Genomic DNA, 144,179 nt, shown 5'->3' on the forward strand with positions numbered 1-144,179 from the left:
TCAAATGGCACGAGTTATAGAAAAATACAAAAAGTGCAGCAGTGGTCAAAGTGTGAACAGTGCAGAGGATAAGAGACAGTGTGCAAGTTGCAGTGGTTCAGTGCAAAATGGCATTTGTGCAAAAAATGCGTTATTGAAAAATACAATGAGATGAACAATTTAAAGGGCTAAAAGTTAAAAGTTCAGCAGCATTTGATGCCCGATAATGTGCAATAGGTGCAGAGTTCGGATTGTGGATCAAAGGTTCAACAGTCTGATGGCAGTGGGGAAGAAGCTGTTGCACAACCTGGTGGATCTGCAGCGGATGCTGCGGAACCTCTTTCCAGAGGGCAGCAGGGAGAACAGTACATGGTGGGGGTGTGAGGGGTCTTTGATGATATTACGGGCTCGGGACACACAGCGCTGTGATGAAATGTCCTTAATGGAGGGAAGAGGAGCCCCAATGATTCCTTCCGCTGTCCTCACCACCCTCCTCACATTCTTCCAGTCAGAAGCTCTGCAGCCTCCACACCACAGAGAGAGACAGCTGGTCAGAACGCTCTCTATGGTGCTTCTGTAGAAGGTTGTGAGGATGGGCGGGGGCAGGCGGGCTCTCCTCATCCTCCGCAGAAAGTACAAGCGCTTCTGTGCCCTCTTCACTAGAGATGAAGTGTTTACAGTCCAGGTGAGGTTGTCCGTGATGTGCACCCCCAGGAACTTTGTGCTGCTGACCACCTCCACAGCTGAGCTGTTGATGAGCAGTGGAGCATGGTGGGGGCGGTTTTTCCTGAAGTCGACGATGATCTCCTTCGTCTTCTCCACGTTCAGGATCAGACTGTTTTCACTGCACCAGTCCACCAGCTGCTCCACCTCCTCTCTGTAGTCCCGGTCGTTGTCGTCCCTGATGAGGCCCACCACCGTGGTGTCGTCCGCAAACTTCACGATGTGATTGGTGGTGAACCTGGGGACGCAGTCATATGTCATCAGGGTGAACAGCAGGGGGCTCAGGACGCAGCCCTGAGGGGAGCCCGTGCTGAGGGTGATGACATCAGAGGTGTTCTGACCGACCCGGACTGACTGAGGTCTGTTGGTGAGGAAGTCCAGCAGCCAGTTTCGAAGGGGTGTGTTGAAGCCCAGATGTTCCAGCTTTCCCACCAGGTGCTGTGGGATGATGGTGTTAAACGCTGAACTGAAGTCCAGGAACAGCATCCGCACGTGGGTGTTCTTCTCCTCCAGGTGGGCCAGGCTCAGGTGAAGAGCAGAGGAGATGGCGTCCTCAGTGGAGCGGTTTCGCCGGTAGGCAAACTGGAACGGGTCGAGTGTTGGGGGGAGACTGGAGATGATGTGTTCCTTTACCAGCCTTTCAAAGCACTTCATCATGATGGGAGTCAGTGCGACGGGCCGGTAGTCGTTGTAGCAGGTGACTTGAGGTTTCTTTGGCACTGGGATGATGGAGGCAGACTTGAAGCATGCTGGCACTGTGGCTTGCTCCAGCGAGGTGTTAAAAATGTCCGTGAGGACACCAGCTAGCTGACCTGCACACTCCTTGAGCACCCGCCCAGGTATGTTGTCGGGACCTGGGGCCTTCCGCGGGTTGACCCTCCTCAGAGTCTTCCACACGTCGGCTGTGTCAAGGCAGAGAACCTCCTCTTCCTGATGTGGGACAGCCTTCACTGCTGGAGTGCGATTTAGTGCCTCAAACCTCCCAAAGAAGTTATTTAGTCCGTTTAGGAAGTCAGCATCAACTTCATCCACCGGGGCAGGGGGCGTGTTGTAGTCTGTGATCGCCCGTATGCCTTGCCACATGCTCCTGGTGTTGTTGGCGTCGTGGAACAGATGCTGGATTTTCTGGTTATGGTTCCGCTTTGCTAACCTGATGGCACGGTTCAGGGTGGCTCTAGCTGTCCTCAGTGCCTCCTTGTCACCAGACTTGAAGGCTGAGTTCCGTGCTTTTAGCGCGTGGCGGACCTCCTCAGTCATCCAGGGCCGTTGGTTGGCTCGGGTGGTGATGGTCTTTGTTGTGCTGACGTCCTCGATGCAGTGGTTGATGTAGGCTGAAACAGTCATGGCGTACTCATCAACATTGATCTTGTTGTCATATGTTGCTGCTGATTTGAACATGTCCCATTCAGAGCATTCAAAGCAGTCCTGGAGTGCATCCATGGCCCCCTCCGTCCAGACCCTCACCTGCTTCACTGTAGGTTTTGCTCTGATCAGCAGGGGTCTGTATGCAGGAATTAGCATCACAGAAAGGTGGTCTGAGGAGCCGATGTGGGGGCGGGGGGCTGCTCTGAATGCGTCTTTTATGTTTGTATAAACTAAGTCCAGAGTGTTCTCTCCCCGAGTAGCAAAATCCACGTGTTGATAAAAATGAGGGAGAACAGTTTTCATATTCGCCTGATTAAAATCTCCAGCAATGATGAAAACGCCCTCTGTGTGTGTAGATTGCAGCTCAGAGACAGTCCGATAGAGAACACTCATGGCCTCCTTTGTATCAGCGCTGGGGGGGACATACACCGCTGTGATGGTAACAACAGTGAACTCTCTGGGCAGGTAAAAGGGTCTGCAGCTAACAGTCAGAAGCTCTATGTCCGGAGAGCAAAAACTTGTGACTATTCTAGCATTTTTACACCAGTTGTTATTGATGTAAACACAGAGTCCGCCTCCTCGGCTCTTACCGCTGAGTTCTTTGTTTCTGTCGGCGCGGAAAGTAGCTAGCCCCTCCAGGCTAATGGCGTTGTCCGGGGTTGATGATGTGAGCCACGTCTCTGTCAGAATGAGAGCGCAACAGTCCCTAAACTCCCTCTTTGCTGAGAGCTCGAGTTGAAGATGGTCAGTTTTGTTATCCAGTGAACGTACGTTGGAGAGCAGGATGGATGGAAGCGATGGTCTGTGGGGGTTAGCCTTTAGCTTGGCTGCTAAACCTCCGCGACAGCCGCGTTTCCTCGGCCGGCTGCACCGCTTTCGCTTGGCTCTCCTCCAGCGTGAGCCGCTCGACGGGTCCGCTGCATCGCAGGCCTCCGGGGCATGATCCCGGAGCACTCCGGAGTCACGTAAACAGTCGAGCGTAGTGGTGGTTACAAGTCCAAATACACTGCATGATCGTAACTCCAGCAGGCGCTGGCGGTCCAGTGATGATCTGCTAGGTAGATAAGCAGTTTGCAGCGGGTTTGGCGGTATATTTTTATGAAAATCTCCGCAAGTTGGTCGGAGCTGTATGCCAGCCGCTGCCGCCAGGGGCGCCGCCATTTTTTGTTGATAATAATAATTAATTTAACACAAATGCTACACTAACACAGACACTAAGCTGTAGTTTAGCTACAGCCCCTAAACTGAGCAAGGTGTTTAAAAATACTAAAAGACCAGATTAATAAACATTGAAGAAAAGTGAGGTTGATTGTAAAGCTGCAGGGATGCAAATATATTACAGTAATACGGACCTGAAAATATATGGTAGCACAACATTGTCCAAAATGTATTCTAAAGATTTCCTGCAGCAAGCAGAGCTTAAATCCAACGTTAAGATATACTTTAAATAAGTAATAAAACATCTGTCTGACAATATATTACAAAACTTTTCCCTTTTAGGGTTATGATAACCATAATGAGTAAGAGGACATTTTAGCTTTTGTTTGTAAGTAAATTTAATAATGGTACTTTTGGTCAACAGTTTAGTATTGGTTACATGAGAAAACAAATATTAAACTAAAAAATATAGCTATTGGCTTTTTATAATTCTTCAAACTGTAACCATACTTTTTGTTTTACTTTTGGAGGGAAGACTTCCTCTTCTCCAAATGTCTTTCAATGTGCCTTGGTTAAAAAAAAAAAGTCAGTTGTCAGTGGACAATGGCTGTCTCCTATCAGCTGCAGGCAGAATCGTCCAGAGGTTTAGGTTTAAGTGATGTGTATTGGAATTCAGTCAAACCTGAGTCACAACTTTGATGACTCCAGCATTTACTTCACAGCATAAAAAAAAAAACTTTACTTTGAATCGAAAAAAATCCTTGATTACTTCAGTTTGTTCTGTTACAATGGAACCACACCCTCTGTGAAATTATGTAACTGTTCGTGCTATACTGTCCTATTTGCTCCTCTGGCTATTTAGTATGTTGCTTCAACATACAGCTTAAATTGTCTCTGTGGTTTAGTTGACTTTTTTCTGCATCCTACATTGCAAACCAAAGAAGCCAGCAGTAGTGCAGAAACACAATCAACAAGTGCTGTCAGAAAAACAAAATCTGGGAATATTCTAAGCCAAAGGCAGTGAAGGTTATACCTCATAATGTGGCTTTGCTCAGTAGGTAAAAACTGAAGAATTGAGAGTTAAGGTGTCTTATAAGTGGTCTTATGCACATTGAGGTATGAGGAATTGGGGTATGATCCGTTGATGTGCAAATACACTATTATTATTCAATAATAACTATTTATTAATAATTGTTTAACATTATATAATTCTTATATCTACCAGTATAGTGTAGCATTGACTGTCTGATTGCAGATTTGGCCAGATAAACTGTTTTGGGATATAACAGAGTTTGGAATTGACACATAGACTTACTTAAGACTTGCACCCCAATGACTCACCTCATTTCTTCCCAAACATTTTGATGGCTGGTGTTTATACTTGCTAAGGAACCTTTGTATACAACAAAGGTGCCCCTTCAGGAGACTGATAATTCTACTCAAAAATGGAGTATTTGCTGTGATATCACAAAATAAAGAAACATGTTTAAGGTATCTCATTAAGTAAAGCTTTTTAGATAATCTTATTACAGTTTTGCAAAGGTGTAATCAGGGCTTCATTGTTTAAAAGCAAAGTACTGAATATAAAAAGTCATAAATAATGAAAAAAGATTACTTCATGTTCATTCATGTCAGACAAAAACATAAATGAGTGTATTATGCTTTACAGACAATAGACAAAAACACCAGGTTGGAATTGTATGTTGTAATCTGTAGATTTTTATGGCAAGTGCAATGACTGTAGCAGAATTGCCCTATAGGTTCTACCCTTTGGTGGAGCCTTCATGCATAGACTGTGCATATTCTTCCTGTGCTTGCAGGAGTCTGAGTGTGTCCCTACTTGTTTTATCTATCTGGTGTGTCCCTGGCTTGCTCATTGGCCACTAGAGATAGGCATCAGTCCCCCTCTGATCTAAACAGGATTAAAAGGGTACAGAAAATGGGTCGATTTCCCCTGTGTTGGAGATAAAGCCAGACAGTGAAAGAGTACTGGAGAGGTAAAAACATTTATTTTGTCACATTTTCCTATACAAAAGCCCTTTTTCAAAAGGTTTTACTTCATACATTGCAGGAATTACAATAATATTAAAAAATAATAGACTGCTTAATTGTGAAGTTATACACACAATACATATAATGGATTTAACATCCAAAATAAATTGCATATATGAAGAAGTAACACGTATCCCTCTTCACTTATAATGCTTATGAAACAAGAAGGTAGAGGGCACATTACCATAATTTCTTTATGCTACAGTTGAAATGTTCCCTTTTAATTTGTTCTCTTAAAGCTATACATCTGCAAATAAGATGGATGTAAATATTAATACTGTATGAATGAGTATCAAACACCTGAAAATCTTACAAGCACAGAGTTAGCCATGGATTTCTTGTATAAAAAGGCAATGGAATTGCTTCATCAGATTATTGCCTGAATACAAATTACAGGAATAATCTCTATCAGATTATGAGTTAAGCAGGCAATTGTGGTTTTAGGAATACAAAAAATAATATACAGATATATTTTTTTGACACTTACAGGCACTTAAGATGTTACAACTGGATTTCAGAAAATAACATCTGTGTGAAAACAACAACAAAAATGTTTAACTGCATTGCCCAAATGTACAGATATAAAAATACTTAAAATGCTCAATATACTACTAGCAGGAATGGACTCAAAAAGTTTGCATTTTTGACCGAGGTCAACTCGTATTAACTCTCTTGGCTTTTTATACTGTGTCATATATGAAAATAACTCTGCATAATTTATACAGTAAGTTGCTTTAATGCCTAGTTGACTGATGTTTATAAAATACTAAAAAATAGGTCTGACAAACGCACAGCGTTTGCGAATCTGAGGATTTCTTTGTTTCATCTCGTCGTTTTTGTTCTCGAAAAAAAAAAAAAAGATTTTCAAGTGTCTATTTTCAGTGACTTTTTCATAATTTCTGAAATTGACAGTTGAAAAAATGATTATGGTTGTAATTTTGACGCACTTTTACATGACAATGTTTGAAATTCTGACTTGAGATTCGTTTGCATTTTGCTAGGCTTAAAGATCAGTGAGACAATTATGACCAAACATGCAGCTCTCATGCTAAGATCAATCCTTGGAAGAAAAAAGGAAGAAAAAAACACTCCAACATAGTTTCTGTTAGTGAGAATTATATGATTCATCGCTTCTCTGCACCAACCTGTGCCATACTGGTTGGCCTAGAGATACAAGAAAGAACTTGGCAGATTCTATTGTTAGAAAATACTTTAAATAAAAATGGTTGATTTTTTTCATAAACATTTATTTTTCTTTGGAAATTTAGTTGTGCAATGGTAGTTGATAATGATGGTATCATATGGATCAGCAGTTGGAGCCTAACCCTACCTCTGCAAGGACTTACTGCTATGTTTTCCAGCACCTTTTTAAAACATGATGAAGAATTAATGCCATTTGGACAGAAAAACAACAGCCCCTAAAATGAAGGCTAACACAGCCCCGAAAAAGAACTACATACTCTAAAATTACTATCATGTTTCATGGCAATATGTGGACATGCATCATCAGATTTCTTAAAAAAACACATCTGACATATTTTGATTAAGGCAAAGGCCTTTTCTTTTAAGTGTTATTCACAAGCCAGAAGACATTCACATTAATACTGATATGGTCGAGCAAAATAGCCTGGCTGAGAGAAAGAAACAAGGCAAACACTTAGCTTAGTGTGTACTGTAGCCTTCCAAAAAAATAAAGAAAAAAACAAAACAAAACAAAAATAGAGATATACATTTGAACTGGGCAGGAACTATATTTGCAAATCACCCCTAATAAATCTTGACTTATCTTCCACAACACAATTGATTTAACTCTATGTTTAAGGTGTGCTCATTACCCATTATCTCTCTCAGCTTCACACAAAATACATGGAAAACATTCTTTAAGCAACTGAGTTGACCCAGGTTCAGCAGAAACATACAGCGCTTCATTCTACGGCATCTAACTCCTCTCAAGCCTTCCAGTTTTGGAGGATAAATTACATGGCGGCACGGTGAAATGCATGTTCCAGTCGCCAAATTTCATTCAGTGCTGAGAAAAGTCCCTCTTGCAAGATCTCCTACTTGTCTATTGGAGAAACATATGTACACAAACCATCTCTCTCTTTCACACACACACACAGACACACAAAACCCCCAAAACATGCAAATAAACAGAAAGGCAGAAAGAAAAACAGTGGAAAAACCCCACAAGGTAGTAGATAAGCGGCAAAAGCTGATTTTTTTAAGCAAAGTGTACAAACTGTACTGAGAAGGACAAGATTGAGACCCAAGTGATAGGCCCATGTCGGCTAAGGTAGCATGAAAAATAGGCTGACACACTCAGGTTCAAGACCATTCCTTTGGCTTCGGGACACTTATTGGCTTAGAGGTGAAGTTATCCAGAGAGAGTGGAAAAGACACGTCCAAGAAACTTAGATGTGCATAAAGAAAAAAAAAAAACAACAACTGACAAACAGTCATAATAAGTAGTATTCCATTATAGACCAAGGTATCCAGTTTTTTTTTATAGATTCTTACATGAAAAAACCTTCAATAAACTAGTCTTTATTGAGGAACAGCATTTCTTAAGATGATTGTTTCCATCGATTCAGTCTTTGGCATTACAAAGAGTGCAGGTCAGCAACTTTGGTGGGGGGAGAAGGTAGGTTTTAGAAGTTGGTCATTGATCAGTGTGGGTTGTCCTAATAGTAACTACCGAGATGGGATGGCACATGAGTGTTAGGGTGGCGAGGAACATTTGGGTTAGGGTAGATGCCTGCAGTGGGTGAACTCCAATACTGAGCAGTGGGTCCGAAGAAATTGGAGGAGGTGACTGGCATAGATGGAGGGTGAGGGGATACAAAGTTGACCTTTTGCTGGTGGGCATGGTAGGAAGGCACATAGGCTAGGTCCGACGGGTATTTATACATGGATGACTCGGTAGGGTGTGGCTGCAGCGCCTGAGCAATGCCATGGAAGTCGAACTTGTAGGCATAGCGTTTGCCATGCACTTTTGTCATGATATTTTTGTCATAGTAGTAGCGCAGCGCACGGCTCAGCTTGTCGTAGTTCATGTTGGGCTTGCTCTTACGCTCACCCCATCGCCGCGCTACCTCATCTGGATCTGTCATCTTAAATTCTCCATTGGTCCCTTCCCAAGTGATGCACCCTGCATTGGCACTGTCAGACAAGAGCTCCAGAAGAAACTGCCATAGTTGGATTTGACCTGAGCCTAAGGGTGGATAGAGGTACAAATCTTGGTTAGGTACAGTTAAGGTCTCGACAAAGTTCGTTGTACGTTATGCTGACTAACTTAAGGTTTGGTCCAGCTTAGAAGTCTTGAACATGTCAATAATCTTACCTGGGTTGGCGAGACGACTACTGGTAGGGCCCAGGATCTGGTAAGGATCTGTGGACAAATAAAAAGTTTAAGTCTGCAGTCAGATTTCTTCTTATGGTCCAACATCATTATTTCATCTTGAAAAAAAAAAGCTAAAAGCTCAAATTTATACCATGTCACAATTCAACTGTTTATAAAGGATTCTACTCAAGACATTAGCGGTATCAGTATCATTATCGGGTACCCTACTGCAGATGAACAGTTTGTTAGTTATACATAATGTCAAATCACTTATTGTATAAATATAAAATGATTAAATTCCTTAGAAAGGAATGAAAGTTACAAATAATGATACATTCTATTTTTAGATAACTTGACATTACATCTAATCTTCTTTTCTTTTGGCAGGTTTAATGTTCCTCAGTATCATAGGGTTGTTTTCCACTGTTTTCTTTACAAAAGGGTGTGAGTTGTTGTTCATTCCTTTTTAAAATACCTCAGAGGTGTCCTGTTAAATTTAAGGCATACTTGAACAGGTCATACTTCTCAGGTTTTCCTTCAACAAAAACTAGAAACTTCTTTGGAAATTATAAATTTCCATATTGGAATATTCCTTCAGCAGATAAATTAAGTGCTTCAGGGGTCTATATATATATATTTATTTATTGATATCTATTTTTTTTTTTTTTTTAGAAAAACAACTTTCTTTTGTGAATATATCCTTTTTGAAAATTTACTTGTTTGATTTATTTATGTCCAACTCTCTGAAAATCAAGAGAAACCTCACCAATAATTATGAATAAGATAATCATGATAATCCTTTAGCATAGTTCTGTTTGTTCACCTGTGGTATTATAATAAAGCAACCTTTTACTTTCTAGTCTTCTATACAGTTTTAGGAAAGACATTTATTCGTAATTATATAGACTCTGAACAAAGAAGTTCTGAGTCAAGAAGCAGAAAAGATGCAGAGTAAGCAGTTACCTGGCTGAGCTCTGGGCTGCTCAGTGGATTTGGTCACATTCTGAGGAACTACAGGGGAGCCTGCATGGAGGAATGCAATTAATGGATGATGATGACATAGAGAAGGAGGCATAAAATATTTTAGAGAAGGTGGTCAAGGATTACAAGACAACATGTCTTGAATGCAATTAAATAGATGTTCAAGATAAATGGGAAAGTTGCTTTCTTCTGTAACCGTTAGGAGTCTTTTTTTTTTTTTTTTACAATCTGAGACTGTTTCTGTCAGTAATACACTTCCTTTGGGTTAAACTCAGTATTAAGCTATTCTAGCATTATTATGAGATGTAGTATATCCATTGACAAAGTTTAGTTTTGCTATGTACTATAGAAATTATCCCTTCTCAGAAGGTTTCAAGCACATATTCATAAAAAAAAATACTAAAAACATAAATTGAATTAAATTGTTTGACATTTTACTGTATGTGATCTTACCTTTGCCACTGTGCATGTTGTTAGACCACCCCGTCCGCCTTACAGCATCATATGAAAGATCTAAAAAGAAAAAAAAGAGATGAGTAAATTATATGTTGTTTAAAAAAAAGGAGATTACTAATTAACTGGATGCAAAAGGGAAGTATTTTAGTTGCCCAAAGTGCAGAATACTGTTACAATACTTCAGATTTCGTCAAACCACAGTCCTAAAATCCCTCAATGTGCACATGGTTAAATAAAAAATGTCCACTCGTAGCTGATCATAAGAATGCAGCCTTAACAGGTGTCAAGTCGTCTTAATAAATCAATCAGAATAAAATTAACGATATTCCCCACAGGATATCTGGACATGCTGGTGTGGTTTAAGCTTGCTTTAGTGGTTAACATTTAGATGGCACAATCTTTGAGAAAGTTCACATCTTGCAACACACTTGCCACAAATTGCTGATGCAAATGAACAAATAACAGACACACTAAAGACACACACTTTAACAGAACAATAGCCGGACAAAAACGTCCCACTATTAGCAGCTTCCATGAAGCCTTTGTCGAAATGTGAATTCACCTGCATGGATACGCCCTGTCTGCTTTGTGTCTGTGTGCCGTGTGATGCTGGACAGGTTCCATCAAAAAATCTATCATTCTGACACAAGTGCATGCAACAGAAGCTGTGGCAATGTCTAAAATGCCCTGGCACAGTCAAAGTGCACCTGGCTGGTGCCCTTGATTGTTTGTATTATTACAGACTTAAACAGATCAAATAGCCACCAGAATGCATGGAAAATATGATGTTTATTAATGTCTAATTTGATTTACTCTTTTGTCAAACATGTTATCTTCAGTATTAGCTCTGAGAGCAAATCTTTATTATTAGTAGTTAAGCAGTTTGTCCTTCAGTGGGAAGAAAGACGGAGCCCCTGTAAAGTTGATAGCTTTGTGAACAACAAGATGTCTGAAGGCCAAAAAAGTATTTCATTTATCTACAGAGAGTACAGAATTTTTCAAAAATAATAATTATTTAACTGCATGAATTAAATGTTGGAATAGGAAATTAATGATCAGCACGAACTTGTCATTGTTATCATGTCATTTTTGAAACCACATTTTAAAACCCTGGTATGCCAGTGTATTGGCAAACAGAGCATGCTCAACTTGAATGATTTAAAGATAAAACATTTTCTTTAAAAGTACCTTTGATGGAGGGACAGAGACCATCAAGGACAGAGTGAGAGCTGTCGAGATGGGAGGTGACTAGGCTATGAAAAAGGACAGAGGTGTTTTGATGGCTGAGGGAGGGACAGAGGTGATTTATGGCAGGAAGGTCATAATAAGCAGAGAACACAATTATTTATCTGGAATTGATATGAGATAGTGCTTTTGAGGATGGCAATTTCTGTTTTATCTGAGTTGAGTTTCAGAAGGGTGTTGGGAACAAGGAATTTAAAGCAGAAAGGTAACAGTAGATATGGAAGGGAGGTTTTATGGATTACATCAGGGATTCAGACTCATTAAACATACATTACATCAAGGATCCACCCATTGTCTACACCTGCATACCGGTGCAGGGTTGCAGTAGGGACAGATTTCTATCTCTACAGTAGAGACAGACCCACACATCGGCCAACATTTTTGGTCGATATCAGAGTTTTTATCAGGTATCAGCATCAGACAATTTATTTCGGCCGATTCATGGCTGCATTCTGCAGGCCTGCCTTGAGATCATTTGAAGGATATTCATTGCCGTTCACTTCATTTACTCTCCCTTGTTAATGTTTTGTTTGATTTATTAACGAATGTTTCTTTTCTGTTTAAACAGAGACTAATATAACATTTTTTATCAATTCATAAAGTTTTTGATTTAAATAAAGGAAAAACAGCAATATCAGCTCCAAGAATCGTCCCCAAAATATCCGCAGCAGAGATCAGGGATCAATGTATATCACAGGCCGGCAAAGAACAGCTACTTAAACTAACATGCATATTTTTAAACTGTTTGAAGTAACTGTTTGAACCAAGAAAAAAGTCAGTCATCCAGAAGCACATTTACAATCTATGTAGACCTCTTTGTTGATCATATTTGCCATATTTCTGACAGTCTATGTGCTTTTTGCCCTTTGTTTCTTTGTGGGTGCAGAGTTTAGTTATTTTGAACTGAACAAGTATTGAAGATATTTTTGGCTTCTTATAATGATGTTGGGATACATTTATATCTCACTAAAACCGATATATCTGCAAAACTAAGCTCTTGAATACTTGGCTTTATACAATACAGAAGGTCACTTACTATTGATTGGTTGAAGAATGCTCAGTTTTTTTTCTTCTATTTATCCCTTCAAATATCATTTAATATTGAGGAATTAATTCACATCAATTTGATTGAAACCTAGTTGACATTAAATACTTATCTGAATATATCTTTACTGTAAGTGAGAAAGTGTGTGTTTGAAAAAGCACCACAGCAATACATCTATGAAGTTGTAGATGTTTTCCTGCACAATGCAATACTGCCCTCATGTGGAGAATGGTATCGTAATATTTCTGATGCTTGAAAATTTGCAAGTATTTAAATATTGATATTTTCACTCTAGTCTTCACCAACATAAACTTGTAGTGTAACTTTTTAAAGACTCATTCCGTGAGCAAACACCTAAATTGACAAACTGACCCGGTGTCGCCATAGAATATGAAAATGTCAAAGGACTAGTAGTTGTTAGAGTTTCCCATTCTTAATTAGCATCATATACCCACAATGGGAAAGTTTCCTGATCCTTGGAGGCTTATCGGTCTCATCATCAGTTTCTACACTTCTTAACTTTTAGCCCATTCCTCCAATATCTGCTGTCAATAGAGATGTTTTATGGCATCTGTGGTTCTTTAGAGGAATCGAGTGAATAATAAAAAGAAAAAGGTTAAGAAAAGTGACAGCATAGTTAAAGGAATGATATCAACTTTCAATGGAAAAAAAGACAAATGGATAAATAAACAAAATGCAAAAAATGGTAGAGGAGGCACAAATAGTGAGAGTGCTTCTTTGGTTCAGAGGAGCTGTCAGGTTCAATCTGGTGTGGGCCGACAGGATAGCCAAAGACCAGCGACTGGGGGAGAGTCCTAGGAGACTTGTGTTTCCTGCCTGCTTCTCCTGCAGACAACCTTTCTTTGTTTTACTGGCCCTTTTTTCCCCTTTACTCACTGCCAGCCCCCCCTCCACCACACCTCACCCCCGCCAACCAATCCCCATCACCCTGCAAAAGAAAATCTCCCAAAGGGGGCTACCTCGGCTGCCGAGAGGGCTTAGGAGTTGGTGGAGGAGGAGAGGTAAAGAAATCCCAAACGGTGAGTTGCAGACAGATAATAAAGGGCATGAAAAAAGGCATGAAAGAGGGGAAAGCAATAAAAAAAAAACACTGAATCAGACAAAAAGTAACTCTGGAATTCGAAAAGAAAACAGCGGCAGCATAGGCAGTGACTGTCTAGTAAGGGTAGAGGGATGCCTGGTTGTTTCATGCTTTCAGGATCCTAACACCTACTAGAAATTATTTTTGTGTCTCATGATAACACTTTAAAAATGACTGCAAAAATCTTGATTTCTTTGAACGACTAAAGTTTATGAACCGTTAAGGGCTGTAACTTCACACACACTTTACCATGTGAAAGTTAGGGAAGTGGAAGTGAAACTACATAGGAGAAGGAAGGAGCCACAGATGCATGAAATACAAAGCCCCAGTGATTGTGTGAGGGGGCAACCGTGCAAACACAAACAAGAAAATGCGTACAGAGATCAGCCTCGTCCCCACCCCGTATCCCCCTCCTTCTGCCTTCATTTTTCCAGACCTCGCTCTGACTGAGACTCGCGCCAGTTTCCACTCTGGTCTGGGGTGTGGTGCATGCTCCTGGGAGACTTCAACTGGTGGACCAGTTAGTCAAAACAAGACCTGAGCGCTCCATAGAGAGGATGACAGAGAGAATCACAGAGAAAAGAAGAAATATAAAAAGATTGAGAAACTGAGAGGAAGATAGAACAACAAAGCCAAGAGACTGAGGCAGAGACAAAGAGCAGAAGTATAGACTCAGGCCATGGACTAATTTTAACATTGAGTTTGGGCCAGAGAGCAAGAGAGAGAGAAAGAGAGAGGGACCCAGACAGGCTAAACTTTTTTAATACCCATAATACAGGTGCTTTAAAAACCATCTGTGAGGAGACAGAGCCATAAAAGGAGGAGAATAATGACAAAGTAAAGTAGTTAACCACAAAATGGGCAGAAGGTGCTAAAAAAATACAAGCCTACTAATGTACAAATATTCAAAGACCACTTTTTACATGTAATTGAATTACTTTAAAATGATGGATGTTCTAAAACATTTTCTTTATTCTTAGTCCAACTAATCCAGAACTTTTGCCCATTCTTCTTCACAAAACTTAGAAGTTCAAGCTTAGTCAGTGTGGAGGGATAGTGTCTGTGGATATATATCTTTGAGTTCTTGCCAAAAAGGCTCACTTGGATTTAGGTTTCCAGCTCTGACCAACTTTGCTGTCTATGTTAAAGGAAAGCAGGTCCACAGCATGATGCTTCCATGACCACTTCTCATCTTAGGAAGACAGTGTTCCGCTTGTGTGTTTAGAACCCTGCACAAAGCTTCAGAGAAACCCAAAATATGTATGATTTATTGCTTTTTTTTCCTCTCCTTTATGAAGGCTAGATTTGTGAACTGCAGGACTGATGGTCGTCCCACCTGAGCAGCACCCTTGCCAGCCGGACAAACTTACTTGGTCTGTAGGTCAGTCTGGTAAGACTCAGACTCTTTAAACTAAAACAGACCAGACCAATCAGAGCAAGAGAGGCCGGGTTTTATACTTTCATTATGGCTAAAATTACCCACAATGCAACAACACTTTTCTGTAAACATAGCAGTCAAGATTGCAGCCACAACACAGCAATGTTTTAAAGAAACATTTTATTATGTCCAGTTGAGCTGAATAGATCTTAAAAACATCAACTACTGGCAACTATAACAGCTCTTCTTTAAAAGAGATATTTTTTAAGCCATCTGTAGTTCTAACTCTTTTCCACTGACGGTTAGTCCTGCCTTAGTCCCACCTTTAAGATCGGGCTCTACCAGCTCTTTTCTCGACTGTAACATTACGTATAGGTCATAAGTTAGTCTGGCTAGCCAGGCTACATAAGCAGCGGATCCCTGCACCTCCTCCATGGACCTTGAAGTAGCTTCTCTGCTAATCCCTAGCCCTCATTGTCAGGCTTCTCAGTTGAGCTATATGACATTATCGTGCCTACTTCTTTTGGGGCAATATATCTTGTACGATATTTGCCAAACTTTATAAAAACTGTTGCTAAAATAAAGATTATGATGATGACTGGTTAATCAGTGCTGGCCCAATAGTTTACTCATCTATCCTGTCTCCCTTGGTCTCCACAATAGATGAATGCAAAAGTTTGCAATGGATATTGTTTTGGAATATCTGAGGAAAAGGAGGCTGAATTGCTGTGGAGAACTATGAATTATTAAATTCTTATGCTAGTCATGCACAACTTTGTGTTGGTCTGTTTCATAAAACCCAGATATGATATAGTGAGATTCACTGTTGTGATGTAGTAAACTTTAAGTGAAACTTTAAGTATATATATATATATATATATATATATATATATATATATATATATATATATATATATATATATATATATATATATATATATGTCCACGATAAAATCGCAGACCAAGAGCTTAAATGCACACATTCACAGACACACAGATCCTTTCATAGCTCCTGCATTCCGTGTTTTATATGCTGTCTTTTATTCATAACATTGCCTTTTACACCGCAGAATCTGGTGCAGATTAAGGGTTGTCTCCTGCCATATACTTGTGCTTACTCTACCTCAAAGAGCCTGTATGGTATTTGGCTGATCTCACAAGGCAATATGAACATGAACATCTGGCAGCGCTCATCTGCACAGACGTTGATAATGGGTTCTCAAGTAAGGCACCTTTTATTTTCAAGTCCCAAACGTAAGCTTATAATCCTGACATTTTGTCCTTTTGTTTTATTTTAGCTTTTTAAAACTGTTTGCACCACAGTAACATAAATGTTCCATAAGTACACTAAAATAGCAGCAAGGATATTGAGTCACTTTTATTCCAAAAGGTGGAATATATAGGCCAGGGTCTCTGCTTACAGTCAACGCAGACGCTGGTGTTACAGGAGCCCATTATAGCAATCACCTCTTGTGAAAGGGAAATGCTTTCGAAGGGAGTGACCCGCTGTTCCTGCCAGTCCAAATACCTGGTGCTGAGAACCAGGAAGACCAGGGTCAGGGGGTGACAGAGCAGAATCTTATCTGGCCTGTCCATTGGTCTATTAGTTTGAAGCTGTGTAAGAACAAGTCCACAGCCGGGTAACTCTCACCACAGGGCTAGATAGAAAAAGAGGCATAGGGCATTCTTTAACACTTATCAGAGCTAGTATTTCCTTTGCCACTGCCTTGATAGGGCCCCTCATCCTGTAGGCGAAGCTATCAGTGTTATTGCAGTCATTTCTCTCGTCTCTGGTGGTGACACTCTATAGCTGATGTAAATGATGTTTTTTTTTTCTTTCTTAGAGATATGCAGCCAGTGCCTATTCCAGTTGTGTCAGCACAAAGTAATGTTTTTCAGGGGAAAAGCCATCAAGAGGAAAAGGACAGTCATTCTGAAAAGCCCTGTCCTTGGAACTCTTGACTCTGACTTTTTAAAAGCAGTAACACTGGAATAAACAAAACAAAACAAAAAAATATATATAATTTTTTGCTAACTTTATTTTTAGTATGAAAAAAAGCATTTATATTCCCAACTTGGTCACTGTTCTGTAGAAAAAAGTAGTCTAATTTGCATCCATGCCATTGAAAAGTTAGAAGCATTTTATAGCACTTCAGCCTAATATAACATTTGTAATTTTTATTCTTTGTCATTCTTCCATTAAGCAAATGTCCATATTTGTTTTCTTAATTGAATATTAGCTGTCTTCTTTTGACCATAGTTACCTCTAATATTATATTCTCCCATCCATAAAATGAGACTAAACCAAATCCTGCTGCAGTTAATCAAAACTGCTGAACTAAGTTGTCTTTAAACAGGAATTGGCTTAATATGATCCATGTTGTCTGTATGCAGTTTGTGTAGCGTTGGTAATAAAAAATCACACAAAACTACCGGTGTGATGATGTTTTTTGAGACAATGTCTGGACAGCAGTTTGTTCAGATTGTTTTTTTGTTTTTTTTATCTTAACATTAATTTTTGACAAACTGGATGAATTGTTTATGGTTATAAGTTTACACTTAGCAAATACATGCATATCTAACACAAATATGTTTTGCACTTTCTCCACTGCAAAGTCTTCCAGCAGAACAGCTGGTCCCCATAGAGGCTGGTGGGTAGATATTACTGATGAAATAGTCACACTGATTTCTCTAGCATCCCCCATCCCCACAACTACCCCCCACCTCTGCACTTTGGGTGTGAAAGATGTCTGACAGATAATGTTCCTCAGGTGCAGCTTGATCTCATATGCCTGAAGAAACACTATACTGTATCTGTATCAGATGGTTAAAATAAATCCTATAGGAACATGTTCCTCTGTTATCATTATTAATATTTTCATATATGAAAAATACATAACTTGCACACACGTGGTTTCACAATTCTTGCAAATGAAGCATAGAGTTCATGTGGGAAAAAAAAAATGTGATCTTCAATGTAATTATTTCAAATTGAGTCTTTAAGTTGCATTTTAAAACTTCATGTTGCTAAAGCCCATCATGCAACATACACTCATTTCCATCCAGCCTCCCCTGTTGTGTACAATAAGCACACAATGTTGCTTCAGCACCTGTCTACCATGTCTGCTCTTCCAGTAATCAGTCTCCTTTAAATAATCACTGTATTTGAAGTCTGTTTGTGCACGTTTGGTGCTTTGGAAAAAACTAATCAGCGCTCTGTTCTTGCCGAGTTTGTTAATATGGCTCTATTCAGCTATTCCATTTCTAAGCTCCACTCTGTTGTCACGGCATTCAGGTAGCTGTTTTGAATAGCACAATCTGCTGGCTCATATCACCTCAGCTACACAAAAGCCGCACCTGCCTGGAGCATTGTCCTTTGCAATCAGCCATTGCATATGCTTTGCTTCTGGTGATTGGGCTGTTTTCCGAAGTGTGCCGTTGCTTTGTGTCCTCTTGTTGTTACATGCATCGATAACAATGGCAGGAATTGTGATCCAGAGTCCCATTTAAGATTCATCACAACATTTTCTAACCAGATGAGTATTTTTCCATATATCATATTTAATCAGATAACAAATAAAACATGATTTTGTTTTTAAATAGAAAAACGTCTTTACCTTCTTTGGCAGCCAAACGCGGTGATGCGTCAGTGTGAGATGGTGTATTGTAGGATAACGATGAGCTACCTGTAAAATAACGAGACAACAAAATTAAATCCTACTCATTTCCTACTCAAGTGTGGGTGTTAAAATTACAGAGCGAGAAACAAACACACATTTTTCATAGTGTTTTTAAAAAAAGTCACTTTGTGAACATTGCATTGAATGTTTCTGCCTCAACAATGAATTTCAAATGGAAAGCAACTGGTCCATACAAAGTTGAGACATCTTCAATGAGCTGCCAGCAGGTGGCAGCAGAAAACTCATGTCCATTTCATGTAATGCCATTGAATTCTTGAGTTGCATTGGTTTTTATTTCAAAATAATATAAAAGTGTTTGAAAAAAGTACATCCAACCCAGAGTAAATCAAATACAGCCCACATGCGAGGTGCTTAAAATGTAAAGAAAACCCCCTCAGTGCCTGTCTGTGTTTTCCAGTACAAGTGCTCCTCCTGGGAGGCGAGAGTCCTCATATGGCTGCCTATTCACTTCACCTTATTGAGCAGAACTCTGTGCCACATTCCTCCACTTACACAGGCACCCTGGGCGGCACCAAAATGCTCTCTTAATTTTAGCCGCCCCGAGGCATAAATCAGCGAGTGGAAAAACAGACCCAAAAAATCCACAGAGAAAACACAAGAGCAGTTAGTGCAAAGAGACTGCAAGCCAAGATTTAACACTAAGATGACTGAGCACTGGGAGGATACCTTTTCTGAATGGAGCTAAATGAAAGACAACCTTAAGTACGAATGGAAATAAAAGCCCAGCCGCATTGAGATGTTTGCTTGAGATCTGATGCAGGATCCTTACCTAGTGTGTGCTGATGGTGGTGGTGGAGGGGCCCGTCGTGGCGAGCTAGGGGTCTGTTTTTTTAAGGGGGTGGCTACAGAGGTGAAACACTGGGGTTCTCCTCAGATGCATTTTAACCTCGAAATACCCCACCCCTCTCTGTTCTACCTACTCCGCGGCACCCCCAAGGGTCTGGGTCTAGTTTAGAAAGCTGGGGGCCTTAGAACAGGGGAGCTATTGTGTAGGAAAGGGTCCCTCCACAGCAATCAAACGCAGCTCCCCATACAAAAATAATTCCACACGTTCAGTATAAGCATACAGAGGCTAAGGAGCCACCAAAGCAGTGTCTTTAGAATGAGGGTAAAAAATGTAGGAGAAAAGACACAACCAATGGGGAGGGAAGGGAAATGAAGGGAGATGGAAAGGACCGTTAACCCTTTTCCTACTGTGCGCCACATATGTGGGCTGACCCAGACAGGCAAACAGGCAGCATTGCAGAGCAAACCTCAAACCATCCCACAGAGAAATTCAGGACCTCCGCATGGCTGAGAGTGAGAGTGAACGAGACAGAGGAGGGAGAGACCACAGCTGACTGTTTGGTGGAGGAGAAAAGTTGGCTGTGCTGCCTATTTATTTGCACGGCCTCTTCCTCTTTTAGAAAACAAACATGTCCTGGTAATCTGACAGCACAGTGGGATGGCTGGCCAGCCTTTGAAACCCTTACTCTCCCTTTGTGTCTTTACTAACATCTGTTCAGAGTCTGTTAGATTACATAACATCTACAAACAATTTTCTTTTCTCCCCTTCCTCTGACTGATGGGTCTCTCAAAAGCAATGCTCCAAAGTTTGAGACGCTTAAAACAGACATAATCTTTCTCCAGCCTTATTTGTAAATTACCAAAAAAAAATCCACAATGCCTAATCTGTAATGCTGCATTGTAACTTTAGTCTGAACACTGCCCGGTTTTGAACCCCTTACCACGTAATACAAGGCAAATTGGCTCCAGCCATCCATTAAGCTCCACAGTACAAAACTCCATTTATACCAGCCTTAAAGAAAGAAGTATATAAAAACAGGGCTATTACTAAAATATGTACAATTCATTGAAAAACTAATGCTCTTTTGCTAGTTAATTAAAAGCCTTTGACAAAACCTAGATCGTTATATTTTTTACACTAATGTCTTTTTACCTACCCTATTACCCTATTAAGATTGCCTTAGTGTTTTCATGCACGTTATTGAAGTTATGGTCTTTCCATAAGGTTGAAAAAGATTTCCGGCAATATTCAAGAATATTCTAATGTATAGTTTTTAAAAAAAGTAGTGAGCAATTTTTCTAACCAACCATGTAGGTTTCTCCATCTTTTCTGAATCCAGATTAGTAGGGGAACTTCTCCTCTGAGAGCACCAAGCACATCAAACTTCCACCAACTAAAAATTACAATCTCAAAACCATTATTGTTTTTGAATGCTATTCATTTTATCTTATTTCCAAACGCTCTTCATTTTCCATTGGGTAAACAAGCCATTAATACACAAGCCACTGAATAATTACTGATAAATCGTTGTGAAAGGTGGCACCACCTATTGGTAATCTGCTGTGAAATAAGTTATTAGAACAGAAAAAGTCTTTTCAATCACATGTTAATAGAAATAACTTTCACTGATAAAAAAAAATGAAACATTTCCAACTTCAGTTCTCATAAAATGTTATTTTTTTTATTTAAAAAATGCTTTATTTGTTCTGTTGTCAGTATGTGTCTCAGACAGGAACATTATTAGTGGTATACCACCTCATATCTCTATTTCCAATCTAAATAAGCAACTGCTAAAGTTTCTAAAATATCAAATTCATAAATTGTAATGTTGTTTTTATGACTAAAGCTGTTTTAGGAAGGAGGAAGTTGACATTTCTGTCTGTTGAACAAGCTGTTAATTTTATTTTTTATACAAAACAAAGTCACTTAGAGGATTGTGTACTACAAGGTAGACAATAACTGTTCACTGATTTTTTTCCTGTTTCAAATCAGATATTAAGGTACAAATTTTCCAATAAAGCTGACAATGTATTGGAAAAACCTGCAGTTTAAAATAAAATCCACAACCAGCTCCCTACAGACTGCCCACTTTAACAACAGATGGTTTTACAACTTATCCTAAAATTTAGATTATTTCTGTTGTTACTCTCTAAACAACAGTAAAAGAGTTGAATTTACTATTCAGTCCAGTTAGTAAAACAATAATAGCATGTTAAAAAGCCAAATAAAAAAGTGTTTGAATCTCTACACCCATTACTCTCAAGCTATCGTACAGGTATACCAATTGGTACTAAACATTTTTGTATTACTTATTTATAAGTTGAATCCAAAAGAATTCAAAGTTTGGGCTTAAGTTTGATGGGCTTAAGTTGAAGTAAACATTTTTGAAGCATATGAATCTTCTACTGAATAAGTGATAGATATTTGGAAGCAGAGTGCACTATAGAAAAAAAGGCCCATCACCTTGGTGGCATATAAAGAAACACAAAAAAAAGTTAGACAAATCTCTTTTTTTTAGATTTATTTAAAATTAACATTTATTTTAAGTCCTGGTCTATAAATTATTGTTGCTAAACCCCAATGCTAACAATTAAAAGTAATCTTTAAGTTGTACCAACTGATGAGGACATTTTATCCAAGAAAGTGCTAACCACAAACATTAAAAAAGCTTTAAAAGGTCCTGAAATATATGATATATGTGAAAATATCTGCAATAAAAAGTCAGCTGGTGCTTTTCTATTTGGTATAACAGTGGTTGCATTTTTTTAAAGACAGATTGAATAACTTGGCTTGTCAACTAATGAAAACCAAAAGAAATAGAATAACTGCAGCAAATCTAAAAATAATAGTAATGTATATTCCCATAATGCAAAAAAGGACTACCAATACATTTCTGGTGGTTTTATCTATGAAAAAACTAAGCGTGACCTGGCATAAATGAAAAATTTTAATTCACAGCATATCTGTCTCCCATCATAAGACACCACTTCCTTCTAAACCATTTGTTAATATGTGGTCAAACAACAGAGCTGTCACTTAAAAAAAAAACACCAAAAAACCCCGTACACAGTTAGAAGTGACATGAGACGTTAACAAAATTGAAGCTTTGGTACATGGCATAGAAATGACATTCTTGTAAAACAGCCAAGACTGCTTTTGAACAGTTGCAAATAACTACACCTCAGACCATATTAGGCTTGATGACAAATACGTTGGGTTTTCTTGGAAGTAACTGTCATGTATGATGAGCAGTCAAAAAAGTGTTTACAGCATAAATCCAAAACACTCTCACATGCATACCTCTGTAAGCCATTTATAGTAGGTAAAAGTTTGTTAAACTCTGCTTTGCTTCTCACCTTTATCAGCATGAATCATAGCTTAAAAATGTATAGAAATTCATTTTTACTCTAACAAGTAAACAATTCAGTTTCAACAACATTTAAGGCCATAAAACATTTCCACCTTTCATTCCATTGTGTGTACCATTCTTAATGAATTCTTAAATATTTGAATGAATGATAGTACAATCAGTATAAAATCAACCATCTTTCAAGAAAACTGTGACCAAGATTTGTAAACTCCTTTACTCTGATACCCCTAAGAGTAATCAAGGGTAAGAAAGTCTCTTCTGAAATTACCTTATAAGTAAAGAGAGAGTGTTAGTGTATCATTTAATCTCTTTCTGAACGGTTCTGTTCTGTGTGGTCTATGAAATTATAAGAGAACAGAATAGAACAAAGAAAGCTAATTTGCAAAACTAGCAGAGTTTGGATATCTACCGACATTCTCACTTCCGAACATCCTATTTGCACCACTGATTTACAACAAATCTACACTTTACACATATACAACTTTCCTTCTAATACTTAGCCCTATAATAGCATTCAAACTACACTCTCTTCTTTTTAAGCCTATCAGAATATTCTCCATATTCATCCGTCCTAATGCCAATTAATTCCTGCATTCCAGTAGGCAAGTGAGCAGCCAGACTGCTCTGTTATGGTGGCTGACAGAAGACAGCTAACAGTAAAGGGCTCATGGCCAGGCAGCAGAGCCCCTCCACAACAGTGATAATCTGCCAATGAAAGAACTAATGCAAGGGGAGCTCAATAAAATTGTTGTGAGGGGAGACATTGGAGGAAGAGAGAGCAAACTCTCTAGACCTCCTTTTTTCCCTACTCAGCCTGCGAGCCCAGATGTTTATGGTCTGTATAAACTATTGAGGGCTTGAGAATGTCCCCCCTCCACCCCACTCCGAAGTGAACAGCAGCAGCAGTGCAAGAAGCCCAGACTTATCACTCTCCCACTCCTTCTACCTCTCTGTCTCGACTCCCTCACTGTAAATCCATCCAGGCGCACAAGCAACGGCGACAGCTGGGAAACAGAACTATTGGTACTCTCCACTGGCTTTCATTCAGAGACTTTTCAAACCATTTCCATGCTCAAAAAAAAAAAACCTTTTCCAGTTTGTCCATTTAACTGATTCATCATGCTTGCAACCTGCTGTTGTTTTCCACAATATTTCACGGAGCTATTCCTTCATTAAGTTTGTGCTCTAATGTTCATTTAGAATTACAGCAGATCAATTCACAGTTTTCACCCTAATAGTCCCATCTGGTTTCTCCTTTCCAACCCCCCACCCCCCTCCTTGTCAGAGGATCCAAGCTCTTGCTGTCTGAGGTTTGCTGCTCCGCTCCGTTTCCAGCACATGTGGTATCAAACCGACCTACATGGGTGCGATAAAGCAAACAGTCCACAGTCCCTCCCTGACAGACTAATTTGAACAAATTCTCAAATTGCACTTCAAATTGAAAGCACATTGGGGGTGTGGGCGGCCGTCGCTTATAAAAATCCCAATAAGTGACCAAGAACGAGGCTAAAATAATATGCATGCCAGCAAGCCTTGTTTGTTGTAAGCAGCTGGGTAGCTGGACAGATGTTCAGCTCGTGCCCACGGTTGAATCCGCAGGGGTGTTTAAACATTACTGAGTCTGACGTGGCAGAGATGTTTTGTTATGGCACAGCTATACATAGGGTGGGGAGATTTCTTCTCTACGTTTTCCGCCAAGAGTCTCAATGACGTAGAGGAATGCTCATCAGAGGTACAAAAAAACTGGACCAAATACACGCATGGTAAAGATACATATTTATAAAATGACAATTATTGCACCGTCAATGTTTTATGGATCGGAGGTAATATTTAAGAGGAATCAGTTGTGGCTGAGGATGACATCCATGACCTATAATCACTAATACTTCCAGAGTTTGACTTTGCTTTTCCCCTTTCTTTCCTCCTTTTTTTTTTATATTTTGGAATCTTGCCTGAGCTCAAACTCTCATGACTCAAACCAGAGGTCTATTTTGTGGACAAGGCTCGATTATAAAATTGTTTGTGTGTGTTGTGGGGGGAGAAATAAGAATGACCAAAGCCTCTAAATTAGGGTCTTGTACTCCTTTTTGGTAGTTCTAAAAGATTAATTTACTAATATGTTTCCTTTTTCCCATTAGGCTGTTAGTGTTAAGAATATAGATGTTGCTTTTTTTTAATCTCTAAATCAGGTCTTTCAGTCCAGACTCAGAAGAATTCATCTTTTTGACTGGTGGGAATACATCCAAGGCAATTTTCTACTGGCAAGTGTGCAGGAACCCCAAGACATCCATTCTGTCTCCAAAACATACAAAACATAAGTCTAAAAAAAAAAAGAAAAAGGCAGTGATGGGCAAGGTTGCAATGCAGCAACCTAAAGCTGCTGTCTAAATCCTGCAGGCAGAGGCCATTATGAAAACTGCTTTGCAGAGTGTGCCCAGTGGCGGTCAGACAGATCCACCCGCTGCAGTGCTTCACAATGAGGCCGTTATACCGACTGTAAGCATCTCTCTCTCTTTCTGCCCAGATGCTCAACATAGAGAAATCTATTGACACCCAAAAAATACAGTTCCCATTACATCAGATGAAGGTCCATTGCAATTTTAGAAGAGAAATGTTAAATATAGTGGAGCTAGCAGTCACTCCACCCAACGGGCTGTCATTATATTCTGAAACAGCAGCAGCAAAAAAAAGTACACTATTCAGAGGCACAGAATCCAAATCTCTTCCAAACTAATGTGTATTCAAACTGCAGCCACACCAGATGTTAAATCTTATATCAAAATGTCATTTGCATATAGCCTCAGAAACTGACTGCTTCTCAAAGAAACATATAAAGCCGGATTACAACTAGGCGCCCTTCAAAGGTAAGAGGCTCATATGTATTTGCCCCCATTGAAAATTGCAGATCAACGTTCTTTGCTGTGCCGAGCATACAGGCCGAGCTGCCTTCCTGAGGCAATGCACCTGGGCTTCATCTTTTTTGTTGGACCATGTGGAATAAAGGCGCTGCAAAGTGTAGTGAGGGGGATGTAGTTGATGGTTATCTTCAGGGGAAAGAAACCCTCTTGGTTTCCACATTTCTGCTAGCTACACACGAGGCAACATTATGGAGAAATGAGTTCCAGTTAAAGCATTTCTCCTGTTCCTTGTTGGTTTAGTTATAGATGATGGTGAAATAAAATCTGTCATGCAACTGTTTCAGGCTAGACTTGGCAAATAAAACTTCTCTTTTTTTTCCTCATTCCCTATGCAAGTATAAGACAATTTACTTAAGCAGGCTTGGATTTTTAGTTAAAAAAAATCCAGGCCATGAAAATCATTCTTCATAGAAGAGAGTACAGAACGGTTCTACATACAAATTTTTGTATTTATACACAAATCCATACAAACAAAGCAGACTTACTTTCCCTGAGGTAATTGAGATGAGACAGAAGCACTTCTGCGTTGTACATGGTGGTAAGTCGGAGGAAGTCATCCTTGCTCATCTTGCAAAGCTCTTTGCCGTCTGTGTTTTGAAACATTGACGTGTCAATTTCTAGCAGTCCGTACTCCTTGATGGCCCACTCCAGCCACTGGCGCACATGGTCTTGAGACCACAGTGATGGGTCTGAGGGAAGACAGCAGGAGAGAGGAAGTTTATTGACTATGGGATTCTTAGTGAAACACACAACTGGGAAAGTTTTAAACAGAGCTGGCCTGAAAGATCAGCTAACTTATCCCCCGGGTTAAGGGCTCAGGACAGCAGGAGGCCTCCAAGAGCACAGTATCTTAGATCTTACTTTGTTGTCAGTTGTAGAGTTGTTTAGGAATGAGCTGAATCATGTTGGACTATGGTTCAGTTTGACCCTTTGCCAGTTTGTAACCCAATTAAGCCCCCATCTGTTGCCATTTCTTCTCTTCCTCATTTTGTAACCACAAAAGAACATGTCATGCAAATACTCAATCCCACACATAGCTAAAGAGTATTTTATAATAGATTGCAAAACATTTTATTTCTATCCACACTTTGCCCAGTTCAACTGTATGAAAATTGGCAACCTCTTTCAGGTATTATTTATTGAATTTGGATACCTACATTTATTGATAGTTAACAATTAGTAGATACAAACATTCCCCTGAATTGCTGAAAGGACAGATTGTTGACAGTTCAGTTTTAAACACCATAAGGTCAGGAATGAAATAGCAGCTACAAAGTTACGACATAGCCAGGAAATAATTGACTGTTTTTAAAATGTGTCTAAATTGATCAATCAATTGAATTTATTTAGCAATTAAAAGGTGAACTGTCCAAACGCAATGTAAAATAAGAATTGTTTGATAGCTGTAAATACAGTCATAATCAAATAACTGTGTTCGACAATTATTGGGTGGATAAAAACTTTGGCTGAACAATTTCTGACCTATAAAATATTTGATCCCAAGTGCTATTATTGAAATTGGCTGATGTTGTTAAGTTACAAATTAAAGGAAATATAGTTAGGTCACTAGACATGTCTAGAATGTCTAACACACTCAATTGAACAAGGCAATCCTGTGGTGATCTTATCCTAATATAAGCATTGAAACTAAATTCTGGTGAGAATCCCATTTAACTTTGGACCAAATTGTTGTCTTATTTCACAGACATGAGAAGGAAAATAAGCAAAGGATTATTCACTACTCCTATCCCTTCCTGTGTTTGTTGAAATGTTTTTCATATCATGTCAAAAATTGGCGATGAAAACAGAAAGATTAAATACACATACAATTCTGCTTGTATAATCCTGTATAAACCTATATTTTATATACTGCATAGCAAACATTGAAACAAATCCTGAAACTCATGACTTGCCATTAAAGGCTAGCAACAAGTGGAGCTCCTAAAAGCCCGGAGATCACTTAATGAAGAAGGATCACTCAGATGTATCATTTACCAACACTACTCTCAGTGCTTTTAAATGTCATCAGCCCTAGCGATAATCCAAATACAGAAAGCAATCTGTGGTTGGTAACACTTAGCTTACCCCAATGAAAACCAAAAAACACACTTACAAATGTGTCTGAATTTGGAAAAACGTAAGTCTACACTGTAATTAAGTTTAAGATTTGTATTTGTTCTTTGTTGTTAGCTCATATCTTCATGTGATGTCAGACCTTTCATGTAAGAGAATACAAGAAGTTATAATTACATGTTATCAAGTAAAAACTTTGCAAAAACTACATGTACAAATTGAATGGTATGAATCACCAATTTACAAGTACCAGTCTACATCCCCTGATAGAGCTGTTATACTCCTTACCAGTTGGTGGTACAGTAGATGAACAGAACAGAACCTGTCCCTACTTGATCGGCACCGAAAGCACGATCCATACAATCAGCTCATTTGAGCATGCGCAGCCAGATATATATCCAGGTAATCCTCGATTTTAAATTGTAAAAAAAACCTAAATAACATTTTTAGTAAACTGTGTACTAAACTATAATGTGTTAAATGTTAATAATGTGTTTCCTGAAAAAATAAATGCCTTAAAATCCTTTCTGTTTGATCACTTGTCTGTGCCCAACTGTGCCAGAAATGGGATCCTACGCTCCTTCCAGGAGTTTTTCGACTTTGGATTTAAAAATGAATCTAGTCTTCTTGAGTTTTATTTTTTCCTTTCAAGTTAACATTGTGGTATAAAGTGTGTTATCTAAAGAAAGAAATTACAAAAAAAAAGATAAACATGGTTTAATCATATTTTGCTGGACTGCTCTGAGCACGTCCGATGATGACGTCAGACAAGCTGTTTGACGGAGAAAATATAAAAAGCATCAAATCGTCTCAGAAAAGTCATAAAAATATTTTAAAGATGTGTATTAGAATTCTTTAGTGATTTGAGGATAGAAATAAATACTTTTAGGATCACGATTACATTATTTATGGTGACCTGGATGAATATCTGCAAATGCGCAGATGATACGGATCGTGCTTATCGCACATTGTGCTGCGCATGTGTTGTTTGACATCACGGGTAAACCTGAAATCATTGGTTTTGTTTTCATCTTCTTCCTCTTCCTGTTTTTTTTTTCATGGTTGGCAAACAATCTTCAGGAGCATTTTTGCCATCATCTGGTAAGGAGTGTAACAGCTTTATCTGGGTTTGTAGAGTCATATCTGAAAATGTTTGAATTTCCCTTGTATTTTTGAAAAAAAGTAATTTGGTTACTTGGACAACTTGTGTACTTAACTTCTAAACTTGTATTCTCATAATACATGTGACATTAGATGAAACATCTAATGTCACATGTATTAGCTGAAAACAAGGAACACATTTATTGACTAACATTTACAAAATCAGACACATATGCCCACTCCTATTGAGAGTTACCTTCCCCTGTTGTGTCTTGGCTAACAATCTCTACTTGCAGAAATAATTTCTTGCTCACCATGACATTAAAAATAGTGACTAAACAAACCCTTAACCCATAAACTAGGAAAGAAGCAAGGTAGCTGGCAGCAGATGTAAAATTATTGAGTTAGAGTTTGGATTAAAAAGTTGTGAATGTTAAACAGGGAAATGCCTTTAGTTCTAGATTGTTGTCCTGCAGTCAGATAGTTATTTCAATTAAAACTTTAGTCACAAACCTCTTTGCCTACCTGCAGGTACAATGACTCTTCGCTCATTGGTGGTCATGTTGGGAGGAGGGGCATTCTTCTCATCCATATAGCTTCCATACGTCATTTGAGATGTGTCATTAGCCCCGACTAACTTGTTACATTTGCCCACACTGCAGTCCACAGGAGACTCCCTGCTGCACAAAAGCACGTTAGAAGTGCAGTTGTTAAAACATTATTAGCAGATAAAATGGGTGTTGTTCAGTTCCTTTCTAGCAATTGACTTTGGCATCAAGCACTATTATTCTGAACTTTCCCCGCCAAGAATACAACTGATAACAAGCTGTAAAGAAAAAAAGAGGAATACAAGACACGGAGGTAAAACACAATTGTACCTGGATCCATTCATGTGCTCGTATTCTCTCTTGACATTGACCCGCACAGGCTGGTTGATCCACTCTTGCTGTGGGGGTAAAGGGTTGATTTTGTGGGTCTGGCCATAGTCCTGTGTGCCAGATGCAGTCATGTCTGTCTTTGAGAGCGGGGCAGCAGCAGCGTATGGAGGCTCAAATAAGGACTGGTCTTCACTCACCACTGATAGCGCCTCCTGTAAAGGTAGGCAGACAGAAAATAGGTTAGTTTTTCTTGAATTGCTTTTCACATGAAAAATTACATAGGTTACTTTATACCACAGCAACATAATCAACACTTAACTCTACTTAGACAGCCTGTTTTGATGTAAAGATGCGATTAGAGATACAATACAAAACTGTCCGATTTCCAATTTGATCTACCTTTCATCAACTGGCAAGGATCTCAAAAATCTGTTCTTTGAAAAAAAAAAAAACTAAGCTAATCATATTAAGATCACAGAAACAACAACACTATTCAATGTGATGCAATACTGAGTAAAGAAGACTCATTAAAGTGTGGTTCTAGACAAGGATCAACAGGGCATAATGCTCCTGTAGACGAGCCCTGCTCTCTATGATGACAGCTGTACTGAAACCATACTAACCATAACAGATTAGTTCCATGCATAAATGTAATGTTTACCTTTAATGCTGAACTTTTACAATCATTTAAAAATAGGGGTTTTGCACTTTTTAATTCAGCCATAAGTAAGCATCAGTCTTCATCAGTGAGATTAGGGATCTACAACTTGCAGCTGTCGAGCCACAAGTACCTCTTGGCTTTGCAGTCCATTTAATATATTAAATAATACACAATTGTCTTGTTTAGTTTTCTTTGTTTGTTATTTGTGTTTTATTCTTCGTCTTTACTCTGTGCCCTAATGAATAAACACTACCCTCCGCCTCTCTGATAAATTAAGTCTAGAATCACAGTGACTTTTATTTGACATATAAAAGTTTTAATTTGCTATTCAAAAGAAACTGTAAGGTAAGTGCAACAGAGTGAGTGTTTAGCAAATAACATGAAGCTGAACGTATTGTACTACAGCTGTTTTGTTTCATTCATTTGATGAAAAAGAAAAAAAAGAAAGAAAAAAAGAAAGAATTTGAATATTGGTTCCCTGTAAATAAAAAAGTGAAGCCACAGACCCACATTTTCTCTGTCCCCTGCTTTAATGCTTGTAGCATGCTTTCCAAGTTCATAGCTAATGAAAGATGCTATAGGTTGTCTGTAGATATACTACAGGAATGGCTGTTTTACAGAAAATCTCTTCATATAGCAACACGAACCACCAAAAGCTATGAAGCAAGAAGTGAACGGGCAATAAAGAACACTTACTCCCCAAAAACTGTATTTAACCGCCTTTAAAATTGTGAGAGAGTAGGTGCACTGCTTAAACTCTATGGGCACACCGTTAACAAAAGCAAGAAAATCAGACTCAAGACCCTTCCCTTAAACATGTGAAGTCACATTTTCAGTCTCTTGTATATTTTTGTTTACAGCAATTATGTGCACTTATGAGTTATATCACAGTCTGGGATCCTCTGTAGTTTGTGTATACAGCTCTTGTAGGGCTGTAGCTTCCTGTTGATGTTAAGATGACTTCAATCATACTCACAAAGCTGTTAGATAAGATGCTACAGAAGGCTTGCTCCAATCAGATAAAAATTTGACAAGTACACTAAGTATTAATCACTCAGCGCCTCAAGCTGAAAGTAAAAGAAAAAATGACAGCCGCAATGTTCTAACCTCATTTTATATCATTCCCCATGTTAAAATGTGTTCCTTACATCATCAGCGGCCTATTTTCTAGATGTATCTGGACGTCAATATCCCCTGTTGAGCCATACAGTGTGCATCACGTCTGAGCATTGGGCTTCCCCTTCACAGCTGAAGACTCAACAGAAGCAGTGGGGGTCACAGCTACACTGACCCCTGTGCTTTGGCGCTGCTGGAGCAATGTCAGTTTATTAAAGAAAACAAACGCAGAAACTCGCAGAGGCGGCCAAGATATTGTGTGGTTTAGATGCTTTTCTTGCGTAATGTCTTAAAAGAAAAGCACAAGCTCTGCAGTTGATGGATTTCATTTTAACACGTCACTTTTTTAGGAAAATAGTCACACAATTTCACCATCACTGATCTGAGCAGCCAGTGTGTTTAATAATACTTTATGAACATTATAAAAGTAAAGTATTTAATAGAGGAAAAAAAACAATAAAGAAAAGAATATGAAGTGAAATGATAACAATATGGCTCTGAGGATTAGGCTCGGTTCTGATGCACATCTGGATCTGATCGGATCTGATGGCACGGCAAGGACGGAAACGTGTCTGATCCCCGAGGACTGACTTTTTTTCATTCCGGCATGCCACATAAGCTGCTTCAGGGGAAAAGGTGAGACTTGAGATTCACTGATTCATAGATCTTACGTGCAATCTCTGAGGCTTTTATTATGGCAAAGTAATGAACACATTAATCTATTGTGGTTTTCCTCTTTAAATACATGTGACTAAGATGTTGTTGTTTTTTTTTATTATCCATTTATGAAATCTGTACAACATAATACCAGTCTGCATTCCCTTTTTCATTGGCCAGTAACTCCAACAAACTCAAAAAAATAAAAAAACACAAAACAGAATAATAAAGATGAGATCCACATTCAAGCAATTTATAGGATTTATACATATTTATAGCCTCCTTTATAGAAAATATAAGTTTGTTGGGTCACCGCAAACTGAAAACAGGTTAAAATTTTTTTCAACACCAGAGTCTTTAGTGGATTTAAAAAAAGAAGAAGTAAATTTAACCACCTGCCAAAATAGGTTTTCTCTGTGATTTCATCTGAAAAATCTATCATTTAAACTTAGGCTGCGAGACACACTATCTGAGCAGAGCACAGCAGCTAGTCTGCAGATGATAAGCACAAAAAAGTGAGAGAATGTCTTATTACAGCTTGATAAGAGCTTTGCAAACTATTTTGACTTTGTACGTTACATTTACACTGACATATCAGCCTCCCCAATTGGAGCCATGATTGGCAAGTGGTTTATGTTTATCAAGATTGCGGCAGGCTTTTTTTATTTCTCTGCAATAGAAGCAACCCCATGTAACTGTGGAAAGCTGACAAAACAGTCGTATTCTGATTACTGCTCTATCTTTAAGGAACACACGCTAGCGAATTGTGAAACCTCGAGGCAGTTACACCTTTTTTTTCTGTTTGCCCCACACCGTCAGAAGATAATTTGTGAAATGTGTCACTTGGGTCAGACTTTAAAAAAGGTTTACTATGGCAGTGGCCTGGGGTCCTCCAGGCTAAGGGAATGCAAAGAAGACAACAATTTCTTAACAATTTTAATAACAACGTCTTTTTTCATAGTGTGTTCTCTTATTTTCCTAAAGTACAACAGTTAGACATTGATTACAAAAATCTCAAACTCTACACCAGCCTCAAACAATTCATACATAACAGCTTTAAGTGCCCTTTATTTTTTTTATCTAATGAGATCTAATTCAGTCAGACTTCATACCTTTGCATCGCATTTTTAATCTTCTCTTAGTTCCTCTTCTTGTAAATCAATTTCAGATCTAACTGCTTACACCTTTATCAATTCATTTTTGTTTTTTACGAAGTATAGACACAGATAATGTTAAAAAATGTAATCTCTGAAAGATTTTTTTTTTCTTTACTTAGAAGTATCTTACAAGATATTTGTAAGACACATATTATTCATTTTTGAATGGTTCTGATTCATAAATATGACATTTTATGGTCTGTAACCGTCAGCTCCAACTGGTAGACATTAAAGTAATTACTGGAGTCACATAACTTTTGTTGTCAAAGGGGATATCTCATCTTGATATCTTTTTAACTTAATCTTTACAAAACCTAAAGTCCAAAAGATTTGGATGAAATCTATATCTATATTTGTGATTCCTAATCTTATCTACATTTGTGCTGGGGAAGATTCTCAGTCATTCAGGTCATAGTCATTCCAAAAATGTTCAAAACAATACACTGGACTTTTTTTTCAAGTTTGAAGACATTTTGCTTCCTATTCCATTGGAAACAAAGTCCAGTGGATTGTTTTTAACTTCTTTGGAACTCATCTATACTTTAGGGTGTTTTATCATTTAAGTAATATCCTAAATAACCAATTAGTAATGGTCACAATTCAGTCTTTAAATTTTCATGTAAAAGAAAAATGCCAGAAAGCTTAAACAAACACTCTTTAGGGAGAAACACATAAAGAAGTTATTCATTTTTTGTTACAGAATAGTTAAATATACAGAGACCAATCATGAAATATAAAGACATCTCTATTTTAGGTTACATTTCTAAATCAGACACCAGATGGGAATATCCATTGGCTCGATAATGGCCTGATATGTGCAGGGCAACTGTGGAAAAAAAGTGGTCCCTATAGGATCAAAGATGTATTTCTCATGTTGAAATTATTTTTTTTTTTACATATTGTTTGTTGGGTTCCCCAGGTAGGTCTCAAACATATCACATGGCCATCTAGTTTAGCAGAAATGTCTCAAATGTTGCTTACCCAAACAGGGGGCATGGCATGATACTTTTATAAGCCTGGGCTTATTTAGTACAACACACCAATTAAAATCTGTAAGGAATCCAGATGCTCCTAATCAGGTTATTGGCACTATACTGCTAAAGTAAAGCAGCAAACATTTTAAGTGTCAACAAACATTTGAGACTAAAGGCTGTCCACCAGAGGCAACATGAACATCATCTGAAACGAAGCTACAAAACGCTCAAACAGTTGTAGCTACACTGCAGCTTTGAAGCTAACTTACTGAGTTGGCATCATAACACATGAATCAGTGCTAGCAGGATGTCCCCAAGACATTTTTTTTGTTTAAAACAATTTACAAAAATAGCAACAACACAATGACAGGAACATGTCCTCAAGTACATTCATGCATTTGTTACACGACCTCAATTGTGAAGTATTGTAGCTCAGCTACGTAAAGCAGTATGAATGATAAAAGAGATGGTAACTTAAATCCAAGTGTATCCCGTTAAAAAAACACTGGATGTATTCATATATTCTATGGCTATCTAAGTTCATTCAGTTCAGTATTTATTTAAGCCAAAAAAAATGTATTAACCCTGTACTTCAAACCACTATCAACGTTCAACCAGACATCAATATACATTCTTAGTAGACAATCTGAGTAGAAACGAAAGTCGGGGAAGGAAATATATTTTTCTGCCTGCCAATCTCAACTAAAACATGCAAATATGTAACACATGTAGCAATCTATCCATTTAGGCAAGAAGTTTAGGGAATACATATTGTTTAGATATATTACAAAAATGTATCCTGGGTTGCAAGTACCTGTTTCGATCCCCAGACCCCACAACTCTGGGTCCCTGAGCAAGACCCTTAACACCACACTGTTCCCAGGGTCCTGCACAATGGCAGCCAATTCCTCCCCAAGGAGATGGGTTAAATGCAGAGGTAAATTTCTCCAATGTGAGATCAATAAAGTTCAAGTAGTATTATTCTAATTATAACTATTACATCATTATTTACACATGTAAACAAAAGTTGTTGGGGTCTAGCTACAAAACTATATCCCTGGGGTCCATATCCCCCTAAATGAGGCCCTTCTTGCAACAGTATAAAGAAACAGGCTCCTTTCTTCCAAAGACAGGACCATAATCACAGAAACTCAGCAAACCTGCTGATTAAAAAACAAAAAAAACAAAACAAAAAAAACATTCTTTAGATTATTATTTTTGTATGAAACTGAAATGCTCATGAAATTCTCTATTTTTTCAGGGTGTTTTCTAGACAAAGAGAGGGAGGAAAACAGAAGATAAATCATTGCAGCTCATAATCAAGCGCCATCATAAGCATTGTGTATAAGTATGACACCTGCTGGGAGTCACCTCGGTTCTATTTACACCAGCCAAGTCAGTCTGGCCGGGGCTTGCAGCTGGTCCCAAATGCGTCAGAACTGGATGATACATCCAATAGCTTCACATCCAGACTACACGTGCGTCTACTTGGTGTTTACACACAGAAACGCACGCGCAGTCCCCAACACACATACACACCCAGTCAACCTAACTGGAGCCACCCAGGGGGTGAACCGGGTGGGATGGGGGGGGCATTCCTGTCCTTTGTTTTAAGGAGGAAAAGGAAACCTGTTAGGAAAAGATTGTGTAGAACAGGAAACTCTCATGGCTAGAGAGTCCTTCCTTTCTTTTCTTTTTTCTTTTTTTTCTTTGTGAACATGAATGCAGCTAAAAGCTCGGTTCATTTATACCCAGGGATTCAATTATGATTGCATTTGCTCTCGCAACTCCTCGCTTTGTTGCAGAAACCAGAGTCGACAAAAAAACACATCCCCCTGCACCATTCATCCACGGCACAACACAAACATGTGAGCGATAAATGATGGAATTCCACGGCTATTTTTCTCCCTCTCTCTCTCTCTCTCTTTTTCTCTTTCCCCAGAAAAATCACACCACACCCAGTGGCCACAAACGAGCTACTTGAAATTTCCAAGAATTAAGGGAAAAAAGAACAGTCACATCTCCTCTCAGACGCAACAAGAGTAGCAAACTCTGCAAGTCTAATTGGGAACAAGCGAGGCTTCAACATCTGGACTGGAGGCTGCAGCCATAATGCATCTGGAATTCCAGTTTCAGGGAGCCAGTAGCCAAGTGGTGTTAATGCAGACCAGCGCTCTGCCACTAACAGCATTTCGTTTCAAAATAAGTTGTGCAACTATTTAAGGAGTAAGCCAAGGTATCATTGTGAAGCGTTGCGGTTTCGAGTGTTGCAAACTCCATGGGCAGTTACCAAATGACAGCTTTCCTTTGCAGCTTGACAAAACTCTCTGTGTCCGGCAGCGGGGGTTTTCAGAAACCATTAAAATGCACAAAAAAATCCCGCAGATGCACGCGGTGTGATATCCAGCAGCATCCAGGTACCACCGCAGCTCCGTTAACCCAAGGACGCGATCCTCAGGAATGAGCCGGGCGCTGTTGCGCAGCTTAACATCATCGTATCCAGTAATTTCTACAAGAAAATAATAAACTGTTCACCAGATAGATGCATCTAGAGAGCGTTTCTAGTCTGATTTGAGCAATAATTTCTATAGTGGCTTTCCCAGACGTGCGTAAAGATGCGTCCGGTCCCCCCGAAAGATCCACAGCGTGATTCTGATCTAAATCCACTTAGCATATGTCTTCGACAGCGTTTACTAGAAAGAAAATGCTTTTAAATACAGAGGAAAAGAAAATCAACCTTGTTTAGTGAAAAAAGCCGCTCATCGTTGTCGGGTTGGAGGTTCCAACTACGGAGACGGATGAGCGTTTCAACCCGCTGCTTTAAAAAAAAAAAGAAGGCGCAACTCCGCAAAAAAAATAAAAAAAGAAAAAAGGTCTCCCCACAACCTCATACACCCCGTCCTCCACCCTTACCTTAATAGTTCCGTCCATTTTGCGCAATTTTCAGCGGACCCCGACGATATCCCAAACATGACACGCTCCTGAGATTATTCCAGTGGCCCCCGGTACTATGTGGCGGAGAGAAAGAGACACTTTTTCTCTCTTTACCGGATTGAGTTTTTTCTTTCCTCTAATTTTGGGAAGTGAAGTCACCGCTGTTGAGAAGGTTTGAGAGGGAAGCTGTGTGTCACACCGAAAGCCCTGCCTTCCAAAAAAAAAAAAAAAAAGCAGAAAGTATGAGCAGGATACTGTCCCAGAGAGATAAGAAGGGAAAACAATTGAGTGTTCGCTCCGCTGTTATGTTTTTCTGCTCGGAAATATTTACAGGATGACTGGCCCTACGCTGCACACAGCCATTGCTGCGCCTGTTGCGGGATATTGTTGCGCGCTTTGTGTTTATTCATTGGCGGTAATGTCACAGCTGTTGTGGAAGAAGGGTTTACTATTTGTCCGTTTTTTTTTTTTTTTTTGTTTGTTTGTTTTTCTCCCTCTCTTAGCTGTGTTTTAGGATTTTTAAGTATAAATATAAGTTGTGGGGTTGAATGTTCAAGAGCGCTTTTTGATTCACGCCTAAACTTCAGACTCACATCTGGTCATGCCTCAATCCCTCCATAAATCTAAACTATTCAGAACTTTACTCTGGATTTCATAGTGGAAGTAATGCATTTCATCCTTGCAAAAGGACAGATGTTTCTCTCAGTGCCAATGGAGCTCTAAATCAAAATGGGAGAAATAGGTGTGGTAGGCGTTTATATTACCGTTTATTTTAAGACCATATCTGTTAGACTTTCCTAGGACAACATTATTAAAATACAAGTATTCAGCTCCTTGCCACGATTTGATTTAAAATGCCTGGACAGAAACCATTAAGAATGTTTTTAATTATTTAGTTCAGGGTCTCAATCTCCTATTAAAAGCAAGGTGAAAACATTTTAAGAATTTTTTATAAAGGGTATTTCATTAAATTTAAGTCAAATTGCGGGGTCAAAAACACTATTTAGAGAGGGGAAACCAGACTTTTCGTTGGACAAAGCGAGGCCCGCTGTCTCTTAATGTTTAATAGCTTTTATTGTGATTTAGTTGATGATAAGAATAATGAATCCTTTTTGTATGCCTATGGGGAAGCAGCTTCTCAGACTCAAACAGAGTCTGCCCCTGACAGCAGGGCCGGCCTGTCTGCTCTCCACTTGGGGGTCTGGCGGGGCGGCATGGGCCCCCACCCTTGGGACCACCACATCTGGATCCTGCTAAGGGTCAAGGCTTCTCCTGCCTGAGGCCAGCTCTGACTCCAATAATTAAGGGAGACACCTTGTTTAACTCTTTAGTGACCGTCCTGCTTTCTTTTCTTTTCATTCTCTTTTTTTTTGTTTTTCTTTACATTCCAGAGTCTGGAGTTTTGCATCATTTTGTTATAGACAAAATATTGGGGGTACAGAGGTAAAATTCACGATTGATGAAAATATTAACATCATGAAAATATGAATTTATGTCTGAGAAATAGAGGGAATATTGAAAGACCTGCACAAGTTGCCAGAATGAAGATATTCATTCTCGAAGTAAATCACTAACACTACCTCTGATCTTCACCACTAACAGATAGATTAACTAATTTATACCAGGATAAGCTAATCTAAGCCTGAGTGCAATATAGGTTTTTGGTTAACTTCTCGCCTAAAGCTACCCTTTAAATGTGACTCCAGCTCAAACTAAAGCAGCAGAAACAGAAAGAAAATTAGGAAAATCATCCCGTTACCACAATTTTTAAACCATGAAAGTTTTTTAGAAGATTTTTTTCAAGTAGGGTGATTTGTAAATCTGTTGCAAGTGAATTGGAATCCTTGTTTCTGGCACTCACTCCAGCAGGTGTCCACCAAGCATTCCCGAAGATTACTCATAAATCCGATTGGCTTTACTTGTGTCAGAGCAGATTGACAAAAAGCACGTGGTATAATATCACATCAGAAACAAAAATAACAATAAAAATAAACATAACAAGTCAGTAGTACTGTATTGTATGTTTTAATTATTTTAGCAGTAATAAGAGGTTACCTCTGTATAATCAGTAAAACCACATTATTTTAAAAGTCCTTGTAATAAGATTTTGTTTAAATATCATATTTTGATATTTTTACTTGATCCTCTCACAATATGGTAATCTACCAGCCTGTGTCAGCAGGTTTAGGCTGAACACACCTGCAAACTTGTAGGCCTTGGGGCCTTAAGATGGATTAAGTATAATTAAGAGTTTATTTCCTATTGTACATAACTCAAAAGTTTAAATATTTAGCTGATTATGGCATACAGCGGGAAAAAAGCCAAAACTAATGTTTTTATTTTAAAAGCCCCACATTGTTTAGCATTATTTTCTAATCCTTTCTTGTAAACTTTTTCCCTCCACTTTACTTTCCATTAAACATTTTCATACAGCTTTCCCTGAAAAAACCAAACAGTTTTTTTTCTTTGTTTGTTTTTCCAGTTAAGTAGAAGGAACAGGAAGGTGTTGTATTTTTTAATGTAAGTGTATCCTCAAAATTTAATTCTGATCTGGGCCTACTGAAACTTTGGTCCTACTATTCGAAACACTCCATCAATTTTATGTTTCACCCTTATTTAAAACACCCAGGCTCATCTTGTTTTACCTTCCAAAATATTTTCTTTTCTGCAATTAATCTTGATAACCTGTAAGTAATAATTCCAAAACCAAACTCCTTTATTTTACAAGAATATTCCCAATTCTGGTCATAAATCTAATCAAAAAGACAAGAGGTAGCGAGAACTCCCAAGATCATAATGAATAAAGCGCTAACAAACATTTTAGAAGGCCAATAAACAGATGCGAGTTGGTTTACACAGGGAACCACAGAACATCTGGCTTTGACGCTGGAACTAGACAGCCAGACATTTCTTCTTACACCACCAGCCAGTAGCTCCTCTGTCTCAGCACTGAGGCAACAAGCCAGGAGTGGGCGGACACTTAGTCAGTTTATACATGCAGCAGCTTTTCAATTGTTGTGGGCCCATCCTCTCTTCTCTAATTTGTATAAATCTGTGGTTAGATAGGAAATAGGATGAGCTGGCATGGTGTTGTTTCTTTAATATAACCCTAACCCATATATCTCATTCATTTCTAATGTTTTTCGTTTTTTTCCCTTTATTTAATAGATGGTATTTGTTAATTCTCATATTTCTATTAACAATCTTAGTCTATTTTATAAAAGTAAAATGCATATGCAGTGAGTATTCTTAAGAAAATAGAATTCCAAGGCTAAAGCATACCAAGTCTATGTGAGCCATTGCTCTTTTTTATTAAACTGCAGACTCATATTCAGATCATTCCTGCTCTCAGGCTAAAAGGCATTTACCCGAGTCAAAATACTGAGGGCAAAAAAGAAAAAAAGAAAAATCTGGAGTCTGCAGCACATAGAAGCACGAACTGTCTGGCCCCTCGCTCTAGGCCATAATTAATTTGAGATTTATTTTTATTGGAGAGTTCCAGTCTCGCCTGGCCTTAACCAAACAAAACCAAATGCAGGGGCCCTTTGGATTCGCTCGAATGATAGGGAATATTTCTTTCAGATTTCGTACACTGAGGCGTGCCACATGCTCACCAACAGCTCTCCGCATGATCTTCAGGGATCCAGTCAGATTCATAAATAGGAAACTCCAGAATACAAGGAAACAATCTAGGCTACGTTTCCACAACTGACCGTGAAACACAAAGCATTGCAAAATAGAGAGGTGACTTCTATTTCCCCTTTTCCTGCGCCTCTTACAGAAAGAGTCATTTAGGCTCATATTTTCTATTTAAACATTCCCTGCTATTGAACTCTCTAGCAACAAATCGGGAATTGTTCCGATTTTTAAACGCAAAGTCCCTTAGCAATAAGGCTGCGGCTGGAAGAAAGGAGCCCTTATTAAAAAAAAAAAAAGAAAAAAAAAAAGGGGGGGGGGGGGGTCCTCAAAACATTAAGTCGGCCTTTGGAAAAACACCTTAATTAAGAAGAAACATAGCCATGCGCAATTCAATGCCTCATTTGAAAAGCTATAGGCAGGAATCCAAGCGTCAGACGTCAAGCAGCCGCCCGACATTCACACGTTTCCATTTGATGTTCACCTCATATAGACTCACACACATTATACTGTATCGAAAATGTTTCAGCGCTCATTGGATGTGTGCTGCAGGTATCCCTGCTGCGCAACTCATCACCGACGCGATGCGGTTTTTATGGGAAAAACAGATGTGCGCTTTGTTTACCTTCTCAGGAGCGTGACGGACAGAAAGAGGAAGATACATGACATCACGATAATGACACTTAACACCATATTGAGTTATATACCAGTTGACATAGATGAACAACAGAGACTTTTAGAAACAACGCGACTTCAGAGTAAAAGCATACACTTTTTATTGTGATCCATCATGCAGTAAAACAACATTAAATTACTTTTCCACATCATTTAAATTGGTGCAGAAATTTACAGGCATTTCACCTGTAAACATGAGTGTAATATGTAAAAAGCTCAAAGTACATTAAATAAATACCAGGTTTTAAGGCCTTATTCAACTAAAATAGGCAACATTTTTCGAAGAGTTGCAGATATGGTTTAGGAAATAATCGTTTTTTTTTTAAGCCATAAAAGGTTACTGAAATATGAAAGTGTTTCAATCTATTCTAATGTTGTTAAACTATTGGTTAAACCAGCCCCAGAATATCAATAATCCAGTATTGGTTAGTTGTTTTTGGTGATAACAACTGTTGACATTAGTATATGTGGCACCTATTTACTGTTATAAATGCTACCAAGTTTCAAATATCAATGTCTAATATTTTTGGCAGCCATATTGGAATTTGAGCTCAGGGCTGGTCCATGACCTCTGACTTTCCCAACAGGAACTCTGACTTCAGAGGCTGATCTTGCTGTATTAATGACCAAGAACAGGAAAAGTATTACTTCCAAACAGAAAGAGAACAAACTAATGTGCACTAGCAACAAAAGCTCGCTAAAACAAACTAAAAACAACTTAAATGTAGACATCAATAGATATTATTGCATATACACTTTCTTAACCACAAGTAATTTTTAACTTTTACTTAATAAAATGTTATTCAAAATACAATCAGTTGAAACAAAGCAGTATCCCGTAAAAATTCAAAAAATATCCACTGGACTTGGTTTTCAAGATTTGAAGACGTTTCGCCACTTCAAATCTTGAAAACCAAATCCAGTGGATATTTTTTGAATTTTTACGGGATGACTATGACCTGGATGACTGAGAACCTTCATCAGCAAACAAAGCAGTACAAATTAAGAATCCCTAACTAACCCAGTATCTTAATTAAATATGGTATAAAGAATAAATGTTTTAGATAGTAAGCATATGATGATTAAACATATTATTTTAGCAAACATTCTACTTAAAAAAAAATAATATTAAATATTTCATAAAAATACTCAACATTATACCCTGAGAATCCCAAACAGCCCATTCAAGAAAATTAATTTTGAAAACTGAAGCTCCTGACTAAAATGTCTTTGGTTTTTCCAAGTATGTTTAATGACCTTAAACTCTTTTTCATTCCTCCACAAATAACTGATTTAAAGGGTCACTTATAGCATTGTATCAATTGGAAAATAGTGTCATATTCTGTGCCAAACTTTTTTGTTGATGATCACCACAGTTTTAGCAAACGTAGGGAGAACAGCTCTGCAAAATTACCTGATTCAAGAGACGTTGATGTCTTACCTTAACGTAAGACGAGGTGTCAGGAACAGTTTGAAACATGTCTACTTGACAGACAGGCCCAAGGGTGCTCAGTGTCCAATGGGCCCTGGAGAGAAAAGAAAAACAAAGAAAAAATATGAAAATATTTAATTTATTCGTATACGTATTATTACAAAGTAAGCAAGGTTATGTACTCTCTAAATAAAGGAAACAGGGGTTACCACTTCCACCAAATGAAAGGGAGAGTCAAATTTACCTAAGGTACCCCCACCCTCAAATCCACACGTCAATCACATGCCTAAATTCATTCATAAATCCCCCCCTTTTTTTTTCTTTTTCCTTTTTTTTTCTGTCTCCCTAAGCACCGGTACGGGCTATTAGATAAGGGCAGATTTTAATTACTACCCTCCCTACATTTAACAGCGCCAGTAGATGGAAATTACAGCAATGACCTACAGCTAACATGGATAAATTACTTACTCCAATTCTAGCCAATAGAAATCAAGCGGCAAAAAAAAAAAAAAAAGAGGGCCCCTATCCCAACCCCCATCACGTTTTTCCCCTAAAGCTTACCACATATTGAAACACTTTTCGCTTTAATAAGTGCAGCTTACAAAGTCTCGGGTGAAAGGGCACCGCGGGGACGGTGTTTTCTAGTTCTTCCTTATGCCTCTGCAATTATTAGCAGGGCAGAGGAATCACAAGCGCCTCTTCCATACAAATAGATGGGTGATTAAGCAAATGAACTTATGTGGATGTCTGCAATGGCAGGTCACCTCTTAATGATCCTTCTGCGACAGCTCAGTCATGTGAAACAGTATATATATATATATATATATATATATATATATATATATATATATATATATATATATATATATATATATATATATATATATATATATATATATATATATATATATATATATATATATTGATATATATGTATATATATAGCCTACATCATACTTTTTTTTCACATGCAGACGCACAGAAACTAACCAAAAACGCATCTGATTTCCAGACGGTAAAAAAAGGCCCTACAGGACACCGCATCTGCAGCCAATTAAGCAGAGGAGGACTGGTGAATAACGGCAAGAACCTTCCTCTGAGACAGCCCCGTGGGCCGGGAACCCCTCTAGTGTTACATTTTAAGCATCTTTACCTTGCCGTTATCCATCATAAAGGAGAGCCAACTAGTTTTAGCTGATATGCATCCATACTTTTTTCTCTCTCTCTCTCTTTTACCTCCGACACGAGACGTTTGAGAATAAAAAGTCAAGACAAACTTTTTTAAGTTGAAACTTTTACTTATACAAATAAGAGATGCAACTGAATAAGTCAAATCGGAACAAGCCCGATGCAATAAAGCAGGCGCATTAAGTCAGTTTCACTTCTGCTTCGCACTTATAAAAAAAAAAAAAAAAAACATGTTCTGCACAATTATAAAACAACAACAAATCAAAAGAAAAAAAAGTGAAGGATGGAGCCAGGATTTCGAGCGCCTGGCCGTGCATCAATAAAAACAAACACGCGGAAATGATTTATTGTCTTCTTGCACGCGCATTTACCCAGCACAGCTTCACGAAAACGAGCCACTCACCTGTCTTTACTCCGGTTGATCTCTTATTGACGTTTTTCTTTTGCACTAGAAAATCACAACTCTTCCAAATGGAGATAATTAGTCCCGTCCGGAGTCGAATGTGTTTTCCAACGATGATGACAGAGTTATTTTTTGAAAATGGTGTCTGAAAGAGCGCCTGGCGCATGTATGGAAATGCTGCTGAGACGAGAGATCTGCGGCCAATAAGCAGAGAGTGAAAACCTCCCCTTTGCTTGCAATGTGAGGCAACTGAACCATGAAATAAGAGAGAAGGCAAGAGGGAGAAGGAGCCTCATAAATCTGATTTTTAAAGTCTTTATGTGGTGATAAGAATTAAACCTTGCCTTAAATAGCTTTATTGTCTTTCTATCAAAAGAACACTACAAATACGCAAAGTGTCGCGATGCGTCACGGAGGGATGATGTGGCAACAGAACCTGGAAAACTTTACAACTGTATAAAGAACAACAGCCTGTAAACTGCAAACATATCCAGGTAAAGTTAGAAAAATGTGCTCATATTAGGAAACCAGTGTGGTTCTGAAATGAATCGAGCTAAGGGCAGGTCATCCTCCTCTTATGTGCATCACTATAAGCAAATACACTCACATGAGTAAAAGAAAAGTTTAAGATATAACGTTTTTCTTACCTCCTAATATAAAAAAGACTGTAATTTTGGTAAAGAAAAACAAAACAAAACATATTTTTGTTTGCTAAGACCTTCAATTATGGCAATGAGATTCTTTAAGTATTTGATCGTGCTCTGTAATGAAAATATTTACTTTGCTGGCCCTAAGCTACTTAATAATTTCATAACATGCTTTGTGTCATTGTTCATCTTGAAAATCCTTCTCTATGTTACTGTTTACTTCCCCGTATTCTTTTATCTGTTTAAGTAATGCCAACCAGTCCTGTTTCCAGCATCACATATATAGTGCTTCCACCCTCCTGCTTCACAGATGAAATGATAATAATAATAATAAAAAAATTTTAACAGCGCCTTTCTTGACACTCAAGGTCACTTTACAAAAAATACAAAAGATAAATGAAAAGAAAGATAAAAATACAATGGCATTAACATGGCCCTTATTGTATATCTGAGTTAACAGATTCAAATTAGACATCAAGTATAATCATCTGACAGCTTCCCTTACCCAAACGCTTAGTCCAAAACTGACAGAATAGTGTCCAGAGCAGTGGGACACTTTGCTTATAGAGGTAACCACTACTTGTGGAAACACTGGGCTCCATAGCTGTAAGGCAAGCTTCTAATATGAACAAAATATATGCAAAATTAATAGAATGAAACCTGGTGGAACTTGATCTGAAAAATTAATAATTATAATAATTCCAGTGGGACTCATGATCAATGGTTTAAAGGACTAAAATACTACAGAAATCAGCGACATTGATAAAATAATATCATATTAATGAACCCAAGAGCTAATGTAAAAATTCCTTTATGTCTGTATTATGTGAAACATTAAAGAGAAGCCAGGCTCTGTGGTGGACTTCGCCTCTTCCTGCTCATTTGACCCCACTCACTTCACTAACTTCATTTCCTTCATTCAAGTTGCTCCCCTCATCACCTAGCAAGAGTCACCACTCCACCACAACTCCCAAAGGATGTGGGGCAATTCACGGTGAGGAAAGCCACCCAACCGTGGTGTTTTATAGCCCCATCAAGGTTGCTGTTTCATGCAAAGCAAACCAAAGTGAAACAAAGGGGTCTCCTGTAAATGCGTAAATTTGCATCGGGTCATTTGTAAGACAAACAAAAATAGAAGTGTTTCATCTTGAAATGTGGCCACTTTCCAGCAACCATTTGTTCTCCTATTTGAAAATATCTTTATTACAATACAATTGCAACCTATCAAATGTATCTATCTGCCAAATAGTGTTGCACAATCTGCACTGTATTATGACTGAAGAATATGTTTATGTAAGCCTACTTAGACAAAAACTAATATAATCAGCATCACATTGTGAAAAGAAAACCACTAAAAGTAAACCTGCACATATGTTTTACAGTGATAGGATCATCAGCTTAGAGATATGCCTTTCATCATTGCTTGGACCTTCTGTTTGTTGCACCGTTTCCTAATGCAATGATTAGGAACAACAACACTGATAATGGTGTTCCCAGTGAAAAACAATGGACGGAAATCCCAACATCCTCTTTACAGAAAAATGGCATTCATGCACCCGCTGTGTTTGCCTTCCTCAGGATGCAGTGGAAGAAGTTTTCTAACACATTTAAGCGGCAACTACTAAACTTCTTGAAATGACAAAGGAAAGAAAAAGGGCACAGCATCTGAGCTTCTGCCAGTTTTACTGACACCACAAACATTCTCATGGGCTGGTTTATAATACAAACGTTGTACATTTTAAACATCACAGTTAGGATATAAAAAAGTACCTTTAAAATTTCCAAAGTTTTGAAATTGGACAACTTTTAGAGGGCTAAATGCATACAAAAAGAATTACATAAAAATCGAATGGGCAAATATAACAAAGAATAACAGGTTGTTTTTCTGTTATGCTGATGCAGAAATATATATTGGTGCCCAACTGTGGTAAGAATAAAGATTTTAATAAAAATCTTTTTAAAAATCAACATTTAAACAATGGACAGAGTAGTAAAAAAGGAATCCAATCTTAAAAATTAAAGCAACAAAATGCTGGTGGCACAATTGTTGGTACCTGAAACTATACTTTTAAAATAAAAACTGCATTTTAATTATCTAAAGCTTAGATTTATTATTTATCTAATACTTGATTCATGGCTTTGGTTTCTCTCAGTAATAAATATTACTTGATAGGCCAATTTATTGTATTCACTAGCCAGTTGGCTGGTTGAGGATCAATATTGACCACCAAACAAAGCAGGCAGGATGGTAAGTAAAAATCTTCAGCTTTCATTTTTGTAAAACGAAAACAAAAATGGCACCTTCATTTAATAAACATTGTTTGTGAGATAAGATAAAAAAGCCTTTTTTTCTCTAATATACTGTGTACAGTTTGTAAATCATTAGATAGAATTCAACTGGAAGTCTGGGCTTTGACCAATAGAGACCAGAAAAATATATTAAAAGAAATGATGATTATTTAGAGGAGCTCCTTATATCCGCTGTTAAGCATGGTGGATGGTTAGTGATGCTGTGGGGAGGTTTGCCTTTTTTAGTTCCTGGAAATTAGATTGTAAAACCCTATGCACCCAATATTACAAAAAAGAAAAAAAAAGCTGAGTCTACCAAACTTGTAATGGTATAACAATCAAACATCAAACAACAACAAATGGCAACAAAAGTTAATTCAGTACAGCAATCTTTGTCTCCTGACCCTAATTCCAAATTCCATGGCTTTAGCTGGAGAGAAGAGAGAACAAAAAATGGCCAAGAACTGATTTAGAGAGATTTTGTATAGAAGAATAGTCAAAGATCTCTCCATCTGCTTCACTGATGTAATACATTGTTGGAAAATGTTAAGTGCTTTATACTGACATAACTATTGACTGAAGGGTTACCAATAAGACTGAAAGTAGTAATGTTGTCGAAACATCATTTTTTCTGACTATTATTGCTAAAACAATAGAAAAAAACTGATTAATGAAACATCACATTTGTGCTTTTTGCAAATTTTCTTCAGCTGGCTGGCTCTTAGGCACATTTTAGAAAGCTGGTTATTTAGTATGTTCCTTTAATGAGACAAAAAAAAAAAAGAGAGAAACACTTTTGCTCGGGGCTGAAAAATGCAATAATCTGGGTGCATACTGTAAATGTGTAAATCCACAGAAAAATCTTTTTTATTAAAGCATTTTTTGATAATAAAAAAAAAAAAAAAAAGATCTTCCTTAGTAGGAACTGATCCCCTCTTCACTTTGGAGTGTTTGTCCACACTATTTTGTGAAAGTTTTCATGTAAAAAAAGTTGTGAGGTAAGTTTTTGCTAACATCCCTTTTAGGTGATCCCATTCATTTTTGGCCAACATCAGAAGTATTTCTGCCAGAACTTCTGGTATTTGGAACTATTCATAATTTTATTAATCTAAAAATGCATGACGTATTCTTCCACAAAGCTTCAGAAATATCTATCAATACCTGGTTGTTTTGTTAAAAAAACAATATATATAGATATATATATTGTTTTTTTAAAACCCTAAAAATAAGTTCATCTAAAAAGGACAACAATATGTTGTCCCATTTACATAGAAAACAAGGGGTTACTACAGTGTTTTTTTCTTCAGTGTCAGCTACTTGGTAGTCTCCCTAACAAATTGCAATCTTGTTTTTAGAGTACTGAAGACCTTTTTTTGAATATATATGATATTCTGTACCATCCCTATTTCACTCTTGAAAGATAACACCCTACATTTCTTTTAGGATATTTCTTCTAGTCCACAAGTCAATTCAATTTAGTTTATTTATATTTCACCAATATAATTCATATGTCAAGGCACTTTACAGAGACAAGTCAACCAGATCATACAGATATGTCAGATATGTTCAAAGGTTTCTATCAAAGGAAAACCAGCTGATGGCAGCAACTCATTTACTCTTATGCAATCCCTCACACCAAGCATGCATGTAGTGATAGTGGAATGGAAAACTCCCTTATAACATGAATCAGGCAATGTGTGAGCGGCCATCTGTCGAGGCCGACTTGGGTTCCAGGGTATAGAAGCAGGCATACAAAAAGGAGCAGTGATACAAAAAGTAAGTTGGCCCCGTCCAGAAAAGATACAGCAAGGCAGATGAGCTCTTAGCCAGTTTCCATGTCAGAGGATGAAAGAGCACATATAGTTAATAATAGTAAAGCCTCTTTCCCACTGAAATTAGCGGGTTAGCATGGGTTTCAAACATGGGTCGATTCACTTTCAATCAGTGTTTGGATTATCTCAGATTTGGCAGTAAGGCCAGGTCTGACCCCCGTCTGTCACGCTCCTGCTGCGTGTCCAGTGACACCACCATTAGCAATGCTGATGTCACCAGTGCAACGAAATCAGGACAGTAAACAATGAAGAGCAAGTGTGCGTAAATGTGCTTTATTGTTTGGCTCTTTTGTTACTCCTATCTCATTCCAGTGCTGTGCCATGCTTATTGAATGTAAGAAAAGTTTTTTTGACTGGTTAGATCAGATGCGACTAGCATGTTGATGTCCATACATTGTGCTCAAAGGTATCACGTAAATTTGTGGGTCAACCTTGGTCTGATTTGGGTCTGATTTTCCCGCTGTTTGAAGGCGATTTTAACAGGGGTCGCTTGTGGAGTCGCTTGACAGGCATCGACACTGTCAGTGAGCTGTTCCCACTGCCACTAAAAGTAAATTGTTACCGGGTTTAAACAGGCCAAGCTCAAACATCGATACGTAAAGGTGTTGATGGTGTTACGGTCAAACAGGAAAAGACCAGATGAAGCTACTATGATTAGAAAAAGCAGAGACAGCATAACATTAAATATTGAACTAATATATACTGCAGAATGGTAGAATAGAGATAGAATGAAGCAGAACAAGGAAAAGTGGCCTCTTTGTCCTCCAGCAGTTCCAAAATGTGGCAGCATAACTATATAGATAGCTCAGGATAACCTGAGCCACAGTAGCTTTATCAAATAGGACAGTTTTAAACTTAGTCTTAAATGTAGACAGGGTGTCTGCCTCACAGACTAAAACTGGTAGTTGGTTCCACAGGAGAGGAACCTGATAACTAAAGATTTGCCGCCAATTTTACTTTTAGAAATTCTAGGAACTATTAATTACTCTGCAGATTGAGAGAAAAGGACTCTGTTTGGAATCTGATGTCTGATATATGATTGAGGTTGGCAATTAAAAGGCTTTAAATGTGAGAAGGATGATTAAAATTATATTCTGGATTTAACAAAAAGTAAATGAAGGGAAGCTAGGATGGGAGAAATTTGATCTCTATTTTTAATTTTCATCAGAACTCTGGCTGCAGCATTTTGAATCCGCTGAAGGCTTTTAACTATTATTATTATTATTATTATTATTATTATTATTATTATTATTATTATTATTATTATTATATATTTCATGCACTTCCTGATAGTAATGAATTACAATAGTCCAGCCTTCGAGTAACAAATGCATAGAGTAATTTCTCATCATCCCAAGACAGGATATTTCTAATTTTTTCAATATTCTGGGTGCTTAGCACCAATATACATTTCAGGCACTGTTTTCATGGTATCAACCACCCAGGCCTCTCAGGTCTTCTGGACTTAGATCTATTTGACATACCAAGAACAAGAATCGAATATGGACAAGTGGCTTTTAATCTGGCAAGGTTATAAATCTATTTTCGGATTTGCATATTTCACTGTTAACTGAGAGATCAGTAAACTAAGTTTGTAGAATAGATTTTCTTAACCTACCTCTATTGTGCCACTGCAATATATATTTTTATCAGTATTTTCTTTAATTAGCCTTTATTCATGTAAAGCACCTTGAATTATCTTGCTACTGAAATGTGCTATACAAATTAAAGTGCCTTTCTTTGACTTTTGACCTTTACTATCGTGGAATTCCTGTCTTGAGTCTCTTCCTATCTTTTCTCTATCTTTCACTTGCTGTCATGTTTCCGTAAGATAGTTTAAAAAGAGTAAGACTCGAAATCCTCTTACATTCTGTAATGAAAAGTTTCACTACCTGGCATTAGAAGTGGAATGTGGCTCCGGCCTTAACTTTAGGACTTCAGTTTTGTTGCGCATTTACTACCATTATCCTGTCCTACCATGATGCCAGACTCTCTGCCATCCTCAATTTAGCCATGAGCAGCCAGCTGTTAGTCACCCCTCACTGGCATGCTTACATTTCGCTGCACCTCCTCCTGGGAGTCCACCAAATGCTGTTGTATTTGAGATGATGCGAGCAACCTGCAGATTTGTGTGATTACATCGCCTGGAGTAAATGAAGCTCCCTACTCTGAACTGTAATGAGTTATTTATTTAGTTGAGGGGGTACTCAAAGATGATTTGGAGATGGAGATTGGTCTTGCTTCATTCCAGCCCTTTTTCTTTTCTCCTTTGGGAGGGAGAAAATCACATTGTGGCACCAGGGAAGGCAGGGCAAGAATATCAAATATTTTCATGCAAGCTCTCAAGCACTTATGACCCAGACAAGCAATTGCAAACAACCACAAATCTAAAGTTCAAAAGGCTAAAAGTTCTTCGACCTTTTAGAAATGGTCCAGAGTTTTTGTAGTGAGCAATGGTGAATTAAGTATCAGTAAAACTACTTGACCTACAGCAGAATTGGATTTTACCGCAGTGATTATTGTAGAAAACCAAAAACAGAGAATTTTCAATTAGATACAGCTTTTAGAAGAATACATGTCTACCATATAGAAACTCTTGATTTATTTCTTACTGTTTACTGAAAAATATATTAACAGCTCTGTTTTTCCACAAGCAGACCCCAGATTATTCACAAAAAACATGGAGAAGGCATCATTTAAAATTGTGCTTTCTGACAACATGTAGCTTGAAAGTATGATGAAAACGAAACAACAACAAAAAAAATTGTGAACCAATACCTTCAATCTGAAGAGGGAGACTTCCAGTGATTTGGAAATCTAGGAAACCAGAGCAAGAAATATTATTCACAAATTAGAAATAGACAGAATGCTACTGAACCTCCAAACTAGTAGACTGATTCGGACATCAACGTTCCTTTTAGGGGGTTACAAAGGCAGCGTGAGAATAATCTAAAGCATGGAGAGGGTGGCTTATCTCAGTAAAGGTCAGGGGTTATGATTAAGAAGAAAGAAATGAGACTGAGAGGTAAAGAACAACTGCTGATGAGAAGGGAACGCAAAGACTCATCTTGTGAAAAGATTCTAATGACTGACAACACAGAAATGGAGTTTTATTTTATATTTTCCCCCCTTAAATCTAAAACAAAACACATTTCAGGAAAAGCAAATCATAATTAAAGTCTAAGATGGAAGGACTCTGGATGTGAGCCGCTACACTGCAAAAACCATCTAGAATTAAGTAAAAAAAAATCTTAAATTGAGTGTATTTTCCCTTATTTTAAGTAGATAAATAAGATGAATTGCCAATGGAATTAGTATTTTTACTCCTAAAACAAGATAATTAGATAAAATAAACTTGAAATAAGACAAAGCAATTTTTTTCTTATTTTAAATGTAAATTGTCTTGTTCCATTGGCAAAGTATCTCAATTACCTCCTCAATTCAAGAATAAAATGCACTTAATTTAAGCAAAAATGACTCATTTATATTTTCATTTTTTTGCAGTGTAACCCCTTGCTTTGGATCCACCAGAAATTTGGTGCACTTGAGTTAAGTTAAAAAATTACATTATTGGGTGCTGCTATGGTGTGGAGTTTATGAGTGCATCACTCATCACCAGCCATTGCAGGTTCGAGTCCAGGTCCTGCTGACCTTAGCCAAATTTCTCTCCCCTTTCTTGTAAACCACTTTCCTGTCTACATATGTAAAAAAAAAAAAAAAAAAAAAAACAAACACAGTAAATGTTGTTCGTCCCACTATGACTTAGTGTGGGACCAAATGTACTCTTAAAGTGTTACCTTTGCACTGCAACATTTACTGTGAAGGCTACTAGAGTTAAAAAATACTTAATTGTATACAGATATAATTTAAAAGTATAAATCAAATAGTTTTGATTGTTGTCTATGTTTCAGGCAGTTCATTAAAAGGCATTCCATAGCTCTGCTCAAACAACTTCACAGAAGCAGAGTGCAGACAGCTACTCAAGTGTGAACAGTGATAATTAGCAAGGGGGAAGTATTAAATTAAAGCAAAGCATCCGTTTTACGAGACCAGCATTTATGAAGGTAAAAGTATCCCTATAAATAAGAGGCATCACCCCAAACCCTCCTGATGTGCTGCCACTCATCTTGGTATTTTTACCCTCAGGGATAAAGCTCATATGAGAGCTTTGGGAGAATGGAAAGACACGTGGTGACGAGACACACTGCATTTTATCATTATCATACTCAAATACGCCTGAGGTAGAAGCAGAAGGGTGTATTTGTTATATTTAATGCATCCAAAGAGCTGCTTTTTTACAACATCAAAAAATGATAGTGGAATTCTTACAGTGTATATTGTTCTTCCAGACCACCTAGGACATGTAGGTTTATCTGTAAGTGTAGGCATAGCCAGCCAGCCCAGAGTCAGCATGGGAATCCAGGGTGCTCAATTTACAAATTAAATCATCTCTCTCTTGTGAAGTGGAGGTCATCCCTGCATAAATAAAATGTGGCTGACAAAAACCACTGAAAGTGGGGAAAAGGAACTGAGGGGAGCGAAGGCAGGAGGAACGTAGGACCATTTAAAAAACCTAAATCATTCTCTGAACTATAAATCCACTGACCACTCATCATTCAGCAGCGTTTTTAAAAAGCCCTAAAAGAAAAACACTGAGTGAAATGAATATGCTGTCACCTCTCATTTGAGTCTGGCCTACCAGCTCAATAAGAAGAGCGTTGTTCCTCAGGCTGAGCTGAGCTCTCAGGTTTAGGGTTTACCCCGTCCCGCATTCTCAAGGCTTTCACTTTGAGGCCAAAGTCCCCTTTTTACCTCCCCCAGACATGTCTGACAGGCTGAACTCAAAGTGGGCTGCTCACCAGACTACGAAAATCATTCATCTGTGCCTGCAGATGGTCAAATCTGGATCTAATAAAGGAGGCCTGCCTATTGATCCCATTCATAAGGAAAGTACTGCCAACTTCTACCACATGAGGGCTCTCTGGCTCTAGCTAGAGGTGGCCAGTTGAGGACTTTGGTACATTAAGAAAACCTAACAATTAAAGATGATTAAGTTATTTTAACTGAATCAGCCAATGCTAGTAGTGAAGTTGAATTAACTTAAATGATTATGTTAAATCAGAAGTTACAACAATCCAAGGAGAAAATTTCATCTAAAATTTGTAATAATTCCCAAAACCTGTAATATGAGGCTCCAAAAAGTTTCCCTTGAATTAAAAGTTAGTATAGTGTCCTACATATTTATCTGAATAAGTATATGTTATCTATTATACAAACCTGTTGATAAAAAGACTATAATTACAGGCCATAGAATTATGTCCCAAAATCCTGGTCATGCTAAGCAGGCAAGGCTGGAAGGAAGAATTTGGGAATGAAAGGAGGGAACGACTAAGAATGAGCCTGAGTCACTTTTTAAAGGTTGTGTTTATATGTGGGTGAGGGCACTACCCCAAACGCCTGGGCAGACCGCAGCATTCCTCACATGGTCTTTAAGAGACAGTCCGACGCTGTCATCATGCCTATCTAGGGAGTAAAATGTTAACACATGCTGCGGACTCTTTGACACAACTAGCAAGATGCACAGAAGCAAGTAGGTGTACTGCCAGGAAACCCCCCCCCCAATCCTGATACCACCACAAAGTTCCAACCACAACAAATTGTGTAAAGTATTAAAAAAGCTGATTTAGTAATTTAATTTTGTATGACATGAATAGTTGCAGATAAACTATCAAATGTATTCAAACTGAGTCAAGCTGATTTATTTATTTATCTATTTTTGGGTTGTTATCTAGACTAATGCTGATGACTTCAATAATGCTACCGGATAAAATAAAAGTTCAAAAGTCTTGAGTGCATTTTACATGTCTAGTGATAGAGGGCACAATTGAGCTATGGAAGAGGCACCACATTGACAGAAATAGTAGGCTTGAGCTTAAAACTTTTTACATCACAAAAATTTTACTTTAGCCGTCCTTTTATTTTGAAACAAGTTTTAACCTCTTACTTAAAGAAAATGTTTCCAATCAAGCCACATTTATGATATTAGTTTCATATGCATGCTTTAGCACATTAATACATTTATTTATTTTTTCTTTTTATCAAAATGTCTCTTGAAATAATCTCCTACACACATTCTCCATATAGGCTGATCATTCAAAAGTCCAGAACAATTGGAGAACAAGAACTCTTTTGGAAAGAGTGCAAATTAACATGACAAACAGCAACAACATGAGATGTGTCATAGTGGTTGCTGCAATAGTGTTATAGTGGTCGTGATGTTGGTTAGAGAATGCGTGGAGGTATGGTGAAAAAAGTGAAAGTTTGCTTGTTCGGGGTGCTTTTTGGACAAGGTCTCTGAGAGGAAGTGTGGAAGGAAATGAACGGAGGTGAAGGGGCATAAGAGAAACAGCCTGTTTCCTCCCTGAAAATCCTTGGCACATTGCGGACTTAGTATCTTTAAACCCATCAATGGAGCTCTAAAAATAACCTGCTTTCTGCTCAGAAGGAGCAGGGAGTGGGGGTAAGGGTTGAGTGAGGTGCATGTGGGTGAGTGGGAGCTTCAGACATTTCAGAGTGGGATTCAGCAAGAAACAGTAAGTGAGACGATGGAGAGAAAAAACACAGACCCCAAAGCAGCCTGAGAGCAGCAAAAAAAGAAGGATCAAAACTCTGAATGAGGAGTGATAAGTGAACAAAACAGTGAATATGAAAAGGGAGGCCCCAAAGTAAAAAGCACAACAGCTCACTAAACATGTAGACCTGGTTCAGCCACTTAAAACTTAATGGTTAACTTTTTGTTTTGAAAGACCAGGGACACATGGACACATGTGCACTTTAAAAATATTAAATAGTTATGAATTTAATTTTAGCTACAGCTGTGTTATTTCCTCTATTCCTAAATTAAGAAAGAAGATTGACTAAAGTAAGTAGTTAAGTATTCAACCACTAACTTTGGAGATTAAATAAACATTAAACATTGGGATTAAATATTATCTATTGATAGAAATTGGAGCACATTTGTGAATTAAAGAATTGTGTATCTAATGCGTATTTATATAACCTTTATTTATTGAGAGAAAAAAATCTCCTTTTAAAAAGAGAACTGACGCATTTACACGTGTTAAGAAACAGTTCAAGCATTTGTAGCTCAGCCCACAGATATAACTTTAGTACGTATAAGAGAGAAAAAAAGAAGGTCATCAGCACAGTTAGCTTTCTTTGTTTTAAAAAAGGAGTGCAGTGTTATTCACCAAAGAAAGAAAATAAATTAAGTGCAAGAATGAAAGAATACATGTTTGGGCCAAAAAAGTGAGATTGAAACGTTATTCCAAAAGAACAGTGACTCTTAACATACATCCTGACCTATAGTAATAGCATAATCGATTGCAACACTTAAAATCATTAATGACACCTTGCAAAGTTCTTGAGCTGTAAGTTCCTTAGATGTCTATTGACTCAGGAAGCTCAACATTTACAGTTTTCACACTACACTTGTCAGATATTTATGTGCAAAAACAACAATGATCACAAAATCTTTTTGTGAACCTCATTCCACAACTATGTTTTATCTGGACACATTTTTGCTGGTTTGTCACATAACACTGAAAAGAGCTAAATGTTGATCAAAATAATTCTGAGGCATATGTATTATCTGAGAATAGGTGCTGTAAGACTAGATATGTGAATTTCTCTTTTTGAATGTGAGACAATTCAACTTAGAAAAAAAAAAAAAATGTTTTATCTTTTTTATTTCTACACATTGCTCTGTTGCAATGCGAGTAGTTTGGGTAGGGTTAAAATACCAAAGAATAGTTGAAAGGGGAAGTATGAGAGCAAAAGTACTGCCTCTGCTACCAGTGGTGGCATTTATAGACATAACCAAATCAGTAAGAAAAAGCTTTCCTCTCTACAGACCTTCAAGTTAATTCACAATCCCTGGGAAAGGCTCTTAGACAGTTGTTGTATTTTTAGTGGTTTGGAAAAAGAGACCTTAGATCCCAGACTGAGGATAAAAAGCCAAATTCAAATATCCATTAAATTATTTTTTACATGGAGACTGGCTCAGAGCTCATCTGCTTACTGGGTCTTTCATAGACAGAGTCAGCAATGGAGGTCGGACAATCCCAGTACAACCCCTAGCCCTACTTTTTAGTCGTACTCCTAATTTGTCTGTGTTCCTGTGAGGGTAGTGATGCCCCAATTCCTGTTTGCATGTAGTGGTAGTGTAGTCGGGGGGTATGAATTTAGCATTTCAGAGTAAGGGATCTCAGTTACTACATTAACAAGGCAGGTCCAGAGACAATTTCTCAGAAAACATGGAGGACAGGGATTATATGGAACGACTTGCAGCTCTTTGTTTTTTTTACTTTTGAAAACCAAACAAAGCCATTGGCATCTGTATCCCTGGTTTCATTAGATTTATTTGGACAATAGAGGTGAGATGGCGTTCTGAAGCTCATACAGTGACAGTGGGAAGTTAGAGCGAGAGCACCATCGAAAGAAGGTCGCCCACATTGAGTCTAGATATGCTGCATGTTTTGTCATGTTAAAAGAGACTATTTCCTCTCACTGGATGCATGTTCGGTGTGAGGGATTGCTGCAGAGTCAACGTCAGAATGCAAGCAAGCAATAGCTGTTGCCACATATATTTCAAGAAGAAACAAACCGTCTGTAAAGTCAGTGACTCAATGCAATTCGCTATTTCCTTGGTTAGAAAGATTTTAACCAATCTGTCTGTATAATTGTCTCTGTAAAGTGCCTTGTGATGACATGCGTTGCAAATTAATACTATATAGCTGAACTCTTGTGAACTGAATTTACCGCATCTACTTTTACCTTGTCAGGGTTTGTGGGGGACTGTTGTAAGAGTGGCCAATATGAGGTTGCCAGTAAATGATAAAGGCATGCAATCTCACATATACTGCCAGTATACACTATGTTGAGCTATAATGGACCATCGCAGTCTTGCCTCTAAAGCTGCACTCCTTCAAAGGACTATGAGACAGATACTAGAACAACTGTTTTAGTGTCTTCTGACCAAAGACAACCTGTGACAGTGTGCAGTACTCAAAAGGGCTTTGAGTACTGCTACTGCGACCTATTTCTACTGATGAGCTGATAAAAATGCACGTGTCTTTTCCAGTACTCATTTGATTTATATTGTTACATGTAGTGTGTTTGTGTCTTAATTTTCAATATTTGTTTAATATTAATTTGAACAGTTAAATAAAATATAAATCATAGCAGTAACCACATCATAGCAGTCACTACAAATGCTAACTTCTAGGATGAGCAATAAATGCACATTGCACATGCACACCTCAAAGCTGACAACCCTGTTTGGCCTCTTTTCATCAGGTTCAACCAGGACTATATTCTCCTCCTACTTTTCTTTAGTTTTGTTTCAGTTATGAAATTTGTGATTTTCCCTTGCAGCACAGATGAATGGTATCCATCTGTGCTGCCAGAAAAAATTGCTTACAATTATTTAGCAGTAAACAATGGGCACACAGCAAACTTGGCATTGTACTGAAGGTTATTAGATCCAGGTGACAGTTTGTCAGTGAATAGCCTGATAAAGGTAGTAAAATTGCACAATGTAAAAATTAAATGAGGCTAGTTTTGGACGTTCGAGTAACCCAAAAATGCATGCGGGCAAGAAACTGGGAAAACACTCATTCCCACACAGAACATGGAAGCTAACTGAATGAAGGTACCAACCAGGATTTCGACTCTTGGATTTTCTTGTTTTTTAGCAACACTTTGGATAGTGCTCTGTGGCCTTAGATATATAAATGCATTATTCAAATGTAGATCTATGCAGGGAACTACTATCAAGACACAAAACAGACTTTACTGAGAAACTGCTATTGACAGCAGTTCCCTCTTCCCTCTCATCACCCTGATAAGGCCTTATTCTGTGGTTAACCGAACCTCTTCACAGGCTGACTGAATAGAGCAGTGCCAACAGGCCTGTTAATGGCACTGTTGTCGGTTATCAGTGTGAACACAAGAGGGATGCAGTGGAGCTAATGATCACCTTGTGATTTTTAAAGGCATAACATCCTCAGGTGGACTTTTAGACTCAAGCACTTAATACCAGCCACAACGAAAGTGAACACAGATGGATTAACGCTGGTAAAGGCGGATACACTTAAGTTAATCTTTTATTCTTCAAGGATTTAACCATTCTTTAGAGGAAACATCACATTTAAAGCCAGTTTATGATTTGCATCTGTAATATCAGCGGATTCCATCGGTGTGACATCAAGAATTAAAAATGATAATGTCACAAAGGACACAAAAAGGGCTAAACACCAGGAAAGCAAGTCATACTTGTCCTTTTAAGATTCTGAACAGGTTCATGTTTTTTTTCTGTTTGTATTCTCATGGCTCGTGAACATTTGGCATACCTACACTTTGTCCAGTTTAGCTGTTACAAAGTGGCACATCTGTTGCCATTTTAGAGTTTACATGCATTAATGGTCCAGATACTTGTATTCCCTTTAGTTGTGTATCATATACAAACTAGATAATTTCACGTAAAGTAGGGCAAGTGTTGGATGAATTAACTTGAACTTACTATGCAAAGCTGTTCATACCTTTGTGGCTTTGGCACAATTTGCCGTATTCCTGCTACACGCTTAAATGTATTACATAAGAATTTAATGTGATAGAGCACACAAAGCTGCATGTCATATTAAAGTGAAATATTTTAAATAATGTCGAATATTTTCTTTAGAAATTTAATGCAAAAGCTGATGTAAAATAGGAAAACTTTCTTGAAATAAGATTATTTTACCTTTAATGAGCATTTAAGTTATCTGCCAATGGAATTAATATTTTGGCTGAAAAAATAAGATAATTGTATATACTGCTTTTTCTTTTTTTTTTACAAATGCAAAGATTTTACAAATGCAAAGCACACTGAACAGTGTGCTTAGCATTTGCAGTAATACCACCACTTTTTAAAAACTTGTTGAGATTTTGAGACCAAGATTGGACCTGGAGCATCTGAGACCATCATTTTTTCGAAATTACATGCATGATCACATTGGAGCTGTGACTGCTGAAATAAAAAAAAAATATTTTCTGTAAAATCGAAGCATGGCAACTAATCAGGGACTGGTTGCGGTTGTGATGTAGGTTGAAGGAGGGCAGCCTAGGTTTTTCAATCAAAATGGAATATAGTGAAAATGTTGACAAATGATGAAATAAGGATTGCTGTTAAGAGGGTTTTAGGTTGCTATAAAAAAACAAACAAAAAACACTCCTCCTCGTCCCAGAGCAGATCATGGCCAACCACTGCCTCTCCCCAACAATGGTGCTCTCTGCCCAGCTAGATAAAAGGAGCTGCTGCTGAACCTGACCATCATCCAGATGCAGCTCTTGGAGTAGGCGGTGGTGCACTTTAAACAGGGTCTGTCTCTTGAGAATCGGGTGGGCACATAGACATTTACTCCAATGGCAATGTTTCGCTTTCCACACCAAAAAAGTCTGTAATTCTCTAGATAAGATCCAGGTCCACCACATTGAGTTGAAACTGGCAAGCAGATAGAAGTTTTTTGATGATGGTGTCATCAAGTGGGGAGAGAGGTAAAGTCAAGGTCACCCGTTTATGCATCAACTACCTGCAATTCAAGTGAAACTTACCATGGAGACCATATGCCTTGTTGCTTAAAATGTACACTCACCGGCCACTTTATTAGGTACCCCATGCTAGTAACGGGTTGGACCCCCTTTTGCCTTCAGAACTGCCTCAATTCTTTGTGGCATAGATTCAACAAGGTGCTGGAAGCTTTCCTCAGGGAGTTTGGTCCATATTGACATGATGGCATCACACAGTTGCCGCAGATTTGTCGGCTGCACATCCATGATGCGAATCTCCCGTTCCACCACATCCCAAAGATGCTCTATTGGATTGAGATCTGGTGACTGTGGAGGCCATTTGAGTACAGTGAACTCATTGTCATGTTCAAGAAACCAGTCTGAGATGATTCTAGCTTTATGACATGGCGCATTATCCTGCTAAAAGTAGCCATCAGAAGTTGGGTACATTGTGGTCATAAAGGGATGGACATGGTCAGCAACAATACTCAGGTAGGCTGTGGCATTGCAACGATTCTCAATTGGTACCAAGGGGCCCAAAGAGTGCCAAGAAAATATTCCCCACACCATGACACCACCACCACCAGCCTGAACCGTTGATACAAGGCCTCATGGATCCATGCTTTCATGTTGTAGACGTCAAATTCTGACCCTACCATCCGAATGTCGCAGCAGAAATCGAGACTCATCAGACCAGGCAACGTTTTTCCAATCTTCTATTGTCCAATTTTGATGAGCTTGTGCAAATTGTAGCCTCAGTTTCCTGTTCTTAGCTGAAAGGAGTGGCACCCGGTGTGGTCTTCTGCTGCTGTAGCCCATCTGCCTCAAAGTTCGACGTACTGTGTGTTCAGAGTTGCTCTTCTGCCCACCTTGGTTGTAACGGGTGGTTATTTGAGTCACTGTTGCCCTTCTATCAGCTCGAACCAGTCTGGCCATTCTCCTCTGACCTCTGGCATCAACAAGGCATTTCCGCCCACAGAACTGTCGCTCACTGGATGTTTTTTCTTTTTCGGACGATTCTCTGTAAACACTAGAGATGGTTGTGCGTGAAAATCCCAGTAGATCAGCAGTTTCTGAAATACTCAGACCAGCCCTTCTGGCATCAACAATCATGCCACGTTCAAAGTCACTCAAATCAGCTTTCTTCCCCATACTGATGCTCGGTTTGAACTGCAGGAGATTGTCTTGACCATGTCTACATGCCTAAATGCACTGAGTTGCCGCCATGTGATTGGCTGCTTAGAAATTAAGTGTTAACGAGCAGTTGGACAGGTGTACCTATTAAAGTGGCCCGTGAGTGTATATTTAGTGTTCTTTGCTGAAAGTTAAAATTGTGTCCCATTCCTGTCTTTTTTAGCATACATTTCATCAGTTTTTTGGGTTTGCCCTGTATCAAGCGTCACATCCCTTTCATTTAGTCTGACAAGATTTCTGTGCTTACTTTTGGAAAGGTTTCTCCACAGGATGATGCTGATATGACCATGTTTCACCTTGAAACATAGTGGTCTCATCCGATCAGAGCAGCTTCTCCCAACAATGTTTATTGCATTGCCTGCCTTTCTTGAAGCAAACTGTAAACAGGACTTTGTATTGCCTTCTTTCAACGAAAGCCTTTTTTTTACTACTCCATAAAGACCAGATTGGTGGTGTTCCTTACTAATAGTTTTCAAGCTGACAGATTCTCTCATCTCAGTTGTGGACCTCTGTTGCTCCTCTAGAGTTACCATGGGGCTTTTGGGTGTTGCCCAAGCTTGTCAATTTTCAGTTGTGTAATTACTCTCAGTACTTTCTGATGATTGAGTTTGGAGTGATCTGTAAGATCTACGATATAGTTTCATAACCACACCTTGCTTTAAACCCATTTTCACCTTTCCCCATGACCTGTATTTTGTAATTGTTAGGTGTTATGATGTTGTTTGTTCAGTAATGTTCTCTTACAGGGCTCTAAGCCCTTCGCAGAACAGCTGCATTAAGCAAGATGTGGGTATAGTAGCCAAAAATTGTATTCAAGTAAGGGTATTAATCAGAATGACACAAATGCTGATTATGGTATTTTAAAGAAGAAAATAAAGAAATAACTGATCAAATGTAACTAGTTCCTCCTACCCACTATGTTCAGATAAATTACACAAGGAAAGAAATTGTTCCAATTTTTATTTACGTAGATGTAGATAAGCAAAGAAGGATTACAATAATTTTTTTTTTCCCTTTCTATCAGTAATTTACGTTGGTAAATAACATAAATCTGAACTTAATAAACAAAGGTTTGTGACAAAAGATGACAAAGATCAAGAGTTATGAATACTTTTCCAAGCCCCTATAAATATAAAAAAGGGCTTTTTCTTACTGACCAACACGCCTTGTTCTTCTTGGGTCAAAAACCCTTTCTCTTTAACATGTCACATTTTCATTTTCTTTCTTGAGCTGTCTTTCTGTGCCTCCCTGTCTTCCTCCCACTGTTGCTTTCCTTCTCCAGTATGAGCCTCATAGGCATGCTCCTCCACCTCTCCTCCACAGTTCCAGACGGCGTCTCTCACTCCTCTAATGAGAGTGTGTGTTACACAGGCATTCGAGAAGGACCTTCTCTGCTAATTACACGACAAGCATCTCGTTTTGGGACACTAATGAAGAGGAATCGGGAGCTGTAGACGCCAATGGAGTGAGGGGTGGGGGTAGGGTTAAGCTCACAACCAGCCATGCTGTGAGACTGTGTGTTTGTGTGAATGGAAGAGGGAAGAACTGTGGCACTGGGCCAAAAGCTTATCAACCAGGGTAAGTTGGACTCAGCATCTTTAGTTAATGTTCTTCCATACTAAATTTGACACACTGTGTCCCATTGCAACCACAAATTTTAATGTATTTCACAGGGATTTTATATCAAACATAAAAAACATCATAACTTTGAGGAAAAACAGTGACTAAACTTGACTTATTTTGCAAAAACAAATGAGCAAAAAGCTGCTTTTATCTAAATGTGAAAGGTTGGCAGAAAATGCCCCAGAAGACATATATAGCTCAGTTTGGAAAAGGGCAACTTGTTGAAATGTTGCTTTAAAACTCGATTCAGTTGGTCATGGGTGTGCTATCAGTTCAATGTGAAGTTATTGCATGGCCTACAAATAAACCCACTAACACGGAAGACAAAATGCAGAAAGGGAGAAAGAGATGGAGCGACCTCGGCACTGATCCAACGGCTCAGCATGTGATTTGGAAGAGCTTGTTCTGTCAAGAGGCAGGCTCAAACAGAAGATCGCTGTCCCGTACCATCCCTTGTGAAACGCTTAAGAAACACAAACCATCTGGAGGCTATAGTGCACACTCTCAGCCCGTCAAATATTGAGGATGTTTGTCTGATTTACAGAGCCCATTTAGAACTGTTTGGACAACTTGGCTGAGGGATTGGTGCTTTAATTAAAAATAATATCAAGAGCTAATATTGCCCTCAGGAACTTTGCCTCACAGTCAAATGTGCAACAAAGCCACAGATCTATGTTGTTGGGGGGTGGGAGCCTTAGCAACAAACAGTTGTGAATGGACATAGTCAGGCCTCCTACAAAGGCTTCTCCAAGAAGGTTGTTGCCCTAACTCCCCACCAATCTCTCTACTGACGCCAACAACAACGTCGACTGTTTCAGGCCCAAGCCCACCGCAGTGATAGCACATTGATACTGTCATAAAATATTACAACCTTATTTTATTCATTAGACTTAGGCTTTAATCTAAAAATACCATGGGCAGGGAATAAAACAGAGTTTTCAGCGGCAGAAAGATTAGGCCTGCGCCCCTCTCACTGAGCACCATGCCTCGGAAACACTGAGACCCAAAATAGATGTTCTCCTCATAAAGGGCTCCTTTCTTTGTAGTCGGAATACAGCAACAACATCTGCAGGGCAGTTTCTATGGGGGGAACATATTCGGGCAGACTATCAAAGAGAGAGGCGATCTCCTGTGAGAAGTGGTGGGTGGAGGACTTCCATATTCTTCTTTTCTTTTTGTGGCCTCTCCCTTAGTTCTTCTTTCTTTCTTCCAGAAAATCTGCAGCAATCAGGCCGATGCTAATAAAAGATCATTAATATCACCTGTCAGCGCTATCTTTGGAAGATCCAAAATGAGAAAATGAGTCAAAATAACTCCCAGTCTGGAGCTGCTCAGTGGAGGAAAGGGAAGGGGGGTATTGTTGGGTCAGTCTCTGTTAAAATGAAGTGGGACAAAAGAAAAGCCAAAGATGGGAAAACCCTTGTATATTGTGTTCACCTTCTCTAAAAACATTATTATAAATTAAGAGTAAGAAAATCATAGGTTTGATTAGTAACAAAGATAAGATACTTCTTAACACAAAATAAGATTGAATCTGACACTATGGCACAAATTATTTAAACAGAGGTGAAATTTGGTTCCTCTTCTCTGAAGTAATTTTTTTTTACTTTAAATATAGAAAAATCAGTTTAGGCAGTGAAGATTTGTCTAAAAAATCTTTTTGATTGTTTGGTCATAACATCCTGCAGTCTACATGAAAAAAAAAAAAAACAGTAGCTATGCTGCAAAATATCCATTCACCTGTAAAGTAACCTGTTAATACAAATGACGAATCAATCACACTGTAGTACCAACAGGTTGGCACAGAAAACCAGTTGCTGTTGGATCCTCAACAGTGGGAAAACATGTTTTATTCAGAGATTTCAGTGATGTGTCTCTGTGATTATAAGACGGGCTTTTCGAAGCATGCTGAGAATTGCTTTCGGGATTTTCATACACAACCATCTCAAAGTTGAACAGACGATCACCTAAGAAAGATATTATAAATAATAAATGAGCAGTAGTTATATGCACACAGATGCCCTGTTGATGCCAGAAGAGAATTGGAAAACTACTTTGAAATTACAGAAAACCAACAGCAGCCAAATTAACCAGTGGTTACCAGTTATGTGGAATACAATCTCTGATTGTTTAATTAATTGAATCTTGAAGCAGATGACGAATAGCAGCACAACACCACTGAGGGTGCCATATTGGGGAAGCGATGGCTGTGGGTATAAGCCTCCGCTGGAACATTAAAAAAGCAGAGTAAGATTATGATCTAAATATCTTGAATGCATAAATTCCTCCTTGTTCAGATTAATTGTGGTAGGATAATAATGTGATTTGAATATATATTGAATATATTTTCTTGTCACACTTTAAGAATGCTGGAGATTATTTAAATACTACAACCTTATTCATTTTTAAAGTTGACCATATTGATCTCCTGAGGGTTAGTTTCAACAGGTTGCTCTGCAATGTCACAAAGCTAACGTAATCTAAATGCCTGACAACTAGTTTTGTCCACTCCAATGGTATCACCAATCTGTTATACTCAGTTTGATGGAATTAGATACTTTGTGACATTCGAATGAGAGATTTGCACCATGGTTGTACAGCTAACATATCTACAACAACTATGTCAGTTGTCATTTCCAAAATATTCATGTTGGGAATGTTTTGGATACCTTTTTGAATCCTGACATGAAGAACTGAGGTTGTTCTAAAGGTAAGAAATGTACAATCGTGTTCTAACAAGGTGTATACGAAAGAGTTGCAGTTGAGTATAAATCTTTTTTGTGTAAAAAATATCCGATTTAAAACTTAATGTAATATCAAAAGTAATTAAGTTTGCAATAATCCATCACTTTAAACCAACTATGTTTTTACCTAGTGTGAACAGTGTTAAAAGGGGCTTTTAACAGCTTCCAGCCACTATCAAGTCATAGTTTTAAAAACAATTGGGGTTTAACTAAAACATAAACCATTGGCCAGGCCAGAAAGCTTACCTGTACACCTGCCACTTTCTTTTTGTTGATTGTCAACTTTCAAGTTCAAAAATATATTGCCGATGACCTAATTATTTCATTTAGACATATCTAAAATGTACAGGACACTGAGCTTTGAGGTCAGGAGTTTGGCACCCCTATTCTGCTGTATTTCTGCTGAATTGGGAAGCGTTCTTATGGAAGAGGTCACAAACAGAAGCATGGCTGTTATTTATCGGTGTCCATGTTGTCTGTTTGTTGGCAGCCCTAAAAAATATTTCATCTATACATTATCTTCTTAACAAATATTAACAGAAAAAGCATAATTCTTGACTGCTGAACGAAATCTTAAATCATGCTCAATTAAGAGCTCTTCTAAACAACCTTCATCTTAAGCACACTACACAACATTCTGCCACCTCAGAAGGCTGGTCTGAGTTACTGCTCCATAAATAGACATCTGTTTCTTTCCATACGCCATTGAAGTTTATCTCATTGTCACAAAAGAACCCATGCAGTAATAAAAAATGCAGCCAAAACAAACTTCAAATATGTGCATCACTATCCTCAAACAAGAGTAGTGGAACAAATAAGTGAAAAGGTTTTGTAGGCTATTGCAAATTGTGCAGTCAAAACCTTTAGCCAGAAATTCCCTCTATTAGCTATGTAAAAGCTTTGCAGGTTTGTAAACTGGTTTCTGCTAGCTGGAATGGCAATGGTCATGCTATCCATTTAATGGAAAACATGCGTGCAGTTAGCAGACAGACAGAGGCACTGAGCGGAAAAAGATGGTACCCTAATGGGGAGGTGAAAGGCAACGGCCAATGTGATGATAGCAGCTTCATGCGGAGCAGAAGTGTATCAGGGCCCTCGCCTTTGAACTGGTGAGCCAGCTAATTGAAACAGCATTGCCAGGGCATTGGCTTCAAGATCTGGATCACATTTGAGTCTTTGCTTTTATTCAATTTGGTTTCAGCACAGGGGCGCAGCCCGTGCTTTTCTCTCCACATGGCAATAAGTCATGCCCTCGTCTTTTACCCTCGACGTGTTGCCCAGCTGTGTCCCCCGGGGGCCCACAGTGCAGAGGCCCATGGAGTTCGGAGGGATTCAGATGAGGTCTTGAGAAAATGCAGCCTGCCTGCCACTGAGCCCCTTATGGTACTTCTTCACGCCTCTCACCCTAGACTTGACCCTCTATCTTCTCCTGAGCTCTTCTCTCAGGCACACACACTTCTTTACTCTCAGACTCAAGATTTACTGTTAAGAGAAATGGTTGTCAGGAGGTTTGGACCGTGCACTTTCTAATTCAAACAAATGCGGCGCTGAGGTCAGAGAATTATCACAGAGCCACAAGGTGTTTCAGATCACTCACAAGTGTTGAGTGTTAGGTTGATAGAGGGGGGAGAGCAAGGGAGAGACACAGTGTTTTCTGTTGGCTATTGCACTGTTCTGGAAATCTCTGAAGCGTGGGGCATGGAAATAAATAATCAAATAAAGCGATAAATAAGCAAATAGACTGATAAAATGCAGGTTTCTTATCACTAACAACGATCAAAGCAAATCGAGGAGATCTCAGCTGTGCTGTTGGAACTTCACTTCTCATTTCACAGAAGGGTGGTCAAACTGCATGCGTAGCTGTAATCAGTGTCCTACAAGCCCTGGTTTTGTGGTTGAGGTGTATGGTAATCTGGATAAAATAAACAGAAAATGCAGAAGCATCAGGCAATCTGTGGTCGAATCTGTGTTTCAAGTTTCCTTATGGTTCTTTTTTGATGTAATACATTACAAGTTTATGACTGAATTCTGGTGTAGAATTACAGCCATCTGCAAAATAGCGTGGTGCTGATCCATTTTATCTTTAAAACAGCCATGACCCATGGAGACGTTGACTCAAATAGACTGCTGAAGTGTGATGTGTTGTCTAGTTCCAAGAATTTAGCAGCAGACGCAATAAGTCCATTAAGTTGAGAAGTGGAGCCGTCATCAACTATTCGTGTTTATCCTCTCAAATGATCCCCAATTAGTTGCTCTTCAAACTATTGCCAAATCACAATTTCTTTGACTGCTGAAAGAGGCAACATTCAGGCAATATAATGTGTGCTCTACAAAAAAGGACGGATAGATGCTATATAACAAAATAACATCCATATCACTGGCAGAGCTGAATTTCCTATCACAATATATGCATTTCAATTCACGATTTTGAGGTTTCAATTTATTTCTGGTAACATATATATGTAATGTATTCTTTATGGAATGGTATAAGCAAACATGGGTGTGTTTTAAAACATCTTCCATATAGCAAAATATAAAAAAACAAAAAACAAAACAAACAAAAAAACTTTAGGCCTCAAAACTGAAATCATTCAGTGATTGTGATACAGTGTGATACAAATGCATGGAACGTATTTAATACTTTCAATATTAATATTGAACAACTGAAAACTCATCTATTGGAAAAAGTGTTGCTCCCACATTCTATAGAATAATTGCATATAACATCTTACAAATTCATCTATATACATTTCCAAGGTTATGACTTATAGGTAAGCTGAAAAACAAATTTCAGTTACTCTAGAAATCCAGATAACTAATTAGACCAACGATTTCTGTTTTTATTCACATAATTTTAAGACCACACAGTTATTGCATCTGCTGTCACATAGAAGACTGCTGCTATAAAAGCTGGCTACTGTGTGTATGTAACCATAGTAATGGAAAGTTGAGTTGAAAAACTATAGTACAAAAAAAGTTTTCAAGCAACAGTTTAGCAAATTCAGTCTTGGGAGAAACATGTAGCACAGTCTGTTAAACGTCAGTTAAAATTTGGATGGTGTAGGTTCTAGTTAGAGCTTAAAACAGCTTTACAGCCTGAATACATCATATTCTGAGTATCAAGTTACTCCCTAACCCATGGCAATATCAGTAGTGCCATGCCTTTACTGAAATAAAATAAAAGACTCTCAATTCTATTGCCTTTGTGCTGCTTTGACACACTTTTTGTTTCCATGTAACTTTCTGTTATGTTTACATTTACCTTTATGTGAACAACTCAACTTATTTAAATGTGATATATTGTGGATTTTCTGTAGGTTTTAGTGACTGCAGCCTTTGTACAATTCCCAGGAAAATAATTTTGTGGACAAAGGAGATAGACATGGTCCAAGAGATACTACATATAGTTACATCCAGGACATACATTTTTACTATTCATGCTTAACAACAATTCTGGACCAAAGGCATTGTCACAAGTTACTAACATTGGCTAATAAAAGGAAATACTGTAGTTGTCTCTGTTGCTTTTGCAATATTTTTTCCCACAATTTTCATTCCATTCATAATAGTTTTTCCTTAATATATTAGTCTATACAGTAGCTCTGTCAGCTTCTGAAGAAATAATGTTTTTTTTTCACCCCTGACTTGCCAAAAAAAAAAAAAAGTTTTACTAAATGCAATTTTTTTTATATTAGAAATTAATGAAAAACACCTGTGAATATTCTAGAGTGGCTAACTATAGTTCTTAACATGATTCCACCTGTGATGTAGCTGCACCATGTGAAGTCCAGATTGTTTTCCATGCAGAGGGAAACTGGGATTTGGAGAGGATCGCCGTGCGATTGAGGGAGGGACTTGAAGCGCGCATAATATCCCTTCCTCCGCGGGACTTGCTGTAAGCAGGTACAGCATCTCTGCAGTCCGCCGCTCAGCTGTCATCCTCAGCTGTCCAGTGCTTCCAGCCTCTATAGAAAACTTCAAGCACTGCAATCGGTAAGTCGGATGTTTTTAAAATTCTTTTTAAGCAAAGCTTAAGTGTTTGGATGAGGTTGTGGTCTTATCTGGACTCCGGGAAAAGTGCTTCCTGTAAAGTTTTTCTTTTCTCCCGTTAGGAATTCTGATTGATTCAAAGGGGGGCGTTTTGCAACTACTTTCCTCATTTTTCAAATTACAATGTAATAACCTAAAAAATAAAATAAAACACTTGACTTTTTCATAAACTCCTCGATGTTATTATGATGATCAGGATCTCAGCTGTAGTCTAAAAAAAAAAGCAAAACTCTAAATTAATCTGCACAGATTCCTTTTTTTTATTCCAAAATTGCCTCGATTTAAAAACAAAACAAGGTGAGTCAAGAACCTTAATGGCAGAACTGATTTGAGTTTTATTCACTCAGTGTATGCCCCCCCCCCCCCCCCCCCCATCTGAAACAAGCGCATCTGACTCTTTGAGCTGCTGAACATCTGCAAGCATTGAACGCTCAGTCTGCAAGCAGCTGCCACAGAGCCTAGAAATGCCAAATTGCTTAACATATGAATGTGAGGAAGATGGGGACCTGTGTTGCAAAATGACACTGCCCGTTTCCCCTTCAATGTACCAACCCTGCAGCATTGCATCTAGTTAAGTGAGAAGTAAAATGTGTGGGAGCGAGTTGAGGAGGAGAGGAAAAGGGAAAGACGGGAGGAAGGGGAGGACTAGGAGGAAGAAGTGGGTTTGATGAAAGGAGGTGATAGCATAATGGGAAGCGAGAGACAGAGGGGAAGTGATGGGAATGGTAGATCAGTGTAGGATGGAATCATTTATTTAAATAATGATCCAGCATAATGTTGTTCTTTTTAAAGCCTCAAGTGAGTAAATGAGGTTACAGCTTGTAGAGACCCACTTTAAATCCCTCACCCCCCCATCCCTACACACAAAACACAGCACATACTACAGACTTGTACACACCAAGTGTAAACAATTGTGTGATAGATTGCTCATCCTACCCTGCCTGGGTTGTTTGCATGTTGATCCTTTCAGCAGGCCCTGCTTCTTCTGTCTGCCGTGTCCGTGATGAGTTACTACATGGATCCAGTTTCTTCCTACCCGGCCCTTCACCCCTGTGACCGTCTGGGCGCAACGGTAGGACCTCAGTCGTAAATTATCTCTGTGTTAGTGCTACCTACCACGCAGCTGGCTTGCAGTGAGAGGGATTGAACAGTGTGTGTGTGTGTCAGGATCTAACTTTGCAGGAATGTGTGCAGAAGCCCCTGTCTGTGTTTTGGCAACTCTGGATTCCATCAGTATATAAGGTGCACACTCTTTTTGAAAGGTTCCATCCACCAGCATTGCATTAAAACATTTTTTTTCTTTTCTGTGTGTACACAATGTTCTAATGATTACGTTTACAATTAGGAAACATTTCTTGAACAGGACAGCTTTTTTCCTTCTTGGTTGCACAACCACCACTGCACCATGCGCTCATGTTTAGCAAGTAATGTTGTAAATCACCTGACCTGCAGGCCTCTGAAGCTGACACCAAACAATCAGACAACGTCTGTCGGATCACACCTTTCTCAGGCAAAGCCAGCTATCTCTTAGGAAGAGCACTGTCTTCTTTCAGTATCCAAAATGAGAGTGCTAAACAGAGTCAGAGACAGCAGTAGCAAGGAACATTTGAATTCCTGTCAGGTGGGCATTTGAAGGGTGAAGGCCAAGGAGCAGCAAAATAAATGCATCCATTTGTATGCAGAGCACCAGCACATTAGGATAATAGACTGAGGTTACATGCAAATGGCAACCCCACCCTGGGCTGATAGACAAAACGGAAGGATGCAGCTACAGTCAACCTAATTGGCTCAGGTGGTGAGGCTTGCCTTTGAAATTGAGAGGACTCTATACCATGGCTGCTTGGTCAAAAGGTGAAGCCATGTCACTTTGGTGACTTTGTTCTCTGAAATTTACATAAATCTTGAAAGAAAAAAAAATAAATAGTGGGTTGTATTTATATCCCTTTCATGCATGAATTATGATAGTATATGTTATGATTTTTATACCAAGTGTTTTTAAAAAACATTTTCATAAATTTTTTTTAAAAATATACTTTCTTTAGGGAGTTGGTAACATGTCCACTTGGGTGGACAATGCGCATTTGTGCAACTGATATAATCTTGTTTTGTTTTGTTTTAAAGAAAACTATTGTTACTTGATGTCCCCATATTTTTTTACCTGCAAGGATCGCCTAGAATAGAAGGAATGAGCAGATATTCCTCTCCCTCACAACCCATGTGCTCCTCTGTCGGCCATTTTTTTTTTTGAGGAAAAAAAAGTCACTTGCAAAGGCTGACAAGTAGGTGGCAGTTTGACAAGTGGCAGGATGATACATTAGCATCCACTGTAGTAACATATGTGCAAATGTGACATTAAAACATGTTTATTTAAGAGAAAACAACCATTTAATAACTGTCCACTGTAGTGACCACTATGCATGAAAGGGATATTATGTTCAATGTTTGAAAAAGAAGTAACTGTTGGGTCCTGAAGACCTAGAAACTACCAAAAGTTGTGGAAAAAAACGCTTCTGCTAATTTGTAAAATGCCATTAGGGTAATTTTCAGCCAAAATTATTGGTTAAATTTCGCACAAGAATATGCATAATCCTTCAAAGTGACACACCATTACTAAAGATTACTTTTATACAGCTGAGGTTTAGTTGCATGCCCCAAGCCTTGGTTGAAGATTTATTTTCATAGAAACAGAGACAGATCAATCAACTCTATAAAGAAAACAGCAGACTGCCCTTCATTTGGTATATAAATGATAGTCAGTGGTTTGTCAGGCACACCTATATATATTGTTTTTGTAGTTATTGGAAAGTGTTAGACATTGTTAACAAGCAGATCTAAACTGGCAAGAGAACATTATCCACAGTGAAAGAGGCTCTACAGTGACATGGGTTAAAGAGCTAATTGGAAAAGAAGAAATCCTTAATTTAAAAGCAACAAAAAAGCCAACTTTCAGCTTGCAAATGCATTCAGGGACAAATACATTTCTTTTTAGAAAGCAACAAAAGTGAATTTTTAAACTTTATTTCATATTAACTTTCTTACATTTGCATATCAAAGGGGGAAGCCTGAAAGCCCAATCATGAAATCTTAACTCTGCAGAACATAGAGGACTGCATAATGTCACGCAGTTGTTTCACTACCAGTTGGATAACACACTTCAAATAACAATATGTGGAAATAGTTAAGTAACATCTTAGGACATTAACCAAGCAGTTGAAATATAGTCACAAGTTACTTCAAATTGTCAATGTCCCTAAACATAGCTTAAAACTATTTGAAAAGTGTCTTTAAAGCCATAAAGTGAATATTTTGGAAAACCACTGAAAGCCTTCAATCAAAATTTCAATTATTGAAAAAAATGCAGGTGATCAAACCAATTGTTAAACCCGCCTAAAAGAGATTAAAAATGATTGACCCAAGTAAGTTAATGCATTTAGTACTAAAGAAGTGCATGACGACCTTTGGCTTTCAAAATAAAATAAAACATTGTCTGCAAAGACATAATAAACTTTGAATTGTCAGTTAAAAAAAAAAGAATTCTGGTTTTCCGAACAGACCTGAAAAAGCATAACCCCTTGTTCCTCAGTTGCATTGCAAATAGAAGCCTTTCTAGTCAATTTGGTAAGCCTTATTGACTTCTTGGTACATGACATGATGGACAGTTTCCCTTCTTCATCTACCAGAAATATGGATTGTGTATATTCATCACTGTTGTCAGAGCAAGATGTGCCAATCTCTCTCTCTCAAAAAAAAAAAAAAGAGTTGAACCGGAAGTCTTGAAAAAAGTAACGTGAATCTGGTACTTTTTCAAAATAAGAGGTAATGCATGGACGAATCCTACATGCATAGAATGTTTGCTGCCACAGGACATTTTTTTTCCAAGAATGGTGCAGTGGACAGTGAACGTAAAACAACACTGCTTTAAGATAAATACAGTTTTCATTGTTGTAGAATATGCATAATTTATCAATAGCTACGTTTACATGCGCAAAATTTCCCCGATCCGATCCAAATCTTGGTTGATCGGAAATTCAAAATCTCCGTTTACATGGACACTAAATGAAATGATCCGATCATGACGTGTGTATACATGTACCAAGCGTTGGATTAGATTAAATCTTTTAAGCATGCGCAGAACTTCCTGCCAAACTTAGCAGTTCTGTCTGCGTCTGGTTTTTGGGAGGCCTGACAAACGATGCGCTCGGAGCGAGCGGAAAGAAAAAAGGAGAGAGGAGGAAAAAAGCGCTTGGCAGCGAAATGTACGAGAGAATGAGCGATTGAACCGGCGTGGGAGAGCGAGTGGGCTGTGGAGAGAGAAAAGAGGAAGAGGAGGAGGATAAATTCCTGCTTCCTGCAGCTTTAAATGAACTTGAGTGTATAAGTCGGCGTTCCTAGACTCCCCCCGCCATGTTGTTCACAGCGAGAGCGAGAGCGACCGCTGGTTTCCTGTTGTTGACAAGGCGGAAAAACGTCACGCTGACGTCGCACACATGCGCAGTGAAGATTATTTTACTCTTCAGATCCGAATGGGTGTTTACATGGACGCCAATCGGAATGGCGATCGGCAAAAACCACCTCTCTCATTCGGAATTAAATTTAGATCCGATCGGACCGAATCGGATTAGAATCTTCAGTCTGACATGTTTACATGAAACATTTTTGATCTGATCAGGCCTTCAATCCGATTAGTTGTGTCCATGTAAACGTAGCCACTGTTACAAGATGAAAAAAAATAATTGCAGCAATGTCATTATGTTTATATCTTAAAGTTAATTTCTGTCTTTTTTTTCCACGCTGAGGATCCTAAGTCCAGCCACATACATGTTAAAACAGCAGTTTAGGCATTTTTAATGACTTATAAATGAGCAGGATTTTAATGAGCACTACTGGATCACTGAAAGAGAGGATTCCTTCATCATTTTAAAGTTATATTCCCTAAAGTTGATGCAACTAAGTTAGAATTTAAGTTTAACCACTTATCTTTAAATCTGGATCTTATAATGATATCTTCGATTTTGGTTTCATGAAAAGCCTTTAACCTTTCACCATAAATTCACATTTGCAGTGTTAAGATCAAAGTAGGGTTGTCACGACATACACAGCAAGATATCAATACAAAATAATTTTTATACCATGTGGAGGAAAATTTTAAAATAATGACAGGAATAAAACATATTTTTATTAAAGAGGCATTTCAGAATTTTCTAATGATACTGCATTCTGTGGTCAAAGCACAGAACTGTAGCACTCTTCTCATTCTCGTAGCTGGCGCTTGTTCTTAACAAGTTTTTTTTTCTTTTTTAACTTTTTTCACCTTATGTGGCATTGTCATTAGTGTCTGAGTTGAGCTGGATGCCAGTTACTTCACAAACTCCATTTTTCTGTAAAGCTTTAAATGTTTGTTATGTTGGACCCATTTAACATGGTGTCTTGATGTCTTGATGTCGCATTCACCGAATGGCGTGGGAATATATTCATGGAAAATAGGCTACACGCTTATAGATGCATCGATCTACTGAGGTGCTCATCAAACTATGTTTTAGTCATAAAGGGCTGAGTAAAACAGCTATTTTAAAGATATTTTTCAGTAAAAACATGCATAATGCCTCTTGAAAAACTTGTCTTCCTCATAACTTACTTTCTCAAAATAATTACAGAGGTTAGTTTTGTAGATAAATAAACCAAATACAACACAATTTAACAATAATATAGGGTTGTCTAAATTATTAATCTTTTACTGTACAATCATCCATCCATTTTCCATCATGCTTATTCCAAGTTGGGTCGTGATGGGTGCTGGTGCCTATCTCCAGCTGTGCACGGGCGAGAGGTTAGGTGCACCCTGGACAGGTCGCCAGTCCATCGCAGGGCAACAAAGTGACAAACAGGACTAACAACCATTCACGCACACTCACACCTAAGGAGAATTTAGAGAAGCCAATTAACCTAACTGTCATGTTTTTGGACTGTGGGAGGAAGCCGGAGTACCCGGAGAGAACCCACGCATGCTCAGGGAGAACATGCAAACTTCATGCAGAAAGACCTCGGGCTGGGAATCGAACCAAGAACCTTCTTGCTGTGCTGAGCCACCCAAATTATCTAGAAAAGGATCTAGAAATCTAAATTTAACAGTGGCAAAAATGTGCAAACAAGACCTGTCTCCAGTATCGATGCTAATCCAAATTAGTGTTTGAATATCGATACTTTTCTTATTCTCAATATTTTTTACAACCCACATCGTATTACACAGTGTTAGTTTATGTCATCATAGCTGACTAAGTAAGAAAAACATTTTTTGGAGGTTGAAATACAGAGTAAAGATGGCTCAAACCCATTATGAAGCCAAAAAAGGTAGTAAACTGAAATGTTTCTGATTGCAATATCAGATCTTTTCCGATGCTGGATGTTTACTCTCTGAAATCAATTTCTTTGGACACACTGTACCATAGAAAAGACAATGGATTTAACATAGTTTGACAGGAGTAGAACAGTGGGATGTGAATCAAAAGATCCCAAAACTCAAAAGAAATACCTGGCTTGAACTAAAACTGTAACCACCACAATACAGGGGCGTCTCTAGGTTTAAGAGACAAGGGTGGCTCAGCCCCTAGAAGATAATGCGCGCGCGCAGCGCGCGCCGGATTTTTTCAGTGCACCTGCTAAGGCGTTGTCTAAGACAAGGGTGTAACTTTGTGTTGAAAGTTGGTGGGGACGGCTCATAAGGAAAGGGAGCTACCTGCGCGACGCCTTTTTTTTTTTGTTGGAAAGGATAAAGCCAAAAAAATGCGAATAACATTTATCAATTTAATGCTTACAGTTGAAAACATAACTGTTACAATATTCACTTATATATTTTGTGCAAAAAATATCACATAAATCTAAACAGACAGTACAAATCAAAGAAATCAAATAAATATATCAATTTTGTAGAACATTTATTGACAGTCAATTTTGGGTCACTTTTTAAAATTAATTTACTTTTAAACCAGGACTCGGACAAGATCTTATGGGGCCTTAAGCAGAATATGATTAAGCAACTCCGTCTTTCTGTCAAGAACATCCACTAGCAGGGTATCCAGGGGGGGATTTACCATTAGGCAATACTAGGCAGTTGCCCAGGGCCCCAAGTTCTGGGGGCCCCATAAAACTCTGTTTCCATGTATGGTTAATACAACTAATCCTTATTTGTGCACATTAATTATGTTTTTGCTAAAAATCCTTTGGCTAAAATGCCATCAGAATGCTGATAAATAGAGAGGAAAAAGGGACAAGAAGAGAGGGACAAAACCTAGAACAAATAATGGATGTCTATTCTATTAACATTTCTCTATCTGTAGAATGGGTCTGTTTTATGGGTTTACTTCTCAGGGGGCCCCCTGCCTGTCTTTGCCTAGGGCCCCAAATTTCCTAAATCCGCCCCTGAGGGTATCAATACTGATTTGATAGAATCTGGGAGAGCGGACCATGTTCAACCATCCATTTTCTTCAACCTTATCCCTCAGTGGGATCAGGAGGTGCTGGTGCATATCTCCAGCCAGGTTCTGGGTGAGAGGTGGGATCACCCTGGACAGGTCACCAGTCTGTCGCAGTATGTTCAACCAGCTTAAAAGTAATCGGTAATCAGATTTATTATTTGCACTTTTACTAAGTGAACTTTCTAACTCCCTTAAATCTGAAATTCCAATGCAAAAATTGTTTAAAGCTTTTATCTTTGGACCCCCTGCAGAGTGACGTCACACCTGCAAGATCCTATCCTTACCTTCCTGCTAGATTGCAAAAAGCAGCTTGCTCATGAGTTGTCAACTTAACACGCTAAATCTTAAATGTACCTGTACATATAAAAGAAAAAGGGGCGCAGTGCTTGCTACTGAATGGCAACACTATCAAAGTCAGGAAAAAGTTTTAAGTAAAGCCGGGATTAAAACAGTAGCTATAAGAAGCTTCAAATAAAAGGTGTTCTTTATGTTCAACCTAAACACCAACTCCGATAGACCATCAGTAGAGCAGGTGTTTAAATTAATCAATCACTGCTGTGAAAGCTTATAGCAGTGAAAGCTAATATACCACAGCCATCACTTAATTAACGCAAAATAAACAACCCTCTAAAAACGGAAAACTGTAATGGACTGAAAGTCCTGTTTTTTATGTGGGAAATTATTTGCGTGTGTTTTAGTATAATTCTGATATATTGGCGCTGTTGTCTGTTTCTATGGCAACGATACTGAATGTAGTGTAGCTTAGAGACCTGCATGGGTCTAGTTTTACCAACCCGCACCCGCCCGAACCCGTTAGGATGACTACCGAACCCGACCCGTCACCCGCGGATATCTTCAATTCAAATATGGGGAGAGGTTGGAGGGGGGTGATGGGGAGAAAGCGAGAGGCAACAGATTCTTTTTTCTGAGTTTTTTTGTCGGGGTTTGTGGACGGTGAGCAGCGGGGAGAACTTTTTTTTATTTTCCTTCTGAGGAGCGGCATGAATGGGATTTTAATCAGATATACACAGCACCGAAAGCAAAATACGTGTACAAAATATTGGTGGGGACATGTCCACACCAGTCCTTAAGGAAGTTACGCCTATGATTGTTCAGATTAACTTGTCTTCTTTATGGCTTTTATTCGGTGCTTTACTGCATTTGTTTTGGGAAAATATGAGGAAAAAATAAATACAGAAAAAAATATATATTTTTTAAAATCGCAAAATAATTATAGGTTGGCTAATGCCAAAGAAAGCCACCCTTAAATAGGTCTAACGACGCTTATGATATTGAAGATGAAATGTGTGTCACATGTAAGAAATGGTTTAAATTCAGTAAAGAAATCCAGCCAAAGAAGCGCAGTCTAATGGTGATTGATTATTTGTAGTTCCTGATTCTCTACAAAGATATCCCTCGTCACAGTGACATGTCCTTTTTTTTTTTTTTTTACCATTATCAGGCCAAAATATCCAACAACTGCACAAACACAAGTAAACTTAAACATTCTTTTTAAACATAAGCCCATCGTGCAATAAAAAAATAACAGAAATACTAAAAAAATAACTGTTAGCAATGAATAGAGATTAAACAAAGAAAATAGAAGATACCAAATAATCCAAAATAGCCCCTATTAAATGTTGTATTCATCAGCATCATGTATCCTCTGTTTGGAAGAAGTGTAAAATATTGTTACAGGTAAAAAAAAAAAAAAGTTTAAATTCTTTGATAGTTGCTTTTCATTTTATCTGCAGCCAGTAAAAACATTTTCAATCTTGACTTTTTAAGCAGAATTTTAAAACCATTGCATTGTAGTCCCTTAACACAATCCCACGTGTTTCCTACCAACTTCTATTGGGCAAATTATTCCCTGCATATCCCACCAACAGTTCTACTCATAATTAAGGTAAAAGAAGAAAAAACAAACAAACACATGATTCAAAAAGCTGTGTTAACTGGAGACATATTGGAGTCAATTTACAGATGCAGCAGAGTATTCACGTAGTTGGACTCTATATAGTCTTCTCAAACCAACAAAAACAGCATTTAAAGTTGTCCTACACTCACACTGACCAAGAGATATTTTGGTTTTAATTTTATCATGCTTTGCATCTTTGCGCAATCTATGAGATCTCCCATGTAGCTCCTTCCGTGCTCATCAAACTTTCCCCACTTGCTGACAAACTCGATAGAAGATAGCAGTGCTCCATGCAAATCTCTCAAAGCTGCCCTCCCTGATCCTCTGACCGCATTAGCCGTCTGTGAAGCAGGATGATAAATGCTGCTCGACCTAAACAGAGGCCGCTTATCAGATCCCTCTGTCTGCCAGCCTGTCAGATACACAGATGATATACAACATTTGGGAGGCTTGCATTGTACTTAGTGTTTTTGTTTTGTTTTGTTAGTCAAATATTGCAAATAAAAATAGAATATATATATATATATATATATATGTATGTATGTGTGTGTGTGTATCTATATTGCAAGGTCAAAACTAAAAAAGAAAGCACAAACTATCTTAGTTATGTAATTCTTTAAAGGAATTCAATAGTTTATTCCAAAATGACAAAAAAAAAAAAAAAACTTTTGCTTTTGTTTGTTTTCAAATGAAGGTCTAGATTTGCTAAAAATGGCCTTGTGGCTATCTCCCTCCCTCCTCCTTTTGTATCCAAACAGAATTCAATATCTCTTCTGGCTCCGGTGTCAAGTGCTGACTTTAGACTTCCCCTCGTTTAGTTCAGCTTCTTGCAATAACATTTCTGTGATAAGCTGCAGTAAAAACAAAATAAAAAAAACACACACAGCAAAGATAAACCTGATGAGTCAAATTTAGATGCAAGGCTTATCTGAACATGAAGAAAAAATTGTAGCTTTCAAAATCTAAGGGTTACTGACAGAAATCAACCACTCAAATCATCCTGTTTCTAGCTTTACAGCAGCTAAGCTCACATATGACTGAAAAAAATAAAACCTCTTAATCAGAATTAATTTCTCTATCAAACCTTTATTGAGAATGATAAAAAAACAAGCCTCATAATTACAGTGACCAGTGTTTGAAAACTGTTCTTGAGCAAATTTCCTGTGCAGATGACTCAAACTGCAATAAAAATGTATAGATGTGAGTTAACTTTGGCACATGTGTCCGCTATCTGTCTCCAGAGACAAAGTGGGGGAGTAGCATTGGGACCTCAGAACCAGCTCCCAGGCGTGGTCCACCCTCAGCAGCAGTTTTACCCCTCACAGCCCATTCATCCGCATGACATACCGCTACAGGAGGTCCCAGAGGGCCATGACATGTGTCCTACAGGTAAGAAATGAAAAAAAAATTATGTCACTCTGAACATGCAAGCTGCAGGTAACAGTGAAAAAACTCTAATAGCATATAAATTTGATGATCCACAATGATAGCTTTAGAAAGGTTACATATGAGGTTCACAAAAGGCCAATCTAAAGCGCCAAAAAGAGTCCTGGAAAGTTTTTTTTTTCTTTTATGATCCGAATTTGTTATGTTAGAATAACTATATTAAATTTATTTTGCTTGATAGGATTTTATATGGGAGACCAAGACAAGTCAGCATGTAAGTAAGAAGTGGAAAGAAAATGATACATACATTAAAATGACTTCAACTTTATACATTTTGCAGAGAACTGTTGCATAGACAACCTTAATTAGAACATATGTCATAATTCTAAACCCAACAAGACCTGGCTCTTCCTATAAATCAACCGTCTGGTGAAGGAACCAATAGGCATATGGTAACTCTAGAGGTGCTGTAAAGAAAAATGTACCATTTAAGGAGTGTATTGAGTGATAAGAGGAAAGCAGTTGTTAAAAACAGCTAGAAGTCATTTTTGCATTTTGCTTAAAGTAATGTAGGGAAAAACGCTGTAATAGCGTTACTTATTTAGCAGTTAGTTGCCAACAGTATAAAATATCACTGAGAATTAAACAATTTGTCCCAAGTTGTTGGTCACACTAATGCGGATGTTTGTGATTGGCAACACACAAAACTACAGTTGAACTCCATTTTAACTTGCTCACATTTTCCAAACTCAAAGTCATGTTTCAATCGTTTCAGACAACATAGGATTGACTGAAAGCATTTTTCAGGAAAATTCTTTCATATTTTATTGTAAACTGCTGTAAGCTCAGGACTTGTCTTAATCTGAAAACTGAAACTAACGTGGAGATTCATTGCAGTTGAGTTTTGAGGTTGAGAGATTTTCATCTGCTTAGAACAACTTATGCAAGCAAACTTGCACAAAAGCTCACACATGAAGTCTCAGTTTTGCCTGTTCTTCTGCCGCACAGGGAGTGAAGGTGGTTCTGACTCTGAGGGCAATGCCTTTACCAGATACCCCCCATTCCAATCCCTCTGTTTATTACGTCTTCCTCCTGCTGTACTTTGGGAGGACAAAGGCATTCCCTGAATATTCACAGCCCCTATCACCTCTCCTTCTCAGTTTTATTTAATTGTTTACCAAAGCAGTTTTATTTTAAGCTGGAACATTCTTTACAGAGCATTTCCCTGTGTTTGACTCTGGCCTCTTGTGGTCCTTAAAAGTGATTGATGCTGGTGGACTGGGACGCACACCACGGGAGGAGGGTGGGAGTGCCTGGGGGACACAAGCTTTCTTCCGTCACCTCCCTGTGCTGGATGCAAGGGGGCAAGACAGGGGTCTAAAGGGCGGCCATCTTTTTCCCAAGCCTCAAGCTTGGTCCCAGGAGAGATGGTAGTGAGGGAGGTGGGGTCCAGGGAAGGAGCTGGGGCTAAGTAAGCAGATGTGTGAGTGTGTGTGTATGCATATTTGTGCTTGTATGAGAGGGAGTGAGGATTTTGATGGGATTTGCTGATGTTTGTTGCCAGTAATACACTCCTTTGGAGCCTTTGCTTCATTCCTCCCAGTGCTAAACTGTTGACGTAAACATTGCTGCTGAGTGGAAAAAAAATGACCGAGTGTTGACCTTTTTCGCTGTTGTCAGCCTCTTGAATCAAAGCACACCACATTTTCACCATTTTTAGACACCTGGAGATGCTGAAGCCGTGTAGGTCCTCGCAGTGGTGTCATAAAGAGTTGCTGAGGTTTCTGTGCTACAGGCAAATGCCGTTATGAGTTGTTACTAACCTCAAAAGCAGCAAGGAACCTCTGACACAGTCTCCAAATGCTGAGCCGTTGCTTTGACTCATTTCTTTCTCTCTTGAAAGAAAATGCACTTGCTTTTTCCAAATCAGGTTTTTATAAGTATTCATACGCATTTAACTTTTTGAAGGTATGTCATCTTGCAACCACAGACTACAATGCAATTTATCACAACTTGAAGAACTGTTCTCAAAAGTAAGAAAAAAAGTCAAATTAAATGTTGCAATGCTCTATTCGAAGCCTTAAAATTATTTTATCTAAATAACTTCTCTGCACCTCTAAGTTTAGGATTGATTTATTGCTGAGGGTTGCAGTGGCCTCTCATTTTTTTCATCTTTGAGCAGTGTCAGTATGCCATTGAAGATAAGCATTCCTACCCTCAGATACTGTCATCATTCACTATCATTGTGCTCAGGGTGAAGTTCAACTTTATCTAAAAGATCAACTTAGTCTCGTCTAAGCGAGGACCTTATTCCAGGACTATAAGCTGAGTTGTCGACGTTTACTCCAGGCCAAGATGTTGATGATTTCAGCTCCTCCAGAGTAATGTCATTTTTGCTGATCAACTATATTATGTGACTAATCATACTAGGTTTCATACACAGGTTGAAACACATGTATCTTGTTACGCAGAACTAAAATGCATGAGTCAAAATATGTTTTCTGTTCTTACACTTCAATTATCTGATATTGTACTGACCAATCATATAACATTTAATAAAACACATTTACATTTATAATTACTCTAGAAAAAAATTGCAAAAAGTACAAAAGTTACTATTACAAGACATTGCAAAGGAGGCCAGAGATTTCCAAGATCACTGTTAAAGAAAAACACTCATAATGTATAGGTGTTCTGTTTATATAGTTACTGGATGTAACTGAGAGAAGTGCTGTATGTTCTTTTTAATCAAACGCATACAGCAAATGAAATGTATAGAAATATCTAGTTGTCTGTCTGTCTATGTATATATATATATAATTAATATAAATAATTATTTAAATAATTTAAGTTATGCAAAAATATCATGCAGTTATTTTCTACTGTTAATACCAGCACTTTTTTGTTTTATTTTATTTTAATTTACCTTTAGTGACAAAATCTGTATAATTGTATATCGGTTTAGCCGTCAGCAAACATGCCTTAGAATCACAATTTTATTTCAAGGTTTTACTGAAGAATTTTAGTTGAAGAGTTAAATATTTTTGAAGTAAAGTTATTCTTTTTCATTGCTAATAGATTGAGTGTTTGTAAAATGAAATTTGACAGTGTGAGAAAGAAACAGTTCAGAGCAGATGTGAGGCGTGGATGTTGGAAGTTGGTTTAAAAAAAGGGAAAAAAAAACAGTGTTTGGCCCTGAGCCCAATGTCACACACACTCCTTCCTGATGACAGCCATGCGATGGTGATGTTTACACTGAAACAGCCTCACTTTTAAACCGCCCCACACTCACACTAAGGGGATCTGTTTTAAACTCTAGCTTTGGAAATTATCTGTATGTGTGAGTTTGGGAAAAAATAAAAAAAAAAGGAAAAGAAAGAACGATTAAGAGCATTTGTCTGCGCAGTTTCATTTAAAACCCAGGCTCAGATTTATCCTACATGCACGTGCACAACACTCTAACATCCTGCAGTGATGCACGCTACACATATCCATTCATTAAATTCACACCCTGCACTCTGGTGACTATTGTGTTACAGCATCCTTCCATTCAGTGAATGTAACACACACACACATGCACACACCGATAGGACACTCATCCACTCCCAGGCACTTGTGAGTTCAGTGTACATTTAAACATGCACTCAGATTTAGTGCATGGAGCCACAGCTGTGATTTGGCACTCAGGGACCATTGGCCTGCGTTTTATTTGATGTGATTTGACAGCTGGACAGTTGGAAGAGGAGGGGAGTAGAGGGGGTTCGAGCAAAAGGAAGAGGGAGGAATACAGTTATAAGAGAGAGGACGGATAAGGAAATGGGATAAGATACAGGACTGCAACTGTAATAGTGGGAGGAGAGGAGATGAAGAGGAGGATCCAAGATGTGGAGCTCTGGGTTGTTTGGTGTTGATGGTGATGGTGGGGAGAGGAGAGGAGAAGAGGGAAAGGGGGAGGGAAGGGGGGCTTCGCCTCTGATGAGGGGCACGTCCTCACGGGCGCAGGCCCATTTTTTATTTCTAAAAGTAAACAGGCGGCCTGCTGGGGTCCGGGGGGTTATGGGAAAGGAGGAAACAGTGATGCTAATCAGACCAGCGCACACTTCCCCCTCTAACAATATAACAAAACAAGAGTGGAAACACGGAAAACCAGCAGACAATTGTGGAGGAACGGGCTGCATAGTTGCCTTGGTCCTATATTTGAACTCACACAGTATGATGTAAACAGCATGGATAGTCAATTAACAAAGGAAAGAGACAATCTACTTCTAGCAGCTGGAACATTTGTACAATTTAGTTTTAGGCTTTGCTGAATGAGGAGGGAAGGTACATTTGGTAAAATGGTATTTCTCTGGATCTTTATCCTTCTAAAAACACAGCCTTTCAATGGAGGCTTTTGCTCAGCTTCCTTTTACAAGCCATCTATTCTGATTTACTTAATACTGAGCTGTGACATACTCATGTCAAGCTTTTATTTATTCATTTATTTATTTATTTATTGGTGTAATTTGGTACTGTGTTAGCCATGAACCTAAAACCTAAAAAGGATAAAGCACATCTTTAAGACTGATCTACTTTAAACGTGGTTAATTAAAGATAGTAATGTAAGGCATTTCAGCCAGCTAATAATTTGAGAAAAATCTACTCTAAGATGTTCTAATCTCAAGAGAAACTGGATAGGATGAGATGAGGAAGTTGTTTTGGTAAAATAAAAAATATATTTTTTCCCCCCTTTATTTTCCATAAGAGAAAAATCACTGATTCTATTTGAAATATTATGTGATTAGTTCTGTAGCTCATAAAATGAAGTTTTTACTATTATGTAAACATAAGGAGGTCCAAAAGATGATTAAACCTTTTCTATTTGTTATTTACACAAATAAAGTTGTTTTCAAACATCTTAAGCCATATTTTAGGCCTATTTTTCTCAATATATAATTGTCTGCTGCACTTTAGGTTTAATCAGCCTTAGTATTAGATATTATTTACCAAAGACATTGCAGTAAATCCTAAATTGCTTCTTTTTTTTTAGGTAGGATGCTGCTTATAGAGGCCAGAAAGAGAGATGTGGTTTCCAGCCATTTTTTTTAGATAAATAATTAACCAACTAACTAACTAACTAACTAACTAACTAACTAACTAACTAACTAACTAACTAACTAACTAACTAACTAACTAACTAATAGCTAACTAACTAAAAAAAAGTGAGGTGTAGCTCATAAACTTAGCTTTTGATTATTTCATTTGAATTTAAGTTGAAACTAGATAGGCCATTCCGAGAGAGACTTAAGTTTGCCATTTGAAATATATACTGTACCTTCCACTGAAAATAGTCTAAATAGACAATTTTTATTCTTCCCGTTTCCAGAGATTTACAAGTTTGTTTCCAGGAAGTATTCTGTGGTAAGTTCCCCCTGTTAGTGCAATGACTCATTGATACATAAAACATACAGTTCCAAATGAAATGCAATCATTGATGGGAGATGATGCAACAGATGCCAGCTTATCAGGAAAGGTGGTCTTTTATGAGGCTTTAGAGAGATTTCCCATTGTTTGAATAAATACCTATTATGAGACACAGTAATTTTTACTGTTAGCTGTAATGAGTGTGACCTAAAAAATGCTGTGAATAGGTCTTTGTGTTTAATATTTTTTTTCCATAGAGGAATCAAATTCAGTCTATGGTTTGCAATCATCTATTAACTGGCTTGAAGAGAGTTTATACAAACAAAATGTCAGCTGGGTCTCGTCTGCCACTGTATGTGTTAATGTTGATGGTAATGTAGAGTAAATTAAAAACAAATATTTCCCCAATAACCCTGTGGCTCTGAGGTAGAAGAGCCTCTTCTTAAAGCCTGCTTCAGAAAGTAAGGAGGGAGGGGAAGACGAAGAGAGGGAAGTCTTGGAGGCAAAGAGCCTCAGAGGGGGGTGGGGATAATTGAATTATCTGCACAATGGAGTGATGGGGGACACGTGGTGCCGCTAATGGAGGAAGAGATGTCCTTTTTAGCTAAGCTAATTGTTCGGAAAAGAGCTGAGCCTTTGTTCAGGGAGGCCCCTGCTACTTTCCCAGTGCACTTACATGCACATTATTCAGTAGCAGACGTGCACACCATTGCATGCTCTCAGAATATACTTTGGAATGTGAGGTGCAGGGGAGAGATGTACACGTGCACACACACACATTACATGCTCCCATGTGTTGGGATCCTGTTCTGACTGAGTGTGGGATCTCAGCAGGAGTGCATCCAGCCTGTGGCACCTTTTCACAGTAGCCCACTACAGATAGAGCTGTGTCTGAGCTGCCAGACAGTGGCCACAAGGACCCCACTGTTTTACTGTTTGACTGTCTGCTCTCTTTCTCTTTGTGCCATGTCCGTGTGTAAGTCCATCGCCCGTCTGTGTGCGTGCTTGAGTGGCTGTAAATGAGTTGCTGATTGATGACTTGCTAAACGCTGTCTATTCACATGCCATACCAAGCCCATCACGTCATATCTATCTTTTGTCTGAGATCTGTAACAGTTTAACCCTATATCTGGATCACCATTTGGCAGTTTTGCAGGCACAAGAAAAAGAAAAAAAAAGAACTACAAAGACTTTAAGCAGAACTAAACCTTGCAACCTGCTGGGAGGGCGCCAACATCAAACACAAATATCACTTGACAGCTGTACGGATTGCTCTAAATCGAATATCCTTTCCGTTAACTCTGTGAAAAGCAGCAGGTGCAACGGTTACATCTAAGGATTACAGACAGGCAGGCAACGCAGATGTGCCAGTGAAAGACAGCCAGCAGCGGCAGAGAACAGCAAGGAGATAGAAAACTGTTTTAGTCAGTGGATGCTAAGCTGCAGCACAAATGAGGGAAGCCTGCTAACTGTCAAAACCATGGAAAAAGCATTTGCCAGGTGAAGATAGGAGAGCTGAAGCCAAACTTCTTTGATTGGAGACAGGCCTAGTAAACTTACTGGATGTCTGTTTTCTGACTGGAACACAATTAACAATCCCACTGGTTGCGCAGGAAAAGACACAGTTCAGTTTAACAATAGTTGTTTGGTGCAAAAACTTCCTATAGACCCAAAGATAAATGGTTGTTGAATGTTAAACCGAAGGGTTAATTGTGTTCATTCTTCTCTCTAATCTTAAAAAAATAAATAAAAGAAGAAATGCTTCTTTGGAGTGACCCAGGATTATACCAACTAATTGCACAGAATATCCAAAGTATGGCTCTGTTACAAGAATTTAAGCTATTAAAATCTTTCCTACAGTGATTGTCTTGATGTCCTCATTAAGTATTGAAGTTAATTAATTATTATAATAATTATTGGATTAGCCTTGAAGCTGTCATTTATCAATAGAAAATGTGCTGATTAGTAACTCGAGAAATAAAGATTGGAGGCAATGGCCTGTAAATTATCTTACCATGTGAAGCCCATATGGCGAAGCAAACATGCAAAGAATTAGTGATCAAAGGTGAAGGCTTTTTTTTTTTGGTCTTTACTTGAAAATCAGGCAGTTAAAATGCCACCTGATTTAGAAAGACTAAGGTCTGATCATAAGGTCTGATGACTTTAGCTCCAATATGGCTGCCATGCCTCCCATATAGTATTTTTCTGTTATTTGAAACTGCATGTGCACATTTTGTTGGTAGTCTTCTTGGACTGATGAGTCAGCTGCTGGAATCATCCAAAATAATTCAACTAATCTGGATTTATAAATTTAGATTAGTTGGATTATTTTGCTATCTTAAATGGCTACAATGCTGCTTTATGATACTGATTTATGATAAGATATAAGGGAAACTTTTTCTTTCTTTCTATTCTTTTGTTTTTGTTATGATTTATCAGTTTTCAAAAACCTTTGGAGCAGGAAGGAATTAAAGCAGAATATCGAATCAAACTGCAGTAAAACAGATTTCAGTAAGTAACTCTTAAAGAAGCCAAAAAGTATAATTTTCTATGGTGATGCCAGACTCAGCATAAGTCAGCAATGCCATTAAACCCCTAAATGGCTGCCCTCAGGCGCAAAAGGACCCAGGCTGTCCTTTTAAGAACAGAAATGAAGGGAGTTCATTAACAGAAAACAAAGAGGTTCAGTCAGAAAGAGTGAGAGACTGATGGTCTGGCTGGCTGATATGAATTGAGAGGTACTGTTTCATTCTTTTCCACCCTCACCCCCTCTCTGGTGAGGCAGCTCTTCTCACCGCAGAACCCAGTAGTGCTCCTTTTAGATGAGACTGCTATCAGGCTGATGAAACCTGATACAAGTCTGCTAATGGATCCAGTGAGTACCACCGGTTTAAAAATCCATATGTGATCAATAATCCTGGCTCCCCTGTCTCTTTCCAGATCATCCCATTTAGAAATATATGCATAAGGCACAAACACAGGTATCATAATGACAAGAAGGCTGTCATTCACAACCATGTTGGATGTTTTGAAGCTACTGTAGAAACTGCCTAGATTGTTTCAATAATGAACTTCAGAGAAAAAAATACTTGCATTAACCCTAGTCTAGCCTGTACATTTGATGTCCTTTCTTTTGTTAAAAGCAATAATATTAGAATCTGTTATTAGTTTTTCTGTTGCCATGGGAGATGGCCCCTAATGGCAGAGCCTTGTGCTCAGACTTACTGTGGCTGGAGAGCCCAATCTTTCTCTTGTCTTTGTTCATTCTCAGTGGCAGAACAAGATCTTGATTCAATTTCCAGCAAGACATGGCCATTGTTCCTGATTACTGTCAATATGAAAGCACAAAACTTCATAAAAAGAGGGTAATTTGGAACTAGGGCACCAGGTTCACCTTAGGAAACTGAATTTTCATTGATGGCCATGGTGACAGCAGGCCCAAATTAGCAGATTTTAATGTTAGTTAAATGGTAAAGATAAAATAAATATGCTATTTATATACTTTAAATGCACCATACTTTGTATGGATGGTTATAACATCTCTTTGTGACGTTGCATTTCAGGCACTGATAACCGATTCAGCTATGTGAAGGAAATAGACGTCTAGAAGCTTTCATTGATCTGTAAAAGGTGAACAGGAAATTCTCTGAAGTGTTTATGAGCGTGAGGTATGGGGAAGGCAGGGCCTGCTCCAGACTTTAAAGAAATGATTTGAGTTAGAAAAAACTAAAACTGAATGAATGTTTCCTGTAACTATTTCAACCTTTATTTTCTTCAAATAGCTTTCTTTTACAACTATATTACGATTCAGGCTTATGATGCATTTTTTGATTGTAGCTATTTAATATGCTGTTTTTGAACCCATCTAAAGACAGTTAGGTGACACTTTTGTTTTGATGAGTATGGCAGTCTATTTGAAGTTTTTATGGAGTCTTGGTTACAGTTTTTTAACTATATATAGCTGGAAAACTGTACATGGTCAAATTAACATTAAAGTTATGGTCCTCATTTTAAAAACAAACTGTTGCTCATTTCAATGAAATGTGTGACATTTAAATGAATGAATTTTTATTCATATATCTTTGGGGCCCATGTGCCTTTAATAGTGGCAGATTTTGTTTAAGTTTAAAGTATTACATATTTCAGCCATTTCACAAACATTTTGCTGTTTTGTTTAAAATAATTTACCTAAACAATGATTATGCTGTTAAAAAAGTCCATCAGAGAGCCCTTTTTTTCCATTGTTGTCAAGAAATGACAAAGATGGATGTTTGCGGGAATCAGGTTTGATTATACCTCAAGGGATCTTGGCAAAAATCTTTCCTCAGAAAAAAAAGGGAAGTATGACAGTGTCATAAATGTGAGTGTGTGTCTGGGAGGGTGGGTGTGTTCAGAGTGGGACATAGTAGGCCTTAATTGAATTGTGAATCAACTGGCAAGTCAACCCCTCAAACACCGCCCCCTTGAGCAGTTGTAGCGCTCCCACTGCAAAATGCAACGCCCATGGCCAGAGATAGAGAGGAAGGAGTGAATGTGTTAGTGTAAGTAAGAAAGAACGAGGAAAAGAGGGAGTGTGTATGTTTGCATCGGAGAGGGCGAGAGAAAAACCGACAGAAGTTAGAGAGTAAAAGAAGCGCAGTCGGCTTTTGGTGTAAGGAGAATAGAAATAGGTGCGCCAAAGGAGGGGGATATTTCTCCAGTTTCCTTCCCTCTTTTGGAGCTCTTAGAATAAAAAAAAAGGACGCAGCTTTTTTTTTTTCACTGATCTGATGATCATGACGGCAGCTGTCGATATGAAACCAACGTTAACAATCATAAAGGCTGAAAAGATGGACGGTGAGTAATCAACTCTTCCTCATATGAAGCGCGCTGACAGTTAACATCACTCCTTAGATGTTTTCCTTGTAGCTGCAGGCAGCCCGGCCGGTGACAGATAGCGTTGATTGCTCAACCACAGCGTTCATTCTTTGAATTAGACGCGCCGAAAGGGTGGACATAACGTCCTGAACGCCTTTAATGTGTCAACACTGCTTGGTTGCTCAATATTGGAGAAAACGCAAAGAGTAATGCTGTCATGCCGCAGGCTTTACAGTCATGCAATGGGCTGTACTGTACGCGTGTTTCACGTCATTGTTATTGAATCAGCTTTATAGTATGCAGTTACTTTTATCACTGCTAGGCTTTATTATATGATAAAGTTTTTTTAAACAAATTGCATCAGTGATGTTTATGGTTAAAGTAAGTTGAAACTTAAATTATACCATCAGCTGGAGTATGTTACAGTAGGACATGTTAAAGTGTTTAACTTTTATTTTATCTTAGCTTTAAGATGATAAATTGACATGTTTCACATATAGTTTTTATTTTATTCAATGTATTCCCTCTTTCTCCCACCCATCTCTACTTATCCCATGTCATGCAGGGAAGAGCTTTGACTTTTCACCCTGGAGACAAGCAGTGGTCCCTAATTTCACCCCCTCCCATTGTCTCCCCATCTCCCTAACCCTCTCCTCCTCTTCCTCCTCCTAAGTGGCTGAAACTGAGGATTCAGAAAGAAAGAGAGGCAGGCTGAGGTGATGAATTTGCACTGCTGAGGCTTGCCTGGCTTGCTCGAGGGATTGTACGCCCAGCAGTGACAGGCTTTGGCCAAGGCTGTGAACTATTTTGGGTTTGAAGCCATTATTTGGTTTCACTTCTCCTACTTAAAGTTTTAGTTTGGCTAAATTTGCATATTTTATTTTACATAAAAAAGCTCACAGCTCAGGTGGCTTTTGGACTTGTTAGCTGAGCATCAAGCTTGCACTGAAGCATAATGGAAATCTGACACTAATTGCAAAAGTTAACAGAGTAAAGGGAGTCGTGTCTCACTGCAAAAAAAGTCTCTGCTGTTGATACCTGCAGCTTGTAGCCAAAAAAAAAAAAACCCACATGTACTTGACAGACGCATTAAAATGTAATGACAGACACAAACATTTTGCACTATTCTGTAAAACTGTTTCGCAATGCTCAGCCCCTCTATGCTCACTTGGGTGCACTTGATTCATCGCAAGCCTGCCAAGGAGGAGTTTAAAAACCCAACTGAAACTTCTCAAACTGTCTCCAAGTTCATAGTTATGTTTACCTTTTGGTGTTACTATGCATACAAGAAAAATGTACTCCCAGGTTTGAAGCTTTCCCCAAGCATAATGAGGCGGGAGCTATCTGAAGGCAAATTCAGCCTAAAACTGCTAAACAGCCCCAAAAGTGAGAATTTACAGCTTTTTTTTGGAATCTGCTGAACAGCCACTTGGTAGCAGTGCACATTTGTGCTAAGCTTCTTGTTGCTCTATTGGAAGAACAGCAGTCATCTTTTCTGAGAAACACCTGCATCAACATAGCCTACTGTAAAAGCCTGCTAATATGCTTAACCAGTTTTTAGGCCACCTTACTACGCTGTTTGTTTTCTTTTGTAACGGAAGTGTTGCCAGTGTCGGCTTACATGGGGCTGTTCTCACCCTCCAGCTGAGGTAATTTCTTTCAAAGTGCTCACACAACGCCTGGGTCAGAGGTACACCCAAACATAGCTTCTAATGTTTCCCAAAGCTCTTATGGTGCCCACCCCCACCCATCCCCGACACAGTGAGAAATTCCTGGCAATGTAAACTTTTTTCATAGTAACAGAGCAGTTCTTGGTAGTTTGTGACTGACTGCTTTGTGTAGCCATAACAAAGTTCAGCTCTCAGATATGGTGTTGAAAGGATCTGCAGGTCTGTATTTTACAGAATTGCAACACAATCAAGCAAAGGTTAACGTTTTTAAAATCTAAAGATTCACCATTCATTTACAGAAAAGGTTGCACTTTTCAGCGTTTTAACCTTCTCCCACTTGACTGCTCAGTTTTTTTTTTACGACCTGAAATTCGGGGTTCAGTGGCTGACAGGAATGCTTCCATGCATGCCCTGCTGGGTGGCATGCATGGACGCATGGTAAGATCTTGAAGGGAGACTCACTTTTATCTGATCAACATGCTGCAGCTCTGATGCTAATACAGTGAGGCCTTATATGGCATTTGTTTCATTGCCTGTGAAATCGAGTACAAGCACATACAAGCTGCACCTTGGAAAAGGTTCCCAGAACTACGTCAGATGTTCTTTTCTGTGAAGATTCCAACTTTTGTGGCTTTGTGGTGCAAGGGAAGAGAGAGTATTGCATGAGGTTCCATTTTTACTATGATGCCTTGTGTTAGCTGTACTTCAGTGGCACAGTGTAATACTGTATATGCCAACGTTTGAGGGTGCTTTTTTAGCTGACAGCTGTGCAAACACTTTTTGGGTGATCCAGGCCATTCTTGATGTGGTCTGTAAGTGAATCTCACAGTGCTACAGTTTCTCTCTTCAAGTAAAAGTGAGGTTTATCTGGTTGGAAGAATCAAAACTTTATTGGTCAGCTTTTCTTCTACTTCCCCCAAATGGTAATATTCTTGATCAGTTCATGTCTGGACTTTCTAGGCGGTAGGTGGTAACCTTAATAATAGACCTGCCTCTGCTGGTCACACAGAGTAGATAGAATGGAGTTCTGTGCATTTTCACAATGCATTGAACTCTTAATTCTCTCTTTGTTTTCTGTGCTGTACATTATGTCTTACCATGACATGAAATACGTAATTCCCCCTTTTACTCAGTGCTCCATTCTTTGCTCTTCAGTCTGTCATATGCTGTATAAAACTATGTACTGCGTAGGTCCTTTTATAATGCTTCCCCAGTGACTACACGCCTTAATCTTTGCTTATAAAGCTTAGTCATAAAGTAAGGCGTGTCAGTAGCAGATACAGCACACTGCTAAATAATAAACATATGTTGAGAGAGGGATCTTAAGGTTGGCAGAACAACCAAGGTGTGGTGAATATGATAGCAATAAATGGTCTGAATCAACGGTGACCAAGATTTAGTGCATCTCCTGGAAACTGACCGACAGCTTCTCTTTTGACTGTTGTTTCACAAAAAGAAAGCAACCACAACAAATAGAAATAAATTGCTTGGCTGGGGGATGTCTAGGACAAACAGGAGTTTTTTTTTTTGTAACTCTAGTCAATTACCCACCCACTCGTTCTCAAGCGACCCTCCCCTTTTTTTCTCCCCCCCCCCAACTGTTTCTGTTTTTTTCTGTTGGCCACATGAGTTTTTCTCACGACTCCTTGATGTGGGATATGGTGAGTTCCTGGTGAATGCACTTTGTCTTATCCTCAGTCATTCCTAGTGTGTAATTCCTGAGTCATGGCACTAGACGCCTGCTGCACCACACGCCACTGGCCATCCGGCAGGGAGTCTGCGCATGGGTTTGAACTGTTTTTGCTGCTCAATAATTCCCTTTTTTTTCCTTTTTTTTTTACATTACTAAACTGACTGATCCGTAGCTGGTATGATCAGGGATCTAACGCATAACTCTCATCCCCCCAACATAGGCACACACTCACCTTTTTTACAGTAACTGTATCTCTCTCATACCATTTACGATCTGTGTTATCTGCTATGAAAAATGCTTAAAAAGATTGTTTCAACACAGATCTTAACTGTCCGCAATTGGGCCATGTCACCAATTTTTGTCATGTTCAACCATATGCTCTAGTTTTACTTTCCTTTTTTTCATTTAGTGTGCACAGCTGTTTTTTGCCTCAGCCTCAGTCTGTATTAACCTGAATAAATGGGGTACAGCCACAGAGTGTATTTGTATCAGACCTACAGCATAAAAGCTATATTCATTGACTGACTAACCCAATCATAGCAGTATGGAAGGTTTGTGTTTGTGAGGCTTTAGGCACATAAATTTAGATGCAGTTCTCGCTACTGGTGATGACCTAGGCCTTAATAATTCTATCAAAATAAAATGACATGCTCAAGGTTTTTTTCCTTTATTTGAGACACAAAGCACAGTCTCCAGTCCTTTCTTCATTTTATTAAACGTTTAGATTTCTTCCATCACCAAATTTGCCTTTAATAAAGCATGACCCTATTAGCACCAAATGTCAAACTTTTACCTGGCAAATCCTTTAGAAGATATCAAAAATAACAAACCCCATGTGAGGCTTTATAGGTAATGTTTGTTTTATACACATTTACAAGGTAGTGATGAGCAAATTGTGATTCACTGTGTGGAATTTTACAAGATATGGTCATTGCTGTTCTCATGACCAGTCACATAGCCTAATGAAGCAGCACGCTATCCCCTGAAGTCCAGTCATTCTTTGATGAAATGAGTCACAACCCATCCGTGTGTGCATTTGCGTTTGCGCTGTTAAGAGGGAGATGGAGAACTGAAGAGAGAGAGATAAAGAAGTCAGTTTGTGTAAGAGTTTACATAACAGCAAAGTTTTCCTCATGTGCTGGAAATCACTTCCATCTCTTCTTGCAAAACTGCGCTAACGTTTCATGTTATCAAATCCTGGTTTACGTCTTTTTAATCAGTTAAGTTGGAGGTGTTGCGCTACATAGTGGAAAGCTACATATATCTTAGTAAGATAAGGAACTTTCTTCATGTTTGATGCTCCTATTAGCTATGGAGGCGACATTGAGCTTAAAATAGAAAAGCAGTTCATCATCCAGAGCTGAAACCATTTTGCTGTTTAGACCACAAGTCATTTTTGGTCACATTATAGGAAAACAAGAAAGCTGTGAGAAGCACTTTAGCGATAGTAAAACAGAGGTGGAATTTGAGGCATGCAACATGAAAACAGTGTGGTCTAGAGGGAATTTATTTATCAAGTATCCATCTGTAGAACATACAGCCCCTCATAATGCATAATTAGATCCAGGCTTTGCAAAATGTACATGCATACATGTTGCACCAAAGGAATGATTGTAAAGGGATCAGTGAGCTTGAATGGAAAGCTGTACAGTGTCCTACATAGTTCACTGTTGTACCAGAAACCTGGCTTTGGAATGCACTGGTTTGGACTAAAAATGGGGCAGGCACTGGTTCTTTTGGGGAAAAAAAAAAGAAACATGGAGAGTAAACTGTTTGTCAGATATGTCGTGTGTTTGGGTTAATGCCTAAACAGTTCTTCCAGAGCATCCCATGTCTGTTTATAGCAGGCATGGACACATCCAGTAAGGGATATCAGAGCTGGACTATAGGTTTGACTTAAGTAACACCACATACCCTCCCCAGTATTATGCTTGCCTGTCAGTTATTTTCTTCCTAGAAATTGGGACTAGGGTAATACATGGTTGAAGTCAGTCATGTTTAGTCAATTTTCAGATCCCTTCTCGTTGGCTATCATTCTACTCCTAGCACTAAAGGAGAACTTAAGCATTTTGCAATAAGGTTTTGCAACAGACACGGATAGCGTTGCACAATCTTGAAAACTTGAGGCATACCTAAAGCTCAGCTGTTTACACAAAACAGTTGACTATGCATCAGGGAGATAACCTATTTTCATATAAAACCTCTAGTAAAAAACGTTTAGCTTTTATACCTGATTGCATGAATTAGTAGAAACACAGCTTAATAATTATTGTATGCTTCATTTGCCAGTGTTTTTGTTGAAGTGTTGTTCTGGGCAACTCTTACTTTTAAGGCCGAAGGCAGATGTCAGCAATAGCAGTGCGTCCTTTCCAGCTGCCTAACATCGCCACAGGCTCGTGTTTCAGAGGGGCAGCCAGAAGCCAGTGGTTAGAATGTTAGAATAAAACTAGTGTGTCAGGACTGGAGCCTCTGATGGTGGGATTTTCCTGGTTTCAAGTTGGATTGTGTTAGCCTATAACTGCCCTGCTTTGAAGCATGTTTTGGTCTAGGTCTGGTCTGGTTTCCTCACCTTGCCTACTCTTATATTCCTGCTCGTTGGCATTAAAATGGAAAATCGAAACAACTACACAAGAAGCCGTCTTAAAAACAGACAGCTAACCCATACTCCTCCTCTCTCATCCACAGTAGTAGCCACTTTATCACCCTGCATTGCTGAAAAGACTCCCTTTATACTGGTGTGATTTATGACCTTATGTTCCCAGATTGGGCTTCTAGATATGGATCTTCATCAAAGACTCCTTTGGTTAGAACTTTCCAGCATTGTTCAGTTGTAGATAGGGTAGTTCACCCAAGACAACCAACAAGAGCATGAGCTCTTAAACAATTACCTCCACTCTGAACTTTATTTCTGCACCTTTTGTGTTGTTGATGATATGCGGCCCAATGCTTTTTGGGATATTCAGAAAAAAACTTGGAAATATCTGTGAAATGACCCTCAATTGAACTCACAACCCACCCCCCCTTGCCACAGGAACTTGCAGCTTAACCACAGAAAATGGACACTTTCACTTCTTTAAAAAGAGATTTCTTTGAGCAGATTTTTAGCCCCCATTCTCACATTTTTCTACAGTCCACATTCTATTTCCATCCTAACAAACACCAACTTAACCTTCCCAGGCTATATTTAGCCCTGTGACATGACAGAAAGCATATTGTCCCTTATTTGTGGGGTCTGGTTGCATGCTCTTTTTGTAACATTGCATCATTGTGAGTAGAGGCAGCAGCACAGACTTCATGAATGAACTGATCCTCTGCCAGGAGCTGGAAGATGGCACTGATTCTACTGTGATGTCACTCAAGAGATGAGTAGAATGGAGAGGGGGATCTTTATGAATCCCCCCATTCAATTGTTTGGCTCTGTTTCAATTGCTTTTAGCCCACCAGTGCTTCTCTTATCCCTTGGTGGGCTCATTTTACAGGCTGATGAGTCATGCTCCCCCAGCCATTTAAGATACTCTCATGCTGTCTTTCCCAGTTCTTCCCAGCCCTACCTAGCTATGCCTGTTCAGACCTAATTAACTTTGGGTCTAAGCAGCAGCAATCTTAAATTCCCACCCATAATTCAAAATGCTGACAAAGACTCCTGCCAGTTTAGTGTAAGGATCCATGGTAGTTGTCCCAGTCAAATAATGACAAGAGTAGTGAATCAATACCTTTTACTGCTTCTCTAGCTGAAAAACTACTTTCAATTAGTACTTCTTAGAATAGATTAACATCTTGCAACTTTACTAGAAATGGCCTCCAGTTCATATTTTTGTCTGCTGGTACCCTTTTTTTAATTCAGAGTCTGGTTTGTGAAATTTGAATGCCATAATGTTGCCTTGTGATTTACACACCCTCCCACAATTTCGTGAGCTAAGTGGATGGGACTCATTTTGCGGACAAACCCACACTGTCTAATGTGGAAAGTGATGACTTGTGGATGCTTTAAGGCTCAGTGCGCACTGACCATGCTGCATCTAATGGGACTCACAGGCATTGAAATTGTATCAGGACTTCATCATTTACTAGGGATCGTCTAGGTCCGAGCTCGCCTCTTTCCTACTAATGGATACGTATTGTACATTAACGCTGCCATGGATAACTTCCATAAGGATAATTCACCATACTGCTCTATTATCACTTTAGTTTTGCATTTGGAGTTTTCCTTTCAACATTGCTCTACCCTCTGCTACATGCTTCACACAAAAATAAACTGTGTAGATGAATACAGTGCACAAAAAAATATTGTCTTTAGATGCACATGCATTTTGAGTTAATATGTGTATTTGGTTTGAATTTTCACTTCAAAGCATACAAGTAGTTGGATAAAACAAAACTTTAATTTTACAGTTTAAGTCTGCCAGTATTCTTAGTTCTTACATATCTGTTTAATACGCCCAGCATAGCTAGTTATACTCTGTGGTGTTGAGTGTCTTTTGATGGAGGATTTAGTGTTAAAGTGGGTTCCATTTTGCGTGGGCGAGCACGCACAGCAGCCAGGCTGATAAAAGCGATGGGGAGGGAGGGGACTCAAACGGTTCGAAAGTGCAGACAAACTTCACTCTATCCAGCTCAAATAAACTGCCACATTTTGCCTCTGTCTTCACATCAAAGCTCAGACTGTCTGAGCCGTTTGCAATATGAGAGTATCTGCTCCGCTAACGCCTCTTAAAAGGAAAATAGAGTTGGTAAAAGGCTAGATGGAGTTACTTTCAGGGAAAACTCAACACAGCTTGCTAAAGTCCTATTGTTATTACACAATTGTTATATTGAAGTTTGTTAGCAATTTTATAGCACTGTAGTCTAAAACGATTTGCTTGTTTTGTTTTAGATGGCATTGGTTTGTATAAGATTCCTGCCCACTGGTAGTTCTTGCATGATTGGTGACGTCTTTTGAGTTTTACAAATAATAAAAGCAGAAAAAGTAAAAGTTTTAGTAGTCTGCATTTTAAAGAATCCTTAAATAGATTATTCCACTCATGTTTTGGATAGAGTAATCCACTAAGGTCCGACTATTGTATTGTTTAAGTTTTTTAGTTTAACCAATCAAATGCAATCAACAGTTGGTTTAAAACCTGTGAAATTACCTTTTTTTTGTTGCCCAATGACAAAATAAATAAAATATGTACTTTAGAATTAGCAATCCATAGAGTGTTTATTTAAAAAAGAAAAAAATACTTTTTTATTTTAAAATGGTAACACTGCAGCCATTACTAAGATATATATATTTTTTTACATTTTTTATTTTGCTGTTTGCTATTCTATTTTTATATAGTTACAAACTAGCATTACCTACTATTTTTAGAAGTAGTTAAACTGCAGATAAGCAAGGAAACGATGTGAGCTGCATTACTCCACAATTCATTTAATCAACAAACCTCTGACGACTTTAGCTACTTTTCTTGCATTCCCTTGATAATCCGTGGTATTCCTTCATACCAGAATCCAACCCTTTTCTAATTGTAAGTTGTTTTGTTGTTCTAAGAAGCTCTTTGTTTTTGCTTTCCTGTGTAATAGAATGTGATATAATTTAATATAGGCATAATTGATTCCCATGAACATCCAAAGAACCATCTTTTGTCCCAGGTCTGTATTGAACGGAGGAACATAGAGCCCTACTTTTTACAAACAGCCAGACAGACACCGGTTACATGGGTGAAGGAGGGACAGCTGCTCTGCATTCCAGACAAGGTCGAGACGTCAGTGAGCGGTGAAAACAAGCATGAGCTTAGCTCTGCTTGGCAGATAAAAACCACACGCCGGTAGAGATGCCAAGACATCTGGGCTCGACGAACGGTGGTTCTATCCTGGCGAGTGACACAGTTTTCTCTCTTACCAATTTGCCTGTTAAGATCAGATTACTGATTTTTGACAGTCTTGAAAGACTAACTGAGGCAAAAGAGGTTGCATGAAAGTTGAGGCTTGATAAAACTAATCCTGTGGATAAATAAATAAGATACTGACTGCGCTGTGGTCTGTAAATTCAGCATTTATCATGTTCATATGTTGCACATTGATGGTACTACATGTGGGTTTCTTTTGAAAATGAAGATGAGCTCTTTGCACATTAAATGATAAGTTAGTTGAGTTTGTTGTTTTGGAAGACTGTGGATTTTTGTTAGCATTGAGGTCTTTATGTCTCTCTCCCATCATCTTCTCCTTATGGTTTGCGCCCTTTATCCCACACTTTTGCAGCTTGGTCAATCTAATTAGATGAGTGCAGTCATCAGGCTCTGTTTAAAGCCATCAAAGGCAGCCCTGTTCCCTGCTGGGTGCCCACTGGCAGAGAGCAGAGAACAGTAAACACAGTGTTGTCACTGCGACCCTCGAGACAGCCCACCCCCCCACTCTTTAAGCCACCCAGAATGTTTGACCCCATGCTTGGTCTTGCGACACTAGTTCCACTGTGTCAGGGCGACGTGGTAGGGGTCGCAGAGTCTCTGATGGGCACCAGACATTGCGCCCCCACCCAGGATGTAGAAGCAGGGGAGCAGATTGGGTCTGGGGAGCCTATAAATAATATTCATTGCCAGATGATCTTGGATTTTGTACGGAATTATGTCTCCGCTGAAACTTCAAACAATAAATTACATATGCAGTGCCTTAAAGGGCACATTCACACCTTTTAGTCCGCTCTAAATTGTCAAACTAGTGTGATGCAAACTTTTTTTCCATTAGGACCTGTGCATTAGCACTCTCTCTGAAGAGGGGGCAGAAACTATTTAACTATATATGTTTGAGTGTAACGCTACAGTTCAGCTAATCCCTTAAAATCATAAATACAGTTAAGGGCCTGTTGACAAAGCCAGAGGAGCCCACTGTTTAAAATACATAGTCCAGTATGTAGCCTTTCAACCATCAGCTAACCAAAAATCACACTAAATTGTATATAATAAAAAAGATATATGTATCATTTTTTAACATATGTGAATGAGTCTCTCTCTGTGAATGTGTTTAATGTTGGTGAATCACTTTTGGATGAAATTTCTCAAATCTAAAAACAATGTTTGATTTATGTATATATTTTATTCATGTTTTGCAGATCCAGAGTGTGGAGACGTCCCCCTGTTGACTCCTGGGAGTAAAGAGATGATGTCCCAAGCTCTGAAGGCCACCTTCAGTGGCTTTACAAAGGAGCAGCAAAGGCTGGGTATTCCCAAAGGTAAAGAGTGTCAGCTGGTTATTTGTGGGAATCTTATTTTCTCAGCTAGGACTTAGACTGCAAATCCACTGCGATGCTTCACATGTCGGGCATACATTTGTTTTGTTTTACCCTCTGAAAGGTAATTTGTACCAAAAGAAAGGAAACCCTGTGTAAAACTTCAAGTATTCTGGTTCAAGCACACTTTCACTTCTAGACAGAGTAAAAACATGATGAGTTGGCCTTTAAATCCATGCAACCACAAACAGACATGCTGTTTGCAATCAATCTGACTGACAGTATCACAATGTAATCCCACTACAACTGACAACCATTGCATTTTAGCACTGTGGTTAATGTTCCCTTCCGTCCCTATGTTCTTTGTGACAATTGCCAGTTAGTGAGCGTGAAACCAGAAATTTCATATCTAGCCTCCATTGAATTTGTTGTGCACTCACTTTCAATGGGTTTGCAGTAAATATACCAATCATCAGCTTTTTATTGCTCTGCAGATCCCAGACAGTGGACAGAAAACCATGTGGTGGAATGGCTAACGTGGACAGTAAATGAGTTCAGTCTGAAAAATGTTGACTTTGAGAAATTTGGAATGAATGGAGCCAGCCTGTGCGCGATGGGGAAGGACCGCTTTTTGGACTTAGCACCTGACTTTGTGGGCGACATCCTTTGGGAACATTTAGAAATGCTCCAGAAAGGTAATGCAAAAAACAATTCAGTGAAAAAAGCCAATCATACTTTCTTGTTCCTGTTCTTGTTTGTTTTCTATATTTGCTGTAAGTTTAGAAAATATATTTAATCCATAGTGGTTGTTTTTTTATTTTTTATATAATTGAGGGTCCTCATGGCAGTTTAGTAACAGGAGACAAACAGGAAGGCATGTTTTCACTCAAGACATTAATTTTTGATAATGCTGGATGCAGTTACATGATAGAAAAAAAAGAGCAAAAAATCAATAATGAGGTCACTGACGCTTACTCTCTATCCATTTTTTATGAAGAGGATACAAAGCATTACCCCATCAATGGACTGACCTCCAACTTCCAGGAATCTCGTTATACCTCAGACTATTTTGTCAGTAAGTACTCATCACAATCGTCGTCAGTTGTTCTCTCTAATTGCCATAGATGCATCTCTAAGATATGAATGGAAAGTTGATCCGTTTTGTGAATACAAACTGCTATAGTTACAGTTTGCCACTAGTTCTAGAATAATAATTCTGTTGGTAAATTTCAGATCTACAGGGATACTTTTGCATTTAGTGATATTTTTCCATAGAAATTTTAATTTGGGAAAATTTGAACGCTAGACAAACAATGACTGTGCTTCCCTTTGCTTCATTTATCCTTCTGTTTTTTTCTTTTTAATTTAGCTATCCCCCTTAACTTGCCTCTGTGTTTCCAGGCTATGGTATTGAGCATGCTCAGTGTGTCCCTCCTTCTGAATACTCAGAGCCGGGCTTCATCACGGAGTCCTACCAGACGCTCCATCCCATCAGCTCTGAGGAACTGCTTACACTCAAGTATGAGAGCGAATACCCCGGCATCATCCTACGAGACACGGCCCTCAACTCCATGCAGGGGGACTATTTCTCTGTCAAGCAGGAAGTGGTGTCCCCCGACAATATGTGTGTGGGACGCCTCAGCAGAGGTGAGGGGTCTTGCACTGTATGCTATCGTGCCTTGTGAAAGTATTCATAACCTTTAAACTTGCCCACTTTTTGTCACGTTGCAAGCATAAACTTTAAAGTGTTTTGTTGAGATTTGTTTTTTGGATAGACCAACACATTTCTATGGAGTATGAGGAACAAAATATATTGTTTTAGATATATATTCTTTTCTAGATTAAAAGGCTTGGGACACATTTCTATACAGCATTTTTTAGTCTAATGCTCTCAAATGTGGTTCAGGATGAGATGTGTCTTTTATTGATCCCCATGGGGGAAGGTCAGGGATTACTGCTGCAAAATTTTTGATAATATTTTATTTTTGTTTTTTTGTATTTAATATAATTATAAATCCAGCTGTTCTATGAAGCTTAAAGGTTTGCTAAAAGTAGATGTTTTTTTTTTTCAGCAGGGATAGGGGACCTGAACAGAGATAGAAGGACAGATGCATATAGATGCATCCCAGTTAAACTCCATTTCTAAATCTTACAGTAAATCTCTTTAACGACTATAAAATTGATGGTCACAGAACCGCTCCATACTTATACCCAAGCTAGTAAAAAGGGTGCTAAAAAAAAACTTGCCCTTATAGTTTTTAAAATACAAATTAAAATGGGAGTTTATTTTTTTTTTTTAAGAACATGAACATCATCCTGCCCTAACCACTTTATTTTCTTTTGTTTGCTCATCAAATCAAACTTAACTGAAATGCATTGAAGTTTGTGGTTGAAACAGGAAAATATGTGAGAAAGATCAGGTGATGTGACTACCTTTACAAACCATTGGCCTTATGTTTGGGGAATCCTTTTGGTAAACTAAATCAGCGTTCGCACAACCGTTTCAAACCAAATTCTAACTTTATTTTAGAACTTATTAAACCTGTCAGTACATGCATGCATGTGTCTGTGTGCAGATGTTGTAGGTGTCTGTGGGTGTCGGCCTGCGTGTGATTGTGCTGAAGCTACCAAAATCTTGTCATGCCACATCAGTGTGCACGCATTAAGAGAAGAAAAGCAGGCCCTCTGGTTGGTTTGTGGTTCATGCAAACCCGCCTCACATACTCGAGACTAGGTTGGGAAAAAAATGAAAACCCTATTGTTTTTGTCAGAGTGATACACGAACCAAAGCCACAATGTGTTCTCTGCTCACCGCTTGTCCCTTATGTAAAGCAGTTCAAGCGGCGTAACACTAAAGACGGAGAGTTGTTTTTCTTGGCCTCTTTTCCTCATCTCAGCCTCTATGTTCTGGGTAAGGAGATAGAGGTGTCATCTTCAGTTAGCAGGCAAGGGGTTTTCTCATGAAACAGTTTGCTTTTTTTTTCTAATTGGCAGGCTTGTTTTCTCTCCAAGTGATAGTTTACAGAGGAATTAGCAACATGGTTTACATTTTAAGTCATAAAGAGAGGGGCTTTTCTTCTCACAAATCCCCAACTGCATAAATGAAGAGCATCTGCCATGTACAGCATTAAAGGGCCCCCCTGTTTTAGGGTTTTAAATGTTTGCCTGGAAGATTTAGGATCCGATCATCACGCAACACACATACCGAACTCTCAAGCGTTGTGTTGTTGCTTGCTCGATGTGGGAAAAGTCTTTGTAGCCTGAGTGATATTCACATGTGGCTTCAATTTTACCAGCTGAAGATCTCAGCGTTGGTGGAGGCACTGCATTATCTGTCATTTGTTAATGACTTACAATTCAAAGACGCCGCTTATCTTTCCCAGGACCAAAAATAGCAAGACAGTATGTGTGATTGTCTTCCATTTGGAATCAAAGCCAAATGGTGGTTGTAAAAGCGAAATGGGGTGTGAAATGGAAAGGGTGGCACAACAGAGAACTGTATGGCTTAGAAAGTGAAGCAAGATTTTCCTGCTAAGGTCTTATGTTAGTCAATGATTTAATCTTTGCTACCGTATCCACTGCCTCCCAAAATTATTGTATAAACTATTATTGTTTATAATTATTATAAGATCTTACAATGCTAAATTATTCTTTCACCTTTAACTTTTTTCACTAAACTCACAAACTTCAATGTATTTCATTAGAATCTTGTGTATGAAAACAACACAGTGGTCCATCATTCTGATGTTGAATAAAAATTATAAATGGTTTCATCTAGAACCTTGTCTGTACCCTGGAGGCGCTGCAGAAACCTCAAGTTACTTTAATAATAAAAAAAAAAAAGAAAGTTAAGTTATGAAAACTTGTCAACATGTCTACTATTAGTTATGCACTCTATTAATCTGGCCTCTTTGGAAGTGTGAGAATAAGGCATCCATGGGAAGTCTAGTTGACAAAAATTGATGTAGGAGACACAACAAATACTGTATGTGGGAATATGTATGAAGTTTTCATCACCTTTTGTTTCTCTACACTAAATGTACCAAACTTTAAACATGCTCCTCAATGACAAATCCTTCCCCCCTCTTTCATATCCCTTCCCAGGTAAACTTGGTGGCCAGGACTCCTTTGAGAGCATCGATAGCTTTGAGAGCTGTGACCGACTGACCCAGTCGTGGAGCAGCCAGTCGTCGTTCAGCAGCCTGCAGCGGGTACCATCCTACGACAGCTTTGATTCAGAAGATTACCCCACCGCCCTGCATGGCCACAAGCCCAAGGGCACCTTCAAGGACTACGTGAGGGAACGCTCCGACCTCAGCAAGGATAAGCCAGTCATCCCAGCGGCAGCGCTGGCAGGATACACGGGTAAGATGACAAGAAGGCAAACACCAAATGTGAGAATCTTGTGGTTTGTAATATTTTTCAATAACACCTAAAAAGGCTAAATGTGAATCTGGGAAAAGTTTCACAGAAATCCTCATTTTTGGATTAGGAATAGATCCTTACAGGTTGTGTATTCATGCCATCACCAGACGGGGTAAAACTTATTATTTTACTTCTTGTAGTTTCATTGCACAGCTGTAACACAGTTGTTGATGCTTTGCAAAACTCCCACATATGGGAGTTTTGTGTTTGCTCTACTTTTTAAATAAAAAAAAAAGAGAAACACCTTTTACCAAAGCTGCCCAAGTTATGCAGATCAAAGGCAGCAAAATAGATTTTGCTCCTGCCTCCTCCTTCTCTTCTTCTTTGCTCTCTATTTTTCTTTCTCACTCTCTTGCTCTGCCTTCACTTCTAATCTACCTCGTCGCTATCTGCAGCCCGCATCTAAACCTATTTTTCCAGGTCGTCCTAGCAACGGTGGTAAAATAAAGAAATCATGCCTGCCCTTGCGCGCAGCCACACAGCAAAATTATCTCTTCATCTTATTGAGGCATCTTCACACCCCATACGTGCTCGAAAAAGCTGCTTGACGTATGCTCTTCAGGTTCACAAAGATGTTGAGATACTTGCAAACCTCTTAAGCAAATGCACTATTTTTGCATCTGTTAAAAGTTTGAGTTTATATTTGGTGTTGTTGTTACCTTTAAGTGCTAACTTGATGTGTGTAGGAAGGTAAAAACAAGTTTAATGCTTGTTGGTTCTAGTATTTTGTTGGCCTAAGCGTAGTATTAACTTTTAACATTTATAGGGAAATCATTAAAATGTTTACTGCCGACTCTGCAACGGGACTTTTTCATTCTAGCTGAAAATTACAGTCACAAGAGTGCATCGCTCTAATAAAAAAAGGGGGAAAGCCGAGTGGATCTTTCGAACGTCAAAAACAATACATACATGAGATCTCATTAGACTGATCCGAAGTTGGTATGCATGAGTTAAGTCTTCATGTGCAATGTTATTAGTTCAAAAGCCACTTGAGGCACAATGAGTCATTCATTTGTAATGATGTTGGAAAGATGTTGTAATGGATTTTTAATCAAATAACAAACAGAAGACACAGCTCCTGCAAAACCATTAAAGACTTGCGTTGCTCCCTGCACCCTTTGCTAAAATAAGTGTTTCAAAGTTAATATTTTTTTGTATGATCACTCCGATTTTTGGGGGGGGGTTTTTTAGGCAAGATTAAAGCATTAGTAAGTTTTTTCTTGTGCAAGTTTTGTTATGTCTAATATATTGCAATGTTATTTCAATCTGAGGAACATTGCTTTCATCTTAGCTGTTTATTAGAAAGCAAGGTGCATACAGGTAAAGCCGTTTATCAACACAAAATGTAAATCGACTAATAGCACAAACCCAAAAACTTAAATGAGGTTGAATGTGACAGGATGGTTTGTTCCAGACAAGCTGGGTTAAATATCTGACAGGCCTCTGATCTACTATAACCATCATGCATAACCACCAGGTTATGCATGATGGTTTAGGAAGCCTGTTTCAAAATAAAAATAAAAACTGTGTGGGCAGCAAATGATATAGTCTGTTTACTCACAGTAGAATAAACAGACTAGTTTGAGTAAGAGAGAGAGAGTAATGTAAGAGAGGCAACACTTTTCAAATAACATCTAATCATTGCAGCAAAGATTGGCAGAATATCATCTTTAAACATACCATACTTCACTTTTGAGAACCGATTACCAAATAAGCTCAATTTAAACACCACAGGCTACCTGAGTATTGCTGCTGACAATCTTCATCTTCATGATAATGCATGGTGCCTAAAACATTGGCTCATTTTAGAAAGGGTTCATTGTCCTCCAATAGTCCATATAGTTACCAGATATCCCAATAGACACCAAAACAGGTTTATAAACATGTCCAAAAACAATGTTTATAGCAACTCAGGAAGTTGTTCTTCTTGATTTCCTGTCCTGATATGACAGGTGACATTAAGGTTGAGGAAAAGGTGTAAGATAAGGCTACTGAGCGATAAGTGAAGCTCTGTTTGACATCTTTACAGGTTTCCTGTAGTAGTTTGCGATTTTCATCTCTGTTTACCCTGCAAACAGACAAATTCATAAACTGCTCAAACATCTGTATTTTAATATTGATTTTTACTTTTTTTTTCTCTGCTGGAAAAAAACCCCCACATAAAAACTAGTTTTCTTACACTTTGATGAGGAATAATATTTGCAAATACTAAAAAGAAGGTTTAGTAAGAATCTCCCCTCATCTATCAGTGATATTGTTTCTATCTTAGTTGTGCATATCTAAGACGTATTTAGTGTTCTATGGATTGCATACTAAACATTGCAGTAAATGGAAGCCCCCACCCTCTTGCCACAGTGTATGCTTTTTCAATGAAGCCCTTTGTGCATGAAGAGTGCAACATATTTTTGGAAACATTTTTTTTTTTTTACGCGGGTCGCCTGCATTCTGGCATGAAAGCACAGCGAGCTGGTATCGCCCATGTATGTGGGCCGACTGCTACTTTGGCTCGCTTTTGAACAGTTTGGGCCTGAAAGAGTCGTAGTGTTGCAAAGAAGTCACTTCTTTTTAAGCCCAAAGTGGCTGTTTATTCTGCACCGTCTTCATCCCAACAGGAGTTTTATAAAAAGGTCTCCGAAATGCCATTTCAAGCTTTCGGCCCACGCGTCTGTTTCACAGAAAGCTTTGGTTTTGAGTTGTGTAAGGGCACATTTGGTTTTTCTTATACGCTCAGGAGACAATGAGGTGAGTCTAGCTGAACTCCAGTTTTGCTGAGGCGGCGTGCGCTGCAAAGGCAGGTGTGATTTCAACATTGGAGCCTCAAAGTGGGCGCGTTCTTCTATGTGAAAAAAACCACACGATCAAAGTGGAGCACAGTGAATCTAGTTCATATACAAAACCTTCTTTTTTTTCTCTTTGTTCTGTCTTCTCTCCTTTTTCCATCAAGTCTTGTTTTAGTTGTAATAATTGGAATTATTAGGTTTCTATTTTTATCTTTCTTTAAAAAAACAAACCCTATTTTAGTATAAAGTATATATTTGGAGGAGCTTTTCTCTTTCTGAAGCATTGCTTCTAAGTTGTTAGATGTGCTGCAGACGCCCAGAGGCAGCACCTCTTTTTTAAAATGGTGATTTCATCAGTGAGGAACTCATACAGACACAGACTCTAGATTCACATACTGTAGAGGGCCATTGGCAGACAAGGGACTACATGATGAATAAGACTGTTGTATTTAGTAGGACATTTAGTTCCACTGCTTTCCTTCAGCCTGACCCAGATTAGAAGGTTTACTTTGTCCCTCTTCAGACCTAAGTGAATAATTGGCATGAATATTTAGCAGTTTCATATTTAGGACTGGACAGTGTTGAGATCTGGCATTCTGTTTGGCCTTAAAGCTTTTTCTTTCCTGACAAATTCCTCTTGCACTGCAGTGTGTCATAAAATATCTGAAAGCAAGCTATGCCGCTTTAGGACCTTGGTTTATATGCAGCACTAGCATCCTATGGATAGATGGAGAATTTTAATACCTTGAACCAATAAGTACACTTTAGAACTAGGGAATGTTCCCTCAAACTTTGATCCCTATGGCCTGAGCAAACACTTACCTCAGTAAAGCCTCACTCTGGCCAGCATCAGGACAATCAACAATGCAGTCTCTCAATGTAAGCTGCCCAAACAAAACGCCTCCTTCAAACACCCTTTCGCATCTGTTCCACAGGCAGTGGCCCCATCCAGCTGTGGCAGTTTCTTCTGGAGTTGCTGACCGACAAGTCCTGCCAGTCCTTCATCAGCTGGACAGGCGACGGCTGGGAGTTTAAGCTCTCTGACCCAGATGAGGTGAGAGGTTGTGACCCTCCTGGTCACTGGCACACGAGATGGGAGGTCCTAAGTGCTTGGCCAGATGAATAAGATGTCTTCTTTGTGAAAACAGTTGCCTCTAGTTTCTGGACTGGTGTTTAATGACTAGGTCCTACTTGGATATATCATTTCTAGTACCATGCAAAAGTATTTTTTTTTTTCAGATTTATTTACACTGATGCAATACCACATTAATGCATTTAAATGAGAATTTTAAGACAGCAACACCATGTGGTGCAAAAGTGGAAGGAATCCTAAAAAGGTTTTTAAATAACGTCTGAAAGATTTTTGGCATACATCTCTAAACAGATTATTGTCCATCTTTCAATTGTCTCTTACTAGTTTCGCTTTTCATGCTAAAAAGGGTAGACTCAAAAGGATGCTACCACTCCTGTATCCCTCAGGGGAAATAGGACAGTGGAGGTAGGATTGCGTGCATCATTCGTTTCTGCTACTCAGAGCATCATATGTGCAGACTGAAAGGTTTGCACATATGATGGCCCCCCACATGGCTGGTTGTAAACCACAAACAAGACTTTCTTTGTCTTTTGACATTTCAGCAATCATCCCACTCTTTCTTTAAAGATCAGAATTGCGAACTGCACATCTACTAGTTGTTGGTGTGTTTCTCTGATTAAAGTCCACCCTTCCCAGCCTGACGGTTTTGGGGTATTGCCATATTAATTTAAACTGCACACAGAGGACCTTTATTTACTGATCAGTTGACTTTTATTGCTCTGTATGGCATTTAAGGAATCAATGTTTTATTGGTAAAAGCAATGGAAAACAGTTGTTTCTATTTTAGAATGATATGCTACTTAAAGTTGATGCGTCATATAAAATCCTTATCAGATAGATTTAAGTTTTATTTATTTATTTTTCTCTTAAAGTAGGAAAATCACAAAATATTTGAAATGCATTCATACTTTTGCAAGGAATATCATATCCATTATTACTATTATGATGTAGGCCTGAAATAAAGTTAATCAGGATTAATCTATTATTAAAATAATCAACAAATTTAGTAATCAGATAATCCTTTTTTGCTGGATTAACAACCTATTCAGAACAGCAAAAATACACATTATGCTTTTGTTTACTTCTACAAATAAAAATATGTTCTAACCAGAATTTCTCAAGTGGAATTAGTTTTAGTTCTATCCTTTAGCTTTATCCATATTAGCCCCTTGTGTTTTTGATTAATAACCAGTTAATCAATACAAAAGCAACTAGTCAACAGGAGAATTGATGAGCAAAATAAGTCACCTCCTTCTCCTGATGAGCTTGTTCCATTTGCCTTTGCAGGTTGCCCGAAGGTGGGGAAAGAGGAAAAACAAGCCCAAAATGAATTATGAGAAACTGAGCCGTGGCCTGCGCTACTATTACGACAAGAATATTATCCACAAGACTTCTGGGAAGCGCTACGTCTACCGCTTTGTCTGTGACTTGAAAAGCTTGCTCGGCTACACACCTGAAGAGCTGCACGCAATGTTGGACGTAAAGCCCGACACAGACGAGTGAAAACAGAACCGAGGGGGAAAAAAAGCAAAAACAAACTGAGGACAAAAGTTAAGGAGCCACAGGGACTGAGGCTTGTGAGATAGACTTGGTAATCCATTTTTCTGGGGGGACCGAAAAGTTTTTTTAAAGACTCGGTGTGGTCTTTGTCAGGTTTGAGCTCCAGTCTTTCAGACCACGTTTTAAAAGGAAGGCAGAAGCCAAAAAAGCCTGTATTCACAACCTGTTGGATTTGACGTGCTTACCTGTGTGTGAGTGTGCATTTGATTGTGCGCGTGTGTGAAATGTTACTGGTATTATTTAGCAGCTCAAGGCAAGTGAGGCGCTATTGGGTAGGATTATCAGGTTATCTTCTGTTCCGTTTAGGTAGCAAAGCGGGGGAGACGAGAGCTCCGAGATACAAGGTGTGAATGAACAATGCAGTTCAAGAAGGAACCTTTTTAAAGTAACTCATTTCTTTTTTGAGTCAATGAGGAAGCAGGTAAAAGGTTCCTGCTGAGGTAACAGTTGCCAAAATGTCATTACTGAACTGATATTTACATCTATTATCACTGTTTCTCTTCTGCAAGGAGAGAGTTTTTAGCAAGGACCAAAAAAAGTGTAATGTTGGATTTAATGTTCAAGGACCATATGCTTGTGCCAGTATTATATTGTTAGAGCACCTGATTAATGTCTCGTAGGCTGATTACTGGGCAGAGTATTTCTTTTTTAAAGGGGTTTAAAATACATTTCACCACTGAAAGCCAATTTACATTGCTCTCTTCATGCAGAGCATTGCAGAACTGCTCCAAACTGAGTCAGACAACACTAGAGACACTCTAGCCCCATGCTCTATCAGCCTGCAAGAGCCTGTTTGAGATTACTCATACCCAAAGATGTCTGAAAGACAACTGAAAGTAGCCGTTGCTCTTGAAACCGACGCTTTCACCCTTTATGTACGTGTGGCCACCTTGTTAGGGACACATTCTGTGACTGAAACATAAGCATTTTTGCATATGCCTCCAGTATTAGCAAACTGTAGACAATCTATGTGGGGAGAATCAGGAGTCTTTGGTGCAAATTAGATGAACCGTTTTGTCAGTTCACTGTCAAGATCAACGATCGTTTTGATAATGTTTTAATGGTTCTGTCTATTCTGTAAAAGTTATGGTGATTTTTACTCAACTTGAAATGTCAAATTTAGTCCCTTTTTGTCTGTTATCTAGCACATGTTGCCCATAGAAAGGAGTTAGAATAGTGTGATGGTGCAATGTAGGAAGACTGAGCAGCAGTAGACAAATGTTGGCTATGGAGAGTGGGAATCTGTTAGGTATGAACAATGGTCATGGAAAGGAGGTTTTTCGAATATGCAGGTGATTATCACTTAGGAAGTAGAAAGGACGCAAGTTGGCTTGTATGACTCATGCAGGGTTGATGGCAGACTATTCCGATTGTTGTTTATGTGTGTTTTATCAATTAACAAAATAATATATGTCTCAGAGAGTGTCGTATTCAAAGAGCACATTTATATCAATTCACTGGTTACAATTTAAGCGAATTGGCAGTGGTTTCCTCCCCAAGTAGTGGGAACAGTGTCGGTACACTGGGAAATGCCAAAGTTGAATATTATCCTAAAATACTATGTTATTGTTTACAGTGGCTGAATGTTACCCATATGGATGAAAATAGCTTTGGAGATGTCTATTTGTACAGATTGTATTTCATAATGCTTTATTGAGACCCGGATTACACAAATAATCGTGAGACAAAGCAGGAATAATAACCAAAACCCATGTGAGGTCTTTTGGCTACGGTGCTTTGGGTGTCTACAATGTTTGAAGACACAGAGCAGAAATTTCTCATGTATTTGGAAAGTGTTGTCTTTTATCTTTTTTTTTTGTAAAGCAGACTGCTTTAGGACAAAGTCTTTGCTGATTCGGGTTTCCCACTGAGTGCAGAGAAGAGATGCTGTATTTGTTCTTCTTGCCTAACTGGTAAAAAGCTCCATCATTCATCCAGCACTGACTCTCAAACCTGTGTTGCTTTTACAATACAGTGAATAAGATCTAAATGTAATAAACTGCACTGTATGTTCAGTCTATTCTTCTTGTTTCAAAAAAGTGTTTCTTTTGTTTCTGTTTCTTTTTTGTTTTGTTTTTTCCATTTTGTTGTCATAATGTATAAAACAAAGGAAAACTTTATTGCCTATAATGTTAATATTTCAAAGAAAAATGTTTTGTCAGGAAGCATTCTGTTGTTTAATGTGGGAGACTACAACCTACTGCAGGACTTGTTATCAGTGACGAGTATATATACACGCACCAATATTTTGTGGCATATGCATATCTCAAAATGGATTTTAGAAGGAAAAGCCTTATTGTCTTTTAATGGATGTTATTCTTTTCTGTGCATTTTATAGTGTCTTTGTATTTTTTTTTTGTTAAGAGATCATTTTTATTGTATTTAGTTCACAAACATTTGAATATTTTTCAATAATTTATATTTTATAAAAGACGAGAGACGCAGACAGCTGGTGCTTTCATGGGAATTTAAAGGTAGCGCAGGACAAAATAATGTAGCGGAGTTCTTTTCAATTGTCTGTTTTTTGTTTTTTTTTTAATATAAAAAATAGACCTGTCTGCTTGAGGAAAAAAGGCTGATGCTGGCCCATCAATGATTTCTGCTGGAAAGGTTTTATAAACTGTAGCTTCTATTTCTAAAATGTACTTCAAAATGTTATAAAATATATGTGAAGAAAGATTTTATCATTCTGTGTGATGTTTTATTTATCTCTATATGGTTAGTTCTTTATACTGAGGAAAAATACATGCAAACTTGCCACTAGGTAATCTTCTGGAAACCAATTTCAGCTTTATCAACTACTTTGCTGTTTATGCATCATCTTACATACTTTCTTGTAAATCTGAATGATTTGAATCATTCTATGATGCATTAGTTAATTCACGATTTTAAGGCATCAGTTTACCTAACTGATCTTCCTAAGATAGTTAGAACATGCATCTTTTATGCTAATGTAAAATGTGGACCCATTAGTACAAGTCAGATTACTATGTATTTTGGATTCTATGATTCTCGTTAAAGGAACTTTTAATTTTTTCTTAATGGTTGATAACTTATTCATGAACAGTTAATCATTTTTAGAGGAATGAATGTGAGATTTTGAAACCAAACCTCTTTATTTATTTCCTACTCATCTATACCTTGAGTATTCAAAGGTGTTTCCCGACCAACTCCATATGCAATCCATCTATTCAGAAATCTCTTAGAGCAAAGTTGAATGATAGCTAACATGACATAAATTTTTTGGCAAGATAAGAGCTATTTAATTCAGACTCAAAGCGGTGTCTGACAGATTTTGAAATAAACAGGATCGGTGTCAATCTTAGCGTTGCTTTAAAGACATTTTATTCTCCATGTCTTGGAACAAGGTGGACTTGAAGTCTACAGTAATTAATTTTTTCTATGATTAAAATTATATAAAAACTAAATTAGATTCCGAATTTGAACAGTTGCCTTAAATAAAAACGAAACATCTTTTTCCAGCAAAAATACTTTTCAGGCTGTTCGTGTTAATGTCTCACCAAGGAGCGCTTTTGTTAGGTCGGAAGAAGACGAGTGGAGGCCAAACCAACTTAAAGGTGGAGTTCCTGTGGAGCAGCGCCTGTGAAATGAAATGTTTCCCACCTGTAGTGTCCATGGCACTTGCAGAAGTCCAACTTTGATTGGACTTCCTATTTGTGCTACTTCTCTTTGCTACCTCAAAGAGCAGTAGCACAACACTATGATTCCAGGTCAAAGTATAAAATAATCTTATCAAAATGCAGGGTCAATAGAGACACACAGACCAAAGCTTTGTCACTTTCAGTTCACTTCCACTTTACTTTCTAAATTATTTCTGTAATGTTATGTTTGGAATTAAGAACTGATGTTACTTAGAAAGATACATGTTTTTACACGTGTCTCACAAATTATCCAATAAGAAAAATGTAACTTTTTATGATTTGTAAGCGTTTCTGCTGATCTAAAGTATTTAATGTAAGATTATTAACAAATGATCACTGGACTTTGAGGGAGAACGTTTTTTACATTTGAAGAAAAAGGTAACATTTAGATTTAATTACATGCAGAAGTTTTCATCTGTTGTAACTTCAAAAAAGAAATAAGTGGAAACCTATGTTTTTATCTGTAGGTGACTATAGTGCTTCTCACTATATAAATGCTTCTGTTCACCCGCTTCATATGATCAATAGCTTATTCCATGCGTCAGGGAATTACATTACTGGCTCTGGCTCCCTTGCCCAACACTTCTGCTCAAGTCAACTGGAATTCCAGTGCTTCAATCATAGTTTCTGACACTTTTTTGTTTATAAAACCACTTTAAACTTCATTCCATTTTATCTGTCATGATTTTTAACAATGGAAAATGGAATCCACAATCTCTGATCAATCGATGTGATGCAGTTTGCTGTTCCAAAGTTCCAACTAAACTAGTCAAGAAATCAGTCTAGCATTCAGACCAAATACTTCAATCAATCTGTATCTTAAAGCTCTGGTGACACAGAATGAGTTTTAAGGCTCTTCTGAAATCATTAGGGTCTACAATGTTCGTTTCCAAATGTCATTTTTGATCAATGTGCTTATTTCAGATTGTATTTCTTCATTGTTTTTAACAATGTAACTGTTTCCCTGCCTTCTTTGGATGACTTATTTTGTAAATACAATTAAAAACTATATAATGGAAAAAAAAAAAAAAACATCTGGCAGAATGCTTGATGAGTCCCAGCCATTGCTGCACTATTATACATTTTAAAAGTCCCCATGGGAGGAATCTCAAAATGATGTGAAAACCTCTTTTCTTTTAAATATTCTCTTCAAAATTATTAGTACTTTGAAAATTGTTTCCCATTCCTATTTGATTTTTTATTCTCTGTTATGTTTGGATGTGTCGGATATATCGATATTTGCAAGGTTCATGGTTTTCAAGCAGAACACTATTGTACCAAGTTTAACAATAGAATTAACTCAAACCATCTGAAGCTGCAACTGCAGAGAACTTTAGGCAGACTTTGAAATATAAGCCAACCACAGAGTGTCCCAGTTTTAACAAGTGTTTATTGTGCACTGATAAGGTGATGTAAAAATGAAACCGACACTTTGGGACTCATTCATGCTCTTGCAACCCCTCATATAAATTCCACTTAAGTTAGGAAACATGCTTGACCGTAGCCTGCTGCCTCAAACTGAACAGATGTTGTAGCCCCTCTGCTGCAGAGTAGAAATACTGTACATGGGAGAAACCCAGGGCAAAGTAATAGTACCCTATCAGCTGAACAAAGAAAGGCAGAGCAGAGTCTACATTTCAGGGTGTTTAGTAAGATACATGTTTACATACTTGAAAAGTGTAATGTTTAATTCAATACTAATGTAGAACTGTAAGTTAGAACAATGGTGCTACCTTTCTTCTTGATATTTTCCTCTCTGTGCTTTTCTTGGCAGAGGGCAGACTGAGGTTACCAGGTGGTTCTTCTCCTATTCCACCTCCTTTCTTTGACTGGGCCTATGATTGAAACCAGGCATAGTTGTGGGGCAGGTTTTAAAATACTTTTCCAGACAGTGCATCGTGATACTACTCGTGCTCACCAGCTTTACATACAAACACAGACACAAAGCTGGCCCATGAAGGATCCTACCCCCAAACCCACCCCTCCCACTGCTATAACACTTGTTAAATCTTCCACTGATTTAACAAGGGTTTTAAGGTGGGGGATGCAAAGAACAGAGAAAGTCTAAGCAGAAAGATAGAACAGTCACAGCTGACAGAAAAAGAGAAAAATGACAGATATTTCTGTACTGCTCCATCCAAAACTATTACCTCCTGTGCTCAGCAGCTCAAAGCCCTTAAGATGACTGAGTGAGACTCGTTTGTCAGATTTTAAAGTTAAATATTTAGCAAAAGGGTCTTACCAAATACGTCTGTCTTTTGCATGTAGTCCTAGCCCCATTTGAACAGACAGAGGGAGATTAGAAGACATACTACTGTAGTCCTATTATAAAGAAATGCAACATAAACTTGTCTTTTTGAATTACATTTATTGATTTTAAAAGATGGGCTTTTGTGGTCTTTGTGCTTCTGCTTACACAAACTATATATATCAATATAAGCAAAGTTTAACCTAGTACTGTAAAAAAGAGTGTAATAGCCTTGTGAACAATCCAAAATTCATATTCATTTAAAGTAAATACTGCTCCTTTTACTTCTACTTTTATCTATCTATCTATCTATCTATCAATCAATCTATCTATATATATATATATATATATATATATATATATATATATATATATATATATATATATATATATATATATATATATAGATATATATATATAGATATATATAGCGGTAGATATATATATGTGTGTGTGTGCAACATTGCCTTTCCTTAACTTACTATACCCTTTATCAAAAGATAATCATTGTGACGCACATGAGACCATGTTACTGGTTCCATTACGCAGGCATGTTTTGAAATATGGACAATGTGTCTCAGAGGGCCCTTAAGGGGGCCAGGGCCAATGTGGACTCCAGTGGTGTCAAGGGATTAAGAGTAAGTTTAGTGTTACTCTCAAAAGGGAAGCATATCACACAGTTTAAAAAGAGAAAATCATACAATTTTCTTATAAGTCTTCTTGTTTTCCATAATGATGTTCACATTATTCTTCCAGACCTTTAAGATTGTGGCCACTAATAAATGCATTAGCATTAAACAAAGAGTTAATCCAAGTATCCAAATGCTTTATTTGCAACTTAGCAGTTTTTCATAGTTGTGATGTTGATAAATTGATATTATGATCATAATTCAAACAGTTTTTCAATGCTTGGTTAGTATAAGTAATTGTGTACCACCAAACTTTATGTTTGGGCTGTATTTCTTGTGTCTGACTTTGTCCCACTTAAGTCCAATAACAGATGGTTTTTCACCTTTCACTTTCCAACCCAATGTAGATGTTGTTTGAGGTAATAATATTCGTCTTTTCAATGTCTTTTCAACCAAATGTTGCTTCCTTGTAAATAACACATGATAATATTGTTGCTGAACACAACACAAGTTAAATACACTATTTAAAATATCATCATTTACAGCTAAAAATGTATTGGTGAAAGAAAAAAAGTTGTAGCTCCTATGCACTCAAGGTTGACATGATCCCTGCACCTTCATATCCAGTCTCTCTCTTTCTGTCATTTATGGTAGTTTTTGTCTGTGATGTGTTGAACGACTTGTCTTGGCAGGTGTGGTGGCTGTATTATCCAGGCTTATGGAGGGCAGATTCAGGGCATCTCCTGCTTTGGCTGCTAATTTGCATTTTTATTGCCACTGTCATATCCTCAGTTAATACACCATTGACTTCCCGAGCCACCCCTGGACCATACAGCATCACCTTGCTATCCCACCTGAAATGAGAGTGCCTCTCGGCCCCTAGATCTACATTGGCTGGAGCTTGGGTACCATTCGACCTGGCATTCTTGGACGGAAATGGAGTGTCCTCTCATGTTAATGTGGACTTTCCATTAGGAAAAGATGATTGATTTGTGTTGTACTGTTTCTTTGAATAGGATATAGAACTCTCACAATAGGGGCGAGTGATGAAGCTTTGTGTGCAGGTGAGGCCACATGCAAACTAGATTTAGTGAGACTGAATCAGTGGCTCATGATGGGGGGGTGGGTGAGAGGTTTTCAGACGAAGAGAGATGGAAGGGAAAGCTGAATGCGGGAGGGTGAAGGTTAGGAGGTGAAAAGGAGCAAAGGAGCAGTGGAGGGTTTCGAGGTGTGAAGGGTTGGGGAGACGAGTGGTGAGAGATGGCAAAGGTGTTGAGGTACTGAACTGCTTTCATTTCAAACGCTGTCTCCAAGCGAGTTGACAGATGACAGCAGAAAAGAGACGAATCTTTAAGTGAGCTTGAAATATTCTTTGGTTTTGTGAAGAAGCTGAAAAAAAGATTCAAAAGCCAATTCATTCAAGATGCAGTTCAATAGCTACATCTGCAGCATTCAGATACTTCATATTAAACAAGAAAGAAAGAGCTTGGGCTGGATTAAAACAGCCTTTGGTCACTGTTCAGTTAAACAAGTCAATGTTTTCACTTTAATTTCACTGTGAGTCAAGTGGAATTCAACAACTTTCCCAGGACATCTGCCCCCAACGCCCACGTTTGTACCCCTGTCCAATGGAAGAGCTTCATTCAAAACTAAGACCTGTGGGGGCTGTGCTCTCATTGGCCCACCCGGACCAGAACCCAGAAAGGGACGACTGAGTCCTGAGAATTTTCCGAAACATTTTCTTCTCTGCTTTGGCTTTCAACAGCATCTGCTTCCAATCAACCAGAGTGACTGCTTTGCCTTTTTTTCCTCTTCTGTGCGACTATAGACTTACATGCCATCTGATGTACTGTGCCTTGCAAATGTAGGAAAATAAATCCACTTAATATTTTTCCCCTTTTGTCATGTAACTCCTAAGTGCTTTTGTGTAACATTTAATTGTGGCTCAGCAGAATAAAGCAAAGAGCAGTTGTGAAGCGGATAGAATACTGTTTTCAAAGTTTTATTTAAATAAAATTCTTAATTTTGGGGCTTTCATTTAAGAATGACTCTAAATGATTCTTGGTATTTGTGCCATTTTGATTTCTATGAAGGTACTTCACTTCACTGCTTCACTTTACTTTTTTTGTTCTTTGTAGTGTTATTAAATTCTTTTTTATACTTCTTTAATATATTTGTACGGCATTTAGGTCTGGGGTCTAGGTTTGGACTTTTAGCGTACCTGTTCAAACACATATGCTTTAATTTAAACCATACCATTGTAGCACTGGGTGTGTATCGAAAGTTATTGTTCGCCTACAAGGCGAGCTGCTTTCTCAGTGTCCTGTCTTTTGCTGCTTGTAACTGATTTATTTTTTTTTTTTACTTGCCCTTTTTTCTGGTCAAACCAGCTTCTTTTTCCCCACTGAAGATAAACATCCCCATAGCCAACCATCACAATTTTTCTTGGCCTGAATGGTACAGTATGTTCAACCATGGTATGTTGAAGTAGTTTATAACCACGTGTTTATACTTTTTGGCTCCTTTCAGAAAGGAGTGCACAAGCAATGGGTGATTCTCCCACCTGAGCTGAGGATGTCTTTAGCTCCTTTAAGGTTACCATGAGCCTCATAGCAGCTTTTGATAACATTCTTCTTGCATATTCTCGGTTTTGGAGGATGAAGACAGAGAATAAACACAAATACACTCTATTTTATAAATTGGCTAATTTAAAAAAAAAAAAAATTAATTGAACATAAAAATTTATGGACATTTAGAGCAATTGGGAGTACCTGGAGAAAAACCTACTCATTCTCATTAATAACATTCAAACTATGCGGAAAGAAACTGTCACCATGCAATAATTTAACAAAGGACAACATAAAGATGTTAAAAACTCTTCATTAAATGTTACAAGGTTGGGGTAATGGTAAAAGGTGTGAATACTTTTGCCAGGATACTCGTTGTTTGTACTATTTGATATATAAATATCAAAATCTGAAATAGAAAAGTTTGTGTTTCACTGCAAGTATATTTTACTGTTGTTTTGCTTGTAAATCAGATCTAGCTGAAGTGAATGTAAAACCTTTAAAGGTTCTGTGCTTTAACTGCTCATCTCAGCACTTCCATCCTCAATATTCATGAGAATTTTATTTTATAACTCAACATAATTCACCAAACGTTTTATTTCTTCTTCTGAATTTTATTCATCTGTATATATTTGGTCATTACTGTTGTTTTTAAGGACTTTAGGCCAGAAAAAAAAAACATACAAACTGCAGCAACACTGCTTAGTATAAAGGTACTTTCCAGAGAAATGTGAAAATAAGCACTATTATTCACTGTGACCAAAGAGAAACACACAATGTAAATATGAGCAACATTAGGTCTTGCCTTGCAATTAGATATGGTGGTTGTTATTTCTGCCAGCAAATTGTTCCAGAAGCTTTGGCTCCAGCAGCTAAATAATCATGGGAGAAATAACTTGGAGGGTACAGGGCTGGTTAGATTTAGTAGTTACCACATCTAGTTCTGAACAAACAACTGGTTTTTTCTTTGGATGTCAACTATACACAAATGCAAAATCCAGATATGAATATAAGATGAATAGTAAACACACATAAGTGCAAAGAAACCAGAATATTTTTTTGATTCCAGTCCCACGGGTGCTTATCAACAAAGTCCAAACTATTTTGTAAAATTGCTTTCGATAAGCGAAGCTAATAAACTGGAAACCCTTTTTTCAAGCCTTCTTTCTTTCACCTTCCACTTTTTGTCCCTGATCTAGCAAGGCATATTTTTATTCACAGAGCATTGTAGCCTTTTGGCCTTAATGTGGGTCACATTTCACCAATAAGTCTGTCTTTTCTATGTTGAGGAAAAAAAATATGTTTCATCTTACAGCCTCTGTTGTTCTTTCTTAAACCTGTATTCAAAATGACTGTATCCCACGCAGCAGACAGGTTGGCAATACCAGCTAACTGATTGTACTTCAACCAGACCTGGAGAAGGTCTGGGAGTGATGGAGCTGTTACACCATGGATATGTACACATAACAGAAAACTACCCAAATTATTAATTCATACCTATTTTCGTCTATTTTGCTCCTATTTCTTTCGTGGAATCTTACACACTTGCTTAGTTTAGTAGGATCAAGATATTGAGTTTTTTTATGGAATTCTAAACAATATTAACCTACTGTTATTTAATTCAATTTCAAATAACTAGGTAAAATTATATTTATTTACATTGTATTAATTCCGAACACATGTCATCAAGGCCTTATAAAGTGACAATTCAATCAAATCCCAGAGTCACATTGGTATGAATTTTTCTATCTAAGAAAACCTGGCTGACTGCATTGATTCATTGGCTTCAAAGGAAAAGTCCGGTCATACTCAGAATTCAAACTTCTGAAAGTACTTTTAATATAAAATGATTAGATACTGCTCAATAAATGATAAGTGTTTTAAAGTACGAGTAATTTTTATTTGATTGTGCTTTACTGTAGGCATGCGTTTTGTCAAAGAGCACTCAACTTGCTGTTGAGCACTACTTGCGGTTGAGCAAGTCCCAGTCCCAGTGTTTGTTTCAACGTGGTACTATTCAAGTAATCTTGAAGACATTCCTCTTTGAAATGTTGGGTGCATATATGTTTTTTTCTCTGCCCAGAAATTCGATGGCTAATCCTCCCTCTTCAAGTTGGCAATCCAATGACGAACTCGTGGATCATGTATCGGAAAGGGCAACTAACTATTTTTTTTTTTCATTTTTACCCACTGTATTGCAACATGCAACATCACACTTTAACAAAAGCTCTCCCGAATTTCAATGGTGCGGTCCTCTCGAAATCTAAAATAATTGTTGTTGATTGCAGGTGTGTATAATAGTTCCCATTAATATTGCTTGTAAAGCGGGGAGAATGGCCCTAGGCTTACCGCACCGTGACGTCACTGCTGGAAGATGTCAGGAGTGAGGTGTTACTATATTTGGGCAAAAATGACTGCTCCCAGACTCAGTGATCACAAAGAAAAATATTATTTTCATCTTTTTACTGATTAGCGCTAAATTCATTAAATGTATAAGTTCAAATGTGTTGAATGTATTAGTTTTAGGTATAGATAATGATCCATTGCTTATTCCTTGTTGACGTGATTTTTCCTTTAAAGGACACACTCCTCTTGGATCAGCATTTGGCGTAAGTAGATATTCTCTTGCATTGTGTCTTAATGCTACAAAAATCCTTCCCATCAAGCATGCAGTGAGAGTGGAAAGGAAAAATTCCCTTTTAACAGAAAGAAACCTCCAGCACAACCACGCTCAGTGTGAATGGCCTTCTGTTGAGGCCGACTGGGGGTTCAAGGAGAAAGAAGCAAACAGACAAAAGGACCATGGAAGCACAAATCCATAAATGTGTACTCTAGTGACAGGTTGCAATGACACCAGTGCTTTGCATGAGCATTGGCAGAAGAGGAAAAAAATCTGCTGCTATGACTTCACAGATCTTTTTTTGAAAGGAGTCCTTTTTTTTTTTACCTAAGAAAGTTAGGGTTAGAGAACATGGCTTGAAAAATTAAATGACTAACTGGGCCTATAGAGGAGTACACATTCAGCGATTATAAGGGCATGTATGGTAAATGTATATCATTTAAAGAGACATTATGCAAGTTTTTACTGAAAAGTACCTTTACAATAGCCTTTTTATTTTACCCTTTTCGACTAAAGATCTTTTGATAAGCAGACTGACACCGAAAAGGTTCTCGCTAATTCATCTATAATCCTGTAGCCTATGTTCAGGTCAGAAGTTCCCATCCTGTTATGCGGACGTGACATAGAGGGCTTCTATGTTGATGGGGCCAACCTAGAAAACAATCAAAGCATTATACTCAAGGTGTATTTTGTGGATACTCAGAAGTGATCGGTATCCAGTTAAACTCACATAAGGTGAAAAAAGTAAAAAAAAGAAAAACCTTGTAAAGTACGAGCGTGAGCGATAACAATGAACAGATGAGTACTGCTATTCTGTGATTTGGCCACAGGTGGCGGAATCAGTAGAAAACGCTTTACTGCCTCTTAAGGTTTCTTTGAGTGGCATTAATAGCATACATTTTCCACTAATAATATTATCTGTTTATGCCTGACTAAATTCTCAGTCATCTGGGTCATGGCAACCATAACACAGGCTTAAATTGGAGTCCGGTTGCCTTCCAAATTAGGCCTGTCTTGTGGTTATGTATCTAATTCAAAAGGCAAAGAGTTAGTTATCTTGTGGTCTAGTAGTATTTAAATGTAACATGGAGGACATGGGTACAAATCCTGGTGCCATCTGAAAGGGCATCTGGTGTAATGATAAGCATGTAAGGAAGTCGTATTGACTTTTTGTAGTGACCCCCGAACAAGGAGATGAAGGAACTCGTGGTCAAATGATCATGAGCAAGACAGCTTTAATAAATAATATTAATTTTCTCTGCAGTTTTCAAACATAATAATGTCTAAAAGAAAATAAAGATAAACCCTTTCCTTACACTTACCTTTTTTTTCTTTTACCACATAAAATCCATTGAAGATATCGAAGCTTTAAAGTTTGTAAAATAATGAAATGTGGAAAAAAATGAAAAGTATTAATAATGCAGTAAGGCACTCCAATAACGTTTACAGAGTTCAAAGGTTAGTCTTTTTAATGCATTCTGCAGCAAATGATCATGGGAATGTTTATGTGCACAATTAAATGTCGGGAATTTAGCATTTTTCACAAGACTTGTATATTATTGAACTGACAGGTCTGTGACAAAAAGCAAACTTTCTTAATATGCAGCATAATGACCAAAAATATGTGCAAACTTACAAGCCTTGAAAAAAATGCTTTGTAAAAACAGTGGAAGAGGGAATTTAAATCAAAGCCTACTTTGTGGTCGATTTAGTAGATTAAAATCATGAGCCAAATTATATTAATTCTCAGCTTTTATGTTGGTGTCAGTATTTGCTCAGTTTCCATTACCAAAGTGCCAGAAAAAAGCTTGAAAAAAACATTTTCCTCCTACACAGACACTAACAGGAAAATATGAAGACTAATGTGTGTTTATGAATGTATTCTGCTTATAATACTGATATGAGTTAAACTAAGTCTTCTTAAAGTTTCAATTTCTTCTTTGCTCTTCATTTTAAAGTTAGGCACATTTTAAGGCTAGTACCATCAAAGAGTGATTTTATTACTTAAAGCAAACAGAATGAGCACCAGTTGTCAAACAGTCATGAGAACTGACCCATGATTTGTTTGATCACATGGATGCCCAGTTTCCGGTTATCTTTGTTAAGTATTCAGAACAGCTTCAGGCAGAATACTGCTAATGGTTAATGTTAAGAAATAAACTGAAAACAAAACAGGAATAATATTTTATGATTTAAAAACAACCCTGAAAAAAAAAGTATAAAATCAGATATTCTCAACAAGTAAACTTAATCGATCAAACCTTTGGTATTTAAGAAGTAAGGGTTATTGCAGAAACAATGGGCATGCTTGTAATTTGTTTTAAAAAAAAAACATGACATTGGCAGTTTCTGTTCCCAAGAAAAGCAGAGTTAGCTACAACAACAGAATAAATAAAATATCATGGAAAGTCTACCCTGTAAAAAAAAAATGATTCTCCAACTTAAATGACACATATTCTGCTTAAATCTTCACATTTCTTATTCAGATTATTTGCTTCTCATGTATATAATGGAGCAATGCTTTGGTCTGAATTTCATTTTGTTGATTTTCTACAAGTCTCTCTCAAATACTAAGTTTTCCTCTCAGCCTATATGTTGGAATAATAAAAAAATATTGAGGTACCTTTTAAAACTGAAATGCCATCAAAATATTAATGAGCAATGGATCCAACTGCAAGACCCCAACATAATTAATGAGTTAGGTAAAGTCAGCACCAAGAATATCACTGAATATATTTGGGTCATGTGGTTACCAAGGCAAAAACAGCAATGAAACAGATTACAAAACAGCTTGCGTCATATTGCTGTTCAAAACAGAGCAAGGTTATGTCCTTAAAGAGTAAAAAGTGAGTAGGCTACACAGCACTTGCATAAACAGCGGGCATGATGCTGCGCTATTAAACAGTAGCCAGTAACTTATGGCAACGCATCTATATTAAAGCTTCTCCTTGTCCTTTTAGCATTATCTGCAGCCAACTGCTTTGCTGTATTTTTGTCACCTCAGACATAGCTATTTTAGCTAATACTTCCTCATACTGGCCAAGGGTGCAGAAGCACTGCTCCCCTGAAGTGCTTTGCATAAACATAGACTTTCCAGTCGATGTACAAAAGTTTCCATAAAGAATAAAATATAAGCAGATGTTCTGATGTTGGGAGACGATGCAATGAGTTGTGTTTGTAATTACATCCAAGTAGACAGAAATATATAAACCGAACAGTATCTCAATATACCAAAACAACACCTGGAGGGATAAAAAAAAAAAAAAAAATACTTTCCTGGACATTTACAGATTTAAAGTACACAAAAATGTATTTAAAAGCTAAAAATGTCACCATTTTGAATGAATTGCTTTAACTGATTACAAGTGGTAACTGGTAAACTTATTATTTATTCAACTTAATTTATTTAGTTTACACATTATCAGCCTTACCCATTGTAAAAGAATTATGTTAGGAAGACATAATTAAATTACTTGTAACCAACTGAAGTAATTGACTTAAGCTGAAACTGTAATTTTAGAGTGCACAATATTTTGCATAAAATACCATACTGTTTCTCAAGAAACATTGAAACTAGGGGGGTCGAGGAAATTCCCTTGTGAAAACCTCATCATTTGACAGCATGCGTAATGCAAACTAGCACTGTACACGTTTTTTTTTTTTTTAAGCAAGAGGTTACTTAGTACCAAAAAGCAGAAGTGGTACTTTCTCCTTGGCCATCAAAATCACACACTAGTTGCTGAATAATGGACTTAGTCAGCATTATTCTGAATAACACAGTTTTTCTATTAATGTTCTTTGGCCCTCCTACCGCATTAATAACATGTAAAATCCGTGGCTTAATATATAACCCAGCTTATGTCTCATCAGCCCAAATGATGAAATGATCAGCAGCCTTTCTCCTGTTCCTTGTGAGTTCCCCTGGAATAAAAAAATGGAAATAATGCTGATCATTAGGGTTTGTTTTTCTTTAAATCAGAAAAATGACATCATGACAATATTAGGTGTGTTTTCCTGGTCAAACATGTGGTCTATAGAAAAAAGAGGCAAAGTTTAAAAGTCTGAGGTTATGCTTAAAAAAAATTGTATTTGTAATAAAATAAAGTTATAATAGGAGGGAACATTGCATGGATGTGCACATTGGGGGCCTATTGACTGTAATGCAGCTGTGAAACAGGCAAAAAGAGGCCAGATAGAGAAGCTCTCTTTTTATTGGTTCCGTTGATAAAAACTGCTATTGGCATATTATGTGATTCAGACTATGCAAATGTCAAAATTTAACATTGAAAAAAATGAATTGGAATATCTTGACCAAGATCAGTATTATTTTCATTAATCTCATCAAGTGAAACCATTATTTTCTGCAGAATCATTATACAATGAATACATTTTTTTACCCCTTTATATATTTTAGTTTTGACTTATTGGAAACTCAGGGTTTCACACCTAGATCAGCAAACTAACTCAAAACACCTGGTTTGTTGAGCCTCTTAGTGGTCAGGGTCAGGGTCAATAGGCAACACCATCATGGGAAAAACTCCAGACTTGACAGATGTCCCGAAGACAGGCATTGAGATGTCATCAAGAAGGTTAGGTCGCAAAGGTGATTTACAGAGAAGCTGGCTGTTTACACAGTGTTGTGATCAAGCATATTCAGAGAATGTTAAGTGGAAGAAAGAGTGGACAGAGCGAAAGGTGCACAAGCAGCTAAGATAACCACATTCTTAAGAGAAATGTCCACTATTAGCCATTTAAAAATCTGAAATACTTCACAAGAATTGAGTCGGTGAATCAGGGCCTATGTTCCTTAGTTCACCTTTGAAACATAGACAATGTCTAAATCATCCTACATGGACTAAAGAGAAAAGGCAATTTACTGTTGCCAGTGTTCCAAAGTCTTTTTTTTCTGATTAGGAAACCGTTTTTATTTAAATCTAAAATATGGAGAAGCAATGAATCCTGATTGCTAGAAGTCCAGAGTGAAGCTTCCACAGTCAGTGAAGATTTAGAGTGCCATTGCATCTACTGATATTGGTCTACTGTATTTTCTCAGGACCACAGTTAACATAGCAACCTATCAGGACAGTTTAAAAAACTAAATATTTCTTACTGCTGATCAGCTTTATGGAGATGTTGCTCCCAATTCCCAAAAGGACTTAAGATTTAGCACACGTGATCAAAGGTATCAACACTGCAAAAATGATCTCAAAATGAGTAAAAATGTCTTAAATTAAGGCTATTTACCCTTAATTTGAGCAGATAAATAAGATGATTTGCCAATGGAATTAGTAATTTTACTCTTAAAATAAGGTATCTAGATAAAATGCACTTGAAATAAGACAATGCAATTGTGTTTTTTCTTATTTTAAGTGTAAATTGTCTTGTTTCATTGGCAAAGTGTCTCACTTAAATCCTTAATTCAAGAAAAAATGCACTTATTATAGGAAGAAATTACTTATTTAGATTTCATTTTTTTGCAGTGAAAATCTGGTTTGGTAACAATACTGTCACTGTGCTTGATTTGCCTGGAAATTGGTCTTACATGAACTCTAGGAAGAACATTTGATACCAAACCCAACAATGCAGGTCAACTGAGGCCCATGAGCAAAGCAACTTGGGCTCCCATTAGTCTCACAGGTTTATGTCTCACAATATTCTGTTTATTTTAGATGTGTTCTGCTTGTCAGGGGAATTCCTTGAGGTTCCCCACAATAAGATGGAGACACCAGACACTTTACTGAATTCACTAAAACACAGGAAGTTGACAGACAGGAAGATAAACATGGTGCCAAAGTAAAACACATCTGCTGCTGGGGAAAATACAAAGTAAAATCTCTACATTCAAGGTAAAATAAGGTTGAAAAACATGTTTGCAGGATTGGAAAAATGGTTCACATTCAAGCAAGCAGAACAGACATGGAGGCACATCCTTCTGGGCTATGTTATTTGTCCATTTTGTTAATGTGGTCAACTTCTTTAACATTGATGTATATTTTGACCAAAGTGTGATCCCGTTACCTAAACAGTGACTTACTGTAGTTCCCTTGTAGGTGCTCCACTCTTCACATCTTTCATCTAGTTATCTAGTAGTCCCAATGAGTAAAACTTTTGGGCCGAAGGCCCATTTTATCAGCACACCATTTTGCACGTCTTTTAGCGGTATTTTATGTGACCTACATAATGTGTGTAGACCTAAATTAAGCAGTAAACAGTTGTCAAGTAGACAACAAAAGATTAATTATTTTTAATGTTTATTAAACTGAAAAAGATATACATATATATACATATATATAAAAAATCAATGTTCATGCAGATTTAGGCCACAGACACACACGATCCCTGATGATGCTTGTAGCTTTATTCGTATAGCAGTACTGGTAAATGTCCTCCTTTGGAGCAGAGACGGTGATCCTCTCAGCTGCTGTGACATACATTACAAAGGGGAGCCTTCCTCTTCTCAATGGTGCAGCCAAAGTACTGTGCTGCAATACAGTATGGGAACATTGACACGATGGTTAAGCTGTAAAAAGCAGATTTTTTTATGGGAGTCACGTCCTCTTAAGTCACCTCCAGAAATGGAGTCCCTGAAGCAGCTTCTTCACCTTTGTAGTGTTGATGGTTAACATTGCATTGTGGCTGACATTAACTTTGAGCTACTGTACTATTGATTGGTACCAGGTGATGGTCATTGAACTTTAAGCCCCTGAAATTCAGGCCCCGTCCACACGAAGACGAACCCTGGCCTAAACGCACAAATTTTTCACCAAACCAGCCTCTCATCCACACGAAGCCGGCGTTTCGGGGGTCTGTAAACGATCTTTTTTTTATTCAGCCTTCAGAGTGGGAAGATTTTACACGCATGCTTCATAGCGTCGCCTCTAAACACGCATGCGCGACCAGTATCACAACAACAATGGCGCCGTTGCTGCTAATGCTACTCACCCTGCAGTCGGGCTTACAACAGAATCTTCTTCTTCTGGAATATCTCCAGGAAGAACAGAGCAATATCGACGACATAGTTCAGCGCCTGAATTTGACTTAACCACGAAAATGGACCCGCAGGGCAACCATGTATAAATATTAGTGCGCATGCCCAACATTTCGTCGCTTATTTTTGCTTTGGCACCACAGCGCCACTTACAGGCCTGGCATACATTTTGCAGCGTTTTCATGCATTCGTGTGGACGCTCACATTTATTTTACGTCTCCGTCTTTACGGCAAACGTTTTGGAAAATATCAGCGTTTCGTGTTCATTTTGACTTCGTGTGGACGGGGCCTCAGAATCATCTACAGTAGCAGCCATTCAAAGCAATTTTCCCATTTTCCTTGATGGGCCCTTTGGCTATTCCCCTACAATTCCTTTTTTAAACATCCCAAATGTCATGATTTGTGGACATGAGGATCTAAACAGAAGCATCATCTTCTGGTCAGACACTGTAATTCAGTGAAAGGGTGGAGTCAGAGTAAAAAAATATGCAAGAGGGGGTCACTCCAGTGGCTGAAAGCTGGAGGGGATGTTGCTGCCATTCGGTTGGCTTTTAACTGGGAAGGGCCATTTTGAATGGCTACTACTGTACTTCATCTTTGTTGTGTTGGGGATTATGTTAATGTACCACATGCATGTTGGTAACCTTTTTAAACCTTATAGTGCTGATGAGTGGATCTGATGTCTGACGTGTAGAAAGAGAACAGGAAAGGTGCTAAGCAGCTTTACACTGGACCAATATTAAGGTTGTAATGGTGGAGGACACACATGGATGATGGTGAAGGACACCCATCCCTATGGTCCGTGGTCTGGCAGTGAAAAAGTATTGGATCCAGTGTTTAGCTTGGCGTTGAGGCAGAGGAAGTGAAGTCTACTAGGGTTGCTAGTTTCCTTAGAAGGGATAGTGTTGAGGAGGAAGTGTGAGAAACAAACCCGATCAGCTCATAACTTTCCTGCTCATCTAATTGTTTCATTGCTTGATGTAAAGGGCCAGGGGTAATGTCTCCTCGGTTAATCTGTTTGTCCTATACAACAAATGAATGCTAGTGTCCAAGAAAGGCGGTAGGTGCTGTTCTTCAAGTGCCTGAGGATGAGTAACTTGAAGCACTTCAAGGCTTGGCTAACATTTCAAGCACATTTAAAATATTTAAGCTTCTTAACTTTAAGTCCCACAAAGTTTCCTTTTATCCATATTGGATACAGCATAAATGAGAACATGATATCCTTTTTGAACAACATGGAATATGTTATATTGGTTGAACACTAACTCTGCGAATCAGCTTCAACAACCCATCTCCAGTGTAGTGGTGGCAGCATCATGTTGTGGGAATGTTTTGTAAAAAATAATTGGTAAAAAATCAGTCTCTGTTTATATAATGCTGATTTGCATTTGTAGGGAAAATATCTATTTAACATGGTCCTAATTAAAGGAGACCAAATACAACTTTCAATTGAACAAATTCTTAAAATTTTTTTCCTTCCACATTTTCTTGATAAAAGAGTTCCATTGGTATAAATAAGGTTCAACAGCTCTGAATGTCTGTCTTAATACTACCTACACATAGACAAAATAATGGCTCAGCATATTTAAATGATGAATGAATATTCTGGAAACCACTGGTTATTTACATCTCCCCTACATTTACATAAACTAGCTAAGAAAAAACTGTGGCTGCTTTGTGATCATGTGTTTACTTTGACTCTGCAATAATAATAGTTTCCCTTTATGTAGTTCCTTTCTCCCTTTATTGTGTGAGTTGCTGGTAAGGTTATGTGACAATATGTCAAAAAACGTTTGATTCACCACACCACAACCCATCAATTCTTGTTTAAGCAGCAGCAGTGTGCTTGTGTATTATTAGGGAACATGGGTGCTAAATCACTCCTAAATATTTCCCTAGCATCTTTTTTTTTCTGTTGCTTTCGTCAAGGCTCTCCTGATGCCCCTTAGCTCTGGCAAAGCAGATGCACGGCGGTGTAGTAACAGCTTTTCCTTCTTTACTGGCACAATAAAATTGAAAGATCATGAGGGAAAACATAATGTCACATTTGCAGAAAAGCAGAGGGCATTGGGAAACAAAGGGTAGATGGTGGTCATTCACATGCTGCAGGAGACAAGTAACTCTCAGGTCAAGGAAATATCCCATGCAAAAATCTCTTCCTTCACAAACAGGCTGGTTGGAAGAGTATTAGCTCAGTGGTTAGTTCAGTTATGTCTTTCACATCTGATTAGAGATATATTTTAAAATAGTACATTGACTTTAGCAACCACAGCCTCTACAACTCCTATTGCCTTCAGGCTGCGGAACACTTATCTTTGCAGTTGTGCAAAGTTACTTTATCGGTGTACGCGTGACCATGTGCCTGTGTTTGGATTGTTGTAGGATTTGACACTTCCCAGACCCTCCTGCTTTTTATCACTGATACAAGGAAACTAATCTAAGCCTAGCTGCATTTGTTCCCTGTGGACATCTAATTCTTTAATCTCAGCCATGGAGTTACATCATATAGCAGTCTTATGATCACAGGAGTTAAACAGGGGGTAACATAGCCATAGTTTTATGCAAGGAATTTTTAATCTAGACTCAGTCAGTTTCGGTTTAAAATATTTTGGCCATATTAAGAGGTAGCAAAAACTGCTGCCCGTCTAGTGCAGCTGTAGTTCACTGATTCCCACTGCAACTTGTGTGGTATTTCTGTTTGGTCTAAAGCAAGGTGAAACAACACAGCAAATGCAAACACTCACAAAGCACACTATCTTTAACAACCTCGGTTTGGCCTGACTAATGCTGCCACTGACAGGGCAGCAGTGATAGGTTTGCAGCCTGGGACAGCCGCCTCAGCACACTCAGCAGGACACCCTCCCAGCCTTTTCCCACATCACTGGGGGCCAGTGGGGGCCAAAGGGGCTGAGGCGAGATGTGGGCTCCTTACTCCAATCTTCTGGGTTGTGGCTGGGAAAGGCTGCCGCCCACTGTTCTCACCATCTCCCCCTGTAGTCACAGACCAAGCAGTGGGAGCTGTAATAGGGGAAAAGCAAATATTCACAATGTAATGCTGCACATGACTTGTAGGAATATTTTGCTGTGAAATCGGATTGAGGTTTGTTGAAATACATCACTATACTGTTGATATTTTCCAAGAGTGCATGCCTACACCCGAGTCTGAACTAAAGTCAGCATTTTCTAATGATTCATCTGATGACTGCATAACATTAACAACTGAACATGCCTACGCAGCATTTGGACCTCATGCTTACATTTTAGCATTACAGCCTGTGTCCTGAGAGAAGTGTTGTTTAACTAAAGATTTGGGCTGTTTAATCCAATTGATTACAAGTAGAATGTTGATATGGTTTTGTTTTTTGTGAGCTATTAAAAGACTACCCATGATTTAAACACTAAAATGTGATCCAGATATATTTTTTATTTTATTTTACTTTACTTTTCAAATTGTAGCTGTTCTAGACTTTTTTTTAAACTGCTGTTTTCTTGGAAGTTAGGTAAGTAGCACAACGGATAAGTATTGGTTTTGCTTCATGCTTTGCAGTTATTTTGGTTATTAGTTTGCACTTTGGATTTTGCCATATCAGCTAATTTTCTGTATCAGCTCAATCTAAATTTCTCAACTCACCGGTTTGCTTCTGCCTCTCTGTCAATAGTTAGTCCCTCTACAGCAGCCTAGGGTTGTAAACGTCATGCAAGACTTCACAGCAAATTCAAAAAGTCCCCCCAAATACAAAAATTAGACTGGCAAACATCAAATGAGGCTAGCATGGGCAAAGGAAAAATACATTAAACCTTTCCAGAAGTGACCAGCTCACTAAAATTAGTTCAGTAGTAAAGTACATGTGTCCTTAAAAGTGGCAGCAAAGCAGGTAAAAGTTCCTTGCAACATTGAATTCTAGTGCATTTGGATTGATCATTCCTGTATACCTTCATAGTTAGTGGCGTGTCTCAGGTTAGGATTCATTTGAGAGAGGAGTGATTTTAGGGTATTGCCTGGCCTTCCACTTGTTTGTTGGTTCTGAAAAGCACCATCATCAGATCAAGAGAAAAACTAACTTTTAATGTCTGTCTTTTAAAAACTGAAATAAAGACCAATCTGACAAAGTTTGGCACTGATGGTCTCGAAGGTGAAGTTATTCTACAGTAAAATACAAATTTAATTATGTAAAAATCAGTATATTACACGATGACAAAAATATTACTGCTCTGTATGATGTTATCTTATGGCCGTTGTTCTCACAGCTTTTTGGAAATGTTTGCTGGTTCATCAACAGTTCAATTTCATTTGATTGAATATTTAACCATGTGACAACACCCCATGGTTACAGGTTCACTGTTATTTATAGAACCAAGTTTACATCGGAAAACTAATGTTTTTTTCCTTTTTTACATAATACTGTTATATTGTCTTTAAATGAAATGACAAAAAAGAGAAATTCTCCCAGTCTAAAAAAATATGGTTTTTGCCTATGAGTTTTAAAAAACATTTTGTAAAAGCTATTTATGGGTGATATTTCTTTCAGAAATTGAAAAAATGTCATTGAGGATTGCATTTGTAATGATCCTGGTGCTTGAAGCTATTGCCCTTTCCTCCAAGTTCCTCCAAGTCATTTGACTATTCATTTCATTTCTAATGCACATATAAATCTTAGTGACCATACCTGCTGTCGTGCAACTTTATATTCAGTGCTGACATGGGACGCCAAAAAAATGTTGTGATATTTTAACATATTTATTACACACGTCAGTAGGGAGGGTAAATATGTTATTAGATACAGTAGCAGCCATTAAACATTTCCCCACTTTCCCTAATGGGCCCTTGGCTGGTCCCCTACGATTTCTTTTTAAACATCAATAATTGTACTTAAATATTCTTTCTGTCATGATTTTTAGACATTTAAATCTAAAGAGAAGCATCATCTCCTGGTCAGATCATGTAACTAGTGAAAGGGTGGAGTCAGAGCAAAAAAATATGCAAGAGAGGTCACTTTAGTGGCTGGAAGTTGGAAGGGCTTTTGCTGGGAGTTGGAGGGACGTTGGCTGCCATTTGACTGGAAAGAGCCATTTTGAATGGCTGATACTGTATCAGATAGTAATGCAATTATGTATGGATATAACTATGTAATCAGATATATATGCGTTATCAGACTGTCATATCGTTTTTGAACACATGCACTCAAGAGGACGTCTGGTCACCCTATGAAACTTAAGCCAAACTTTTGATGGGATGCCATTTTTTTTGTTTTGCTTTTCTAGACTTACACCTGGTCAGGTCTGTGAGATAGCCTGGCCAAGTGGCTGAAGAAGGCAGTAGGCAGATGTCCAATGTAGCAGGTGGTTTATTTACATTGCAAAACAAGGGTGCAAAAAAAAGTATTTACAAAAGAAATTTCCAAAAAAAATAACTCAGAGGTTTAACATGGCTCAACAGAACATTAACTGAACTTAAATCAACCATAAATAATGTCAAGTGCACCCAGCTACACTGACCTGGTTCCTTCCTCTTCTGAACCTCAAACAGCTCTGTTTTATACCTGTTTGGTCTGAAACACAAAATGGCCTCCAATGGACTCTTCCATTAACAAATATGGCTGCTCCATTTACTCTCTACCTAGCTGTTGTTACATACTATAATTTTAAGCAAAATGTACTGAATAAACACCATACAAATATTTACATCTAAATGTAACATTGGCAAGGATTTTAAATAGTTAACAAAATGTAAAAGGATTTTCATCCCCCCCTCTTCCTCTGGTATCTTCCTGTGACCACAGCTCTACACAGGAGTCTTTAATTGCAGGAAGTGAGGTCACACTTCCTCCTGAAAGACAGGTAAGGTAAGTTCACCAAAATAAAACTAAAGTTAAATAATCAAACAAAACCTTGAAAAGTTATCACCTGATTTAAACCAAGATGTTTACTAAATTATCTGTAAAAATGCAAACATAAACAAACCCGGGACAGTAAATGAATGCAAACTACAGAATAAAGAGATGGTTAAATCAAGCAAACAAAATAAATGTATAAACTGAGACAAATGGTGTTCTCACCCACTTTGTCACACTCCCCCCCCCCTTAAGGCCGTTATTCCTCTGAGTAACGGGACAGGAAGTCTGCAATAACATTCTTATTTCCTGGTCGATACTGGACCTGAAAACGAAAAGGCTGAAGGGACAAATACCATCTTGTTATCCTTGCATTAGTGTCTTTCATGTTGTGGATCCATTGTAAAGCCCGATGATCAGTTTCAAGAACAAATTCTTTTCCAATTAGATAATATCTCAGTGTGTCTAAGGCCCATTTAACTGCCAAAGCTTCCTTTTCAACAGTTGAGTACCTCATCTCCCTTGGAAAAAGTTTGCGGCTGATGTACTGAACTGGCAACTGCTGTCCTTCCACTCCTTGCAGTAAGACCGCTCCTAAACCCACATCAGAGGCATCGGTCTGTACTGTAAAGGGTAGATCAAAATCTGGACATTGCAAAACAGGTTTCTGAATCAGACAATTTTTCAAATCATTAAAGGCATTCTCAGTTTCTTCAGACCACTTTAGCTTTGTAGGACTAGATTTTCTTGTCATGTCTGTTAGCACAGCAGCCCTAGAAGAAAAGTTGGGAATCAGTCTACGGTACCAACCCACTAATCCCAAGAAGGATCTCAGTCTTTTCTTGGTGTTCGGTAAGGGTGCTGCAGCAACTGCCTCCACTTTTCCAATCTGAGGGCGGATACTACCACCTCCTATCAGATACCCTAGGTACTGCACCTCAGGTTTGGAGATGTTACATTTCTTGCCGTTTATGACAAGCCCTGCATTTTTGATGCGTTGAAACACATCTTGAAGATGCTTCAGATGATCCTCCCATGTTCGACTGAAGATAACAATGTCATCAATGTATGCAGCCGCGTACTGTTCTGCACCTCTTAAAACCTGATCCACTAACCTTTGGAATGTTGCTGGCGCTCCATGCAAACCAAAAGGCATCACAGTGAACCGGAACAATCCACTCGGTACTCTGAATGTTGTGAAGTCCTTTGATGATTCCGTCAATGGCACCTGCCAATATCCTTTACAGAGGTCAAGGGTTGTCAGAAAGTTAGCATGTCCCAAGCGATCAATCAGTTCATCAACCCTCGGCATTGGATAAGGATCAAAAGCGGATACAGAATTTAACTTAGAAAAGTTCACACAAAATCTAAGTTTAGAATCATCTTTCTCCGGAACAAGCACCACTGGACTACACCACTCACTGTATGAAGCCTCGATGGTCCCTGCAGCCAGCATTTCTTCGAGCTCATTCTTAAGCTCAGGCAGTAGTTTAGCTGGAATCCGGCAAGTGGTATCTCTGATTGGCCGTTGATCTGGTGAATGCAGTGTGATCTTGTGTTCAATGAGGTGTGTACGACCTGGCTTCAGACTGAAGAGTTCCTCTGTCATAAGAAGCTGCACCTCATGATGTCTTTCTGATGATAAATGATGAAGGTCTGGTAGTACAGATTTGACAGTTGAAGTAGGAAAGTACTGCTCCTGAGGTTCATCCTCATCCACAACTGTGCGTGCCCACATAGAAGTTGCAGCCTCTGGCTGATCAGTCCATTCTTTTAACAGATTTACGTGAAAAACTTGATGGGTCTTCCGACGGTCCGGGAGATAAAGCTCATATGTGACTGGGCCTGTCTTCTTTGTGATTTGATATGGTTCTTGCCACTTTGCAAGAAGACTGCTCTCTGAAGTTGGCAACAGAAGAAGAACTTTTTGGCCTTCACTAAAAACTCTTCTTCTTGAAGCTCTATCGTGCCTCCGCTTCTGTTGTTGTTGTGCATGAGCCAGATTAGTGTTGGCAAGTTCTTGAAATTTCTCCAACCTGTCCCTCATTTTAAGAACATATGAGAGCTCAGTGCACATCTTTTCTGACCTAGATCCTTCCCAAGCTTCTCTCAAAACATCCATTGGACCTCTGACTGGATGTCCATAAAGCAGTTGGAATGGTGAAAACCCAGTAGACGCTTGTGGAACCTCTCTGTAGGCAAATAGAAGAAATGGAAGCCATTGATCCCAATCTGAACCTGTATCATTCACAAACTTCCTGAGCATTGATTTTAAGGTCTTGTTGAATCTCTCCACAAGACCGTCTGTTTGTGGATGATAGGGACTGGTCTTTACACCTTGAATTCCCAGCAGACTGTAGACCTCTTTAAGCAGCTTTGAAGTGAAGTTGGTGCCCTGATCTGTGATGATTTCTTTAGGGATTCCCACTCTAGAGAACAACTGTATAAGGCAGTTTACAATCTGACGAGCCTTTATTTTCCTCAGGGGAAATGCTTCAGGATATCTTGTGGCATAGTCACAGACCACAAGTATATACCTATAACCTGCCTTACTCCGTTCTAAAGGTCCAACTATGTCCATAGCAATGCGTGAAAATGGTGTATCAATGATAGGCATGCTAACTAGTGGAGCCCTATCAGATTTTCTGTTTGGAGCTGTTAGTTGACACTGTGGGCAAGCTTTGCAGTATTTTACTGTGTCAGTGAACTGTTGGGGCCAGTAAAACTTGGGAACCATTCTAGAAAATGTCTTAGATTGCCCCAAATGTCCTGCCCAGGGAATAGAATGACTCATTTTCAAAATAATGGGTCTCAAACTCTGTGGGATCACCAACTGGTCACCAATCCTGCTGCGGCGATACAACAGATCCCCCTTAACCATAAATACTTCCTCTCTGCCCTTAACTAGAGTTGACTCATGAACACATTTAGCAAACAAAGGTTTAAGTGTTGGATCTTCTTTCTGTAGCTTAGCAACATCACTAGCACTGGGAAGACCTTCAGACTTTAAAGGTTCTAAATTGTGCCCGGCTATTTTTGTTCCTCTGACCTTTTCACGTCTTCTCACCCTTTTGGTCTTTCTCACATTTTTGCTAAAGCTAACCTCACTCAATGGAACATCCTCCTTTGCAAAAGGTAACTCATCCCAACCGGAAGAATTATCCTGTCGCTTCTCAGACTTTGACCTTGTGATAGCTAGAAAACTTTCACTAACTTCGGCCCGACAGGAATGCCTGGTTATTAGCTCTGTCAGTATTGGGAGATCACGACCCAACACCACTTGATATGGCAGTGTTTGCAGTACTCCCACTGAAAGGGTGTAACTCTGACCTTCAACTTCAATTGAAACCTCAGCAATAGGATAAGGTACATTGTCACCATGGATACAACAAACATCAACTATTGCTCCAGAAAATATTACATCCCTTGGAAGACTGTCCTGTCTAACCAGAGTGCGATTACTTCCTGAATCTAGCAAAGCTACACAGGGTTTATCCTCAATAAGCACTCCTACAGAAGGTTCATGTTGCTGAAAATCAACTATACTTCTATTGTCCTTACTGAGATGATTTTTTAAAGCTGCACACATGTAATTTTTACTAGCAGATCTTTTAGTACATTGTGCTTTAAAATGACCTACTTGGCCACAGAAATGGCAAGCTTTATTTATTTTACTTCTGTTCTCAGATCTGACAGGATCTGAGTTATTCCAGTTCTGTCTTGGATGCTTCAGTCCAAAGTCAGTGCCACCAGATGATTTGTTTGAAGGAAAGTACGAAAGTGACTTAGCTTTAATGAAGTCTTTCGATGGTCGACGTGCTGACAAGAAGGCTTCAGCCAGTTCTGCTGCTTCCTTGGAAGTCTTTGGATTGTGCTCTTTAATCCACATCCGAACATCAGGATTCTGTACCTCAAGAAACTGTTCCAAGATGATGGCATCTCCGATTTGTTCCTTTGTCTTTGTTTCAGGCTTCATCCATTTGATGTACCAGTCCTTGAGCCGGACCTGCAGTTCCTTTGGGGTTTCTCCTTCTCCAATGGTACAGGAACGAAACCTCCTTCGATAGGTGTCCTCACTTATTTCAAACTTCTGCAAAACAGCACAATTCACTTTTGCATAGTCTATAGTGTCATCAATATCCATGGCTACATATGCCGAACGAGCTTTACCAGTTAGCAGTGGTGCTAGGTGAAGGGCCCACTCATCCTGAGGCCACTGGCAGGCATGTGCAATTCTTTCAAAGGTGGTTAGATAATGTTCAATGTCCTCACCTTCATTGTAGGGATGCATTTTTGGCCCTTTCCAGGTAGAATGTCTCACCAGGTTTGAATGCTGAATCCCACTTGGTTGATGTGCTGGTCCAGAGTCAGGTAGGTGTACATCCTGTGAAAGGGAAGGTGGTTCTGGAGTAGGTCCTCCTGACTGAGCAGAGGTAGAAGCTAGAACCACCCGTAGTTGCTGATTTTCCATCTTCTCCTGATGCACCTGCTGTTGAAGCTGAGAAAACTGATGCCGGATTTGCCTCCATCTGTCTTCCTGCCGCTGATAATCTTGTTCCAATTTGACATCACGTTCAGCCTGTTGTTGCATCAAGGATTGCAAAAGCCTTGTCAGTTCAGCCACATTTTCTTGTCCGGTAACATAGCCACTTACTGCCCCTTGTTGGTCACTGGCTTCTTCAAATTCTCCAGCTTCACCTTCTGGAACCAAGCCTCTCTTTGACCGGGTTGACATCTTCACTATCTTCACTGCCTCTTAATTGGCCTGGGAGTCACCGCTGCCACCAAATGTGAGATAGCCTGGCCAAGTGGCTGAAGAAGGCAGTAGGCAGATGTCCAATGTAGCAGGTGGTTTATTTACATTGCAAAACAAGGGTGCAAAAAAAAGTATTTACAAAAGAAATTTCCAAAAAAAATAACTCAGAGGTTTAACATGGCTCAACAGAACATTAACTGAACTTAAATCAACCATAAATAATGTCAAGTGCACCCAGCTACACTGACCTGGTTCCTTCCTCTTCTGAACCTCAAACAGCTCTGTTTTATACCTGTTTGGTCTGAAACACAAAATGGCCTCCAATGGACTCTTCCATTAACAAATATGGCTGCTCCATTTACTCTCTACCTAGCTGTTGTTACATACTATAATTTTAAGCAAAATGTACTGAATAAACACCATACAAATATTTACATCTAAATGTAACATTGGCAAGGATTTTAAATAGTTAACAAAATGTAAAAGGATTTTCATCCCCCCCTCTTCCTCTGGTATCTTCCTGTGACCACAGCTCTACACAGGAGTCTTTAATTGCAGGAAGTGAGGTCACACTTCCTCCTGAAAGACAGGTAAGGTAAGTTCACCAAAATAAAACTAAAGTTACATAATCAAACAAAACCTTGAAAAGTTATCACCTGATTTAAACCAAGATGTTTACTAAATTATCTGTAAAAATGCAAACATAAACAAACCCGGGATAGTAAATGAATGCAAACTACAGAATAAAGAGATGGTTAAATCAAGCAAACAAAATAAATGTATAAACTGAGACAAATGGTGTTCTCACCCACTTTGTCACAAGGTCATACCTGCTTACTGAATTCCGTATGCATAAAAAAGTGCTGCCCAGAGCCCTAGGGTCTGGTGCTGCCTGGAATCGATAAGAAAATTGTTAAGCGAGCTGCCAAACGTTGCCATGGAAGTGGAACACACAGAACCGGTTCTGAACAGGAACCGGTTTTTGATTCCCATGCCCATATATATATATATATATATATATATATATATATATATATATATATATATATATATATATATATATATATATATATATATATATATATATATATATATATGTATGCACTTCCATGTATGCACTTCCTGCGTGCATTTTACACCGTGCAGTTATGTGCTGTATTGTTCCAGAGGCATCTTTGCACAGTCTGCACCGGGGGTCATGCCTGGTGTGGTAGACCCCGGCCTCTATTGATTTTGTACTGATTGCCTGTTCTTGTGCTGCCATGATCAGTGCCTCTGTGCTGTCCTTCAGTCCAGCCTTTTCCAGCCACTGGTACGATTTTTTGATATCAGCCACTTCTTCTATTTGTCTGTGGTACACGCCGTGCAGCGGCTTGTCCCTCCATGATGGTTCTCCTTCATCTTTCTTATCCTCACTTTTGGTTTTCTCCTGTCTGAGGTATTCGCCAAGCCATTTGTCTTTGGGGGCCATCTTCCTGATGTACTCCTGGATCTTAGTTGTTTTATCCTGGACAGTGGTCTTGACACTCACTAGCCCTCGGCCTCAGAGTGCTGGATTTGGGGTGAAACCCTCCATGACATCCAGACACACAATGTCTGGATGGCTAACCAACAAGACATTGTGTTGATCGACAAACAGCAGAAGAAGGCAGTAGTGATAGATGTGGCAATCCCAAGCGACAGCAACATCAAGAAGAAAGAACACAAGAAGCTTGAAGAATACCAAGGGCTGAAAGAGGAGCTAGAAAATATGTGGAAAGTAAGAGCAGCAGTGGTTCCAGTCGTAACTGGAGCACTGGGAGCTGTGACCCCAAACTGGGAGAGTGGCTACAGCAGATTCCAGGTAAAACATCAGAGGTCTCTGTCCAGAAGAGTGCAGTCCTAGGAACAGCTAAGATACTGCGCTGACACATACCACACCACGAGGGGTGAGAAAACAGTTATATATATATATATATATATATATATATATATATATATATATATAAAAAAATATATATATATATAAATATTACTATTATTACTATTATATATATATATATATATAGGTACCTGCCAGATATATACATCTGGCAGGTAACAAAGCTGCTTGAAAGCAGTGATTTGTCATCAGTACCTTAGTGTAAAACAAAAATAACTATTATTTTTTTGTTGTCATACTTTCCCCCTTTGCACCCTCAGTTACCCCCGACTCTACAAATCACGACAAAGGGTGATTGTCAGGGGCAACTGTGATAAGTCTTGTTGTCCATGTATAAATTAGCAAAACAAATCCTGTAGCGTCACAAACACAGTAGAGGAGGTGAAATTATTGCACAATTATATCAGCTTGCAAATGTACTCCTGTTTATGGACAGCAAGACCCACCCACACACACATATAAGCATGTACACATTGAAATGAAAGATACTTAATATTTTGCTGATTTGACAAGTCTTTCTACTTGTCAAATGTGTTTAGCTTGAGCTGCTTTTTTTGAATAGATCTCTCACTCATACATACACACACCTACACACCATCCCACACACACACAGCCACACTAAAAGAAGCATATACAGGAAACCACCTTTATCAGAAACTCCACCCCAGAAGTAATTTTTGCTGCACCCGCAAGGCTTCAACGCCTTCTGCTAGTTTGAACCAAAATATCAGCAATGTAACGGCTCTGCACCACAAACCTCCTTGAAACAACAGCTCGGATAAAAACAAAACATTACATCTTTTATTAAGCTTTAATGATTCAAACGCAGAAAGATAAACCAAATGACTACATTTTTCTATTTTCCGCTCTCATTTTATGAAGATCGAATCTTAAATTTTTTTCTATGATTCACCTATATGTTTATTAGTAAAAAGGATGTTTCCTCAAAAGTAATTCCTGAAAGGTGCCTTTTCTTTTAAACATGACTCTATGATTCCAAATGCAATTGTAATTGTCTTTCCTTCTAA

At 38.4% G+C, this 144,179-nt stretch overlaps 2 protein-coding genes across 12 annotated transcripts; one reads left to right on the forward strand and one right to left on the reverse strand.

Annotated features, from left to right (window-relative positions):
* Positions 1–6,109: 6,109 nt before the first annotated feature.
* fli1 (Fli-1 proto-oncogene, ETS transcription factor) lies at positions 6,110–71,442 on the reverse strand. 8 transcript variants are annotated; one of them, XM_038296845.1, is made up of 10 exons: positions 71,408–71,442; positions 42,877–42,988; positions 29,653–29,864; positions 29,300–29,454; positions 26,086–26,289; positions 18,442–18,510; positions 10,052–10,111; positions 9,581–9,640; positions 8,618–8,665; positions 6,110–8,488 (listed from the first exon to the last, which is right to left on the reverse strand). In XM_038296845.1, exons 1-10 carry the CDS (start codon positions 71,425–71,427, stop codon positions 7,959–7,961), a joined length of 1,470 nt encoding a protein of 489 aa, XP_038152773.1. In that variant the 5' UTR covers positions 71,428–71,442; the 3' UTR covers positions 6,110–7,958. The 8 variants fall into 8 exon arrangements, with proteins under 8 accessions (XP_038152773.1, XP_038152780.1, XP_038152775.1 ...); XM_038296847.1 differs by having other exon boundaries at positions 7,959–8,488; positions 42,904–42,988; XM_038296846.1 differs by having other exon boundaries at positions 7,959–8,488; positions 29,300–29,451.
* ets1 (v-ets avian erythroblastosis virus E26 oncogene homolog 1) lies at positions 70,261–114,613 on the forward strand. Of its 4 annotated transcripts, none has more exons than XM_038296854.1 (10): positions 70,261–70,414; positions 71,442–71,543; positions 81,103–81,250; positions 101,955–102,074; positions 102,566–102,766; positions 103,069–103,146; positions 103,473–103,718; positions 106,176–106,436; positions 110,212–110,330; positions 111,657–114,613. In XM_038296854.1, exons 2-10 carry the CDS (start codon positions 71,475–71,477, stop codon positions 111,870–111,872), a joined length of 1,458 nt encoding a protein of 485 aa, XP_038152782.1. In that variant the 5' UTR covers positions 70,261–70,414; positions 71,442–71,474; the 3' UTR covers positions 111,873–114,613. The 4 variants fall into 4 exon arrangements, with proteins under 4 accessions (XP_038152782.1, XP_038152783.1, XP_038152785.1 ...); XM_038296855.1 differs by having other exon boundaries at positions 103,521–103,718; XM_038296857.1 differs by lacking the exons at positions 70,261–70,414; positions 71,442–71,543 and adding an exon at positions 71,642–71,713.
* Positions 114,614–144,179: the final 29,566 nt, after the last annotated feature.

This window comes from Cyprinodon tularosa, unplaced genomic scaffold (genome assembly GCF_016077235.1).
Source record: "Cyprinodon tularosa strain WSP-4 unplaced genomic scaffold, ASM1607723v1 ctg379, whole genome shotgun sequence".
NCBI lineage: Eukaryota > Metazoa > Chordata > Actinopteri > Cyprinodontiformes > Cyprinodontidae > Cyprinodon > Cyprinodon tularosa.

What these genes read in the sequence shown, in the direction of transcription:
- fli1 (XM_038296845.1), bottom strand. Translation starts at nt 71,427, where the DNA reads ATGCAAACAACCCAGGCAGG. An exon ending in ATCAACGTCTCTTGAATCAG is followed by an intron (nt 29,865 to 42,876) that starts GTAATTTTGCAG and finishes CTACCTTTACAG; the next exon opens with GAGGCGCTATCAGTGGTGAG. An exon ending in CAACATGCACAGTGGCAAAG is followed by an intron (nt 9,641 to 10,051) that starts GTAAGATCACAT and finishes TCCTCCATGCAG; the next exon opens with GCTCCCCTGTAGTTCCTCAG.
- ets1 (XM_038296854.1), top strand. Translation starts at nt 71,475, where the DNA reads ATGAGTTACTACATGGATCCAGTTTCTTCCTACCCGGCCCTTCACCCC. An exon ending in AAGGCTGGGTATTCCCAAAG is followed by an intron (nt 102,075 to 102,565) that starts GTAAAGAGTGTC and finishes ATTGCTCTGCAG; the next exon opens with ATCCCAGACAGTGGACAGAA. An exon ending in AGCGCTGGCAGGATACACGG is followed by an intron (nt 106,437 to 110,211) that starts GTAAGATGACAA and finishes TCTGTTCCACAG; the next exon opens with GCAGTGGCCCCATCCAGCTG.